Consider the following 144179-nt stretch of genomic DNA (forward strand, 5'->3'; position numbering starts at 1 on the left):
ATTTCTCTTTCCACAGGTGCTGCCTGACCTCCTCCTGTACCAGTAAAGCATTTTGGGAGTTCTAGGTTTATGAAAGCTGTTATATAAATACAAATCTCTCACTGCAGTGAGTACTGGAGCAGTCTTAGCCCTCCACAGTGGAATAGCTTGCTACACATTCCTTTCAATTCCTTGCAGTAAAGCTCCGATGATCCGGCGTCTGGTTGTTTGGATTGTCCGGCATCCGATAATCCAGTGTCCGATTGTTCAGAATTCCCGATGGTCTGACATCTGCCACGCTCATTAGGCCCAAATGCCAGCTGGGGGGGGGGGGCGCAGAGTGTAAGTGGTTTGTGTGGGTTAAGTGGGGTCACAGCCAGGAATTTGGAGCGTGGCCAGGGCTGGGGTTGTGGTCCACAACGCCAGGGGTCAGGAATGTGGGTGGGTTTGCTGCCGGCTCCAGGGTCTGGAGGGCTTGTGTATTTCCCTCTCCCTTTAAACTCACTGGATTCACTATAACGTTAATTGTATTACCTGTAGCATGTAAAATCAGTGAAATAAAAGTGTGTTTGGGTATTTACGGGAGTAACATCCAATAATCCAGAAAATCTCCTAGTCTGGTTTCACTAAAGTGCCTCACAGGCACATCCCTCCCCACCATTGGCAGCATCTAAAGGACACACTGCCTCAGGAAGGCAGCATCCATCATCAAGGATCTCCACCAACCAGGCCATGCCATCTTTTCACTGCTACTGTGAGGCAGGAGGTACAGAAGCCTGAAGTCCCACACCACCAGGTTCAGGAACAGCTACTTCCCTTCAACCACTTGGTTCTGTTGGGGTGGGTGGGTGGGGGGGGGGGGAGAAATTGTTGATGTTTCGGATTGAATCCCTGCATCATGAGTCTGGAGTTTTTTTGCTCTAAAAATGTGCAGGTTGCTGGGGTTAACTGGCCGCTATAAATTGCCCTTTGTGTGTAGGTGAGAGGTAAGAATCTTGGGGGGGGGAGTTGATGGAAATAGAATGGCATTAGTGAAATGGAGACGCAAGAGACTGCAGATGCTGGAATCTACAGCAACAAACAAGATGCTGGAGGAAGTCAGTGGGTCAGGCAGCATCTGTGGAGGGAACTGGACAGTCGACGTTGCAGGTCGAGACCCTTCACCAGGACAGAAATTGAATTGGTGTAACACATGGGTATCAGAAAACTGGCAGATATTGGAAATCTGAAATAAATGCTGGGAACACTCAGCAGGTCAGGCAGCATCTGTGGAGAGAGAAGCAGAGGTAACATTTCTGGTGTAGGATGGCTCTGAACTGCAGAGTCTTTCCAGAATTTTCTGTTTTTATTTCAGATTTCCAATATCTGCAGGTTTTAATTTTGAGGTAAATGGATGGTGGATGGTGGGAATTGACTCGGTGTGTAGAGGATCTGTTTCCAGGTTGTACCAGTCTGAATTCTGTGCTCAAATACCACAAGTCTGTGAGGTGAAAATGCCACTGACTAACTCATCACAAAATAGAGACACAGATTTCTACCAGGGCGTTCAACAACAATCAATCCATTCTGGGTGGCGGCGAGGGGACTCTGTGTTTAGGGGCAGTCTTCTCACCAGAGAGAGAGAGGGAGGATGAGGAGGGATTAAGGGGCGGGAGGCTGAATTTCTCTCTGTGCAACCCGTAACACAAACCAATGGTCTGATCGTCAGAACGTTGAAACCTCCTCAGGGGTCAGGTTGCAAACGCCAGGAGTGGATTCAGAGATTTTGGAAATTCATTTGAGATACTTGTCCAGTTCTTTCCCAGTTTTCTGGGATCGACTCCTCTAACTTTGCACAGATGCTAAACTGTTTTTAAAAAAAAAGTTGCAGCCTAACTTTTTTTTGGGTCCACCCCTCCCTCCCGTCCCACACAAACTTCAGTGGGACGGATTTCTCAGTTGGGTTGAGAGTTGCGCCGAGTCTCCGGCCGCAGGGACCCGCGTCACGTCCCGTGAAAAGTTGGTTGAGTTGTCCCGGAGTTGGAAGTTTGAGAGAGGCGAGAAGCTGGGGGCCGATGCGCGCGGTTCGCTGAACTGGACCGGGGATCCTTTATTTCTTTGAATTAAAGAGCCTGTGGTCTGCGAGAGAATGCGAACAGCGGGGCTGGTGTTCCTCTGTCTGTGGATTGTGCCCCTGTCCCAGACCGCCGTCCCAAAAGGTGAGAATCCAGTAACTTCTCTCTTTCTCTGAACTGTGATTTTAAGAGTTAGTCGGAGCGATTAAATCAGAAGCAGTCAAACCCTGTGAGTGTATCAGTTATTTTCGGAAATTCTCTCTCTTTTCTCATCTGTAAAATAAATCTAACCGGGTCACTTTTAGAAGACCCTTAATATGCTGTGTGTTCAAAGGGTCCCTTGAAGGGGCATGAGTGAGGTGGGTGGGGGGTTAATTTGGGGACCACAGATTAGTTGACCCTGTTTTCTGTCGGGTGTGATGCCTGTTTAGATTCTGTCGAGATGTGGTGAGATTGGCAGGGTCCGTGTGTTTGGGTGTGTGAGGTTTTTATGTGATTGAAAGGTTCTGTGTGTGAGTTTTTTTTAGATCACGAATTCTATTTTGGAAAATACTCAACACAACATTTATTTGCATAAACTTGGAAATATAGCAGCTTGAGCAGTGATCGGGATGGATGCGGTTGGAGAGAGGTGGTAAATTCCAGAGCAGGGTCTGCCAGTGGATGGGGTATGGGTCCACTGGATAGAGAGCCAGTGGTGGAGCACAGGTCCACTGGATAAACCAGTGGTGGAATATAGGTTTACTGGATAGACTGCCAGTGGGTAGGGTACTGGTCCACTGGATAAACTGCCAGTGGGTGACAGGTCCACTGGACAGACTGCCAGTGAGTGGAGTACTGGACCAGTGGACAGGCTGCCAGTGTGTATGGTACAGGTTCACTGGACAGGCTGCCACTGGGTGAGTTGCAGGCCCACTGGGTGGGCTGAGAGTGGGTGGATACAACACCAGTGGACACGGTGCCACTGGACAGGCTGCCTCCATCAACCTATTATACCCAAGCCAAGCCTGACTGAGTCAGGGTCTGAGCCACACATGACTGAACTTGATGTGTCAGCCCCGTGTTTGTTAGTGGGGTGCTTAATGGATAGGGAAGGTGTAAAGAGAAATGGGCCAAACGCGGGAAAAGATGGGCATCTTGGTCAGGATGGTCGAGTTGGGCTGAATGTCCTGTTTCTACGCTGTATGACTCTAATTAACCTGATGGAAACACCAGAAGGTAAACTGACCAGTCGGCACCTGTGGAAAGAACCACCTCGGTACCATTTCTGGGGGTGAGCCTGCTGTGGTTTCCAGCTCTTCCTTTCTGACTTCTGCAGCTATTTTGCGATTTGTACCCAAGTGTGAGAACAACATCGGACATCCTGGGATAAAAATCTTTTGTCAGCAAGAAGGCATGGGATAAAGTCATATCACAAACAGCCACTCCCATGACAGTCAGGGGCGAGACTAGTATCTGTTTATGGGAGGATTTGAACATTCCACTGGTCAGAAATGCTCCAAGAAAGTTTCAGAGCTTGCCGGGTCCCTGGGAATGGATCTGTGGAATGTGAGAGGTCAGGGTTAAATTCTGCAGATGAAATCTTCCATTGATGTTCATTCAGGATTGAGGGCAGGGGATAATTTCCATTTAGAATTTAACAATGTACAACAGTGAACTTAGCAATGGGCTGCACAGGGATGTGACTAGTAGAACCACTGCTTCACAATAGCAGAGATCTGGGTTCAATCCTGACCTCCGGTGCTGTCTGTTTGGAGTTTGCATGTTCTCTCTGTGTCTTTGTGCCCGGGTGCCCCAGTTTCCTCCCACGTCCTGAAGACGTGCGGGTCGGTGGGTTAATTGGCTGCTGTAAATTGCTCCTAGTGTGTAGGTGAGGGGTAGAATCTGGGGGGAAATGATGGTAATGTGGGGAGAATAAAATATGGGATCAATTCAGGCGTAGTGTGAACAGGTGGCTGATGTTCACCGTGACAAAGGACCTGTTTCCATGATTTATGATTCTGTTCAGACCATAGTGTCTGTACACGTTCATTAAATGAATCTCCCAGATCGGTGTCTTCTCATTTACCCTCCCAAAACCCCTCTGATTTTTGAACATGTTTTGAAACACTTTCTAAGGTTTAGTGGGTGGTTTGGGTTTGTCCAGGTAAGCTTGACTGGGATTCTGTGCCGGACTGTAATGTGTCTAATCAGCAATGCACCGCGCGATTGGCTTTGAAATTCCCATTGCTGAGAGTGATTGCAACAGGCTGCTCAGTGTCACACTGAATACGGAAGTTGCCCCGTCTGTTTTGCCGTTGTCAGGAGTTTCTGTTCTTCGAAGAGCACACTTTGTAGCATTGCATCTTTCCGATCTCCAGCGAGGTGCAATGCTTGGAATATTGCTTTCTGCCAGTCCTTCAGGGTGACAGTAATAAATGTGGGCCATCCCAAGGATATATTTTGTACTTGCAATTAATAAATCATTTGCTCTTTGGCCAAAACATGAAATTGCAGTAAAGATTTTGAGAGATTTTGTACTTGCAATTAATAAATAAATAAATAAGAATTTATAAATAGATCACTAAATTAATAGTTTGTACTTGCTATTATTAAATTGTTTGCTCTTTGATAGGCAAAACATGAAATTGGAATACATATATTGAAGGGCTTTGTACTCGCAATTAATAAGTTAATAAATTAATTAAAAATTAATATTAAAATTAAAATATAACAATACATGAATATTTTGTACTTGCAATTAATAGATCATTTGCTCTTTGATGGCCTCAACATCAGATTGGAAGGTATTGAGAGATTCTCTGCTAGCAATCACTAAATTAATACATTGATTAAAAAATTAATAAACGAATAAATAAATTAATTAGTATTTTGCACTTGCAACTAATAAATCATTTTCTCTTTGGCCGACACATGAAATTGGAATGAAGACTGAGAGATGTGGCAGGAACCAGCTGCTTCCCTCACATGAGCAGTGTCAGCAGGAGAGGGTGTTGGGACACGAGGTGGGGGGGGGGTTGGTGGGAGTGGTGGTGGGCAGCAGCTCAGTCACCAAACCTGAATTGCATCTATCTTTAAACACAGAGAACATATCAATTACCTGGGTGAAGGAGAAGCAACGCGTTAAGGACACGTGTACTTGTGTAAGCCACAAGCTTGTATTTCTACACCACTGTTTTACAGCCGATAGAGTTAGGAATGCAGCAGCCAATACACAAAAAACAAACGACATAAGGTCAAGGGTAGCATGGTTAGCACTGCTGCCTCACAGCTCCAGCGACCCAGTTTTGATCTTGACCTCCGGTGCTGCTTGTGTGGAGTTTGCATGTTCTCCCTGTGACCGTGCGGGTTTCCTCCGGGTGCTCCGGTTTCCTCCCACATCCCAAAGACATTTAGGTAGGTCAGTTGGCTGCTGTAACTGCCCCTAGTGTAGGAGATTGGGGACTGGGAATTGACAGGGAGGTGAGATCAGAGTAGATGGTGCCTGATGTCAGCGCGGACATAGAAGGCCAAAGGGTCTGCCTCTATGCTTCACAACTCTATCAGCAAGGTCCCGTAAGCAATAATTTGATAATAAATGTGCAGTGTGAGTGTTGAGGATAGTCCTAAGGACCATGCATCAGGAGCCCTCCATAAGTGACGGAAGGAGTGCTCCACCTCATATACAGCTCACCCACCCTGTCAGGCACCTCCTGCCCCACCTGTGGAAGAACCTGTGGCCTCACCAGCCTCATAACCCACAGACCTGCGTCGTCGGGATAACCTGTGGCGGTGGCTCTGTGTAAGTGCAGGGTTGGCTGGGCTTGATGCTATCTGGGACATGCCCCACTAAAGGTGAGCCTAACCCTAACACAATGGCAGCAGTCAGGGGCTAAGGTATTGAGGTGGAGCCAAGTTCTTTCATGCTCCAGTGGAGAAGATAGTTGTTTACCGAGAAACTCCAACCCCATTCTTCGTGGAGTGTCGGAGAGGAGGGATGAAGAATCGCCAGTACCTCCTTGACCCATTTGGGCCTCTGTAAGCACTGGCCTCTACTCTGCCCCCTGTGAGGGTCATTGACAGAGGTTCACTCTCCATGAGCCTGTGTGTGGATTGGCAGGCTATTCAGCTGTAGGAGGCATTGTACCAAGTCCTGTCCTTTGCCCAGTAGTGGTGGCAGGATGCACATCGTCCCGAACCCCTGCTCCTAATCTCTTTGCCACAGAAGCCCACCAGTTGAGGCGCCCATGGCTAAGACCCCTAGTCCACTCAGCACACTGTGGAATGGGACCAAGGAGTGTTGCCCTTGTGACTGGGCATCACCTCACGTACAGCTCACCCACCCTGTCAGGCACATCCTGCCCCATCTGTGGGGGAATCTGTTGATCCAACATCGGCCTCAACACTTGCAGACCAGAGTGCAAGCAAGTCATGGGGATAAACCATCGGAAGCTGGCCCATTCTGAACCCTTGCGATCTGCGTGGAGGAGAAATGAAGGATTGTATTATGGAAAGAATTTGCATTTATGTGGAGCCCTTCACAACCTCTGCAAGTCTTGAATCTCAAATAGAAAACAGAACATCGAATGGTACAGCACAGGAAAAGGCCCTTCGGCCCACAATGTCTGTGCCAAACATGATGCCAAATTAAACTAATTCTCTTCTCCCTGCACATGATCCACATCCTTCTATTCCCTGCATATTCATGCACCTATCTAAAAGCCTCTTGAACACTACTATCTGCCTCCACCACTACCCCTGCAGCCTGTTCCAGGCACCCACCACTCTCTGTGTGAAAATACATGCCTTGCACATCTCCTTTAAACTTCCCCCCGCCCCCCCCCCCATCTTAAACGCCTCTAGTACTTGACATACGTTTTCTGGCTGTTGAGGTATTGGAGGCTCGCCTCTGTTTAATAGAGGAAAAGTTGCACACAGCAAGGTTCCACAGGAAGGATATTTTTAGATTGTCAGATCTGCCGAAGGGTCTTGGACCTGAGACATTCCCCTCTGGGGGAGAAGTGGAGTTGGGACAGTGGCTGGTGGCTGAAGGTAAGGAGAGAGAGTAAACAGGAGCGAATAGAGTCACTGATGAGATAAGATGATGAGAGATCTTTGTTAGTCACATGTACATTGAAACACCCAGTGAAATGCATCTTTTGCGTAGAGTGTTCTTGGGGCAGCCTGCAAGTGTCGCCATGTTTCCGGCGCCAACATAGCACGCCTGCAACTTCCTAACCTGTACGTCTTTGGAATGTGGGAGGAAACCGGGGCACCCGGAGGAAACCCACGCAGACACGGGGAGAACGTACAAACTCCTTACGGAATTGAACCCAGGTCGCTGGTGCTGTAATAGCATTGCACCAACCGCTACACTACCGTGCCTGCCTCTGTCCTCTACTCTGACCTCTGTCGCTACCTCCACCCTTCCCGTCCCCACCTGGCTCTATCTGCCCATCAACCCCTCCTCACCTGTGTGAAAGTCGGCCCGCGCTCTGTAATAAATCAGACAACAGCAGAACCAAAGAACTTACGATCAATGCTTTATTAGTTTAACGCTAGCAGGAGTGAGGGATACGGAGAAAGAGTAAACAGTGTGACCTGAGTTCTGTATTAGACCCACTCGAAGATGCCTCAGTTAGTGTGCACCTTTTATACCCACTTTGTGCGAAAGCTTGGTGGGAAGTTACACTCACTACGGCAATTGCTTACAGTAAGCTTTAGCAAAACAAGATAACGTTGGTCATGTTCAAGAGATTGTTAGATAGGCATATGGAGGAATTTAAAACGGGGATATGTGGGAGGAAAGGGTTAGTTAGTCTTAGGCGAGGTTTAAAGGTCGGCACAACATGGTGGGCCGAAGGGCCTGTATTGTGCTGTATTGTTCTATGGTTCTAAGGTATGTCTAAAATAACTATTTCTTTCTTACCCACACCCGGCCTCAGATCCAACCATAACTATAGTCACCCTGTGGCTGAGGTAATTCTTTACCATGGGAAGAATAGCTGACTATCAGGAGACCAGCTACATACCATTAACCCTTACATTGTCAGTCATTAACCCTTGCATTCCTAGTTATCTCTTACATCTGCATCCACCTATTGCTGAGTTCCTCCAGCAACTTGTTTATTGCTCCAGGTTCTAGCATCAGCAGTCTCTTGTGTCTTAATTTACATGGATCAGGGGTTGTTTGAATGCTATTCCAGGAAGGTGAGTGGAAGCAGTCTCTGAATATTTTTAAGGGAGAGGTAGAGGGATTCTCGATAAGCAAGAGGATGAAAGGTTACTGTGGGGTAAATGAGAATGTGGAATCGAGGCCCACAGTGAGATGTTGTTGAATAATGGAACAGGTCTGAGGGACCAAGCAGCCTACTACTTGCTCCTAATTTGCAGGCTCATATTACCATTGAGGACTGGCCAGCTTCTCTGTACAAGAAACTCTCTGTAACTCTCAACTAAATCTCAAGGGCGGCCTTTGCTATTTCCTGATGGTGTCAGGCAAAGCAATAATTTCAAAACCTGTACCTCTCATTATCGTGCAGCAATAACGGTGTGCATTTATATAGCACCGTCAATGCAGGAACTTCACAAAAATAGACTAAAGTGGACAACCCGAAGGACCCCCCCCCCCCATTGGATGGGAGGGGGGAGGTTTGATGATGGGTTGAAAGCTGTGAAGGGACAAGAGGAGAGGTGACCAAAGAGCAAGAACAAAGGAGGTCTGGTTGCACAAGGGGCCAAAGTAGGTGCAGTGCAAATGCAGAAGTTTGAGTGTCTGCAGAAGTGGTGAGGGACACCGCATTGGTGGGGTTTGAACACAAAGGTGAAATACTTAAAACCAAGGTGTTGTTAAGTAAAAATCTATTGCCACTGATGTCAGCTGTATTACGTAGCTGGGAGGTCTGTGTGTTTATCAGTTTTCTGCAAGGAACTCTGTGTGCTCAGAGAGAGGGGCTAGCTATTGTCCGTAAAAGCAATTCACTTCTGCTAGAGGGCATAGGTTTAAGAGTAGAGGTGAAAGACTTAAAAGGGACCTGAGGGGCAACCACGCAGTGTGTGGTGGGTATATGGAAGGAGCTGCCAGACGGAGTGGGTGAGGCAGGTACATTAACAACATTCAAAAGACATTTGGATAAGTACATGGATAGGAGGGGTTCAGAGGGTTATGGGCCAAATGAGACGAGCTTGCTGGGCATCATGGTCAGCATGGACGAGTTGGGCTGAAGGGCCTGTTTCCATGCTGTATTACTCTATGACTCTGGAGCAGGCACTGAATGGATTAAGCTGTCTAAATGTGTGCTCCTGGCAAAGTCTGCACATGAAGAATGGGGAGACTTACAGAGACATCTCTATTAAGCTCTAACATGTAGACAACAGGCGGCCTACTTCACCAATAGAACATCACCATCTGTACTGGGCAGTCTGCCCCAGACCCAGTTGTCTAATTGGTACACACTCAGTTGCTTCTATGTTAGGGGACGTCTCCAAATTAGTGACTGAAACTGACATGAAACGCATCCCTTCCTGATTCATCTCCTAGCAGGGGGACAGATCAAATCTTCATCAGTCTCTTGGTTCTGCATGATAAAAGATGATGACCTTCCCTCTGATCTCCCCCTCAACCCTCCTCCCCAGTCTGGTTTTAGTTTCTCCAGCTTCTGGACAGTTTATGATTCACCCTGGGGAATAAATCCTTCTGGAACACTGCTCCTGGAATCCTTACCTTGCAGCTCAGTGGGTTGTGTGCATGCTGTAGTTTCTGGACCAGGAATATTAGCCCCGATTGGTGATGTGGAGAGGAAAAGAATCATTGCATTGTGAATTTGTTTACAATTTTGAGCACTTGTTGGGGTAACTAAATAGGTGTTACACTGATAGGGGAGAATTAAATAAGTCAAGGTCGAGTTTATTGTCAGATGTACAAGTCCATGTGTGCACAGGTGCAATGAAAAACTTACTTGCTGCAACATCACAGGCACACAGCATCATATAAGCAACATTAAGAAAAGAAACATAAATTAAACATAAATTATGCACAATTTTTACAAGAAAGAACACAATTAGAAAAGTCCATTTTAGTGCAAAGTGGTCATAGTGTTGCTAAACTGTAGTGATTAGTGTGGTGCAGGTTGGTTCAAGACCGAATGGTTGAAGGGAAGTAGCTGTTCTTGAACCTGGTGGTGTGGGACTTCAGGCTTCTGTACCTCCTGCCCGATGGTAGCAGCGAGAAGATGGCATGGCCTGGATGGTGGGGATCTTTGATGATGGACGTTGCCTTCTTGAGGCAGCACCTCCTGTAGATACTACCGATGGTGGGGAGGGATGTGCCCGTGATGTATTGGGCAGAGTCCACTACTCTCTGCAGCTTCTTACGTTTCTGCGCATTCAAGTTGCCGTTCAGATCATAATGCAACCAGTCAGGATACTTTCAACAGTACATCTGTAGAAGTTTGTTAGGGTGTTTGGTGACAAGCTGAAACTCCTTAACCTCCTAAGAAAGTAAAGACACAGGTGTGCCTGTTAGGGTTGTTGCACTGATAGGGTGGGATGGAAGAGCTTCATGAGGAACATTTAGACCAGCACAGACTAGCTTGTCCGGATGAAGGGCCTTGACCTGAAATGGCAATTGTCAATTTCCCTCTCCAGATACTGCCTGACCCATTATGTTCCTCCAGCAGTTTGATTTTCAGCTCTGGACCAGCCTGTTTCTAGGCTGGGTAGGTATAGGATTGGAGAAACTGTTTTAATGAGGTGGGTGGTGATGGGTAGTGGAGGTGGGTGGTAAGTTGTTTGAGCTGGGATCTAATTTGATGAAATCCCCTAGGAATGTGTCCAACGAAGAGCTGGCAATGCTGTCTTTAATGCCTCCTCCATCCTCGAATCTAGTAAAGGAGCTTTCTAAAAATGCCCAGACATTGCACTCACCGTTACCCACTCCCTCTCCTCTGTCTGTGTGCCAGAGATCCACATCCAAGTCAAACAGCCGGTTTGTTACTGTCTGTGGAAACTCTGACCTCAGATGTTCAAACCAGTCCAAGTGACAGCTGACACCTTCAATTGTTAATGAACCTCTTTATTTTGGACCTGTTCTGGATTTCAACCGAAGGAGCTTGGAATTCAGTTATTGGGACCTCTTGGGATTGATTTTTTTTTTGTTGTTTTCATTTTGCAGCTCTTTGGAAAGTCAAGGTCTGGATGACATATCCCATAGCGCCATACCATAACTTGGCTCTACACTCACATTGGTGGTTAAGCAGGAGCCTTGAATTAAATAAACTACGCATGCCTTTCGTCTTGGGACTCATTAAGGCTTATGATTGCAATTCAAAACAGATTGAGACTGCAGAGTTGGATGTGTTCTAAACCCCCAGTCTAAACTTGGAAATTTTAAGTAACCCTCTGTCCAAACAACCAATGCTGCCTTTTACTTGAGATTTTGAAAGGATTCAGAGTAGAGGACCAACAATCATTTGGAGCTTTGTTGTGTTCACGTTCCACAGCTCCCTCTGGACTAAGTGCTTTAATATTTGAGGCCTTGGGGGTTAAATAGTCTGGCACACTCACTGTTCTCCCTTTTGTTTTCTATATCGCATCCCAAGTTTAAAATTCCTGAAATCCTTCTGCTCCTCTCTCTCTTAACATTATTCAGACCAACAGTCCTCTCCCTGGATGTCCTGTTCTTTATACTTCCAGCTCCTTGAGAACTTTCTTCACCCTTCACTCCAATCTTGCTCCCAATGTTTTAGGACTGAGCTCCCCTCAAGCTCTGCAGAAGATCCTCCTTAAAGTTGCATCTTTGAACAACTTACGAGTTACCTCTCCTAATCACTTCTTCCTTAGTTTGGGCTGGTTTTCTTGAGTGAAGCAACTTGAGAGAGCTACTGTCCTGTCAGAATGAGTTGGCCCAGTGGTTTGAATCCTACTTCAGAGACTGGAGTGTTTGCCTCAAACACGTTCCCATCCTGTTCCTATGGCAGTTTCGAACAGTCATGGGAGGGGAACGTGCTTGAGGCAGAATGCTCTCTCTACTGCTTCTCTGTCTTAGACGTTACCTATAATCAAGAAGATGGCCACACCACCCTCTGGAGTCTGACATCTATCTTTTCTCTCACTTGTGTGAAACACCCTGGCGTACTTTTGTTTTACCTTAATTGAATTTAATCAGCAATGGATGATGATTTCTGCCTTTCTAGTTCTCCACTGCTCCAAATCCTTGAGATGATGTGACTCTCTCTCTCGCTCTCTCTCTCTCTTTCTCTCTTCTCTGTCATTTTCCCTATTCTCTGCCCCTCCCTCTCTGTTCTCTCAGTCATCTCTTACTCTGTCCTCTTTCTCACTGTTTTCTCTCTCTCTCTATCTCTCCGTTTCTCATTTTGCCTCAACCTGTTCTCTCTCCCTCTCTCTCTCCCTGTTCTCTGTGCTTCTCTCTCTCTTATTCTCCTTTTCTTTGCCTCTTTTGCCTGCCCCTATTCTGTGCCCCTCTATTTTCTGTCACTCTCTCTCTCTCTCTCTCTCTCTCTCTCTCTCTCTCTCTCTGTCTTGCTCTTGTCTGACTCCTGTGATAAAACTATTTCCTGTGGTTGGGAAGTCTTTGACAATCTGCCATCACTTTATGATTGTGAATGAGAGTGAGCAGTGAGAGTTAAGAGTAAGTGAGCGGCCTGATGGACCTTGGCATGCGTTGCCAGAACTACTTATTGAGGAAAAGACCGTCTTTTAAGGAAAGAGCTTCTGAAGATTCCAGGCTCATGGGAAAGATCAGGAATGTGGGATTAATTTCAGAAACCTCCAGCACAGAGTTGGCAGAAGAATAAATGGCCTTTTATTGGGCTGGAAAAGCCCTGGTCTATTCATCAACATTTAAAAGATGAAAGAGTGTTGCTTAACTGGGAAGGTGGTCTAGAGTTGCAGGTGGGCAGTGTTGTCCTGGTCTCGGGATGGAACCCGCACGCTCCGACTTCATTGCCCTTCCCTTCTGGCAGAGCAGGTTCCTTGGCATTTCCTGCTCCGTCGCAGGGGAGTGTGTCACTGACGTGGCAATGCCTCAGTGCCAGGCTACTCAATCAGACAGCTTGTTTGTACCAGTCAGTACTGTGAGTTCAGTGTTACAAGGGTAACTGCCCTTAAAAAAAGGTTCTGTATTCAATCGCTGTCAGCAGTTCGAAGATCAAAACTGCAGATGCTGCAAACCTGAAATAAAAGAAGAAAATAATGGAAATACTCCTCAGGTCAAACAGCGTTTGCAGAGAGAGAAACAAGTTAATGTTTCAAGAAGGCATGCCAGCGGCTCTACTTCATTAGGAGTTTGAGGAGATTTAGTATGTCACCAAGGACTCTTGCAGATTTCTGTAAATGTACGGTGGAGAGCATTCTGACTGGTTGCATCACCATCTGGTATGGAGGCTCCAATGCACAGGATCGCAAGAGGCTGCAGAGGGTTGTAGACTCAGCCAGTTCCATCACGGGCACAACCCTCCCCACCATCAAGGACATCTTCAAGAGGCGGTGCCTCAAGAAGGTGGCATCTATCACTAAGGACCCTCACCATCCGGGACATGCCCTCTTCTCATTACTACCATCGAGGAGGAGGTACAGGAGCCTGAAGACCCACACTCAACGATTTAGGAACAGCTTTTTCCCCTCCGCCATCAGATTTCTGAATGGTCCATAAACCCAAGAACACATGTCGTTATTCCTTTTTTTTTGCACTATTTATTTATGTAATTTAAAGTAATTTTATGTCTTGCACTGTACTGCTGCTGCAGAACAACACATTACACAACATAGGTCAGTGATAATAAACCTGATTCTGATTCTGAAGTTCTGACCTGTAGTGTTAACTGTTTCTGTCTCTACAGGTTCTGCTTCACTCTGTTGTTTCCCTTATGTGCTCTCTTCGCTTCCCCTTCTTTGCAGATTGGTTCCACAGCAACACTCCAGCCTCCTCTCCCCATGGACTCTGCCTACACTTCCCGCTGCCTCGGGACAGCAGCCAACATAATCAAAGACCCCTCCCGCCCCGGTCATTCTCTCTTCTCCCCCCTTCCCATCGGGCAGAAGATACAAAAGCTTGAGAACACAAACCACCAGGCTCAAGGATGGCTTCTATCCCACTGTTATCAGACTCTTGAACAGATCCCTTGTATGATAAAGATGAAATCTTGATCTCTCAGTCTACCTCGTCGAGCTCCTTGCACTTTATTGTCTACACACGCTGTACTTTTTCTGTAACTGTAACACTGTATTCTGCATTCTGTTATTGCTTTTCCTTCTGTACTACCTTGATGTACTTATGTACGGAATGATCTGTCTGGATGGCACGCAAAACAAAAGCTTTTCACTCAGAACGTGTGATAATAATAAACCAATTACCAATTATACCTGACCCCAGTGGCCTGAATGTGAGTTCGAAAGGGCAGGTGTAATAGGATGAGGGAAGACCTGCTCCACCTTCCAATTGACCTGCAGCTTGTCATAGCTCAGTAGCGTAGCGGTTAGCGTAATGTTTTACAGCGCCAGCGACCCGGGTTCAATTCCGGCCGCTGTCAGTAAGGAGTTTGTATGTTCTCCCTGTATCTGCGTGGGTTTCCTTCGGGTGCTCCGGTTTCTTCCCACATTCCAAAGACGTATGAGTTAGGAAGTTGTGGGCATGCTGTGTTGGCGCCGGAAGCGTGGCGACACTTGCGGGCTGCCCGCAGAACACTCTCCGCAAAAGATGCATTTCACTGTGCGTTTCGATGTACATGTGACTAATAAAGAAATCATCATCATCTATTTAGCTGCCTTGATTCAATATATCATGCCTTTCCTTCAATCCATCCATTTCAATGTTGGGAGATTTTCAACTGACTCATCAGTCTCCTAGCAGAGAGAGAAGCCTTCTGGTTTCCAGTACCCTCTGTGTCAAATGATAACTGACCCTACTGAACGGCTGGCTTTAAGGCTTTCCAGAAACACAAGAGACTGCAAGTGCTGGAGCAGCAAACAATCTGCTGGAGGAACTCAGCGGGTCGAGCAGCAGCTGTGGGAGAAAAGGAATTGTCGGTGTTTCAGGTCGAAACCCTACTCACCCTGTCAAGAGAAGTAATTTCTATCACCCCGGTCATCTCCGGTCATTACCTTAACTTATCCGATGTGATCCTGAAGCATCTCAAACACCACTTCAACTCTGCTCTTGCCCACCACCACACCAGTGTAGTCCAGTCACGGGATAATAATGAACTTGCCAGTTCTGGTTGGATGTATTTCAACCCTTGACCCTCTGATCTCTCCTGCCACTGGTTGCCCAACATGCCCATCGTCATGGGGCTCCAGCTTCTTATGGCCAATTGGGAAGTGAACATGCTTCACTACTCTAGACTGCAGGTGTTGGGATCTGGAGCGACAAGCAATCTGTTGGAGGGACTCAGTAGGTCAGGCAGCATCTGTAGAGGCAAAGGGATAGCCAACATCTGAAGTCGAGAGCCTGCATCAGGACTCTTGCAGGGTCTCGGTTTGAAACATCTCTACCTATGTACCTGTGGTGCCTGTGATGCTGCTGCAAGCAAGTTTTTCATTGTACCTGTTCCTCACTGTACTCATGCACATGACAATAAACCCGGCTTGACTTTGCCTCCCCAGATGCTGCCTGATCCCTGAGTTCCTCCAGCAACTGATTTTATGCTCCATGACTTGATTGGGCAATTCTTGACTGTCAATCAAATTCTTTCTCTCCCACTTTCATCAGTTCAAAGAAAGTCTTTTTTAAAAATCCGGCTTACTTTTAGAATGCTCCATGATTTTTTTGCCATTCCTAACAGCGGTGCTCAGCATGCTAACCTTTAGTTCATTGAGACTCCTGGATATCAATCCAGATTGACGACTGACTGAAATTCCCTGAAGATAAAGGGTTGAGCTACTTATTTCCAAGCCGAGATTTGCAAATTCACTCAGGCCAGATTTTAACCTCAGCCTCTCCTGCTCTGTGTGCCTATATATATGTGTGTATATATTTATATTAAATATATTTTAAGACACAGTTAAATAGATTTTTGCATAGTAGGGTAATTAAGGGTTATGGGGGAAAGGCAGGTAGGTGGATCTGAGTCCACGGCCAGATCAGCCATGATCTTATTGAATGGCGGAGCAGGCTCGACGGACCAGATGGCCTCCTCCTGCTCCTATTTTTTGTGCTCTTTATGTGTGCCTCAGTACCACACTGTGGCACAGTTGGATCCCAGCAAACCTAATGCCATGTCAAGCCAAGAACTTAGAATAATTCAGCGTGGAAACAGGCCCTTCCACCCAACTTATCCAAGCCAACCATGGTGGCCACCAAGCCTCGTCCCATTTGCCTGCATTTGGCCCACATCCCTCTAAATCCCTCTTATCCATGTACTTATCCAAATGTCTTTTAAATTTCTTGGAAGTCATATTAAGCTCCTGTATGTATTTCCTGTGAGTGTGAACATTAGTTTTGTAACAGCTTCTGCTGATGTTTTTCAGTGGAACTCTTGGTTCAGTGCCCAGAGACAAGTTTGCTGGTTCTGATCTCCTCCTTAAAGGGTTAATGTTGCCTTCAGCTGAGCTTGTGATACCCTCCACCCCCATTGTACAGTGGTTCAGCCCAGTGATGAGGTCACAAGCTGAATCCCTGCCAATGAACTAGTCAGCGTATGACATCACCATTGGGACAGTACATTGGAAAAAGGGAGGCATGTTGATTTGGCAGCTGAATTCAGGAGCTATTTTTAGTGCAGTGAACTGCAGTCAGACGCTGTGTCTCGGATCCTGAGATGGCACGTCACGCCCTGAAGCCAGGAGGAAATGTGCATTCCATCCCAGTCACTGGTACTCATCAATAGCTTGATCTGCAGGAGACATCTCTGTGGGTCCCACAAGTACCCATCGTGTCTTGGGTTGGAGACAGGAGAGTTTGGTCTCCCCACATTTGGGTCTCCGGTTCCCAGTGGGAAGGAATGCAGCCAGTCAAATTAATGGAAAGCCAATGGCGTAAGAATTGATGACCCTGGAGGATTTTCCAGGACTGACATTTACTGTTGCTGGGACATGGATGTCTCTGGTTACACCGATATTTACTCTCCATCCTTCACTGCCTCTGAGGAAGTAGATAAGAGTTGACTACATTGGTGGGTCAGAGTCATAGAAAGATACAGCACAGGAACAGGCCCTTTGGCCCACTGAATCTGTGCTGACCATCTTCCTCTGTAACTGTAACACTATATTCTGCATTCTGTTTTCTTTCCATTTGTACTACCCCAATGTACTTATGTATGGAATGATCTATCTGGATGGCACGCAAACAAAAGCTTTTCACTGTATCACGGTACATGCCAATTACCATCAACCACCCATCCTACCCTGACCTATTTTATTCTCTGCACATTTCCATCCACTCCCCCCAGATTCTAGCCCTAGGGACAATTTACAGCAGCCAATTAACCCACTAACCTGCACGTCTTTGGGATGTAGGAGGAAACCAGAGTACCCGGGAGAAAGCCACACAGTCACAGGGTGAATGTGCAAACTCCACAAAGTCAGCACCCAAGGTCAGGATTGAACCTGGGTTGCTGGAGCCATGAAGGAGCGGGTCAACAAGCTGTGCCACCCACTGACTATGTGACTGGAGTCACAAATAGGCCAAGCAGAGTAGGGAATACATATTTCCTTCTCAGAAGGATGTTAGTGAGCTGGATGCATTTTTACAACAATCCCATTCCCTCATGATCGTGTACCTCACGGTAGTGTAGCGGTTAGTGTAACGCTATTACAGTTCCAGCAACCGGGTTCAATTCTGGTCACTGCCTGTAAGGAGTTCGTACGTTCTCCCCATGTCTGCGTGGGTTTCCTCCGGGTGCCCTGGTTTCCTCCCACATTCCGAAGGTTAGGAAGTTGTGGGCACGCTATGTTGGTGCCGGAAGCGTGGTGACACTTGTGAGCTGCCCCCAGAACACTCTGCGCAAAAGATGCATTTCACTATGTGTTTCGATGTACACGTGACTAATAAAGATGTCTTGTCTTATGATCATTGTTACTGAGAATAAATATTTAAAAATATTTTAGATTCGTTTAATCTCTTGAATTTAAGTTTCCCATCTGCCTTAATGAGTTTTGATCTCACATCTCTGTATCACTAGCACAAAACGGTATTCAGGAGCTTCGGAGAAATAACACTCGGGGCTAATTCCCTTCCATTTTTGGTCTCTACCAGCGATGGGGCAGCAAGTCTGAGTCATGCATCATTCACTTGGGTGAAGGAGTTGGCTCACTTTCTAATGGGAGATGGACATATAATGGGGGGGGGGGGGGGGGGATGCTGTTGGGGGAGGGAGAGATGTGTGATGATGCCTCCAGGAATGTATCCTGCCAGACTTGGCCCCATTACTGCACAATTCAGCCTGAATCATCTCCTTATCACTTAACGTCTCTGCTCACTTACTCCGGCTGATTGTTTAGTGATAAGAGGATAAAAGTTGTTTGGCAAGGCTAGTGCACACAGAACAAGGGGTAAAAACCAAAATAAAATGCTAGAAACACTCAGCAGGTCAACACTGGTGATGCTGGTTATTGGGTAAATACTGATCAGGAGACTGGGGAGAGCTTCCCTGATCTGTTGTGCACTTTTACATCCAACTTAGATGCCAGCCAAGGCTTTGATGTAGTCTGTCCATATGTACTGCACATTGTAATAAAGCGTTGTTCATCGGCATGCTCAGAACTTCAGTGGTGCTGCACTAGCGGATTTTTCGACTGTCAGATGTCATTTTATTAATACTCCAACACACTTAATTCACTCTGCAAGAGAAATAAAAGATTGCAGATGCTGGAATCTTGATGAAAAACACGACGATGCTGGAGGAAATCAGCAGGCCAGGGAGCATCCATGGAGAAAAGCAGGCTGTCAATGTTTCGGGTCAGGACCCTTCTTCAGGACTGAAGATAGGAAAAGGGGAAGCCCAATATATAGGAGGGAAAAGCAGACTCGATGACCATTTCGAAGAACACCTGTGCTTTGTCCGTAACCGCGATCTGCATCTCCCCGTTGCCAGTCACTTCAACTCCCCCTCCCACACTATCACAGATATGTCAGTCTTCGGCCTCCTCTACTGCCGGGAGAATTCCAAGCACAAACTGGAGGAACAGCACCTCATTTTCCATCTTGGAACCTTGCAGCCTAACGGCATGAACATTGAATTCTCCCACTTTAGGTAATCCCCACCCCACTTCCCCACAAACAACCCCCCCCCACCCCACCACCACGCTTCTTCTCTTCTTCCCTTTCCTAGCCTCTTTTTTTCTACATTTTTCCCTCTCTCTCTTTAGCTTTGACCCATCCCCCAGTGGATCTGCTCTCCCCTCCTCCCCCACACCTGCCCATCACTATCTCTTACCTGCATCTACCTATCACCACCCTGTGCCCACCCCGCCTCCCCTCTTTTGTCCACCTATCACTGCTCTGCTTTTCCCTCCTATATATACTGGGCTTCCCCTTTTCCTATCTTCAGTCCTGAAGAAGGGTCCTGACCCGAAACGTTGACCGCCTGCTTTTCTCCACGGATGCTGCCTGGCCTACTGAGTTCCTCCAGCATCATTGTGTAATTCACTCTGCACTTTATCTGTTTCCCTGCATGGCACTTTCTCTGTAGCTGCTACATTACAGAACATAGAGCATAGAATGTTATAGCATAAGAACAGGCCCTTTGGCCCATGATGTTCCAAACTAACTAAGCTAATGACACCCAATCCCTTCTGCCTGCAGGTGGTCTATATCCCTCCATTCTCTGCACATTCATGTGCCTATCTAAGAACCTCTTAAACAACTCTATTGTATCTGCCTCCACCACCATCCCTGGCAGCGGATTCTGCATTCTGTTTTCTTTTTACTACCTCAATGTACTTTTGTGTGGCATGATCTGCCTGGATGGCATTCAAACAAAAGCTTTTTACTGTGTCTCGGTGTACGTGATGGTAATAAACCAATACCAAGATGTTACACTGCAGCATTTCAATGAACCCGATGAGTTTAATGGGAGTGTCTGGAAACAGAACTGGGCAAGTTTCAAGAGAGTGTTGGAACTGGGGCCCTGGTGAGCAGACAGGGAGCATGGGGATAGGGAGCACAGGAATCTCAGCTCTGGGGAGCAGACAGGGAGTGGTGCAATCCTCACCTGGTGAGCCAGGTGCTGAACCACCGGGATTTCCGAACTGTCGGACAGCTGGTTATCAGAGTTTTGTTGTATCTGTGCTGCACTGAAGTGTCAGCCTAGGCTGTGTGTTCATGTATCTGAATGTCCTGTCACGAAACCTCCAGGAACACATCTGGTTGGAACCTAGGGCCCAAGCTGGAGATACACCACAGTGGTGGGACAGAGAGGGAGAAGTTTAAGCTGTGTCTTGTGTGCACTCTGGGAGGCGTTGATGTTGCTGGTGATAGTTTGTTCTCTCCCTCTAGAGAGGCACAGCGTAAACCTAATTTTTAAAAAATTTTTACAGCGTGGTAACAGGCCCTTCTGGCCCAACGAGTCTGCGCTGCCCATTTTAAACCCAAATTGACCTACCCGTACGTCTTTTACAATGTGGGAGGAAACTGGAGCACCCGGAGGAAACCCACACAGACACGGGAGAACGTACAAACTCCTTACAGACAGCGATGGGAATTGAACCCCGATCGCTGGCGCTGTAATAGCGTTGCGCTAACCGCTACGCTACCATGCCGGATCCGGTTATTTTCAAATCTGCAGGTTCTTTCAGGAGTCCAAGAATGAGTTGAAAACAACTTGGTGCTTCACAAAGTTTTGTTGGAAAAGTTTAAAACAAAGAAACAGTCACAGAGCACATGGCACTAGCTTTACTACTAGGAGATGAGCCGAGACAGAAGAGGTACTCCTTAGCTAACAATAGTCCAATTAGGAAACCTATTAGATGCCTGTGGCAAAACCAACCACAGAGAAAACACATATTCACCTGATGCACAAACCAATAAGCTAGGAAGTGGCCATTCCTCATGCAGCCACTTGAGGTGTATTAAACACTATACATGTTTAAAAAAATCTACTTAAAACAGTCGAATCCAACACTAACAACAGCGTGAAAGCTTGCCCTGGTTTGGCTTCACTTGCTTCAGACTGCCTGCTCATTCCCCTGTCATTTATACCTCATGCTCAAGCTGCCCAGATCCTTGTTTGATCTTGCAATGTAGGATGGAGCCAGAATGCAGATCCCGGACCACTCTTATCTTCTGGGATGGAGGGAGTGGGGCAGTGAGGGGGTTGGTAAAGGGCAGGAAGACGTTATTCAGGGGTTAAATTCCCAGCCAGAATGCCCAGGCCCAAATCTCGCGGCTAAGTGTGTGAAGACACCAGAGACCGCAGATGTTCCTGGATAGGCACATGAATGCGAGGAAAATGGAGGGATATGAGCATCCTGTAGGTAGGAGGGAATGGCTATGTTGACACAACATTGTGGGCCGAAGGGCCTGTTCTGTGCTGTACTGTTCTATGTTGGAATGTGGAGCAACATACAATCTGCTGGAGGAACTCAGCGGGTCGAGCAGCATCTGTGGGGGGGAAGGAATTGCTGACTTTACTGTTGCTAAGTGTGTGTGTGTGTGTGGGGGGGGGGAAGGGTGGGGGCGGTGGGTTGGATGAGAATAAGGTTAGAGTGTGATGCTCCTCATGGCCAAATAGCCTTCCGATGCTCTCTTATCAAAGATCCCACTCTTGGTGTTATGGACTATTGTTTTCCTCACAGCACAGCTTCTCTGATCTTCTCTCTCTTCTCCAACACTTAAATGACTATGATTGGACCTGGCATTATATGATTTGGTGCCACAATGAGGCAGAAAGTGTATGTATATGTTTGTGTGTGTGTTATTGCAGCTGCTGCGTGTCTGGCGTGCAATGTCGGAGGAGAAGGGCTCATGTAGGAGTGGTGCTGAGCAACAGTGCTTCACAGCCGTCCTAATCCTTTGTAAATTCTAGTCATTGAAATTACAGATCCTGTCCCTGTCTAACCCATCTCTTTAATCTGGCGTGGTATTTTTACATCTAACTAGATTAAATTTAGATTTAGATGGGTCACCTTTTAGGAGCTATCTGATTAGCTGATGATTGCAGTTTATTTACCCAAATTAAGTTTTATTTAAATTGGCGTTAATCATGGCACAGCAGCAGCAATCCCTTCACTGCTCTATCATCTCTCGGATGAGACATTAAACTGAGACTCTGTCTCCTCTCGTGGGAGCGCGTGAAGCATCCCAGGGCACTGGTTGGGAGAAGAACAGCCGGGGAGTTCCTCCCCTGAGCTCTGGCCAGTATATACTCCTCCGCCTGCATCACTAAAACAGACCACGTAGTCATAATCTCAGGCCCACCTTTGGGATCTTGCTGATCATATCTGAGTTGGATCACATCAGTTTATTGTCATAAACACCACCAGGGTGCAATGAAATTCCTTGCTCTCATGAAGCTCACAGTATAAACAGTATACGTGGTCGTATGAAATACAACAGTAAGCACAAACCACAGATTGAGCTCTTTTGTGGCTGTAAAACAAGTCCCGCCCTTCACAAGGCTGAGTACGGCGCCATGTAAATGCAAATCTTCCTTGTTTTGTTTCCTCTTTCCTCCTGAGGATGTGTCCGTAGTTGGGACACATTTCTCAGTGACATAGCAGTTATATTTTCCTTTTGGCATTGAAGGGAGCCATTTGCTTCATCAAGTCTATGCTGTTTCTCAGAGTATTAATTCCATCCTTCCATTTATTTCCCCTGTATCCTATTCTCTCACACATTCTCCCCCTCCCCAATTCTCCAATGACTCACCTACACAAGGGGCAATTAACCTGACAGGCTTTATACCTGGCGTGTGGTGCTCAACGACGATTGTCGGATCACCTGAGGGGTGATGAATGGCCAAACTTGGTGTCCCGATTAAGGGTCGATCACAGGGAGTTGGCTCCCCACACAAGTTCTGGGCTCCAGCTCAGGAGCACCCAGGGGGACGAGAGGAGAGGGTGCTGGGGTCAGTACCTGATGAATGCTCGAACTAATGCACGTGTCCATTGGATGAAAGTAGGCAATGCTGGAATTCCTCAGCAGGTCAGGCAGCAATCTATGGAGAGAACAGTTGCACTCAATAGCATTCCATCACCTCCATGTATAGAGTCATAGAGAGATACAGCATGGAAACAGGACTGTCAATCAAATATCTATTTTTACGCTAATCCTACCCTAATCCATTATATTCTCCCAATATCCTCATCAACTCCACCTCCCACCCCCCCCCCCCCCCCCCCACCCCCACAGATTCCACCATCCACCTACACAACTAGGGGCAATTTACAGCAGCCAATTAACCTACCGACCTGCACGTCTTTGGGATGTGGGAGGGAACCGGAGCACCCGGGGGAAACCCACGCGGTCACAGGGAGAACTTGCAAACTCCGCACAGACAGCAGCGGAGGTCAGGATCGAACCCGGGTCGCTCCACCCTAATGAAGATTAAGGACTGTGCTCGCCCTTAATTGCTGGGACAATGGTGGGGGGGGGGGGGGGTGGTGAGGTGAGGTATGGGAGTATGATGATGGACGATTACTCTGGAGTCGCAAGGGTTACCTTTGGAGACATGGCAATGTTTGCTGAGGAATTATCCTTGGGGTTTTGAGTGGGTCCATAACTGGGTGCATTGTATACTAAATCAAAGGAAGTCACACCACTAAAGTGAATCACTCTTACACTCTGAACCTGACAGCAGACCTCGTGCTTGGCTGCTGTTAGTTCTGGGCGTCAGCCCTGGTTTGCAGGGAGATTCATGTCAGGTCCTGTGATTTCTCGATGTAACCAACTCACCTCAGTGTGTAATGGGAGCAGAGCAATGCTTTTAGCAGATGTTGGTGGAGTCCTGTACGATATTATCTGGATTCTTGCCCTTCCAGTCTCCCTCGCCCAGTCATCTATCTAGCATCTTCTCACCCAGCCTCTGTTCTGGCCCGCTTATCGTCATAGAGTCATACAGTGCAGAAACAGCCCCTTCGGCCCACCATGTGCATGCGGTCCATCTATTACTAAGCCCATTTCCCAGGCACTTGGTCTGTAGCCTTCTATGCCTTGGTGATTCAAGTACGAGTTTAGATCTTAAATGTTGTGAGAGTACTTCCCTCCACCACCTGCTCAGGAATGTGTTCCTGATTCCAACCATTCTTGGGTGAGAAAGTTCTTCTCAGATCCCCTCTAAGCCACTTCCTCCTTGCCCTTAAACTATGCCCCCTGGTTTTAGATACCCCTGCTATGGTGATATTAAGCCGATTCCTTAAACTGAAGTTCGTGTGGGCTGTTGGATGTGGAGATGCTTCACTTTTCCCTGTTTGTTATGTAGTAGGTTGAGTTGCGGAGATTGGCTACAGTCGTAGGATCTCCAAATATACAATTAAAGTTTCACTGGCAAAGATCTGAACTAAAGTCAGCACAAAGAGTATATTTTGCGACAAGCAACACACAAAATTCTGGAGGAACTCAGCAGGTCAGGCAGCATCTACGGAGGGAAAGGGGCAGTCGATGTTTCGGTCGAGGACCCTTCATCTGGACTCCATTTCCCTCCGTAGATGCTGCCTGACCCACTGAATTCCTCTAGCTTCTGCAGTCTCTTGTGTTTCTCTTTACGAGAATGTGTCAGGGGTAAGTTTTTTTACACGGAGAGTGGTGATGTGCGTGGAACGCACTGCCTGCGGAGGTTGTGGGGGCAGATACATTAGGGACATTTGAGAGACTTAGATAGACACATGAATGATAGAGAAATGGAGGGCTATGTGGGAGGGAAAGGTTAGATAGATATTAGAGCAGGATAAAATGTCAGCACAACATTAAGGGCTGAAGGGCCTGTACTGTGCTGCAGTGTTCTATGTGTGTTGACTGCTAGTTATGACCATATTGTGCTAGGATGGAGCTCTCTAAATCACAGCCAAGCCAATCGAAGTCTGCTGGCTTGGCTAAAGCTGGAATCTGGGGAACGATAACCTTAACTCTTGGTTGGTGCCAAGTTGTTAAAGGCCAACTGGCTTCAGGAGTGCAAAAACAATCTAGGTTAACACTGGTTAGAGGCCTTCGATTCTGATCGGAGTCCTTAGTTATCTCCTTGGAAGTGGGTGTATGTGGTGGTTGGATGCAGTTAGGCCTGGATAGAGTGGACTTGGAGAGGGTGTTTCTATCAGTAGGAGAGTCTAGGATCCGAGGGCACAGCCTCAGAATAAAGGGACGTCCCTTTAGAACCGAGATGAGGAGGAATTTCTTCAACCAGAGGGTGGTGAGTCTGTGGAATCTGTTGTCACGGACGGCAGTGGAGACCAAGTCATTGGGTGTACTTAAGGTAGAGATTGATAGGGTCTTGATTGGTTGGGGGGGTTATGGGGAGAAGGCAGGAGAATGGGTTGAAAAAAATCAGCCATGATTGAATGGCAGAGTAGACTCGGTGGGCGAATGGCCTAATTCTGCTCCAATGTCTGATGGTATTATGGTCTCAGTTGTGCTTAGACGCAATTCCTCTCGTAGTCGAATGTCTCGTTCATCGATGAAGCTCAAAAGCATAGCAGAAGCTAGGCTGCAATGAACTTACTTTTGAGTCAGGAGTTGGTGAGTTCAAATCCCACTCCAGGGTGTGAAAATCTAATCCGGACGGACACCACTGCGCAGCGCTGCGGAGCGCTGCTCTGTCGCAGGTCCTTGGGAAAGTGGGAGCAGACAGGAGCACAGGCGGCGCCATGAGGTCAGGATCGAACCGGGGTCACTGGAGCTGTTAGCAGCAGCACCACCTGCTGCGCCACCCTGTTGCCCCACTTTTGGGAGGAAATGTCAGCAAAGGGTAAAACGGGAAGGGTTGGAGCAAAGATTCCAAGAGAAGACAGGACAAAGGGTAATGTGAATACACCAGCTGCAAAACAGCTTATTGTAAGTTATTGAAGTAACAACTACCACTGAAGTAGGAAGCAGGAGCAATGGAAAACGATGTGGAAAATTGTTTCTGGAATTGTGCAGAGCATCAGCAATAAAGGTACCCTGTCATAGAGAAAACTTACACTGTCGACGGCGCTGTACAGCAACACACTGAGCATCAGAAATAAAATGGGAGCATTTGATTGTATTGTTAAAAAGAGCCATAGAGCAATACGGCACAGATACAGGCCCTTCGGCCCAACTGGTCCATGCCGGACATATTGTCCACCCAGCTAGTCCCAATTTCCTGCGTTCGGCCCATATCCCTCTATACCCTGACCCTCCATCTACCTATCCAAGTGCTTCTTAAATGATACTGTTGTACCTGCCTCACGCACTTCCGCTGGCAGCTCGTTCCATACACTCACCACCCTCTGTGGGAAAAAGTTGCCCCTCAGGTCCCTTTTAAATCATTCCCCTCTCACCCTAAACCTATGCCCCCTAGTTTTGGACTCCCCTTACCCTGGGGAAAAGACTGTTACCATCCATGTTATCTCTGCCTCTGATAATTTTAAACATTTCTATAAGGTTGCCCTTCATTCTCCTACGTCCCAAGGAATAAATGTTGAATTCAATTTGGTAATTCCTTGATTTGGAATAATGTCATTGTTCTTTCTTCGTCACTGGGTCTAAATCCAGCCCTAGAGGAGCACATTCACTGCACACACCGCAGCGAATCAGAAGGGCAACCCTTCACCTTCTAGAAGGCAATTAGGGATGGATAATAAATGTTGGTTTTGCCTAGATCCCAAAAAATAAGTAGATAAAGCAGTGGGGTATTTATGGTTCTGTTTGGGAGCTCAATTTTTCAAGCTATGGGATCATTAAGAAGGTCAGGAAAACTGGGTATTGGTATTGGTTTATTATTGTCACTTGTACCGAGGTACAGTGAAAAACTTGTCTTGCGTACCGATCGTACAGGTCAATTCATTACCACAGTGCAGTTTACATTGAGTCAGTACAGAGTGCATTGATGTAGTACAGGTAAAAACAATAACAGTACAGAGTAAAGTGTCACAGCTACAGAGAAAGTGCAATAAGGTGCAAGGTCACAACAAGGTAGATCATGAGGTCAGAGTCCATCTTATTGTATAAGGGAACCGTTCAATAGTCTTATCACAGTGGGGTAGAAGCTGTCCTTGAGCCTGGTAGTATGTGCCCTCAGGTTCCTGTATCTTCTGCCTGATGGAAGAGGAGAGAATGTCCCGGGTGGGTGGGGTCTTTGATTATGCTGGCTGCTTCACCAAGACAGCGAGAGGTAAAGACAGAGTCCAAGGAGGGGAGGCTGGTGTCCATGACGCACTGGGTTGCGTCCACAACTCTCTGTAGTTCCTTGTGGTCCTGGGCAGAGCAGTTACTGTACCAATTGATAAAATATGCAAAAAAACAGCTGTTGAAAGAAGGGATTTCTGGAGGAGGGAGCAGGCAGTGGGAGGCAGAATTATCAGCAAGGGATATAAGTCTCTGGTGGGACTTCTTTGTACACCCAACAGTTGCAATGTACTAGGTAAGTTTGTGGGGGTGGGAGGGGAAGTGAACACAGAAAATGGAGAGACAAGTAGCAAAGGCATGAGAGATTTTAACTGTTACTAGCCATTAGAGTCCTACAGAACAGAAACGGGCCCTCAGCCTATTGCGTCCATGCTGACCATTAATAACCCATCCACATTAATCTGATTTACCAGGTCTGTAGTCTTATGTGCCTTGCAAATCAAGTCTTGTCTAGATACAACTTAGACAACGTGACAGGCTTTGCCTCCACCACCCCCTCAGGCAGTGCGTTCCAGATTCCAGCCACCCTCTGGGTGAAAAAGTTTTTCCTCAGATCTCCACTAAACCACTTGCCCCTCATCCTAAAACTATGCCCTATAGTTTTTGATTCTGTCATGGGGAAATGTTTCCTACTATCTACTTTGAGGAACAGTTCAAGTTGTAAAGTCAGGGAAACAGAAGTTCTCTTTTTCTCAGTTCTGGAAACCTGAAACGTCAACTCTGTTTCTCCACAGATGCTGGCTGACCTGCTGAGTATTTCCAGCAATTTTCTGTTTTTATGTCAGAGTTCCAGTGTCTGCGGATATTTTTGATTTCAATTTATATGGGCTATATTCTCTTCCATTTTAATGGAAGTAAATCTTGGGAGTACAATATACATGTGCTGATATAACTGGACAATTGGCAAATGTGACTGAGCATGATCTTTTACCCTAGAATGCATCCAGTTAGTTTTCTGGACCAATAAGAAATGTTTCTTGCTTGCCAGTGCTAAACTCGTGTGAGGTTTAAGTCACAATTGTACTCAGTTTTGCGTATTCTGCACAATTTTTTTAATGGATTCCAAAGTTAAGTGTTCAGTGCAACCAGTGATCTCATGTCTCCATTTCTGGAGAATAATCCTGTCCTTGTGGCAAGTGCTTCAGTGGGAAAAGCTGTCCCCAATGGCATATCATCGAGTTGTCTTGAATTCCATTTGCTCTAGTTTTGGATGATATTCTATTGTGTGAAACTTAATCAAATGTAAAGCCCTTTGGGAGCCCATATAAATCCATTATAGCATTCTTTCACCCATCATGTTGGTGAACTCTTCAAAAAAAAAGAACTGAATTAGTTCGGTTAGACATAATTTAATCTTCTCAAATTTCTGACCCTCTTTTATCTACTTGTACTTACCCACTCTTTCCTGATGATAGAGTTCAGCTACTTCCCACAATTGCTGGTAGACCGCCAGATTTATCATTAACTAGTCTCTCCCTCTATCCCTCCCTCCCTGCTTAAATAATAGAGGAACATTTAAAAATTTCCAATCCTATGCTGCAATTCCTGACAGGAACATTAATTACAGCTAATATCCACTGATTGCTCTTAATACCATATGCAAAGTCTAGGAGAGATGTCTAACTTAAATCCTAGTATTTTCTGCAAGATTGCCTTTAGACACTATCATCAACTTATTTTTAGGTTCCTGGTGCTGTTAGTTTTTACGATGTTTTTTGCTTGCATTTATTTAAATGTTATTTATAGCCTAATTATGCAGTGAGCTAAAGCATTTGCCTTCAAGATCTTATACTGTTCCAAATATTTCTCCCTTCTCCCTTTCAAGACTAACATCAAATTCAATTGTATCCCTGTTACTGAGAGATTACCTTCCCCTCCAATTGTTAACAATGCCTAGTTAGTTATTTACCACTAAATTGGTTCCCTTGTTGGTTCTAAAACACCTCAGAGAAGAAGTTTTTTGTTTTACCTGGCACGCCTGCCTGTCATCTTACACCCCTCCTCAGTTCCACCAATCAACTCGGACTCCTGTCTCAGCGCTCCCCTTCTCCTCTTTATACTGACCATCTTGCCTCTCCACTCTCAGCTCTGAAGGAGGGTTTTGACCCGAAACGTCGACAATTGGTCTTCCAGCACAGTGAAATGTCCGTAGGGGAATGCTGCCGACCGGCACATTCCAGGCTGCGGGAGTACGTGCTGAGGGACGCACTGAAGCTCGGTGCAGCCAATGTTGAGGCCCTGTGGGGAAGGACCACAGTCTGGGCTCCTTCCCCCACTGCACATGGAGGGGCAGAGTCGGGTGGGGAAGCCCCTCGAATATTGAAAGGGTGCATCACCCCAGGGGGCCACATGAGTGGCAGTGGTAACACAACTGAATGTATTGACCAAATGACAATAAGAGTGTAAAAGGTTCTTGCACTGCATTTTTCTTTTTGTATATATATATTTTTTATGAATAAAGTTTATTTTTGAAATAAAAGAATCCTTTACATCCACAGCTGCTGCTTGACCCTCTGAGTTCCTCCAGTAGATTGTTAATTGCAAGCAAAACATTGGAGGTACCACCTTACCAAAGAAGCCAGATGCGGACAAGAAGTCCCTGAGTGTAGTAACGTCACTGAATCATTTCCCTTTCCCCAGATGTGCGTTTCCTGCAGGATCCGGAGAGCATCGTATCCTCCCAGGGGAAGCAGGTGAAGCTGCGATGTTCCATCAAGGTGACCGACGAGCTCCCTGAAATAAACTGGCAGCGGGACGGCGATCTGTACGCAGCGGACGTCAACCAAGTGCTGGTGCCGCTGAGTGACTCTGAGTGGCTGGCCATCAGTGAGCTGAGGTAACTGAGCTGGGGCAGGGGTGTGTATCATTGTAACCATGGCGGCTTAACTGTTCAAGTTTATTGTTGTCAGAGGCGTACATACCCAGGGTATAAATGCCATCAAAATTAGCTTTTTGCAGTAGCAGCACAGTACGTTACAAACCTAACAAATATAAGTCAACGTAAACCTAACATAAATTATGCATAACTTACACATCAGTGTTAAAGTCAAACCACTGTACTTTACAGCTCCAGTGACCTGGGTTTGATCCTGCCCTCGGGTGCTATCTGCGTGGAGTTTGCGTGTTCTCCCTGTGACCGTGTGGGTTTCCCCCGGGTGATCTGATTTCTTCCCACATCCGAAAGACGTGTGGGTTGGCGGGTTAATTGGCCGCTATAAACTGCCCCCAGTGTGTAGGTGGGGGGGGGGGTAGAATCTGGGAGGAGTTGGTGAGAATGTGGAGAGAATAAAAAAATGGGATTAATGTAGTATTGGTGTAAGTGGTTGATGGTTGGCACAGACTTGGTGGGCTGAAGGGCCTGTTTCCATGCTGTATCTCTCCATGATTCTGTGTATCAGTGGAGCCCGGAGATCTCATGGGAATGGAAGAGACTTTCAGGAAAGGCTGAGGTGGGCCAGTGGTGGGCAGCAGATGTTTCTTTCTGATGGAGGGGATATGGGGTCAGAATTTGCAAATGCATCATTCATAGAGCCACAGACAACACAGTCAAAGTTGAGTTTATTGTCATGTGCACGAGTACATGTATATACAGGTGCAATGAAAAACTTACTGCAGCAGCATCACAGGCACATCACATCAGATAAGCAGCATTCACAAGAAAAACATAAATTAAACACAATTTTTTACTAGAAAGGAAGTAATTAGAACAAAAAGAAACAAAGTCCATTTCAGTGCAAATTGATTAAAGTGGTCATAGTGTTGCTAAACCATAGTGATTAGTGTTGTGCCGGTTGGTTCAAGAACCGAATGGTTTGAAGGGAAGTAGCTGTTCTTGAACCTGGTGGTGTGGGACTTCAGGCTTTTGTACCTCCTGCCCAATGGTAGCTGTGGGAAGATGGTCAACTTCCATTCTTCCATTCTGATCTAATGGAAGTCAACCCATGTTCACAGCAGACCTTGTGCCAACTTGGAAAAATAATAACCCTTTGAGTGGGTTTAACATAATGCCACTATATCACCCAACACACGCAAGTAGTGTGGAGGAAAAGTCTCTCAAAAGTAAAGAGATTCTTGTATAATAAAAACAGAAAATGCTGGAAACACTCAGCAGGTCAGGCAGCTTCTGTGGAGAGAGAGAGTTAGTATTTCAAGTCTAAAATAAAAACAGTGAATGTATTACAGCAGTGACTACACTTCAGACATACATCATTGGCTGCAGAGTGCTTTGGAACATGTAAACATCAAACAAAAATCCAAAAACTTCAGATGCTGTAATAAAATCTGAAAATGTGGCAATACTCAGCAGGTCTGGCAGCAGCTGTGGAGAGAGAAACGGATAATATTTCAAATTGGAAACTCTTTGTCAGAACTTGAAAGTGAGAAAACGGGGTTTCCTTTAAGTGAAAAATCAGTTAAAAAAGCTGCAGATGCTGGAAATCTGAGATAAGTACAGAAAATGCTGGGAAACACTCAGTAGGCAGACAGCATCTCTGGAGAGAGAAACAAGGTGACACAGGAAAGACTGCAGATGCCGGAAATCTGGAGCAACGCACAAAAAGTGCTGGAGGAACTCAGCAGGTCAGGCAGCATCTAGGAGGGAAATGAACAATTGACATTTTGGGCCGAGACCCTTCATCAGGACTGGAAAAAAAAAGAGGGGAGATAGTCAGAAATTAAGGCTTCAGGTTGGAGACCCCTCATCTGAACTACATTATACTGACCCTCACTGAAACGGATCCATGCAGCAGGGATGAAGTGTTTCTCTAATCACCCAATCCTGCAACAGGTTCCCAGTGAAGAACTGAACAAGCTGGGGGTTGGGGAGTTGGTGAGAGTTTGATGGATAGAATGTGGGACGTGAAGGGACTCCAGAGGAAGCCACAGGCAAGCTCTGTGTGGCTGAGGTTGAAGGGAGTGACTTTGCAGGATGGAATGAGACAAGGTTGGTTTGGTAAAATAGTGAGACCCATTGGACTTGGAAGAATACAAATCTTGTCCCTGTTCAACTGAGTTTGGGTGTGAAGGATTAAAGAAAGAGATGTGCATACTCAGAGTGTCTTTCTAAGCCCAGAATCCCGGCACAGTGGCATAGTTGGTGGAACGGTTGCCTCACAGCTCCAGAGGTGTCGGTCCAATCCTGACCTCGGGTGCTGTCTTTGTGGAGTTTGCACGCTCTGCAAGTGACTGCATGGGTTCCCTCTCACATCCTGGAGATATGTGGGTTGAACTCTAAAGGACCTGTGGTGTATGTGAGTGGGAGAATCTAGAGGGAGTTGATGGGAATGTGGGGAGTACAACCTTTTGAAGTTTTAGAGAGACATGGGCCAAATGCAGGCAAATGGGACTAGCTTCGATGGGCATCTTGGTCAGCATGGATGAGTTGGGCCGAATGGCCTATTCCCATCCTGTATAACTCTATGAAAATACCTGATAGCCCAAATTAGTTTTATCTTCAAAGACTAGCTTCGATAGCATTGCTGGGATAAACAGCACCCAAACTGTGCACAGCAAGATCCCAAAGCAGCAACGTGATGACAACCGAATGATCTGTTGCAGTGATGGTGGCTGCGAGGTTTGGGGCACTGCTCGTCTTTGAAATGGTCTCATGGAAACTCTTATGAACTGTTGGGATCAGGGCCCGAGTCTTAACTTCTTATCCAAAAGGTGCTTGTGCAGGGTGGCATTCCCTCAGTACTACACCAATGCATGATCTGGTCTTTGGACTGGGGCCTCTCAGGTTGCATTTGACACTGCAAGCTTCTCCTCAGAGATTCAGAGACCTGGTGCTCGATGCTGAATTACAACCAAAGCTTAATGCGAGGTCATCTATGCGCCATTCCATCCTCAAAACTCGCTCTCTTTTTATTTGCAGCATCCCCTCCATTCACCGCTCTGACGCTGGGAGTTACCGGTGTGTTGCTTTAGTCAAAGGGAAAGAAATTGTTTCCAAGGAAGCTCAGGTGGACACAGAAGGTACGTCATCAAGAGGGTTTGTGCAATGCGGATCTGTACAGGAACAGGGCCCTAACCTTGGTATAACTGTCCAGTGGTCTGGTGAGAACAAATCTGAAGAACTTGTTTGGATGGAGTGCAATCAATGTTTGGGGTATTGTGTGCAGTTCTGGTACAGGAAGGATGTGGAGGCTATGGAGATGGTGCTGAAGAGATTCACCAGGACGTTGCCTGGATTGGAGAGTAGTAGCTATAGGGAGAGGCTGGACAAACTTGCATTGTATTCTCAAGAGCGTCGGAGGCTGGGGGATGACCTGATGGAAATATATGAAATTATGAGAGACATAGAGTAGGTAGTCAGGGCGGAAATATCAAATACTAGAGGACATAACTTTAAGTTAAGAGGGGGAAAATTTAAAGATTTGCAAGGATAGTTTTTTTACACAGAGAGCGGTAGGTGCCTGTAACCCACTGCCAGGGGAGGTGGTGGAAGTAGATAAAGTAGCAACGTTTGAGGGGCATTTGGATGGGGATATGAGCTGGCAGGGAATGGAGGGCTATAGACCTGTGCAAGCAGATGGGATTAGTTTGGACTGGTATTGTGGTTGGCACAGACATTGTGGGCCGAAGGGCCTCTTCCTGTGCTGCATTGTTATATGTTTTATGTTGAACAGCAGTGCAGGCTTTGAAGGGTGAAGGCCACTCTAGCTCCAGTTTTTTATGCTCTTATGTTAAGTGAATGGATTACTTACTTATCACAATACAGAAGGAGGCTATTCAGCCAATCAGGTCCTTGCTAACTCAAAGCATAGCATTCCTATCAGTCCCATTTCCCCTTGATCCCACCCCCATAGCGTCATTAAAAATTCACTTCTAATATTCTGATATTCACCAGCATGATATAAAATAGAAAATGCTGGAAACACTCAGCAGGTCAGGCAGCATCTGTGGAGAGAGAAGCAGTCAATGTTTCAAGTCAAAGAACCTTCAACAGAACTGGGAAAGAGTCAGGTTAGTTTGAAGTTTCAGCAAGGGTTGGGAAGGGACAGATGGGTCAAAGGATCAAGTCAGGGTTGCCCTTGGATTCTTGATGTTTACGGAGCCGTCTGGTTAATAAATTAATGAGGGAAGTTCGAGCAAAGCTGTGAAATGCAGGTCAGGGCTGTCCTGTAACCAGAAACCAAAGTGAGAATATTGGAAATGGCCGGCAGATCAGGTGAGAGAAAAACTGTGCTATTATTACAGACGGATAACCTACAGCCGAACTGACCAATTGGATACAAACAGAAAAAGCGAGTTATCTGAAATTGTTGGATTTGATATTCTGAGCTCTGTCTCATCTTCCACCTGCACACGTTTCAAAATTTCCTTGTTGGCTCTGAAATGGTTTGGGATGCCTGAAAGTGAAAGGAGATATAGAAATGAAAGCACTTCATGTCATTTCATTTACTTTATATCCCTCCTCCCAGCTTTTGAGGGGGAGAGAGAGAGAGAGTGGCGGGGGGGGAGAGAGAGTGGGGAAGAGGGGATGGAGAGAGGGTGCAGGGATAGAGAACGCCTGATTTCTGTTAGCTTTACAATGCCTACAATGAAAGTTCTCATCCCCACCTTCAACCTCTCCATGGCCTTGCCCCTCACTACGTCTGTAACCTCCTGCTTCCCGGCATCCCTCACATTTCTCTGGTCCTCCTGTTGTGACTCCGAATTCCCAATTTCCTTCGCTCTGCCATCGGCGGCAATGCTTTCAGTTGCCTGGGTCCTGAGCTCTGGAATTCCCCTCCCTAAGGATCTGTACTTCCATTTTTTTAAGATGTTCCTTAAAACCCCTCTCTTTGACCAAAATTTTGGCTGCCTGTCCAATTATCCCCTTTTGTGGTTGTGACAAAGGAAAATAGGAGCATGGGAAGGCCATTCAGCCCCTCAAGCCTGAATCACCATTTAACACGATCAGCTATCTCAACACATTCCCCCTATCTCCACATACCCCTTGACGCCTTTTGCCTCCAGATGTTGATCCACCTCCTTCTTGGATATATCCGGGGACTTGGCCGCCACAGTCTTTTGTAGTAGTGAAGAAGTTTCTCCATATCTTGGTCCTAAGCGTCCTACCCTGTATCCCGAGATGGTGGTCCCTCATTCTGGTCTTCCCTCAGCCCCAGGGGAAAATCTTAACTGCATCCAGTCTTTTGAAGCCCAGCAGAATTCTCAATTAGATTTTTCTTACATATTCGTTCAAGGGATGTGGGCGTCGCAGGCTGAGCCAGCATTTAATTGCCCATCCCTAGTTGCCCTTGAGAACATAGAACACAGAACACTACAGCACAGTACAGGCCCTTCAGTCCACAATGTTGTGCCGACATTCTATCCTGCTCTAAGATCTATCTAACCCTTCCCTCCCACATAGCTCCCCATTTCTCTATCACTCATGTGTCTATCTAAGAGTCTCTTAATGTCCCTAATGTATCTGCCCCCACAACCTCTGCCGGCAGTGCGTTCCACACACCCACCACTCTCCGTGTAAAAAAAACTTACCCCTGGCATCCCCCTTATACCTTCCTCCAATCACCTTAAAATTATGTCCCCTCGTGTTAGCCATTGTCGCCCTGGGAAAAAGTCTGACTGTCCACTCGATCATCTTGTACACCTCCAGCAAGTCACCTCTCATGGTGGTGGCGAGCTGCCTTCTTGAACTGCTGCAGTCCTTGAGGTATGGGTGCACCCACAATGCTGTTAGGGAGGGAGTTCCAGGGTTTTGACGGTGAAGGAATGGCGATATATTCAGGGTGGTGTGTGGCAGGGAAGGCAACTTCTAGCTGGTGGTGTTACCCGTGCTTCTGCTGCCCTTGCCCTTCCAGATGGTGGAGGTGGTGGATTCAGAAGATGCTGTCTCAGGAGACTTGGTGGCTCGGTGCTAGTGCGTCCTGCGCCGTGCTTCCTTCTTCACAGTCGTGAGTACGGATCTGCTTGTCCCACTCTCTTGTAGTGACATTCCCGCCATCCCATCCATTCCACTGTTAGCAACCTCGGGACATTTAGCTGAACTGAGATATTCCCAGCATCGGAGGTGATGTTGCTGCTTTGAAGCCGGTTGACAGTCATTGCTCCAATGAGCCGTCCCTTAACTTTCCACTTGCTCCCTCAGGTTTGCCCCACTTTACGGAGGAGCCACGGGACCTCAACGTGTTTGCGGACTCGCCCTTTAATCTGAGCTGTGCTGCCGCGGGTTCGCCTGAAGTTGAGGAGCTGGTGTGGCTGCAGGATGGGCTTCCAGTCACTCGCGAGGAGAAGACCGCGGCGATATCTCCTTCCACCCTCACAGTTAGAGGTGAGAATAATGGGGTTTGGAAGATGGTGAAACCCTTCAACAACAGCCAATTGGATCCAACCTGTTGTCACATGAAACTACAGTAGTGGATAGTTGTGTGAACATCTCAATGAATTGGAGGACACAGTGGTGCAGTGGGTGGAGCCGCTTCCTCACAGCTCCAGGGACCCAGGTTCAATCCTGACGTCCCCAGTGCTGTCCGTGTGGAGTTTGCACATTCCTCCTTTGACTGCGTGGGTTTCCTCCGGGCGCTCCGGTTTCCTCCCACATTCCCAAAGCTGTCGACTGATTGGCTGGAGAATCTGGGAGAGTTGAGGGAGAGCAGGTAATAGGGAAATAAGTGGAGGAATGGGATTGCTCTGAGGGCTGGCATCGACTTGATGGGCCAAATGGCCTCCTTTGTAAGGATTCATTAGATAATTAGATCATAACAATCTTGGGTACAAGGGAAATAGTAATGGAGGCGATGTTTGGGAACTATACATTTAAAGGTACCTGCTCCTCCCAGTCATTGCTACACTCACTGCCTTAGGTTAGACATGTTTTGTATCCCTAAATGTCCTTTTAGCAGTCAAGAGTTTGGAATAAGGAGAGATCACTCAACAACAACTCGTGTTTTTAACCTGCTTAACTATTTTGTCAAGGATTGTAATCAAAGTAAAATTGACTTTGAGCCACATTGGAGTTAGGTGACCTGAAACTTGGTTCAAAGTAGGATCTAAGGAGGAGAAAAGCTAAAAGGTTTAGGGACATATGAATGGGGAGCAGGAGTTGGCTGATCTGATTATAACCTCAATTCAGCTGGAAAAGGTGCAGAAAAGATTCACAAGGATGTTGCTGGGGCTGGATTGCTTGAGCTATAAGGGGAGAATGGATAGACTGGGACTTTTTTCCCTGGAGTGTAGGAGGCTGAGGGGTGACCTTCTAGAGGTGTATAAAATCGTGAGGGGCACAGATAAGGAGTATGGTCACAGTATTTTTCCCAGGGTAGGGGAGTCTAGAACTTGAGGGCATAGGTTTAAGGTGAGAGGGGAAAGATTTAAAAGGGACCTGAGGGGCAACCTCTTCACGCAGAGGGTGGTGAGCGTATGGAACGAGCTGCTGGAGGAAGTGGTAGAGACGGGTACAATTACAATGGTTAAAAGATACTTAGAAAGGTACATGGATAGGAAAGGTTTGGAGGGATATGGGTCAAATGCAGGCAAGTGGGACCAGCTCAGGTAGGTACCTTGGTTGGCATAGATGAGTTGGCCCGAAGGGCCTGCTGTATAACTCCATGACTCTATACCTCCGCATTGCCGTCTACTTGTTGGTAACCTTTCACCTCTGTGCTTAACCACTGTCTATTTACTTAGCCGTAAAAATACGCAGACTCTGCTTCCACTGAGAGACACTTGCACCTCATCTCTGTCTTAAACAGCTGACCCCTTAGTTTTAAACAGTGACCCCTAATTCTAAATTCTTTCCTACGGGGAAACATTCCCTCCACACCCACCTGTCAAGACCCCCTCGGGATCTATCAATCAAGTCTCCTCTCTCTCTCTTCTGAACTCCAGTGGAAACAAGTGTAGCCTTGTACTCCAGCCTGCCCTTTCCAGGTCTAAGTCCAGTTAACCTTCTCTGATTTGCTTCCAACACAGTAACATCCATAGTCCATAGCTCCCTGAAAGTGGCCACACAAGAGGTGGTAAAGAAGGTGCATGGCATGCTTGCCTTTATTAGTTGAAGCATTGAATTCAAGAGTCAGGAAGTTATGCTGCGGCTTTATAGAACTCTGGTCAGGCTGCATCTGGAGTATTGCATTCAGTTCTGGTCGCCCCATTATAGGAAGGATGTGGAGGCTTTGGAGAGGGTGCAGAAGGGGTTCACCAGGATGCTGCCTGGATTAGAGGGCATGTGCTAAAAGGAGAGGTTGGACAAACTTTGGTTGTTTTCTCTGGAGAGGCAGAGGCTGAGGGGAGATCCGATAGAAGTTTGTAAAATTATGAGAGACACAGATAGAGTAGACAGCCGGTATCTTCTTCCCAGAGTCGATATGTCTGCAACTGGAGGGCACGCATTAAGCGGGGAAAGTTCAACGAAAAGGCAGGCATAACTGGGGCCCACGTGGGTGCCCATGACTACACCTTCGATTTGTAGAAAGTGAGCGGAATCAAAAGAGAATTTGTTCAGGGTAAGAACAAGTTCTGTCAGGCAGATGAGAGTATCAGTGGAGAGGAGCTGGTTGGATCTTTGTTCCAGAAAGAAGCGGAGGGTCCTAAGACCATCCTGATGGGGGATGGAGCTGTATAAAGGTGGGAGGTCCTGGGCTAGAATCTCTACTGCACCCAAACAGCGGGGCATTTGGTCTCTATGAGTCAATGTTTCTCCCTTCCTAGATGTAAACTGATTGGTTGGGGTCAGATGTCAGTACTTGAGTCTGTACTATGGTCAGGGTTGGTGGGAAGGGACACCACAGCCCATGGTTGATGAGTGGACAGTGGGGCGGGGTGGGTAGGAGGTGAGACTTTGTGCACCTTTGGGGAGCGTTGGGGAGGGGGTGTCAATGAGCCTGGAGATTGGGACCTGGCGGTGGCGTCGGAGAGTGGTGTGTGGTTGTGCTGAGGTGTGGGGAGGGGAGAGGTTAATGCAGTACGGTAACCCCAGAGGGTGTAATTGATAAGCTGGTCCAGCCCCCACTCCCACCAGTGTTCTGGGAAACCCGCATTGTCCTGAAGTTCCTAGGGGTAAATATCACCAACAACTTGTCCTGGTCCAGCCACATAGATGCTATGACCAAGAAAGCTCACCAACGCCTCCACTTACTCAGAAGGCTAAGGAAATTCAGCATATCCCCGGTGACCCTCACCAATTTTTACAGATGCATCATAGAAAGTGTTCTGTCTGGATACATCACAGCTCGGTACGGCAACTGCTCTGCCCAGGACCGCAGGAAATTGCAGAGAGTTGTGGACACAGCTCAGTCCATCATGCAAACCAGCCTCCCCTCCATAGACTCTGTCTACACTTCCCGCTGACTCGGGAAAGCAGCCAACATAATCAAGGACCCCTCCCACCCCGGTCATTCTCTCTTCTCCCCCCTCCCATTGGGCAGAAGATACAAAAGCTTGAGAACACATACCACTGGGCTCAAGGACAACTTCTGTCTCACTGTTATATGTCTCTTGAATGGACCTCTTGACCTCTCAGTCTACCATGTCATGGCCCCTGCACTTTATCTGTCTACCTGCACTGCACTTCCTCTGTAACTGTAACATTATATTCTGCATTCTGTTTTTGTTTTCCTTTTGTACTACCTCAATGTACTTTTGTATGTATTGAACTGTCTGGATTGAACCGTCTGGATGGCATGCAATCAAAAGCTTTTCACTGTATCTCAGGACATGCGACAATAAAAAATCATCTGCCAGACTGTTCACATTTCCCCTGACTCACTCTAAATGTCGACCGGCACAGGTACAATGTCACCCCACGTATGACTGATGCAGAAATCACGGACGTCCCGTGCACAGAAATGCCCAGCCGAATTTTCCGATGGGTGCAGAACAACCCTGGGATCGTCCTTATCACTCCCAATAAAAATCTATTTTTTACCCATTGTGAAATGAGCCATGATTGAGCCATCCTCAAACACTACCTCGTTCAGGGATATTTTTATCATTAATCAACAGAAGACAAGAGGAAATTGAAAAATAATGTTTTCTTTTCATGCCTTCTGCTTACTCTGGAAATTAATTCCCAGAGATTCTGGGGAGAATCCTGGAGGGTGGGATCCATCCCACTTGAATTTGGTTTAGTCACAGGAGGATGAGGGCTGGTTCTGTTTCCCGAAATGGACTCCAGTGTTGAGCTATTCACTCAGTCACATTCCATCCCATCGCCAGAGAGAATGGCCCATTTGTCTTCATCTCCTCCCCCTTTGTGTGGACTCGGTCAAGGTTTTGTTATTGTGACAACGAGCGGGGAGGGGGAGTGGGTGGAGGGGGGAGAAGTCTTTTCAGAAACGTGGGCTCCAGTCCATCAGCAGATCATGACTTTGTTGAGTGTGTGAATTCTCAATTAAAAAAAATATTAAGATGGCAACGAAGACCACTTCACAATATATTTTGCTTTGCTTTTTTTCAATGGTTGGGGTGCCCAGTAACAAGGGCATTGTGGGTTCCCACACACACAAGGCTGGCCAACCTACAAGTAACCTCAGCTCTTAATACATTTAGTTGCTGGGCTATTGTGTTTTGTACACAGCAAGGTCAAAGTACAGTACTACTCCGATAGCCCGCTATCCCAATGAGTTGGAAATTCCGAAGGATCAGCATCTGGACCACCAAGTGAAGATTCTATGCTCCTTCTCACTCACAGGGGTACCGGACCTTAAACACTTTCCCACTCAACAGGTCCCCAGTTCCTGAGCTATCTTCTCACTCACTGGGACCCTGGTTCCTGAGCTCACGTTCAACACACCAGGACCCTATTCCCTAGGCTTTCTTTAAATTGACCAAGGTCCTGTTTCTCAGGATCCCTTTAAACTCACTGGATTCACTGGGAAATTTATTACAATCCTGTACAACATCTTGGGAAAAAAAAGTGAATTTAAGAATACATCAGAGGGTAGGGTGGATGCATTGACGTCCAACAGTCTGGAAAATCTCCGGTCTGGCACCACCACTGAAGTCCCGAGCCTGCCGGATTATCGGGGTTTTGCTGTGTTGTAAAGTCTTTCCTCCTCACCCTCATTCTCTCCTCCCTCGTCTGCTCACTTTCCTGAGTCAAGTCTTGGGTTCAAGCCCTTCTTCAATAAATCCAGGCTGTTGCTCAAGGGCAGTACTGAGGGGGGGTGAGAGGGGAGTGGGCTTCACAGCCTGTCACTCTCACTGTCTGACCCCTCCCACAGTCTGACCCCCCCCCCCCCCCCCACCGACCTGCCTGACTCCAACTACTGTCTGATAAGATAAGATCTCTTTATTAGTCACATGTACATGGGAACACACACAGTGAAATGCATCTTTTGCGTAGAGTGTTCTGGGGGCAGCCCGCAGGTGTTGCCGCACTTCTGGCGCCAACATAGCACGCCCACAACTTCTGTCTTTGGAATGTGGGAGGAAACCGGAGCACCAGGAGGAAACCCATGTAGACACACGGGGAGAACGTACAAACTCCTTACAGACAGCGGCCGGAATGGAACCCAGGTCGTTGGCTCTGTAATAGCGTTACGCTAACCGCTACACTACCGTGCTTGCCTCTACATCACCGTGCCTGCCTATCTAACCCCTCCCACTGTCCAGTGACACCACACTCCACTTGCCTGTCATCCTATGATCCACCTGACTCCTCCACCTCTTGTCTGGCCCCACCCACACGTCTGACTCCTGTCTGGCCCCACCCACACGTCTGACTCCTGTCTGGCCCCACCCACCATGTCTGAATCCTGTCTGGCCCCACTGTCCATGTCTGATTTCCCCTATCCCATTTGAACTTTACCCCTCTCTTTGTATATTCCCATATTTCCAGCCCCAATCACCCCTTTCAAAGCTCTGACCCACCTTGACACTGCGGTTGGTGTAAGCAGGCACAGTACAATCCCACTCCAGTGATCTGCCCACCTTCAGCCAACCTGGAGATCATTTCCTTGCAGAGGTTGGAATAAAATGGGTGACATCCGTGTCTCTTTGTGCACTCTGTTCCATCAAACAGTGGGATCCCACTATCCGCGATCAGATTGCTTGTAAATCCCGATAGTTCGGCATCTCACTCACCTGGTCCTGTTTCCCACACATCCTTTAAACACAGCAGGACCCCATTTCCATATTCCTTTCAACTCAAGGGAAACCTGTCCCACTTTCAAATTCACGGGGCCCCTGTTCCAACTTTCCTTTAACCTCTCCTGGTTCATTGGAAGATTTATTATACTACTGCGTAACATCTAAAAGAAAGCTGAATTAAAAGTGGAGGCACAAGGGACTGCAGATGCTGGAATCTGGAGGAAAAAACAAACTACTGGAAGAATTCTGTGGGTTGAGCAGCATTTGTGGAGGGAGATGGACAGTCGACATTTTCAGTCGAGACCCTTCATCTTGCCAATAGTCTATCCTCCTGTTATAAGACTATTGAACGGTTTCCTAGTACAATAAGATGGACTCTTGACCTCACAATCCACCCTGTTATGGGCTTGCACCTTATTGTCTGCTTGCGCTGCACTCTCTCTGTAACTAACACTTTATCCTGTTATTCCTTTCCCTTGTACTACCTTGATGCACTGTTGTAATGAAATCATCTGTCTGGATGGCACGCAAAACAAAGTTTTTCACCGTACCTTGGTACATGTGACAATAATAAACCAATTTACCAAACCCCTATAAGACTTCCCTTCTCCTGTATTCAAATCCCTGTGTAATAAAATACTTGAGTCCTCGACCTGAAATATTGACTGTCCGTTTCCCTCTACAGATGCTGCCTGACTGGCTGAGTTCCTCCAGCAGTCAGTGCTTTGAATTAAGAGTGTGTTGGTGTATTAAAAGGAGTACTATCCAATATTCCTGAAAATTGCTGGCCCAGCACCATCAAAGTTTCCCGGATTATTGGAATCGTACTGTACATTCCACAGCCTGATGGAGCAGGGTGAGCAAAGGAGTTTAGTTAGTTAACAGGAGTTGCTGCCATTGCAAGAGAGAGTGAGCTGTTGGACAGTTAGCAGTGGTGGTGTGGGTCACTTTAAGTAGTGTTCAACCCCAAGGACCTTCCCCCCTCGCCCCCAGCCCGTCTGAGGCGTGTCGCTCATTTCCTGTTGCAGATTGCTCCTTCCCACTGCCCACCACACCATTCAAAGCTGCTGCTTCAAACAGCTGGGTCGGAGAGCTGTCCTCATCTGGAGCTAGTTGGCTGTAGGAAAAAGCACCAAGTGTTTACTGAGAACATGCTGCACATTCCAAGCCTGCTGCTCACCCCGCTGATGTTGCAGGGAGGGATGGAACCTCTGCCCTGTCTGCCTCTCCCTCTCCAGCCTCTGTAAACAGCAGGACTGACTCAGTGTCAGCTCCAATCACAGCCCGATCAGTGGGATGTGCTGAAGTCTAAACACTGGCATTCTCTCCCAGCAGAAACTGTCAGCGTGGCCTGAGGCAGTTGTAATTTTAAGTTGTTTTTTCACATGTAAATTAGGAGCAGATCACTCTGCCCTTGAGGGAGCTTCTTTTAATTTCCGTAGTCTATCCAGCTGATCGATTCTGCTGTTTGAAGGCTCCAGATCTGTGCACTTAGTCACAGATAGTTTGGAATCTGGGCATAGGCATAGAGAGATACAGCATGGAAACAGGCTATTTGGCCCATCGGGCCTGTGCCAACCATCTGCACCAATCTTACATCACTCCATTTTATTCTTCCCACATTCTCACCAACTCCACCTCCCCACCCCCCCCCCCCCCACCCACCACCTCCCAGATTCTACCACTCACCTACACACCAGGGGCCAATTTACGACGGCCAATTAACCTACCAACCCCGCACATCTTTGGGATGTGGGAGGAGACAGGAGCACCCTGGGTATAGACAGGGTGAACGCCCGCAGTCTTTTTCCCAGGGAAGGGCAGCTAAAAGTGGGAGGGTGCAGGATTAAGGTGAGAGGTGAAAGATTTAAAAAGGGACCTGAGGGCAACTTCTTCACGCAGAGGGTGGTGTGTGGATGGAACGAGCTGCCAGAGGAAGTGGTAGAGGCAGGTACAATAATAACATTTAAAAGACATTTGGATAAATATATGGATAGGAGGGGTTCAGTGGGATATGGACCAAATGTGGGCAAATGGGACTAGCTTGGTGGGCACCTGGGTTGGCATGGATGGGTTGGGCTGAAGGTCTATTACTCTATGACCCTATGAAACCTACACTGTCACAGGGAGAACATGCAAATTCCACACAGGTAGCACCGAGGTCGGGATTGAACCCAGGTCCCCGGAGCTGTGAGGCAGTAGCTCTACCAGCTGCTTCACATCTCATCCCTTGTTGGTGTTAACTAGTTAACCAGTGTTCAACTGTAGCTGGCATCACAGTGAAGCCTTCTCCTTGCCATCTGTGAGTAAGTGTCCGGAGGTGAATAAGGAGATACAAGGGAGACTGCAGATGCTGGAATCTGGAGCAAAAAAAAACCAAACAGCTGGAGGAACTCAGAGGGTCGAGGGGAGGCAGAGCGATGGTGGACGTTTCGGGACTGAGAGGGAAGGTAGCCAGAATAAGGAGGTGAGAGGGAGGGCTAAGGCAGTGACTGGGAGGTGATAGGTAGAACCAGGTGACGAGGGGGATGGTGGACAGATGGAGCCAGGCGGGGGTTGAGTGGGGGGGGGTGGGCGATGGTGGTAGTGGGGTGAACCTTGTTCTGCTCCTGGCCCAGGGGTGCTGAGTCCCACTTCCACATATGACAGTGCAAAGGTTTAGAGCTGTTCCAATCATCTCACTGTTAGACTCCAATTGTTGCTCTGATCCCCTGTGTACCAGCCCAGGGCCTGGTGGGACAGGTTCGAAGAACCGCTTGTGTCGGAAGGTTGGGCTATTTGACTGGGCTAGGCTTCACCTGGTGTCCAGACCCGTTACAGTCACAGTTAACTCATTGCTGCTTTTGTTATGATTCAGAATGAGTGACTGCCCCCAAAGCACAGCAAGCTCCCACAGCCAGCAATCTGGTTATGACCAGACTGTCTGTACTTTATCAGTGCAGGCTAAGAGGAGGTTGTTGGGCATTACAGCTAACACGAGGGGATATAAATTTAAGGTGATTGGAGGAAGGTATAAGGGGGATGTCAGGGGTAAGTTTTTTACACAGAGAGTGGTGGGTGCGTGGAACGCACTGCCGGCAGATGTTGTGGGGGCAGATATGTTAGGGACATTTAAGAGACTCTTAGATAGACACATGAATGATAGAAAAATAGGGGGCTATGTGGGAGGGAAGGTTTAGATAGATCTTAGAGCAGGTTAAAATGTCGGCACAACATTGTGGGCCGAAGGGCCTGTACTGTGCTGTCGTGTTCTATGTTCTATCACACAAGGCACGGCTCCCTGCCCTTTCTCATACCCGCCCAAGAGAGCAGCAAGGGCAGCGACTCCCCGGAAAGACGGCACTGTTGACAGGGCAGCACTCCCTTGGTACTGCACCGGATTGTTGGCGCTCAAGTCTCTGACTTGAGATCTGAAGCTACACCAGAGATTAGCAAGCCGCTCATTCTGTCACCATGGAGTCGGACCTTGTATTCAGGCCAGGGAGCGGGGAATTGAACCCACTGACCTGCTGAGTGCACCGCACAGAAAGAGGCCCTTTGGCTTACTGAGGCCAGGTCAACCATCAGCATCTGTTAACAGTCATCTTGCACTGATCTCATTTCATTCTTTCCATGCTCCCAACAACTCCTCCCCCCGCCCCCCAAATTCTACCACAGACATTGACACCAGGGACAATTTACGAACCATGTCTTTGGGATGTGGGAGGAAACTGGAGCACCCGGGGGAAACCCATGGGGTCACAGGGACTACCCTTCAACCATTCGGTTCTTGAACCAACTGGCAAAACCCTAATCACCAGGACAGTTTAGTAACACTATGACCACTCTGATCACTTTGCACTAAAATGGACTTTGGTTTTTTTTGATCTAATTGTTTTTCTCTTGTAAAAATTGTGTATAATTTATGTTTAATTTATGTTTTTCTTGTGAATGCTGCTTATCTGATGCTATTTGCCTGTGATGCTGCTGCAAGTAAGTTTTTCAATGCACCTGTGCACACATGTACTTGTGCATATGACAATAAACTCAACTTTAAACATGACCTTCTTTGCACTATTTATTTACTTTGTAATTTATAGTAATTTTATGTCTTTGCACTGTTCTGCTGCTGCAAAACAACAAATTTCACATCGTATAAGACAGGGATAATAAACCTGATTCTGATTTAAATTTTAAACTCCACACAGACAGAACCAGAGGTCAGGATCGAACCCAGGTCTCTGAAACTGTGAGGCAGCAACTCTATTTGCTGCACCACTGTGCCACCCATAGTTTAGCGAGTCAAACCTTGTTCTCAGGCCAGGGGGATGGGGACTTGAACCCCTGAACCTCTCACCCACTGAACGACAGACTGGAAGGTACAGAGGCAGTCGCCACTGCAGAGCCCTACCTGGGGGTCACTGTCACTCTCCAGTGTGTGGTGAAGCCTCACTTGAGCTTCAGAGGCTTTGCTAGAGATCAGCTGCCAGGTTCCTTCCTCAGACAGCCATGAATTCACATGACCTCAGAGGTTACAATGGGAACTGTTGCTCTGAAACTGTGAGCAAAAAGTTCTCAGGTCAACAGCCTGGGGTTATAAGGATGTGGCCCCGTTGTGTAATTAGGCAAATGAGCCCGCGGTTGAAAGAACAGGATTAGAAAGGCAGATCCAGGCAGGTTGGAGCTGACAGCTGTGGTCAGGCATTCACTGGGCACTCCTAATCTGCTGATCTCAGTCGTTTAAAGCCAAAAACAGCTAGAGAGAGAGAAAAAACAATTATACACATATAGGAGGTGAGTTTTATTATTGAAAGTGTGAATTTAAGAATCAGAATCAGATTTATTATCACCGACTTATGTGATGTGAAATTTGTTGTTTTGCAGCAGTAGTACAGTGCAAAGACATAAAATTGCTATAAATTACAAGGATAAATAAATAGTGCAAAAAAAGAGGAATAATTGCGGTAGTATTCATGGACCGTTCAGAAATCTGATGGCGGAGGGGAAGAAGCTGTTCCTGAATCATTGAGTGTGGGTCTTCAGGCTCCTGTACCTCCTCCCCGATGGTAGTAACATTGTCTTGTCTCATTCCTGATGTACCTCATGTTGGATCCGGTTATTTTCGAATCCGCAGGTTCTTTCAGGAGTCCAAGAATGAGTTGAAAACAACTTGGTGCTTCACAAAGTTTTATTGGAGAAGTTTAAAACAAACAAACAGTCACAGAGTGCACGGCACTAGCTTTACGACTAGGAGATGAGCCGAAACAAAGGAACTAAAGATGAGCTAGGGTCGGGGGGCGGGGGGGGTAAGAGAACAAGAGAGTGATTAACGAAAAACGACATCTTTTATACCTGAGCTAAGAGGTACTCCTTAGCCAACAATAGTCCAATCAGAAAACCTATTAGAAACCTGTGGCACAACCAACCAATGAGAAAACACGTATTCACCTGATGGATGAGCCAATAAGCTAAGAAGCGGCCATTCCTTGTACAGCAGCTTGAGGTGTATTAAACACTATACATGTTAAAAACTACTTAAAACAGTCAAATCCAACAATAACCAGAAACAGGGTCAGTTTCTGTTTCCTTTCTGCTGCCTATCCCATGGTCTCAGAGCCATAGAGAAACACAGCACAGAAATAGGCCCTTCGGCCCAACTTGTCCATGCTGACCAAGATGCCCATCTAAGCTAGTCCCATTTGCTTGCATTTGGCCCATATCCCTCTAAACCTCTCCTATCCATGTACCTGTCCAAGTGTCTTTTAAATGCTGTTATTGTCTCTGCCTCAACCACTTGGTCTGGCAGCTCGTTCCATATACCCACCACCCTTTGAGTGAAAAACTTGCCCCTTAGATCCCTTTTCAAGCTTCCCTCCCTTCTTGCTCTCTCTTCGAAAAATTCAATCAGATTGGTTAGACAAAATCTCCCACTGTCTATCCCCGATCAAACCCTGCCTTTCCAAGTATAGAGTAATCCTGTCCCTCAAAATTGTTTCCAATAACTTCCCGACCACTGATGTTAAACTCACAGCCTGTAATTCCCTGCTGCCTTTCTTGGATAAAGGAACCACATTTGCAGTCCTCCAGTCCACACACCATCCTCTGGATGAAGAAGTTGCCCCCCAGTCCCTTTTAAATCTCTCCCCTCTCACCTTAAACCTATGCCCTCTAGTTTTTGATTCCCTTTCCCTGGGAAAAAGACTGAGTGCATTCACCCTGTCTATGCCCCTCATGATTTTATTATAAGTTCAACCTTCAGTCTCCTGTGCTCCAAGGAATAAAGTCCTAGCCTGATTATCCTCTCCCTGTAACTCAGACCCTCAAGTCCTGGCAACATTCTCGTAAATCTTCTTTGCACTCTTTCCAGTTAATGACGTCTTGGTGGAAAGTGAAAATAAAACAAAAACTGCAGTTGCTGAAAAAGCAGAAAATGCAGGAAATACTCAGCAGATCAGGCAGCATCCATGGAGAGAGGGACAGCTAGCTGTTTCTCTTATCACAGACGCTGCCTGACTTGCTGAGTTTTCCGCCACTCTTGGTTAAGGCATGGGGAGGATGCAGTGTCTTCCTCGATTGCCATCTGCTGGCTTGCCTTGTGTCCCAGCAGAGCTGTGGAGCGATCACCCCCCCCACTCCCCCCCAGATCCTCCCTACTCTCTGCTCCCCTTCTCCTCAACCAATGGAGGACACCACACCAATGTGAAGTCATTGCAAATTTTCCTAAGTTTGCATGGTAGTGTAGCAGTTAGCATAACACTTTACAGCACCAGTGACCTTGGTTCAATTCCAGCCACTGTCTGTAAGGAGATTGTACGTTCTCCCCGTGTCTGCGTGGGTTTCCTCCGGGTGCTCCGGTTTCCTCCCACATTCCAAATACATACGGGTTAGGAGCTGTGGGCATGCTATGTTGGTGCCGGAAGCGTGGCGACACTTGCGGGCTGCCCCCAGAGCATTACGCAAAAGATGCATTTCACTGTGTGTTTCGATGTACATGTGACTAATAAAGAAATCTTAATACTATCTTAGCAGAATCAGATTGTGTGGAGGATTCTCAGCAAGCAGTGTTCTGCAATCTCTCCCTCTCTGTGGCGCCTCCTTCAATTTCCCTCTCGTCAGCTTCTTCTTGTTCCTTCTCCTCCCCCCCTCCAAAGCCCTTCCTTACCCTCGTACTCACCCCACGCTGGGAGTACCTTCTGATGACCCTCTTTGAACCTTCCAGCTTCAGCTGACAGGACAGATTAGTTGGTCGGACCTGCGTCGAAGACGTTATGCTGTCGGCCGGGTTTCACGATTGTCATGATTGCACAATACTCATAGTCAGCATTGATATGGTGGGCAGAAGGGGCTGTCCCTGTGCTGTCTAACTCATTGACTCTTAATTCCATTCGAACTCCTCAGCAACTGAAGCAGTCATTGCCTGCACAGTGCAAGACCTCAACAGCATCCAGGCATGGGCTCATAAGAGGCAAGTAACATTCACACTGCAAAACTGGTCATCAATGACCATCTCCAACAAGAGAGACTCTAAGCACATTCTCTTGCCGTTCAGTGGCATTACCATCATATGAATTAGGAGCAGGAGTAGACCATTTGCTCATAATAATGTTGATGAGTATGTTGATGGGTGGGTTAGTAAGTTTGCAGATGATACCAAGATTGGCAGAGTTGTGAATAGTGTGGAAAACTGGCGACAGATACAGCGTGATATTGATCAGCTGCAGATGTGGGCAGAGAAGTGGCAGATGGAGTTTAATCCGGATAAATGTGAGGTGTTGCATCTTGGTAGGACTAATGTCAAGAGGCAATACACTCTTAAGGGCAAGATCCTTGACGGTGTTGAAGAGCAGAGAGACCTTGGGGTGAAAGTCCATGACTCATTGAAAGTGGCTACACAGGTGGACAGGGTGGTTAAGAAGGCTTATAGAATGCTTGCATTTATTAATTGAGGTATTGAGTATAGGAGTCAAGAAGTTATGATGCATCTCTATAGAACTCTGGTTAGGCCGCTTTTAGAGTATTGCGTGCAGTTCTGGTCACCTCACTATAGGAAGGATGTCGAGGCTTTAGAGAGGGTGTAGAGGCGGTTTACTAGGATGCTGCCTGGATTAGAGGGCATGTGCTATCCGGAGAGGCTGGACAAACTTGGGCTCTTTTCTCTGGAGCGGTGGAGGCTGAGGGGTGATCTGTTGGAGGTGTATAAAATTATGAGGGGCATAGATAGGGTGGACAAGCAATATCTTTTTCCTATTATTGAGTGACCCGATCCAATACCAGAGGGCATGCATTTAAGGTGAGGGGGAGTAGGTTCAGAACAGACATGAGGGGTACGTTTTTTTGCTGCGAGAGTGGTGGATGCCTGGAGTGCGTTGCCTGATAGGGTGGTGGAGGCAACTGGGGGCTTTTAAGAGGGGCTTGGATGGGCACATGAATGAGAGGAAAATAGAGGGATATGGGCATTCTGTAGGTAGGAGGGAATAGCTATGTCGGCACAACATTGTGGACCGAAGGGCCTGTTCTGTGCTGTACTGTTCTGTGTTCTATAATCTGATTTTAACCTCTACTTTGCATTCCCATGACCCATGATAACATTTCACCCCTTTGCTTACCTAACCTGTCTTAAAACTATCCAGAGACCCTGTCTGCATCACTCTTTGAAGAAGAGAGTTTCAAAGACAGCATGGACAGTATAGGCCAAAGGGTCTGTTTCTGCCTCAATGTCCTCTCCTACCTGCCAGGGAGTGACCCCTCACTCCCTAATATCCAACCACAGATTAGCGTATCACTAGTGGGGTAACAGTAGGACATGCTTATAATCAGATATGGAAGCTGTAGCCCTTGCTCCAGCCCTGAGGTGTTCATCTGCCAGGGAGTAGAGAGGAAATAGGTGGCAGACAGAGACCTGATACAAATCACTAAGGAATCCGTTCACAACAGGAGAAGCAACTGGGCATTGGTTATGAGTGGACTTGTGCAGTTCAGTCAGTGAACCTCACCATAGGAGTGTTTAAGGGGTGCAAAATGCGTAGAGGAGAGAGAAAGGATTGAAAGGTTCTGCTGATTGGCTGAAATGAACAGGATTGGCGGAGCTTTGAGTGGCTTCATTGACCATTGGCTGTTTCTCTGCTGTGAGTTCTCCATAGTCCTATGAGAATTCTCTTCCCCACATCATTACTTCATTTAAAGGACCGCTCTTCTGAATTGGAAATAACAGTTACAGAGTCACAGACAGATACAGTGTGGAAACAGGCCCTTCAGCCCACCAAATCCATGCCGACCTTCAAGTGCCCATTTTTACACCAATCCTATCCTAACCTAATTTGTTCTCACTACATTTCCATCAACTCCACTCCCACCAAATTCTGCCACTTACCCTGACATGGGGCAATTTATAGCGGCCAACTAACCTACCAACCTCCATGGTTTTGCGATGTTGGAGGAAACCGGAGCAGCTGGGGGAAACCCACCTGGTCAAAGGGAGAACGTGCAAACTCTACACAGACAGTACTGGAGATGAGGTTTGAACCTGGGTAGCTGAGCCATGAGGCAACAGCTTTATTAGCCATTATGCCGTTCACTGTTCTGTTAGTTGATGGGCATGTTCAGGACAGAAATTGATAGATTTTTAGATATTCAGGGAATTAAGGGGTATAGGGTGAGTGCAGGAAAATGTGACTAAGATCAGACTTTATCTTGTTGTAGAGAAGAATAGGAATGAGGGACAGAGTGGCTTCTATTTCTTATGTCTCTTCTTCTTCCTGAAGCCTAATGTGTGGATTCCTTACTTGTGCCATGTTTAGAAATAGAGGAGTGGGTCTTGGGGTCCTTGGCACTTATCTTGATGGGTGTACGGTGTTAATTGGAAAGGTCCCTATGTTACATCCATGAGCCCTATCCCTCCATTTCCTGCATATTCATGTGTCTTTCTAAAAGCATCTTATACGCCACCATCTTATCTGCTTCCACCACTAACCCTGGCAGCCTGTTCCAGGCACCTACCACTCTCTTGTGTAAAAACAACCTGACCTGCACATCTTTAAACTTTGCCCCTCTTAACTTAAAGCGATGCCTTCTAGTTTTTGACATTTCTACCCTGGGATAAAGATTCTGACTGTCTACCCTATCTATGCCTCTCATAATTTTATAAACTTCTGTCAGGTCTCCCCTCAGCCTCTGGTGCTCCAGAGAAAACAGCCCAAGTTTGTCCAACCTCTCTTTATAGCTCATGCCCTCTAATCCAGATAGTACCCTAGTAAACCACTTCTGCCTCCACTCCAAAGTCTTGATATCCTTCCTGTAATGGGGCGACCAGAATTTGGGAATCATTCGGGGCATGCTGTGAGCTGAGTGTAGCAATGCTTGGGAGGAGCAAGTGATTTTAAGTGTATGGTTCCCAGAGCTCTCCATGCCAGAGGTTTCCTTGCTCCTGTCAGGTCTGCTGTGAACTCAGTACTCAGGAGATAAACTGAGGCTGAACAAGGTACCCCATGGTTTTTAATTGTGCGATAATGCCTCCCGATCTTGATGTTTCTCTGCCCAATACTTGCAGGTTCCACAGACTCACTCTGATATTCAATCCCAGCAACTCCTGCATAAACCCCCAGCAGAGATTTTGATGCATACATATTGTATTGGTTTGTGCTCAAGAGATATAATATGAAAACAGGCCCTTCGGCCCACCAAGTCTGTGCCAACCAACAACCACCCATGTCCACTGATCCTACACTAATCCTATTTGACCCTCCCCACATTCTCATCAACTTGCCCCCAGGTCACCTACCACTCACCTGTCTGACCACAGAAAGCATCCTATCTGGATGCATCACGGCTTGGTACGGCAACTGCTCTGCCCAGGACCGCAAGAAGCTGCAGAGAGTTGTGGACACAGCCCAGCGCATCACGATCACCAGCCTCCCCTCCTTGGACTTCACCTCTTGCTGTCTTGGTGTAGCAGCCGGCATAATCAAAGACCCCACCCACCCGGGTTATTCTCTCTTCTCTCCTCTTGCATCGGGTAGAAGATACAGGAGCCTGAGGGCACGTACCACCAGGCTTAAGGACAGCTTCTACCCCACTGTGATAAGACTATTGAATGGTTCCCTTATACGATGAGATGGACTCTGACCTCACGATCTACCTTGTTGCGACCTTGCACCTTATTGCACTGCACTTTCTCTGCAGCTGTGACACTTTACTCTGTACTGTTATTGTTTTTACTGGTACTACCTCAATGCACTCTGTACTAACTCAATGTAACTGCACTGTGTAATGAATTGATCTATACGATCGGTATGCAAGACAAGTTTTTAACTGTACCTCGGTACAAGTGACAATAATAAACCAATACCAATACCTGCACACTGCGGGCAGTTTACAGCGGCCAATTAACCCACCAACCCACATGTCTTTGAGATGTGGGAGGAAACAAAGCACCCGGGGGAAACCCCCGTGGTCAGGGAGGGTGTGCAAACTCCACGCAGGAAGGTCAGGGTTGAACCTGGGTTCCTGGAGCTGTGAGGCAGCAGCTCTCCCAGCTGTGTCACGGCACCGTCCAGGTTAGGCAGCCTTGTCCAAAGAAGAGTTCTTTATACAAGTCCACCAGGTACGCGGAATAAATAAAATGAGTGACCGACCAGAACTTCCAACTTGCAGGGCAGCCTTTGCTGAGAGCTGGCTGTGGAGTAATCAGGAATAACTTAATGGGAAGGGTGGGGAAATGATAGAGGAAGGAGAAGTCTTTAGGATTAAGGATGAAATACTTCAAAGCTGGGAGAGGATGCAATGGAATAAGAAACTGTGGATAGATTTAAGAAATCAATAAGGATTTTAGAGTGCTGTGGGAACTGGTATGGCCCTGCAGTGTTTGAAAAAATAAACATAGAGATAAGAGAAGTATGTAAGACTGTGGGAACTGCAGGTCATTGACCCCTTCAACCAGTCCTACCTTCGACTGGACTGTGGTCAAATGCTCCTCTGTAGCTGATGCAGGGTCATTGTGAATTTTAAACTTGGGATTGTTAGGTTTTTGCTACCCAATTGTTTCAAGAGATATGGGACAAGGGCAGTTTTGTGGAGTTCCATCAGCCTTCATCTGATTGACTAAAAGCTCAAGGGGCGGAATGGCCTCATCCTGTTCCTCTGTCCTGTTGGAGACACAAGAGACTGCCGATGCTGAAATCTGGAGGAACTCAGCGGGTCGAGCAGCATCTGTGGGGGGAAAGGGATCGTTGACGTTTCTGATCGAGACCCTGCTTCAGGACTAATGAACGAATCCTGATGCAGGGTTTCAACCCAAAACGTCGACAATTCCTTTCCCTCCACGGGTGCTGCTCGACCCACTGAGTTCCTGCAGGAGGTTATTTGTTGCTCCTTTGTCCTGTTGTTGCCTCAATACCCTCGGGGCAGCAGTGGACAGGCAAATTGGAACCCCGTCAATGTCACAAAATGGCACAGTGAGTGCAGCAAGGAGAGCTGCTGCCTTGCAGCTCCAGTGACCTGAGTTTAGACCTGACCGGGGTTTCTGTCTGCATGGAGCTGGCACACTCTCCCTCCTGGTTTCCCCCGGGTGCTCCGGTTTCCTCCCACATCCCAAAGATGTGTGAGCTGGTAGGTTAGTTGGTCACTATAAATTGCACTTGGTATGAACATGAGTGGTAGAATCTAGGGGGAGCTGATGGGAATGTGGGGAGAATAAAATGGGTTAGGGTAGGATTTGTGTCAATATGGGTGGTTGATGGTCAGTGCGGACTTGGTGGGCTGAAGGGCCTGTTCTTATGCTGTATCTCTCAATGACTCTACCACAGGAGGCTTGGAGGGATATGGGCCAAACGCAGGGAAGTGGGACCAGGCAACTTGGTCAGCATGGATAAATTGGGCCGAAGGGCCTGTTTCTGAGCTGTGTAACTTGATTAATGCAAGTTATTGGGAGTAAAGATACAAACTTTATTGAGGTGATTTTCTGAGTACACGTTTGTTCATGATTTTGTCAAAAATCGTGGAATCTGATCTTCGGAATAGTCCCAGAGACTTCACAAATCAACGATAAATATGGTAACGTCCAAGAGCAAGATTATCGTGACACCTGTACATTTTTCTTTAAACGTTTCTGTTCATTAATCATAAAAAAATTGAGGATGATAAACATTGACCAAAGTTGTGGGGGGAAAGCGGATGGAACTGGAAGATAATTGGTGGAACCTCAGGGTTAGTGGACTTATGCAGGAAGCTCGATTTTAATGTCCGAGTTGTTTCTTTCCCTTATCTGTCTGCTGCCTGGGCTTGATCTGTGCCAGCGAGACTAACTTCTGATCCTTGTCCCCACAGGACTGCGGAAATCGGCAACCTTCCGGTGTGAAGCTCACAACGCCAAGGGAGTAGCCACCTCCAGGACTGCTACCATCAGACGTAGGTGTACCCCTGCAGTGCCGGGGATCTTCAGGGTGGGCATCATAGGCAGATATTGTCCCAACACCATGTGCACTCATTTTTGAAGCACCACTGTGTGTGTGGTGAAGGTGAACCCACATTTCTATAGGGACATGGACTCTGGGATTCCAGCAGAGCAGAACCCATGAGTGATTGACCAACCTATCATTGGTCTCCTGTCTGAAAGGAGTATCCATAAAACGGCTCGGGATGAGGGGGAGAGTTGCAGGCAGTGTTGAGAAGTTGGGACAGAGTGTGCAGTAGGGAGCGAGGACCCCAGGAGGTGGGGTCTGAGGGGGTCTACCATAGGAGGTGAGGTCCGAAGGGGTCTACCTCAGGAGTGAAGGTCCAACGGGTCTACCACAGGGGGTGGGTCTGAGGGGTTTTTCCTCAGGACCGAGGGTCCAAGAAGAAATCTACCACAGGAGGGAGGAGGATTTGAGAGGTGTCTAACACAGGAGGTAGGGTCTACTTCAGGAGGGAGGCTCTACAACAGAAGGTGAGTTCAAGGAGGTCCACCATAGGGGTTGGGTCCAAGGGGGTATCCTTCAGGAGGTTGGGTCCGAGGGGTGTCACCCACAGGAGGTGGGTCCGGGGGTGACTACCACAGGGGTGGGGGTCTGAGGGGTGTCACCCACAGGAGCCTTGCTGTCAGTTCAACTTCAAGACTAGAACCTTCCTGTGATCCCTCATCAACCATTGTGATGGGGAGGGAGGGGGTGGGGTGTGTTGGTTGGGGGAGGAAGAGGGGTGTGTGTTTGGTGGAGGAAGGGGGGTAGCAGGTTGGTGGAGGGAGGGAGGGGAGAGGGGGTTGGTTGGAGGAAGAGAGGGGGGTGTGGGTTGGTGGGGGGAGGGAGGGGGAAGTGGGTTGGATGGGGAAGGGGGTGTTGGTGGTGGGGGAAGGGCCCATATACTTCAGGAGTCGGGAAAGATCGTGTTAGTAGGGAGACTGGGTGATTAGTCTTTTCCAAAGGGAGGAGTTGAGTACGGAACGAGGGAATGAGAGAGAGCAGAGGTGGGCAAGGAGGCAACTCCAAAGCCAGTCCGCTGCTCATTCCCGCTCGTGTTACTGTAGCCCGCCAACTGCTGAGGGAGGCACAGTATGATCCCATGAGCGAGTTGCTGTGACTGAGTCTGGTGCTGAAGGAAGTGCTTTTCTAAACTGTTGGCCTGTCTCCTCTGTCTCCGCTGTGACGTTTCCGGCTGACAGTTTTGACCTTCCACACTGTTGAGAGTTTATTGAAAGATCACTTTTCACTGCCTGGACCCACTCACTTCAATTGATCAGGGCTGGGGGGTGGGCGGTGGGGTGTGGTCTGTCCAATGTCTCTGCCCTTCCCTCCTGTGTGTGTATCTGGAAGATGATTAATCACGGTATCACTGAGTGCGGGAGAGACGGAGTGGTTGGACCCCACAGCAGGTGGGAGCTGGATACAACTATAAACACAGAGGTGATTCAGCACTGAGTGTGCACACTCACTGTGGGTCTGTGTAACTTGTTCTTGGCTGTGCAGTCAACAACATCTCAGGAACAGCAGTGATTGGGAAACAGGTTAAAACTGGTCAGAGCTTCAGGATCTTTGAGGAAGTTTCAGATTTACTTCAATTTCTGACTCTCACTTTCCCTCTTGCTTACTGCCACTCCCTCCCTCCCACTGCCCGTGACTCTTGCCCCTCTGTCTCTCTCCACCCCGCTCCTTCACTGTCAATCCACTCTGATACACACACTCTCTCTCTCTCTTCCACACACGCACGCACGCACACACGCGCACACACACACACACAAATGCAAACACAGACGCAAACACACACACACACACACACACACACACACACACACACACACACACACACACACACACACACACACACACACACACACACACACACACACACACACACCCCATCACTCCTGGCCCCTCTTCCCTCCCCGGCAGTGTAATTGTGATCCCGGCTGGGGGAATGGATCCCTGGTTACTCCCCCTGTGCCCGAGCACCCACCTTGTCAGCTGTGCCTCAGGCACTGAGGTGGCACAATGAGCAGTGGGCACAGAAATTTCCTCTGTCAGATGACATTCCCATCACTTCTCTCCCCACACCCCCCTACTACCAGCTCACCAGCACTCCCCGAGGACCTGCCACTGACCCAAGGCAGCCTCCATAGGAACTTTCAGAGGTCCCAGCTGCAGTCCAGCACAGTCTGCTCTTTGTCCTTTGCCTGGTTACCGCACTAACTGTGGAAGTGCTGCTCCCACCCCACCGCCCCCCCGGAGGCCAGGACCGTTAGTGGAAGCCTGCTTCTCCCACTCACTCCTTTGGCAAGAAGCCCACTCGCAGGATCTATCAATCCTGCAAAAGAAACTGCCGATCCCACAATTGGAACAGATCCTCTCTTTTCTCTCCCTCATGGAACAATACTGAAACCCCTCCCTGGAGTTCAACCCTAATCACACTCACCGTTGGCATTTCCTCCTCCTGCCCTTTCCTTTCTCTGCTCATGCAGAAGGTTTTGTAACCTTAACAAATAACGTATTCCGATCCCAACTTTCACTCGCTTTGCTTTCTTATTTCTTCTGTGTTCACCCTCCTGCAGCACCTACCTCGTCAGCCCACTCCCCACTGCTCTCTCCCCCAGACGATAGCAGCTGAAAGTAACCTGGGGGGAGGCAGGGAAACTCGGCAGAGTTTTTGTCGCCATCCACGCACTCTAAGGGTTCAAAGCAGTTGGCGCCATTGATGAAATGGCTGGAAGTGCATAATTCAGTCATCTCCCCAGGCCTCACTCTGTAGAAGCCAAGTTAAACTGCAGTCCCACATCTTTTAAAACTGTACACATTTTGGATCCCATCTTTTATGGTCATAACTTATAGGTCCCAGATCTCAGAACATTTTACCACTGACCTCCATGGGATTTCTTGCTTGACATTTGAGTGTAGAAAGATGAATAGGAATGAAGTTACAACGAGGCTGTTTCTTTCATTGTAAGGGATCTGATTTGCTCTTCAGTAGATTTTCCGTGCCGTGCACACTCTCCAGCGAGGCACAGTTGCTCCAAGTTCTCTGTCAGTTCTGCTCTTTGTCAGGGACAGAGGGGCTTGTGTCAACTTCCCTCAGAACCTCTCTTTCTCTCATTCTCTCCGCATATTCTCTCCTTGGCAATCTCGCATTCCACTCCTTCGTCTCCTTCTCCTGTTCATATCTGGTCTCTCTCTTTCTCTCTTTTCCCTTCTTTCTCTCTTTGCCTCCCTTTCTCTTTCTTTCCTCTTCTCTCTCCCATCTCTATTTTTTCTATATCTCTTTTTTCTCTCTTTCCCTCTTGCCTACATCTCTCTTTCTCCCTTCCTTTCTTTCTCCCTCTCCGTTTTTCTCTCTTTCTCCTTTCCTCCTCTCTTTCTCTCATTATCTCTCTCTCTCTTTCTCTCATTATCTCTCTCTCTTTCTCCTTTCCTCCTCTCTTTCTCTCATTATCTCTCTCTCTTTCTCCTTTCCTCCTCTCTTTCTCTCATTATCTCTCTCTCTCTTTCTCCTTTCCTCCTCTCTTTCTCTCATTATCTCTCTCTCTCTCTCCTTTCCTCCTCTCTTTCTCTCTCTCTATCCCACTCTCATCCCATTGAAGAGTCTTCCCCACCCCATCCCCCCCATGTCCTATCGCGGCAGCTCTTTCACCCAACAGCTAGAGAGTTGAGGGTTCGAACCCTGCTCCCGGGAGTTGAGCTCAACATCTCCGTCTCCCCTGTGCCTGCTCTTGGATGAAACATCTGACAGCGAGTGAGGTTGTTCTCCCCAGTATCCTGGCCAATGCTCCTTCAACCACCGCCTCACTGGGGGAGCTTGCTGAACACGAATTGTGTGCCATGTTCACCAATGGTGGCTGTACCTCAGAGTTATTTGTCAATTGCATTGGGATGTCCTGGGATGAATAGAGGCACTATAGAAATGCAGTTTTTTTTCAACTCCTCCCTCACAAGTAGAGCTGGTGCCCTCCAGGGTGAAGGACCTTGGGTTTGATGCTGACCTCTGGTGCTGTGCCACAGAGGCGCAGCTAAGAGAGCTGCTTCCTCCCTGCTCCAGTGATCTGGGTTCAGTCCTGACCTTGGCTGCTGTCTGTGTGGAGTTCGCACGTTCTCCCTGCGACCGCGTGGGTTTACCCCGGGTTTCCTCCCACATCCCAAAGATATGCGGGTTGGTTATTTAATTGGCCGCTATAAATTACTGTACAGGTGAATGGTAGAATCTGGGGGGAGTTTTGGGGAGAATAAAATGGGATTAATGTCAGATTAGTGTAAATGGGTGGTAGACGGTCAGCATGGAATCAATGGGTGGAAGGGCCTGATCCAGTTCTGTATTTCTCTCCAATCTTATGACTCATCCTCTCAGTGATGCAAGGCAGTTGGCGGATTTTCTCTGGAGCCCCCAAATCCCACCATCCCCCAATCCTCCAGGATGACAGAGCCACTTGCTATAAGGCGCCCCTACCCCTCCCCAACTCCTGTCGTGCCCCGCGAGGGAGCGCCCCACCCAGTACAGAATCACAAAAAATGAAAGCACAGAAAGAAGGCTATTCGGCCCACTGTGTCTGTGCCAGTGACTATGTTGCTGAAGAAAGTGGGGCAGAGATTTCCAGGTTTCTATTGGCTTCTCTCTGGTTTCAGACCACCCTTGTTAGCCTGGCCCTGAATTGATGCCCCTTTATTCAAGATGCCTGCCATGAGGGAACTGGTTCTCTCCGGCCACCCAGTCACTCCTTAAATCGTCTTAAATACATGAGGAAGCACAGGCCAGGTCTGTACAACTGTCTGCGTTGTGTGGAGTCTGCCTCTCTCAGAAGACAAGACAGGACATCTTTATTAGTCACATGTACATCGAAACACACAGTGAAATATATCTTCTGCGTAGAGTGTTCTGGGGGCAGCCCATAAGCGTCGCCACGCTTCCGGCGCCAGCATAGCGTGCCCACAACTTCCTAACCCGTACGTCTTTGGATATGCCAGACCGTTGCCCACTCACTTAACCTATCTATATTTCTCTGCAGACTCTCCACACCCTCTGCTACATCTATTTCTTGGTTTATTGCCTGTGCCACTGTAATGTCATTATTTGGTGGCCTATAGACAACTGCCACCAGTGATTTTTTCTCTCACCCATGGGAGTGGGTTGTACCAGAGGGCACCCAGCGGACCAGAACGCTAGTTAGAGGGTCACCTTCCGCAGGGTGCGTGAGAGTGAGGAGAGCCTGAACCGCAACTGCAGCGGAGGGCACTGCGGCTTATGGTGGGTTTGTGGTGAGGGTTTGGTGACCTGTTTCCTCTCTTCCAGTTCTACCGGATCAGCCGAAAAACGTGACAGTGACATTTGTCAGCTCGCAGGCTCTGGGTATCTCGTGGCAGACTGGATTTAGTGGCTCTGCCCCACTCACTTCCTGTTCTGTCCAGGTAAGGACCACTCGACATCTCCTGTTCTCCTCTCTGTCTCTTTGTCTTCTGTCTCTCCATCTCTCTCTCTCTGTCTGTTTCTCTCTCTCAGTTCATGATGATCCTCATGGTCCTGTTGCCTCTCATGCCCACCTTCTTTCTCACTCTCACACTCAATCTCTCTCACTCTCATTCTCTCCCGCTCACTTCATCCCTTGGCCTCTCTCAGTCCAACTCCATATATTACACTCTTTCTCCATCTTACCCTCCCTCTCTCTTTCTCATTCATATTCTTCTATCCTGCTGTTATAAGACTATTGAACGGTCTTCTTGTACGATAAGATGGATTCTTGACCTCACAATCCACCTCGTCATGGCCTTGCACCTTATTGTCTGCCTGCACTGCACTTTCTCTGTAACTGGAACACTATATTCTGCACTCTGTTACTGCTTTTCCTTTGTACTACCTCGATGTACTGATGTGATGAAATGATCTGTATGGATGGCATACAAAACAAAGTTTTTCACTGTACCTCAGTACACGTGACAATAATAAACCAATTTACCAATTTATCCCCCCCCCTCTCACTCTCACTGTTTCTCCCTCTTAGTATTTTGCCCCCTCCCTTCTCTCTATTTCTCCCTCTCTCTCTCTCTCTGCCCCTTTCTTTCTCACAATCCCTTCATTTCATTTTCTCCCCCCCTCACTTCGCTCTTTCCCATTTCTCCCCCACTCTGTTCTCCCCATGTCTCTCTCCTCCTCGTCTGCCGAGCTCAATGTCCCACGTTTCCAGTGAAGGAATGGTTAATACTGCTGACTCTGAGCCCTCCAACATTACCAAACAGTGAGTCATCCTTGGAAACATTTTTCCCGACGGTCTAATCACAACTTGAGTGACTGGAGTAGGATGTGGGGCGGGGGAGGGGTGACCTTTGACTGAACGCTGGAGGCTGCTGGTGTAGAACCTCGGTCTTGCACACCCGTGCAGGTCAAATCTCCGAGGTCAGGGGTCGTTCGCCCTTGACCTTCACATAAACCAAACTGTCCCTTTGCTGTAACCTTGAGGATTATACAGCTGACAGCTTGGAAGATGTTGTTGGTCAAAGGGACCTGGATGTGCTTGTACACAAGTTTACTGAAGGGCAACATGCAGGTGCAGCAAGCATCTAGGAAGGCAAACGTGTGTGAGACTTTATTAGATGCAGATCTGAATACAGGAGAAGGGAAGTTTTGTGGCACTGGGTTAGAGCCTTGGCAAGATTAAGAGTCTCGATTACGAGTCTCGACCTGAAACATCAACAGCCCATTTCCTCCAGAGATGCTGCCTGACCTGCTGAGTTCCTGCAACAGTGTATTTTTTTGCTGCAGATTCCAGCATCAGCAGGCTCTTGTGTCTCCTTGGTGAGACTGTGGCTGTAGTAGTTCAAATTTATTGTCACAGGCATACGTACACGGGATATAAATGCCATGAAAATTAGCTTTTGCAGCAGCAGAAGGGAAGTTATAAACATGACAAATATAAGTTAACGTAAACTTAAATTAACACAACATTCACAAGAAAAACATAAATTAAACATAACATATATATAATTACAAGAATTAGAATGAAAAAACAACCAAGTCCATTATAGTGCAAAGTGGTCAAAGTGGTCACAGTGTTGCTATATTGAGGTAGTGATTAGGGTTGTGCAGGTTGGTTCAAGAACCGATTGGTTGAAGGGAAGTAGCTGTTCCTGAACCTGGTGGTGTGGGACTTCAGGCTGATGGTAGCTGCAAGAAGATGACATGGCTTGGATGGTGGGGATCTTTGATGTACAGTTTTATTCTCTCTACCTGAGAAAGGATATACAGTAAAACTCTGATAATCTGGCACCCTCTGGACTTTGGTGGTGTTGGACCAGCAGATTTTCCAGATGTTACCCCTATTAATACCCAGGCATGTTTTTATTTCCTTATTTTTACACAGAGTATAATAAGTTTTCCAGTGAACCTGCTGAGTTCAAAAAGAGCAGTAAGATAGAAACACATTGGATCCTGGCTCCAGCCGCAAACTTGTTAGGACAATTCATTTTTAATCACTTTCTCCTGCTTCTTTGTGTTATGTTCAAGGAGGATGTTAGGTTGTGTTTCCGGGTCAGTGAGGTAGTGCACAGTGGCACAGCTTCAGCAACATAGGTTCGATCCCTGCTTCTGCTGCTGCCTGTGCAGAGTCTGCACGTTCTCCCTGTGACCGCGTGGGTTTCCCCCGGGTGCTCCGGTTTCCTCCCACATCCCAAAGATGTGCGGGTTGGTAGGTTAATTCGCCGCTGACTGATTCTATTCAAGCTTTGGGAGTGGATTAACCCTAACCTTGGAGTTGGACTTGACTCCTGGTCCTGGTCATGGTTCCAGTGCATTTTGCTGCAAAGTGTTTGTGCTAGTGGAATTTGAGAGAGGTGGGATTAGGGTGAGTGATGCATCCAGTGGGGGAGAGCCTACCTCTCCTCCAGGTGCATCTATCCCACTGGAACCACGTGAAAGAGTGCAGAGAAGTCTTCTGGGAACTGCTGGGAGTGTTTATCCAGTCTCCATTAGAAGCGTCACCTTGATGCAAAAAAGTTAGGGAAGAGATTTCCAGGTGAACAGAGGAAATGATTCAAGGATTTTCTCAAGGACTCGTTGAAGAAATGTGTCATTCCCACTGACTCCAGGGAATCTCTGTCCCATGAAGCTCAAAGGGGAGAAGGAGTATTGGATGGTATTGAGAACCTCGAGGCCCTGCACTGGGAGAACAAAGATGTCCCGCATAAACACACTGCCTTACGGAATACCCACCCCAACAACTGCCTCCTGCCCCCGCTGTGAATGAGTCGGTGGGTGCCACATTGACCTCAGCCACCACCTCAGAACTCACAGAACCAGAGTGGAAACAAGTCACCCTCAATCCCGGGCGACTGCCTAAGACAAGGAAAGGCAATTTGCAAAAGTAATCAGAAAAGAATTGTCAAAAACAGCCCATCAGGTTCCGGAAGAGATTTACACAACACAGCACTTCATCAATGGGGTTTCTGAGGCTGGCAGTGGACTGGATTTGTGGAATCATCTCTTTTGCTTCTTGATTATGTGGTTTCAGAATGAGTCTGCTCAATGTTCTTCCATTCATCAACTGATATTACGCAACCCACAGGAACAGGGACTGAGCTGAGCTTGGGGAAACCAGGATAACCTGAGTGAATAGAGAAACAAAAGACTGCAGATGCTGGAATCTAGATGAAAAACACGATGATGCTGGAGGAACTCAGCAGGCCAGGCACCATCCGTGGAGAAAAGCAGGCGGTCAACGTTTCGGGTCAGGACCCTTCCTCAGGACATTTTAACCTGAGTTAATGCCTTGGCTCAACCAGACTAGAGGCCATAGGGTCATACAGCTCAGGCCAGGGGTTGTTTATAATCCATTACACGTTTTTGGGGCACAGAGGAAGCCTGCAGGGTCACAGGGAGAATGTGCAAACTCCACACAGGCAGCACCGGAGGTCAGGATTGAACCTGCGTCACTTGAGCTGTGAGGCAGCACCACCATGCATTCTGTACTGTCCCCGTCTTTGGTTGGTTGCATCATTGAGTCGTGAGTATAAATGGAATTGAGTCGGTGGGGGGGGGGGTCTGGAATACCCATCACAGAGGTTCTCCAGGTGCAGGGAGGTACATGGATAGGAAAGGTTTAGAGGGAAATGAACCAAGCGTAGGTAAATGGGAGTAGCTTAGGTAGCACCTTGGTCGGCATGGACAAGATGGGCCGAGGGGCCTGCTTCCATGCTGCGTAACCCCACAGTGAGAAAAGTGCCAGTGTGAGGCTCATGCATCTGGAAGTGTAGCACAGCAGGAGCTAGTCTCTTCAGAAGGCAGGGCAGAACACATGTTGACCACCAAAGAAACACAGAATGATGCAAAATTGAGTGGCAGTGTGGACCATGAAGAGGATGCAGAGGGTATCTGATAGGCTGAATGGTCACCTTCTATGTCCAGATAAGTAAATAAATAATGAAGAAGGTGGTAGGGTATTGAACTCTCCTGAAGGTGCTGCTGGGGTTGTCTAACCTTGCACTGCCCATCACACTTACCACCTCACTCTTGACTCTCTTGTGTCTGCATGATGCTCCTGATAGGCAACTTAAAATTAAGAGTCCTGAAGAAGGGTTCTGACCTGAAACGTTTACCGTCTGTTTTTCTCCAGGGATGCTGCCTGGCCTGCTGAGTTCCTCCAGCGTCATCATGTTTTTCATCTAGATTCCAGCATCTGCAGTCCTTTGTTTCTCTACCTTGACTGTCAGCCACATTTGTTGCTGGGCACCGTGCCCCCGTGTAGGGAGAAGTGGCCTGGGAGGACAGGAAGACCTCACTGGAGGCAAGCGGGAAAAGGCCTGTGTTTCGATTTCCATGGAATCTGGAGCTATTTCCTGTTTTGACTCACAAGACCTTTCGTTTTCTTGGTTAAGGGGACGGAAAGTGTGTATGAGCAAATTTTAGAGTAATTCCTTATCCTGGGTAACCACTTCTGTTTTTTTCCGAGAACAACACATCCTCTTCACGTGAAGCAGTGGGGCCAGATCGTGCGGACAAATCCCTTAACTCAAGTGACCTGTTTGATATTCTTGTTTCTTTCCTGTCAGACCAACCAGTCCAAGGGTAATGCCAGCCAGGAGGTCTACTTTGAGGACATCTCTGTCCCACCGTTCAGTCATGTGATCCGAAGACTGCCGCCCTACTCGGAGTTCAGGATCCATCTGTCCTGCAGCACCGGGATTGGACACTCACGCTGGAGTGACTGGGTGACGGCCACGACCTTTGAAGGAGGTGAGGGTGCCGTTAGTGTGGTGTTGCTTGGGGCAGTGGTTCACCGGATGGTGCCCTCTGGCCGTGCCATTGGTCTCCTGGGTACCACTCCCGTAAGGGATGATGGGACAAACAGCGCTGGGTGTGGGTGGGGACTTCAAACCCCACTCCATTGACCACCCCCACCCCCTAACTTTCCATTACTGAACAACGTGGTATCAGACATGATGTTTAACCCAGCAGCCCCCTCAGGTGGAACCAAGAGATCTTTTGCCAATGCTCCCAAGACTGCAGTCAAATTCCATCCATCAGTGTTCACCCTGAACTTCATTTTCTGTCTTTGTTCAGGGGACCTTGCTGTGCACATATTGGCAGGCGCTTTTTCTCAAAATCACAACACCGATTAAATATGTAGAACCTTTTACATCCTTTTCAGATTTTATGGCCAATGAAATAGTTCCAAAATCAGTATTGTAATTTCAGAAATGTGGCAGCCAATTTGAAGCAGCCATTTTGTGTTCAGCAAGCCCCTCCAAAGAGCAAGATGGGCAAATAATCCATTTTAGAAATGCTGATTGGGCAAACTAGGTAATGTTGAAGTTGTGTCTTGAGTTCAGCTGAGAGAATTGATTGGGCCGCACCTTAACTTCTCATCAGGAAGTGAGTGCCTCTAGGAGTGCAGCAACCCCTTACTACTGCACTGGAACATTGTCTGCTCAAGCCTCCACTGGAGTGGGAGTTGAACCTTGAACCTCCTGACACACATAAGCAGCTGGGCGACCCACTTCACTGACCATCAAGTTATCCTGTAGCCCAGAGAAGTGCATGGCTTTCTTTCATATTTCTTACCTCCCCTTGGGATTAACCTAAACTTGAAGCATGCTCTTCCCAACCTGGACCTCAGGAGCACTTTTCCACACCTTTGCAAGGAGTGCTCATTACAAACCTCATAATGGCATACTTAAATCACAATGTCTGCTGTTTTAGTTACTTGACACATCTGGCTAATAGAGAATCCAGATGTGCCTAGTTTTATTGCCGTGATCCCAGAGCTATTTGTACAAGGGTTGTGGTGATCTTTAACAGATATTTTGAGTGGCTGGCTGAAATGAAAGGGGGCTTCTGTTTGTTGAGTGTTTTCCTTTGATTACTCAATGTCTATTAAACAAATGCAGAGTTGTAGAGAGACATGGCATGGAAACAGGCCCTTTGGCCCACCAGGTCTGTGCTGACCATTGACCATGCATTTATACTAATCCTACTTTAACCACATTTTATTCTCCCCACATTCCCATCAACTCCCCCCAGATTCACCACTCACCTACACACTAGGGGCAATTTACAGCAACCAATTAACCTGCCAGCCCACATGTCCTTGGGCTGTGGGAGGGAACCGGATCACCTGGAGGAAACCCACCTGGTCACAGGGAGAACGTGCAAGCTCCACACAGACAGCACCGGAGGTCAGAATCGAACCCAGGTCTCTGGATCCTGCGAGGCAGCGGCTGTATTAGCTGCACCACTGTGCTGCCCATAGTTTAGTCAGTCAAACCTTGTGCTCAGACTGTGGGAACGGGGTGGGTGGGGGGTGGTGGGAGGGAGGGACTCGAACCCCTCATCTGCTCATGGATGTAGCTTTGCTTGTGCTTGGAAGGTACAGAGGCAGTCACCACTGCAGAGCCCTACCTGGGGGCCACTGTCACTCTCCAATGTGTGGTGAAGCTTCACTTGAGCTTCAGAGGCTTTGCTAAGAGATCAGCTGCCAGGTTCCTTCCTCAAGATAGCCATGAATTCACCTGACCTCAGAGGTTACAATGGGGACGGTTGCTCTGAAACTCTGACTAATTAACCTACCAACACGTACGTCTTTGGGGTGTGAGGGGAAACCGGAGCACCTGGAGGAAACTCATGTGGTCACAGGGACAACGTGCAAAATTCCACACAGACAGCACCAGAGGTCAGGATTGAAGCCGGGTCACCGGAGCTGTGAGGCAGCAGCTCCACCTGCTGAATCAGTCATCTTCACCTTAACAATGTATGTAACTAAAACTTTCTTCCCATCACCCCAACTGCAGCTTGTCAGGGTGACAGGGGTGTGTGGTATCCATGTGGCTCTGAGGGAGTTTGTAACCCATGGCCCAGGAGTAACGAGACCTGAGTTTGAAACATCAACAACACCGCTGAGGAACTTTAACTCTCTAAATGTCTGAAACTTAAAAGTTGTTAGTGGGAATTGTGTCTCTGAACCTTACGAAATTCTTAAATAAAAACTGAAAACGCTGGAAATAAGGTCAGGCTGTTGATGTTGAGAGGGAATGTTTTGGGTTGAGGACTCTTCCTCAGAATGAAAATCCAAAAAAAACTGCAGATGCTGGAAATCTAAAATAAAAACAGAAAATGTCGAAAATCTCCAGCAGGTCAGGAAATTCTTGCAGGGTTTGACAAGGATGGATGCTCCTCAGTGGTTGAGGAGTCAAGAAGCAGAAGCTCAGAGTGAGGATTTAGGCAGGTGGGGGCTGAGGTGAGGAGAAATTGTTTCACACAAGGAGGGGTGGTGAATCTTCAGAATTCTCTACCCCATAAGGCTCAGGATACAGGGATGGATGGAGGAATGTTGTTGAGGGTAGAATATCAGCCATGATCTAAAGAGACATTTAGACACATGAACAGGCCAGGAATTGAGGGATATAGTGCAGACAGATGTCCATTTTAAATTGGCATCATTGTTGGCACAGACATCGTGGGCCGAAGGGCCTGTTCCTGTGCTGTACTGGTTTGAGGGGTGAAGGCCACTCCTGCTCCCGTGTCTCATGCTCTTATGTTAATTAAATTGATTACTTACTCATCACAATACAGAAATAGGCCAATGAGGTCCATGCTAGCTCCCAGCACAGCATTCCCATCAGTCCCATTTCCCGTTGATTCTGCCCCCATGGTGTCATTAAAAGTTCACTTGGGAGCCAGCGTCCTTTAGGGAGGGAAATCTGCTGTTGTACATGTGACTCCTGACAGATGACTTTTAATTTCCTCACACTGGAGCAACACACAAAGCGCTGGAGGAACTCAGCGGTTCAAGGAGTATCTACGGAGGGAAACGGACGGTTGGCATTTCGGGTCGAGACCCTTCATCTGGACTGCTGATAAAATGGGAACCTGGGTCACTGGAGCTGTGAGGCAGCAGCTCTGCTCATAGTGTCACTGCGCTGCCCTACAACCCCATTCCGAACAGACATTTATGAAAGACTCGTACCGGCTGAATGCCACCTTGCTGTGAATTGATTCAGGGTGAAGTGGGGACACTAATTGCGGAGGACTGGGAAGCTACTGGCAGCTGGGTTCTGTTAGTCCGAATGTCAATGGAGCTCAGGCTTTTCAGTGACCCAGGCCTGCCTGATGCTAATACGGCTGGTTGAGCACAGAAGGTGTGTAGATCAGGCTTCTCGGTGTCACCAGTGCTGTTAGCAGGGCTCAAGCACTCCAGTGACACATGCCTGCCGCTAACGCAGCTCAGCACTGAACCCTCAGGAATTTAATATAATGAGCAACGGGAAGTATTCCAGTTGGGTGGAATTGTGCGTCTGGGATCTGAGCTATTCTTGGACCTAAGCCCAATGGTTGAGAAGGTGCCATGTTCAGTTCCGATCGGCTTCCGATTCATATCCCAGTCTCGACGTTCCTCAGAAGCTGTTAAAGAGACAGTTGCTGTTCACACAGTCAAAGATCAGAAAGGAGGAGGGAACCCATCAGATACTCAGGTTTATTCGTTGTGGTCAAACTTCTTCCGAGTTACACACTGCCATGGCAGCAGCCTTAGATTCAATGGGAGGCTCTCTCACACAATGGGTTAGGAGGATGTGGGTTTGAGTCCCACTAATCACCCAGTCATAGAATCAGACAGCACGGGAGCAGGCCCTTCAGCCCAACTCAACCATGCCGACTTTGTTGCCCAGTGAGCTAGTCCCATCTGTCTGCATTTGGCCCATAGCCCTCTAAACCTCTCCTATCCTTGTACTTATCTAGATGGCTTTTAAATGTTGCTGATCTGCCCGCCTCAACCACTATTTCTGGCAGCTCATTCCAAATACGCACCACCCTTTGCGTGAAGAAGCTGCCCCTGACGTCCCTTTTAAATCTCCCGCCTCTGATCTTAAATCTATGCCCTCTTGTTTTTAGCACCCCCTCCCTGGAAAAAAGACTATGTGCTTTCATCCTGTCTATGCCCCTCATGATCTTATTTACCTCAATCAGGTCACCCCTCAATCTCCCACGTTCCAGGGAATAAAGTCCTAGTCTACACAATCTCTCCTTGCAACTTGGACCCCCAAGTCCAGGCAGCATCCTGGTAAATCTTTTCTGCACTCTTTCTAGTTTAATAACATCTTTCCTATAACAGGGTGACCAAAGCTGTACACAATTCTCCAAGTGTGGCTTCACCAACGTCTTATATAACTGTAACATAACTTACCAACTCCTATACTCATTGCCCTGACTGATGAAGGCCAGCGTGCCAAACACCTTCTTCACCACCCTACCGACCTGTGACACCACTTTCAGCGAACTATGCACTTGTACTCCAAGATGGCACCTTAGTGTAGTACGGGAATTAGGAGCAGGAGTAAGCCATTCAACCTCTCAAGCCTGCTCCACCAATCAATACGATCTCTGAGGCAATTGTCACATCCAACCTTTATCCTCTGTGTAATGGTGATGCAGTGCCTCATAGTTACAGGGATCCAGGTTCGATCCAGACCTCAGTTGCTTGTCTGTGTGAAGTTTGAACGATTTCATGTGACTCTGTATATTTCCTCCGGGTGCTCTGGTTTTACTCCCACATCCAAAAGGTGTGCGGGTTGGTAGGTTAACTGGCCTCTGTAAGTTATCTCTTAGTGTAGGTGAGTGACAGGGGAATCAAAAGGGAGTTAATGGGAAAACTTGTAAGGGGAGAGAGAATGGGGCATGGGGTTGGCCTCCAGGGACCCAGCATGGACTGGATGGGCAGATAGGTCTTGTTCTGTGTTGTAGGAAGTAAATGAAAGCCCTTTGCTTATCAAAAATCTATCTACGTCTGCCTTAAAAATATCCAACGGCCCCACTTCCACTGCCTTTTCAGGAAGAGAAGTCCAAAGATCCACGACCCTCTGAGAGAATAGATTTCATCCCAATTCTAATTTAAATGGGCAACCTGTTATTTTTAAAGTGAGCACTAGTTCTGGACTCCCCGTCAAGGAAGCTTCCCCTCTACATCCACCCTGTCCAGAATCTGACATTAGGGAGGTGTTGTCTATGGATCCTCAGACAGGTTAATTCATTATCACCACGTTCATTCCAATTTACTTGCCGTTCTGTTGGGAAGCTGTGAGATCATCAGATGCTAGAGAGGAGGAATGTTTGACTTGGCAGGCTGCCCGAACACACAGTATTCATTCAATCCCTGATAAGGCTTTGTTTAAACCCGGCCAAAGCCGACCAAGGTCCTTAAATCACTTCATTACTGCCATTCCAGGCTGCGATCATTTCTCTGTCAGAGCTCTGGATGGGATGCTGTTTATTCATGCACATCGCACGTGTGTTACGGATGTGTTCAAAAGTTGCCTTGCGCATGAGAGGACAGGCCTGTGCACAAACACTCATAGATACACATGTACAAGTGTGCACACTCATGGAAGCTCATGAATGCACAGATGCGCAAAAACAAACACACACTGCACTTTTATCCACATGTGCATGCAGGCAGCCATATGCACGCATGTGCGCGCTTGTGCGCATGCACGCACACACACACACCCCCAGCACATACATATGCACATACATTTCTGTAGCTGCACACACATTCATACACATATGCACATACCTATACATGTTCACACATGCATGTACTCATTCTCACACACACACACACACACACACACACACACACACACACACACACACACACACACACACACACACACACACACACACACACACACACACTTGGAAAGTGTGGATATGCAGAGAGACCACTTTGTCCGAATGCACAAATCCGTAAATATTGCACTTGCAAGCAAATAAGACGATTGAGAAAGCAGATGGATTACTGGACACAGTAAAAGCCATGAAAGAAAATGCCAGAGGAATACAATGAAGGAGAGGATGCAACAACTTTATACACTGTTCTGTGGAGATTTCTGGTCATTAGACAAGATATCTTTATTAGCCACATGTACATTGAAACACGCAGTGAAATACATCTTTTGCGTAGAGTGTTCTGGGGGCAGTCCTAAGTGTCGCCACGCTTCTGCCACCAACATAGCATGCCCACAACTTCCTAACCCGTATGTCTTTGGAATGTGGGAGGAAACTGGAGCAACCGGAGGAAACCCACACAGACACGGGGAGAACGTACAAACTCCTTACAGACAGTGGCCGGAATTGAACCCTTAATAGCGTTACGCAAACCACTACACTACCATGCCGTACAGAGTTCACTGGCATGTCGCAAGGATGGGAGATGTCAGCTGGAAGGTGGTGGGTGGTAAGTCAGGACTGATCTCCCTGAAGGGTTTGAGCTGACAGGAGGTTTTAAGAGAGAAAACCAATGACCATTGGGTAACAACCTGGAGGAGGGGGAAGGAAGTGCTTTCACCTAGGAAGTTGTTGGGATCAGGACCACTCTTCCCAAAGGTGATGGAAGCTGATCCCATACATCATTCCAGGAGAGTTGGACAGTTCTCCGAAAGTGTGGGATCTATGGGATTACAGACACACACAAGACTCAACACTGACTCAGTGGGCTGAGTGGCCTTCTCCTGCACTGAAAGTTTCTTGGAGAAGCTCCATTGGAGATTGGCTCCAGTGAGATCAGGTCATGGGACTGTGTCGGGCGGCACGGTAGCATAGTGGTTAGCGCGATGCTATTACAGCGCCAGTGATCGGGGTTCGATTCCCGTCGCTGTCTGTAAGGAGTTTACGTTCTCCCGTGTCTGCGTGGGTTTCCTCCGGGTGCTCTGGTTTCCTCCCACATTGCAAAGACGTACGGGTAGGTTAATCTGGGTTTAAAATGGGCGGCACGGACTCGTTGGGCTGGAAGGGCCTGTTACCACGCTGTAAATAAAATTTAAAAAAAAAGATAAGCAAGGAAGGTTAGTAGGAAAAGTTTGTCAGGAACTGGCAGGAGGTAAGAGAGGTTAATGATCTCTGATCTTTCACCCTGACCAAAGGTCTAGAGAGGATGAGGAGAAGTCTCTTAAAGCCACGACTTATTCTGGCCCAGAATGCATCACCCAGCAGAGCGGTGGAAGCAGATTCAATTGGAATTGGTCAAATACACTGAGATTAGTGGATAATTCTCTCAAAGGACAGCATCAGCATGATGGGTCAAATGGCCTCTTTCAACACGGGCTCCTTTAATGAAATATGAAAAGGCAAAGAGGAAACTTCTCATCGGGGTGGGGAGGGGGGGCGGGGAGGTGGCGGCACAGTAGAGCTGCTGCCTTGTAGTGTCAGAGACCCAGGTGCAATCCTGCCCTCTGGCACTGTCTGTGTGAAGTTTGCATGTTCTCCCCGTGACTGTGTGGGTTTCTCCCGGGTGCTCCGGTTTCCTCCCAGATCCCAACGACGTGCGGGTTGGTGGGTGCTGTAAGATACCCCTGGTGTGTAGGTGAGAGGTAGAATCTGCGGGAATGTGGGGAAAATTAGTAGCGAATGGGATTGCTCTGCAAACCAGCATAGACTTGATGGGCCAAATGGCCTTCTGTATCATATCATTTATATCATAAGGAAGTATGGATATTCTAAAGGTTTGTTCTTCTGACCACCCTTCCTACCCCTGCTAAGTCTCCTTGATCCCCAAGTGACACACAGCCCCTGGGACCACCACTGTGGCCCTTCGACCCATCTGAGCAGTCCTTCCTCATGTGCGGGGTCCTGGAATTACCCCCTTTGTGCGTAATTAAACAAGGTACTGAAGGTGGGCTGGGACCAGTCTATGGGCAGCGCCTGGTAACCTCTTACCAGGGGAAGCATCACTTGAGAAACACCCCCAGCACCCGTCCGTGGGCAGCACTCGTGGGTGTGGGAAGAACTGTGGGAGACCTCAAAAGACCCATTTCCTGAAATTAGTCCAAGTGGTTACTCCAGATTCCAGGGAAGGCACCAAATCCCCATCAGTGTGAGTTGGTCATTCTATCGGCTTGGTCTGGCTGTGGCATCAGTTGGAGTTGGCGCGGGCACCTACTTGGGCAGGTGACACTGTATGTTGGTGCTGGCAATGCCCTTCGCTAGGTGGGAGCTCTGTACATTTTACCTTCTCTTCCCCCCACCCTCTCCCCCCATCTCCCCAGCTCATTGCAATCCCTCTTTCCTCCCCCCTCTCTCCCCTTTCCATCTCCTCCACTTCTGCCCTGCCTCGCTCCAATCACTCTCGCCCTTTCTCTCTCTCTCACACACACTCCCTCCTTCTCTCTCTCCCATCTTTCCTCTCTCTCTTTCTCTCACTCTCTCTCACTCTCCCTCACTCTCTCTGTCACTCCCCCTCTTTCTTGCTCCCTCTCTTCTCCCTCTCTCCCTTTCTGTCTCTTTGTCTCATCCTCTCTCTCTCCCTCTCTCCCCCTCTTTCACCCACTCTCCCTCCCTCTGTATCTCTCTCTCCCCTCTCCCTCTGTATCTCTCTCTTTCTCTCTCCCTCTCTCCCCTCTTTCTCCCACTCTCTCTCCCTCTGTATCTCTCTCACTCCCTCTCTCTCCCCTCCTCTCTCCCTCTCTCTGTATCTCTTTCTCTCTCCCTCTCTCCCCCCTTTCTCTCCCTCCCTCTGTATCTCTGTATCTCTCTCCCTCTCTCTCCCCTCTCCCTCTGTGTCTCTCTCTTTCTCTCCCTCTATCCCCTCTTCTCTCTCCCCCTCCCTCTGTATCGCTCTTTCTCTCTCTCCCTCTCTCTGTATCTCTCTCTTTCTCTCTCCCTCTCTCTCCTTCCCTCTGTATCTTTCTCTCTCTCCCCTCTTTCTCCCACTGTCTCTCTCTATCTTTCTCTTTCTCTCTCCATCTCCCTCCCTCTCTCTTCTCTTTCTCCCCCTCTGTCAGTTAATAGGAAGAATTGACATGTGAGTGTGTGGGGTGTGGGGTGAGTGACCCAAAGCAAAAACCTATGGTGGACCAGGAGTCCGAAGCAGTGCTGAATCTGATGTGGCTCAAGGGAAGCATTAGTATTTTTGTGGCAACTAATATAATCTTTCGCAACAGCACACTTAAAAGAATCTGATTAGGAGTGATTAATCGACAGCCTAAGTTTGTAGCAGTTCCTGGCCACAAAGCACTGACTGTGTAGGATGGGTGCAGAGGGCAGAGTTAGAGTGTTATTAGGGCGGGGTAGAGGGCACTTCACTCTCTGCGGGTCAAACACCTGACCCTGTGCTTGGCAGGGTGGCGGTACAGGGCAGGAGGTGGGATTGGAGGTGCCAAGACATTCCGACAGGACCTGTTGACCTGGCCTGGAATTCCCACAGGGTGAAAGTCCAGAATGGGAATGCAGATTCCTAATATGTCGCTGTTAAAGTCATAAAGCTGGGAGTGCTTTGTGCTGGCATCGACTGTCAAAACTGGTCGAAATGTTCCACTGGCCTGCTCCCCACTCCTTTGCGTCAAGCACAAAGGGGCGATTGTTTGCACTCTGGCTCTGATTGACGAGTGCCGTGAGATGATTGGCAGGAGTTCACCACAAGGCAACACCCTGGGTGGGAGTCCTTTCCCTGCCAGCCACATCGGGAATGGAACTGCCCACAGGCATAGAGGCAGGAAAGGGATATAAACATAGCGTTGGCAAATAAATATTGCCTTCTGCTAGGTTCCTTCATCCATCGAGCTTCCTTTCACATCAGTCTGGACTTTATTCCCACATTTCCGTGGCTTATTAAAATGGCCAGATGAGGGTGAGAGAGTGAAACGTGAAAGAGAAGGAAAGGACAGAGGGAGGGAGGGAGGTGGAGGAGAGGAGAGCGGAGAGGGAAAAGAGGATCGTTCCCAATGAATATTGATCAGGAGTGAATGACCCCTCCCTTGCGAGCAGTAAAGTCGGGGGAGGGGGCTCTCGGAGGGGAGGGGGAGTGTGGCTGGGAAAGCAGAGGGGTAGGACGTGGGGGAGTGGGAGAGAGGGGGAGGGAGTGGGGGAGTGGATGGAGAGAGGAGTGGGGGAGTGGATGGAGAGAGGGAGAGGGAGTGGGGGAGTGGATGGGAGAGAGGCGTAGGGAATGGAGGAGTGGATGGGAGAGAGAGGGAGTGGGGGAGTGGATGGGATAGAGGGGGAGGGACTGGGAGAGTGGATGGGATCGTCGGGGACAGTGGGGTGTGGAGGTTGTATCTAGGAAGGTGGGGAATAGGGAGTGTTGGGCGGAGGTAGTTGCTAGGGGAGTGAGAGGGTGGGGTGGAGAATGGGATAGGTGGGGGGGGCGGGGAGATGGGGAACTGCTAGGCCTAGAAGATAAACAGGAACACCACGCAGTCATGGAAGCCCCTCAGAGGGATGCACAACTCCAAAGCCCAGCCTCCGGCGTCTTTCCAAAGCAACCCTTCTACACGTGCAAGCCTGGAGTATGAATGAGCTCTTCAGCCACGTGGGTCATCGTCTGCACTCTTCCCCTTCCCAGCACACTGGTGACCCTGGGTTGGTTATTCCTTTCTGATCTAGACTTGGTTACACCTACCCTAGGGGAGGTCAAACACTGCCGGGCCGGCTGGAGATCGAAACTCTTCAGCTTCACACCATGTGGCCTGTGGCCTCATTGAGTTGTGGAGTCAGCAACAACTCATGTACCTGCCTCAACCACTTCCTCTGGCAGCTCGTCCCACATAATGGGTGAAAAAGTTGCCCCTCAGGTCCCTATTAAATCTCTCCCCTCTCACCTTAAACCTCTAGTTCTTGATTTCCCAACCCTGGGAAACAGATTGTGTGCATTCACCCTATCTACGTCCCAAATGATTTTATACAGCTCTATAAGATCACCCCTCATTCTCCTACACTCCAATGAAGAAAGTCCTAGCCTGCTGAACCTCTCTGTATAACTCAGTCCCTCACATCCTGGTAATCTCTTAGATCTTTTCTGCACTCTTTCCCGTTTAACGGCATCTTTCCCAAGTGGTGATCGTTTGTGAGCTGCTGCAGTTTGTGTGGGGTAGGTTCTCCCCCAGCTTTGTTGGGTTAAAAGATTTTGACCCAGCGATGATGAAGGATCGGCGATACATTTCCAAGTCGGGATGGTGTAGGCAGCGGAACGGAACGTGGTGGGACAGGTTCCCAAGTGACTGTTGATGCGGTCGGTAGGTCCTGGCAGTGTGGAAGGTGGGTTTGAATGCTGCACATATTCCTCCTGCCTCCTCCCCTCATCCAGCCAACTCCACACTCCATGTTTTCCTTTGCCCTGCTCTGCGTTTATCCAGCTTCTCTTCCCTTGGAGTGCATGTGGCACATTCTATTCACCTGACCTAAATGATTGTCTCAGACAATAAAAGATGTTTTATTGTAGTAGTTTTTCCTCTGCCTGGCTTGTATCTGAGGGGAGGATGCTTCTCCCGAGTTGCCAGTTGGATTTTACTGCTAATCTTCTCTGCTTGAATAAATCTAATTTTGGACTGCACCCCCACACCCCCTCCATCCCACTCCTTCCCGAACACTGAGGTACACTGAGGGGCCTAGATGAAGTACAGTGGTACAGCTCACAGAGTTGTGGCCTCACAACTCAAACAGCCGAGGTTCCGTTCTAACCTCCGGTGCTGTCTGGGTGGAGCTTGCACGTTCTCCCTGTGACTGCGTGGGGTTTCCTCCAGGAGCTCCGGTTTTCCTCCCACATCTCAGAGACATGCTGGTGGGTTCATTGGTTGCTGTAACCTATCCCTTCGTACAGGTGAGTGGCAGGCGAGACAAGTCGAAACGGAGTTTGGGGGCGCGTGAGAGAGAATAAGTTGCAGGACTGCAGGGGAAGGGGAATGGGACTGATGAGATTGCTGGTCTGGGGGCCCACATGGACCCGATGGGCTGAATGGCCTGCTGTGTCATAGTAGGTATGTGCTGAATATGCAAAGTGACAATGAATGTGTGTGGAGCATCGCTCTTGGTTCACGGGAACTAGGTCACAACACCATGTGGTTAGACCAGAAGCAACTTCCCACACCATTGCAATTTTAAGGAAAAATTCTTTAATTGCTTTTATTTATTAATCATAAACATAAAGGCAATGAGAAAAATAATGCTCTTTGATTGACAGGCAAGAATCACCGAATGAGGTAACTTGCTTTCCTAACTGTCCATGGGGAGCGGAGTGGTGGGTGGGTTAATGAGATGGACATGTCAAGTCACCAATGGCAGGAGTGTGGGGGCAAGCTGGTTGGTGGGAGACGGTCAATTGATTCGTCCAACCGGAGTTGGAACTCCTGCTTTTCCCACCTGGCACCTCCCGACGTAGCTGGATCACCTGATGCTTGGGACCAGTATGGACTGGTGAGGGAGGTGCTATAAATTGTAGCTCCAAGCAGTTTAATCATTCAAGAAACTCCATATTTATCTCTTTAGCAGGAGGTGAAGTTTTGTTATTTTTGGAGCATTGAGCGATTATTTCATGAATCAGATTCCCCCCCCCCCCCCCCCCCGATGTGGCAGAATGCAGAGCCAAAGAAAGTTGAGGGATGGGAGGGGGAGAGTTTGGAGAGAGTTGAGTGGGTGGGGATTTGTAGCTATTCCCAGGACCTGTAACTAGAAACATGTGTAAACAATTGGAGCAGAACAGTGTTGAAAACATTTCCTGAATCAACTGGGACTTTGGCTGGTTGACGGAGATTGGACTCATCACCAGGAGCAACATAGAATCATAGAGTCACACAGCACAGAAACAGGCCCTTCGGCCCAACTGGTCCATGTTGACCAAAATTCCCATCTAAGCCAGTCCCATTTGCCCATGTTTGGCCCATATCCCTCTAAACCTTTCCTATCCACAGACCTGTCCAAGTACCTTTTAAATGTTGTTAATCTATCTGCCTCAACCACTTCCTCTGGCAGCTCGTTCCATATACTGACCAAAAAGTTGCCCCGCACTACCCTGCCTACTTGCGACGCACATCTGCAGAGCAAATCAGAGGTAGCGATGTGTCAGACATTGCGGCCTCCCTATTGGCTGGAAGGTACAATTATATCTCAGTTCTAACCAAATCAAGTCAGCCCTTGTGAAAGAACCTTGAAGAACTTCAAGTTCCTGGCCTTCAGCCAGCACCTATCAGGTTCAGCCTGACCCAGTGTTCCCTGTTGGCTGTGGGTTCGAGTTCAGCCTAGGGACCCACTTGTAATCCTGGGTGACATTCCAGTGCAGAGCTGAGGGAGTATTGTATGTTTCAAGTGAGGTTAAGAGTGAAAGATCCCCTGTCATTATTCTGAAGAGCAGGGGAGTTCTTCCCAGGGTCCAAGCCAACACTTATCCAAACGTTCAGTTGGATAGAGGCAGTTGTGGGGCATTGCTGTGTGTGTGGGTTTGTGTATGTGGAGTGATTGTGTAGACGGGGACTCTCTTCAAGCCAAGTCGAGTTTATTGTCATGTGCATAATTACAGAGAGGTACATGTACAATGAAAAACTTTCTTGCAGCAGCATCACAGGCACATAGGTACAGACAACACACGGAACATAAATTATACAAGACAGTGAAGAGAGAGAAAAAAAGACTGCAATAACAAGACAGTGCGAAAAAAGACCCAATTAAGGATAAGTCCATGGCAGTGCAAGAGGTGGTCCATAGTGCTATGTTGCTGAGGTAGGGTTAGGGTTGTGCAGGTTGCTTCAAGGTTGTAGGAAAGTAGCTGTTGCTGAATCTGGTGGTGTGGGACTTCAGGCTTCTGTACCTCCTGTCTGACAGTAGTAGTGAGAAGAAGGCATGACCCGGATGGTGGGGATCCTTGATGACAGATACTGCCTTCTTGAGACAGTGCCTCCTGTAGATGCTGTCAGTAGTGGGGAGGGAGGTGCCTGTGATGGGAAATTTCATTAAACCAAACCAAACCAGCCACAAGTTGCGTCACAGGTAGATAGAGCAGTTAAGAAGGCCTATGGGATGTTAGCTTTCATAAGTCATGGGATTGAGTTTAAGAGCCGCGAAGTGATGATGCAGCTTTACAAAACTCTAGTTAGACCACACTTAGAGTACTGTGTTCAGTTTTGGTTGCCGCATTATAGGAAGGACGTGGAGGCATTGGAGAGGGTGCAGAGGAGATTTACCAGGATGCTGCCTGGATTAGAGCGTATGGAATATGAGGAGAGGCTTAAGGTGCTAGGGCTATATTCACTGGAAAGGAGGAGGATGAGAGGAGACATGATAGAGGTATATAAAATATTGAGAGGAATAGATAGACTAGACAGCCAGCGCCTCCTTCTCAGGGCACCAATGCTCAAGACGAGAGGGCATGGCTTTAAGGTTACGGGTGGGAGGTTCAGGGGAGATGTCAGGGGGAGGTTTTTTACCCAGAGAGTGGTTGGTGCATGGAATGCACTACCTGGGGTGGTGGTGGAGGCAGATACATTGGACAGGTTCAAGAATTTGTTGGATAGGCACGTGGAGGAATGTGAGATGGAGGGATATGCGGGAGGAAGGGGTTAGATAGTGAGGGTGGTTTGATGGACGGCACAACATGGTGGGCCAAAGGGCCTGTTTTGTGCTGTATGGTTCTATGGTTCACATTTGACACCAAGAAACCACCGGCCCACAGTAGTGAGTGTTGTTTCTGCAAGATCCTGACATTTGAATGCTTGTACCTTCTCTACCTGTTGGAGGCACAGGATGGCTGTGATCGGCTGGTAACATCTGGCCTATTGCTTTGTTTTCCAGAGCCAGATGTGGCGCCGAGCAACGTTACCTTCCAGTACAATGGCAGTGCTCTGGTCTTTGAGTGGAAGGAGCCATCCACCGGCCTTAATGGGGTTCTGCAAGGGTACAAAGTGGCTTATCAGAACCAGGACTATGCTGAGGTGAGTGGGCTTCACATTATGGGTGGCACATTGGTGCAGATAGCAGAGCTTCTGCCTCTGAGCTTCAGAGACTTGGGTTTGATCCTGACCCCCGGATGCTGTCTGTGCGGAGTTTGTACGTTCTCCCGGTGACCCGCATGGGTTTCCCCCGGGTGCTCCAGTTTCCTCCCACATCCCAAAGACGTGCGGGTAGATGGGTTGATTGGTAACTGCAAATTGCTCCTAGTGTTTGGGTGAGCGGTAGAATCTGGGGGTGAATATGTTACTGAGGGAATTAGTGGGGGAATGGGATTGCTCTGCGAGACAGCATAGATTTGATGGGTTGAATGGTCTCTGCCGTAAGGAAATATGAATCTGCGATATGTTTTGACGTGTCCCAGAACTCATCCCCGCTGGGAGCCCAGACCAAAGTGACATTCTGACATTCCAATGTATTTCTGTACATGAAACACTGTCCTCACTTCACTCTGAACCAAATCAAGTCTCATTCCATGATCCCAGAGAATGCCTGTCCTCCTTTGGTGAAACATTCCCATTTGTGCCTTCCATCACCATCTCTCCTCCATGGGATCTGTTTCCTGTTTTATTGGAGACATGGGTGAGTGACATTTTAGGATGAAAGGTTTGAGGGGCAACACAGTCCATTTCACGGCCAATCATCTGACGTAGTGGAGAACACGAGGGAGATCATTCCCACAAAGGCCAGATGATGAGGTCATCTTGCCCACAAGCTCAGCTGCAAGCACTTGTTCTTTTTCCAATGTTTTTGCAGTGAAAATTGATATCTTTTTTAAATGACGTTGACCATTTCCCGATTGTAAGTTCTGGAATTTCCAGACTTAGAGTCACAGAGCTACACAGCAGGGAAACAGGTCCTTCGGCCCAACTTGTCCATGCCAACCAAGTCGCCTAACTGAGCCAGTCCCAACTTATGTCTTTTTGATGTTTGTCGTGGGATAAATATTGGCCAGTACATTGGGGAGATCACTCCTGTTCCTCAAAGATGTTTGTCATGGGACAAATTAATATTTGCCGTGGGATAAATATTGGCCAGTGCACTGGAAGATCATTCTTGTTCCTCAAAGCAGCAGAAAGGGGTTTATTACATCCACCTGAGAGAGCGGAATATCTCGCCCAGTGCCTCTGACGGTCCAGGAATCCTTCAGTGCAGTTGTGGAATGTTGGTCTGGACTTTACCGGGGCTTAGGGTCAACTGTGGGATGGTCTTTGAGATGAGAGCTCTTCCCATGGAGCAGACAAATAAGTCCATGACACCTCCTGCAAAACATTAATGATGTGAAACAAATCCTGGGTTCGATCCTCAAAGGACACATTGTGACGAGACCCCCTGGTTTAAGCAGAACTTGTGGTCATTTGGAGACCCAAGAGATTGCGGATGCTGGAATCTGGAGCAACACACATGATGCTGGAGGAACTCAGCGGATCAGGCAGCATCTGTGGAGGGAAATGTTTCGGGTTGAGACCCTTCATCTGGACTGAAGGATAGAGGGGAGACAGCCGGTATAAAAGGTGGAGGGAAGGGGTGGACTTTCACTTTTCCCTCCTCCATCTGCCTATCACCCTTCCTCACCTGGATCCACCTATAGCCTGCCACCCCTTCCCCTCACCTCTTTATACCGGCTGTCTCCCCTATATCCTTTAGTCCAGATGAAGGGTCTCAACCCGAAACATCGACTGTCCATTTCCCTCCACAGATGCTGTTCGACCCGCTGAGTTCCTCCAGCATCACATGTGTTGCTTGCCATCACTTACTAGCCATGTTAGAGCAGAGATGGAGGTGGGGAACGGGTGCTGGTGTGGGAGAGGCTGGTTGAGGCGACGTAGGGATTTAAATCCCCTTCCTTCCCTTGTAGGTGATTGTGGACAATGGGATGAGATCGAACATCACTCTGGAGGTGGTGCTGCCCGTTACGAACCTGAGCCTGCGTGTAGCAGCGTACACGAGAGCCGGGGACGGCCCCTGGAGTGACCCCGTCTCGGTTAACCTGCCTGGCTCAGGTGAGACGGACCGACCGCAGTTTCTCGGAGACTCCAGAGGGTTTGTGTGTTTGTCTTGTCCGCGTGACGGGTACATTCGCTCGTTCGGCACCAACAAGCCTGGTGCCATTTTGGATTAAAAAAACGAGCTGCTGGAGGAACTCAGCGGGTCGGGCAGCGTCCGTGGAGGGAAATGGACAGTCAACATTTTGGGTGGAGACCCTTCTTCTGGACTGAAAGAGTGTAGAGGGGAGACAGCCGGTATAAAGAGGTGTGGGGAAAGCGTGGAGCAAGAGCCGGCAGGTGATAGGTAGATTGGGGAGAGGAGAGAGTGGTAGGTGGAGGCAGGTGATGGGAGGTGGTAGGTGAGGAGGTTGGAGCATGGAACCAAATAAGGGAGGAGGGGAGGGAAGATGGAACTGGCAGGGGGGAAGGAAACCCAGTGGGAGGAGTGTGTGGGTGGGCTGATGGAGTGGGTGGGGGGGGGGGGGTTGGAAAGAAGGGGATATGAGAAGACCAGCCCCACCCCTGTGCTGTCAACACCCAGTGACCCCAACCCCTCTCCCTCAACTACCTGGTGATCCCTCCCATCCCAATGGCCCCATCTTCCACAACTGTCCCCTCAGCATTCCACCTTTGCCCTCCCAAAGTGGGGCAATACTGACAGACCACGACTTAAGTAAAGGGCAGAACAGGGTGGAGGGTCGGGTGGACTCCCTGCTGACCCAGTGTCCCTTCCAATTATAACCCTCGAATCCCTTTTGGGAAAATCACAGCCTCCCAGCCTGAGTCACGGTGGGCAGGCGACCTCAGGAATGCCAGAGCAGACCCCATTGATCTGTTTAACAGGACGTTCTCTGTTCAACTTCCACCACCCACAATGTTACTTTTGCTTCTTTTTTGACAGATAGCCCAAGGGAAACGAGGCAAAGAGTAGGTAAGAGACCATCCATTGTGTCAAGGGTCCTGAGTAGAACTGGGTTTCAACTGAATCATGAGGGACACAGCACGGTGGTTTGAAAGGGATCTTTCGCCTTGATTTACAGCCCCCTTCCAAGATCTCCCAGAGTCCAGTTTTAGGGTTTTACAGTCTATGTGTATTTATTGCTTACAATGTTACCAGGGCTGGTAGTCTGTTTTGGACAGGTCTGGCAGGGGTGTTGAGTTGGCTCAATTGACCCTTGAGTAAAGACCTGGGGGATAAACAGCCTGGTGTTAGCATAGAGAGGGTATCCCAGCCAATTGGCTCCCTCCTTGGCCAAGAGCCTGAGACTGAAACAACAAGGGAGAATGTGCCAGAGACCCAGTGTGCCTCCTGGCATTGGCTGGGACTTGCTTAGGCCTGCATGTGGCGTGGGTGTGGGTCATCGCTGCAGCGATGGTGGGTGGTCTCACCTCACCCTAGTGCTCCTGACTGTCCTTCACTCGGTTCCTTGTTGACCACAGCCCCAGGGAGGCGAATCTACCTTCCCATCCCATCAGCGGAATCCATCCCGTATCGTGGAGGCACAAGAGGTGACAGATGTTGGAATCTGGAGCAACAAACAATCTGTTGGAGGAACTCGAGCACCCTGAAGCAGGGGTTCGACCCGAAACTTCGACAACCCCATTCCCTCCCCCACAGACGCTGCTCGACCCGCTGAGTTCCTCCAGCAGATCGTAGCAGGGAAGACACAGTACTGGATGGAGCAGCAAATAATCTGTTGGAGGAACTCACTGGATTGAGCAGCATCTGTGGGAGGAAAGGAATTGTCGCCATTTCGGGTGAAACCCTGAATCAGGCTGCTTGACCCACTGAGTTTCTCCAGCAGATTGTTAGTTGATCCATCCTGTACATTCCTTTCCCTTCCCAAGTACCTACCAATTCCCTTCATAGAACTATACCTGCCAGTTAGTACGTCAGTATCTACATTGTGTTCAAAATTCCAGATTATTAATCGAATTTAAATTCCGTACCATGGTGGGAGTTGAACTCGTGACTTGAGATCTGTAGTCCAGGCCTCAGGATTGCTAGATTGGTACTTTAACTAGAGAAACAAAGGACTGCAGATGCTGAAAATCACAACGATGCTGGAGGAACTCAGCAGGCCAGGCAATATCCATGGAGAAAAGCAGGCGGTCAACATTTCAGGTCAGGACCCTTCTTCAGGACTGAAGATAGGAAAAGGGGAAGCCCAGTATATATAGGAGGGAAAAGCAGAGCAGTGATAGGTGGACAAAAGAGGGGAGGCGGGGTGGGCACAAGGTGGCGATAGGTAGATGCAGGTAAGAGACAGTGATGGGCAGGTGAGGGGGAGGAGGGGAGAGCAGATCCACCGGGGGATGGGTCAAAAGGTAAGGAGGGGAAGGAAAGGTACTTTAACTGCTGCACCAGCATCGTGTTCTCTGGGCAGGCGTTCTAATGGTTGTCTCACTCTTCCCCTTCCAGGGCACACGAGCCAGAGGAGGTTCTCCTGGCACTGGTGGTACGTGGTGATGGCAGCTGCAGTGGCCGCAGCCTGTGCTGTTTGCATCGCTGTGCTGGTCGCTCGATTCAGAAAGAAGGAGGTTCGATACGGGTGAGGACGGTTTGGATGTACCGATGTGTTCTTCGACAGTTGAGACTAAAGTGGGCCTGACTGTGGTCTTAGTCATTGAATCATACAGCACAGAAACAGGCCATTCGGCCCATCTTGTCTATGCTGGCAGCCAACTACCAGTTGACATTAATCCCATTTACTCTTTGGCCTTCTATGCCGTGGCAATTTAAATGCTTGTTGTGAGAGTCTCTGCCTCCACCACTCCCTCAGGCAGTGTGTTCCAGATTCTAACCAAATGTTCTTACTCAGATCCCCTCTGACCTTCTTATTTTGAACCCTAAACCCATGCCCTGTGGCCCTTGGCTGTGAATGCTAAACGGGGGAAAGGCACTGGGGAGGGAAACCTGTCCTATTCCCCCAACCTGCTGAGTGAATCCAGTCTACAGACCTTCCGGTATTTCACCCTCAGGAAGCTCGACACCATACAGGACGTAGCAGGCCGCTTGATAGACACCCCATCCACAGCATTGTAGGTGTACCCTCACCTCAGAACTGCAGTGGATCAAGAAGGCAGCTCACTACCACCTCCTCAAGGGCAACTAGGAATGGGCAATTAATGCTGGCTCACTCCACCTCCACCCCCACCTCCGACACACAGTAGCAGTAGTTTGTACCATTTACAGGATGCACTGCAGCAACTCACCGAGACTCCTTAGACATTGCCTTCCAAGTCCACCACTTCTACCAGCTAGAAGGGCAGCAAAAACACGGGGAACACCACCCCTTGGAAGTTGCCCTCCAAGCCACACACCATCCTGACTTGGAAATATATTGCCGTTCCTTCACCGCCGCTGGATCGAAGTCCTGGAACTCCCTCCGTGACCCACACCTCAAAACTGCAGTGGATCAAGAAGGCAGCTCACTACCACCTTCTCAAGGGCAACCAGGGATGGGCAATTAAATGCTGGCTCAGCCTGCGAAGCCCACATTCCTTGAATGAATGAAAAAAGAAATTCTGTGGGCAGGAAGTGGGGGGGAGGGTTGACTTTTTCATGACAAAGCTGGTTGGAGCAAGGCTGAGGGACTGAATGGTTCTGTTTTCCCAAGTTCTTATCGTGATAAGGTGATTGGGTAACCAGAGAGACGTCAATCGAGGAGAAAGCCAGTGGGGAGTCTTGCCCTTTATTAATGGATAAGCGTTTAACTCAAGGCAATTTGTGATTAATGAGTGATGGAGTTTAATCACTCTTAACAACAAGTCTTGTTCTCCATCTTCTGTAAGCCCCTTTAACCAGAGGCCCTTCAATATTGTGGGTCAGCCTGGAGTAGCTCTGCCAACTCTGATTGGACGTTCCATCAAATGACCTCTCACCTCCCACTGCCCCGCCCCCATTCTCACACCATTGGTTTCCAGGCACTTCCATCCTCACAATGTCCCGCCTTTCCCTTGCCAAGTGAATATTCTTCACTTGCTGATTGGATGATTCCTCGCTGTCAGTCACATTCTCCCCATGACATAATGATGAATAAATTAAATGGTGATGGGGTCAGTTCATTCTCTTGACTGTTTGCTTACGCCCAACAGAGAAGCATTTGAGCCCATGATCGATAGAGGGGAGCTGGTGGTGCGTTACCGGGTCAGAAAATCGTACAGCAGACGGACCACTGAGACCACCTGTGAGTAATCGTCACGCATTTGACACAGCAACATTTAACGGAGCGGTTAGTTTGACGCTATTTCAGGTTCAATTCCTGCTGCTGTCTGTAAGGAGTTTGTACGTTCTCCCCGTGTCTGAGTGGGTTTCCTCCGGGTGCTCCGATTTCCTCCCACATTCCAAAGACGTACGGGTTAGGAGCTGTGGGCATGCTATGTTGGCGCCGGAAGCGTGGCGACACTTGCGGGCTGCCCCCAGCACATTCTCAGTAACGCAAGAAGACGCATTTCACTGTGTGTCTTGATGTACATGTGACTAATAAATAAACATCTTATTAAATACTCTGCAGGTCAGGCAGCATCTGTGGAATGAGAAACAGTTGTATTGGATTATTATTGTCACATATGCCGAGATACAGTGAAAAGCTTTTGTTTGCGTGCCATCCAGATGGATCTTGCCATACATAAGTACATCGAGGTAGTAAAAAGGAAAACAGAATGCAGAATATAGTGTTACAGTTACAGAGAAAGTGCAGTGCAGGTAGACAAATAAAGTGCAAGGGTCACAGTGAGGTAGACCGGGAGATCAAGAGTTCATCTTTTAGTGTATGAAATGTCCATTCAAGAGTCTGATAACAGTGGGATAAAAGCCATCCTTGAGTCTGGTGGTACGTGCTCTTGAGTTTTTGTATCTTCTGCCCAACAGAAGAGAGGAGAAGAGAGAATGACCGGGGTGGGAGGGGTCTTTGTTTATATTGTCTGCTTTCCCGAGGCAGTTGGAAGTGTAGAAAGAGTCAATAGTTCGTGTGATGGACTGGGCTGTGTTCATAACTCGCTGCAATTTCTTGTGATCTTGGGCAGAGCGGTTGCTGTGATACATCCAGATAGAATGCTTTCTATGCTGCATTGGTAAAAGCTCATCAGAGTCATCAGGGTCATGCCGAATTTCCTTATCCTTCTGAGGAAGTAGAGGTGATGGTGTGCATTCTTGGCCGTAGTGTCCACGTGACTTGTCCAGAAAAATTTCTGGGTGATGTACACCCAGGAACTTGAAGCTCTCAACCATCTCCACATCAGCACCATTGATAGAGACAGGGGCATGTACTCCACCCTGCTTCCTGAAGTCAATGACCAGCTCCTTTGTTTTGGGTCCAAAACCCTTCATCAGAACTTAAACCAAAAGGCAACAATCAATTTTTTAGTTACACCCAAAAGTGGCATGTGGAAATGATTGGGCTCCGGGAATGCAGGGCAGTAGTGGAGGTAGATTCAACCTTGGTCCCTGAATTGGACAGGAAAATGGATTCGGGAAGTTTTGTCCCGTTGCTATCTGCTTTGAAACTGGGCTGGGAAAACGTCGTATGAAATTGGGGAAAATCAAAAAACAAACTGCAGATGCTGGAAGTATAAAATAAAACAGAAAATGCTGGATATACTCAGCAGGTCAGGTCGCATCTGTGGGAAGAGAAACAGAGCTAATGTTTCAACACACCAGGGTCCCAGTTCTTGCACTCCCTGACCATTTGTTCCTGCACTCCTTTTAAAATCACCTGGTTCAGTTTCCTGTGTTCAGTTACACTAACCGGGTGCACTGAATTGTTACTGTGTAACATCTTTATTTTAAAGAAAATGAATGAATTAAAAATAAATTGGAGTATTCCTGAAATTACATCTGATAGTCCGGGAAATCTGCCAGTCTGGCAGCAGCAAAGTCCCGAGTATGCCGGATGAAAGCAATTTTCCTGGACCTGGAATGCCCCAGGTTGGCACAGGGAGCTGGTTTTACGTTACCTGTTCCATCAGAAGCAGTGAACCCCTCCAACAGAGGGCCCCCTGGGATAAGGGTTCGAGTTGCTCAAATAATCCACACAACCAGCAATGCGTAGACGAATGTGTCACCACATCGTGGATAAAGTTTGGTAATTGTGGGCGGGGTTGCTTCATAAGACGCTAAATACAAACAGCTGTGTCTGAACATCTGCTGTGAACAACATAAGATCAGGATGCTTCCGTCAGTTGGCATTGTCTTCAGGAATGCCGATGGTACTTGGTGATCTACCAAATGGCTTGGAAATGTATTGCCAAACTCCATGTGTCCAGAGGGAGTGAGGTCAGGGGAACAGGACAGATGTTACAGCTACGTGACCACCAGCAAGCTGTCAATGAGCAAGAGTAATTCTCATTAGATTGAGTCACAACAACTTGTAGCTCATACACAAACCACTCGGCTGTTTCCCAGGAACTTGGCCTGAACGAGATCCAACGTATCAATGAAAACTGAGAGAAACAATATTGGGTGCCTTTCCTGATCTACACTGGTTGACCAAGGAGGGGTTGGGGACAAGGACGGCTACATTTGACTTGGGCTTTTATCTTAGATGAGGAAGGTGGGTTGCTTTGCCAATCCTCCTGCTCCCGTTCTTTGGCTTGGCATCTGAGGGCAAAGGTCAGCAGTGGACAGTGGTTGCCAACACTCAGGCCAGATCCATTCACCTGGGGCTGGGTATTTATTACTCCACCTCTGAACCCAACCTCGCGAGCCTTTGGCAGACGGCAAAGCCCTGCCCAGTGTGGCTGGCTGTCAAAATCACCACAGTATCTTTGAGTCACAAACACTTAAAAAACATTTAAAAAAAATTGTATCAAACAAAGCTATACACACTTAGAAAAAAAAAATCAGTGGAAAACACTTGTGATTAAATGAAGGTGAAATAGTTTAATAACCAAACTTGCCTCTAAAGCACTACAATCCTCGTTCGACCCCAACCTGTCGAAAGTTCCAAAAGTCAGTTTCCCAATGTAACCACATACATACTAGGTGAGTATTTGAATCGTCAAGGCATAGAAGGTTTCGGACTAAATGCTGGTAAATGGGATTAGTACGTGATAGAGTCATACACCACTGAATCCACACTGACTGTTAAGCACCTATTCACATTAATCCTAATGGATTCTCTCCACATTGCCTTCAACACCCCTGAGATTCTCTCATGTAGTGGGGTACTATCTGGGGGGAGCTGATGGAAATGTGGAGATAGTCAGCTTGGACAAGGTGGGCTGAGGGCCTGACTCTGAGTGGTTCTGTTTCATGCATGACACGTTGGGATCGGTAGGACTCCAAAGGAGCCTCTTTACTCGGCATTAGGATAAAAACTGCCCTTAAATTTAACTCACAGTTGACCATGGGGAGGACGAGTTTGCTCAGCGTTACTTTAAGATAGATATGATTAAGATATCGTTATTAGTCACATGTACATCGAAACACACAGTGAAATGCATCTTTGTGTGTAGAGTATTCTGGGGCAGCCCGCAAGTGTCGCCACGCTTCCGGTGCCAACATAGCATGCCCACAACATCCTAACCCATACGTCTTTTGGAATGTGGGGGGAATCCGGACCACCCGAAGGAAACTCACGCAGACACGGGGAGAACGTACAAACTCCTTACAGACTGCGGCCGGAATTGAACCTGGGTCGCTGGTGCTGTAATAGCGTCACGCTAACTGCTACGCTACCGTGCCTGCCCCTAAGAAAAAAAGCTGGATTGGTGCAGGAGTATCCACAGCGAGGAATGAATTTCTTGTGGGCCGGTCCTTTGAGATTTTGAAATGTGACAGTAAAATGGGGAGGAATAACCAGGTTGGAGGACTGAGCCTGAACAGGCCAATAACTTGTTTACGGGGTTAAAGAACTGTAAACTAACAACCGATGAAGAGAAACCTTATTGTTATAGGTCAGCTGAGATAAAGTTGTGACTGTGCAGAAGATTATCTGTGTTCCAAGCTCCCACTCAGTTGGAGAGGTTAGTGACAGGCTCCGGATTGTCGTGAGCCAGCACAGTTTGTCCAAGTTGTGGCAAAATACTCAGTGTTTGAGCCTGACTCAGTGTGGTGGATGGGGGTTGGTACTATGTTTTAACCCACTGCACGTCACCCATGGGCCCCATCTGAACTAGGTTACACGTATGTAAACGGGGCATCCTGTGACCTGATTGGATGAATGGTCTCCTTGTATTTCATCAGGGAAGATGGAATAATAGTCATAGAGAGATACAGCATGGAAAGCGGCCCTCTTGAGTCAACGCTGTCCATCTACCACCCATTTACGCAAATCCTCCATGAATCTCGTTCTCTATCCTCCCCACATTCTCGTCAACTCCCTCCAGATCCTATCGCAATTTACAGCGGCCAATTAACCTGTCCATGTGTGTGTCTTTGGGATGTGGGAGGAAACCGGAGCACCCGGGGGGGAAACCCACGCGGTCACAGGGAGAACGTGCAAACTCCACACAGATGGCAGTGGAGGTCAGGATCGAACCTGGGTCTCAGGTGCTGTGAGGCAGTGGCTTTACCACCTGTGCAACTGTACGCTCCCTATAATATGAAAACAAGGGATCATTCCTTCCTTCAGGGCAGTGTGACATCAGGTTGTCACTTGGCTCAAGATGATCTCCAGACCCAAGACGAGAAATGTTCCCTTTGCAGTTCATGAGAACATGCAAGGTTTTTTGCAGTAATTGTGTAGTTTGGTGTTTGAACTAATACACCCCCAATGGAGAATTTTTAAGCAAGTTCAGGGGCAATCATTTAAGATCATGAATTTGACAGTCAGAGGACATTTCCTCTGGCCGGAGGGCACTTCTTTACTCTAGGGAAGGCGTTAGCTGAGGAAGGGGATTCTGGTGGGCAATTGAAATTAAGGTGCAGTTTGGTAGTGATCTAACTGAACAGCAGATTAAACTACTTTCAACCAAATTAATTGCTTTTTAAGGTACAAAATTGCTTTTTCTTTGCCCCCTTCTCTTTTTGCTGGAACAGATTAGTTCAATATGTGCGCTTGGCCTTCAGACCTTGCTGAGTTGATCCGATTTTGGATTCTGACCTTGAGTGCTGTCTGTGTGGAGTTTGCATGTTCTCTCTGGGGCCTTGCTTATTTTCCTCCGGGTGCTCTGGTTTGGTATTGGTAATTGGTTTATTATTGTCACATGTACTGAGATACAGCGAAAAGCTTAGTTTTGCAAGCCATCTATACAGATCATTTCAAAACAAAAGTACAAGGGCCATGATGAGGTAGATTGTGAGGTCAAAGAGTTCATCTTTAACGTACGAGGTCCATTCAAGAGTCTTATAACAGCAGGATAGAAGCTGTCCTTGAGCCTGGTGGTACGTACTTTCAGGCTTCTGTATCTTCTGCCCGATGGGAGGGGGGAGAAGAGAGAATGATCGGGGCAGGTGGGGTCTTTGATTATGCTGGCTGCTTGACCAAGGCAGTGAGAAGTGTAGGCAGAGTCCATGGAGGGGAGGCTGGTTTTCACGATGGACTGAGCTGTGTCCACAACTTTCTGCAGTTTCTTGCGGCCTTGGGCAGATCAGTTGCTATTCCTCCCACATCCAAAAGATGTGGTAGGTTAACTGGCCGCTGTAAGTTGCCCCTAGTGTGTAGGTGAGAGGTAGAATCTTGGGGAGAGTTGATGGGAATGTGGGGAGTATAAAACAAAATGGAATTAGTAAAAGGATGCTTGATGGTTAGCACAGACTTGTTGGGCTGAAGGGCCTGTTTCTGTGCAGTGTAACTCTAATTCTGGTGTGCAGTGACAAGCCAGTGTCCTGTTGTCTGGGCGTTGGCTTGCTTCAACTCTGGCTGTGCCATCGGGCAAAGATTTTGTATTTGTTCTGTGGGACTTAACTTGTTTTGGAGAGTCAAGTGGAGCTCAGCGAGAAAGCCGACAGTCCTAGCATTCCTTCCGCCGGCTCAGGAGGCTCAAAGGCTCTGCACAGCTGGTGAAATGTTATTGGGACTCCAAGAACTGGCTGATTGAATGTTTTATTCTTGTTGTAACCAGCATATCCCACTTCGGGAATTGTTGGGAGAGATTGAGAGTCAGGATGTAGCTGGCTGCTCATGAGCAGCTTGGAAACACCACAAGCATCTGATTTCGTTTAGAGTTTGTGGAAAGTAATCAGGACAGCGTGGAGCTATCAAAGAATTGTACAGCACAGAAACAGGCCCTTCAGCTCAGCCTGTCCATGCCGACCATTAGACCCATCCACACTAATCCCATTTAGTCTGTAGCCTTTGGTCTGTAGCCTTCCATGCCTTGGCGATTCGAGCACTGCCTGCAGAGGTTGTGGGGGCAGATACATAAGGGACATTTAAGAGACTCTTAGATAGATATATGAATGAATGGGGGGGGGGCAATGTGGGAGGGAAGGGTTAGATAGATCTTAGAGCAGGATAAAATGTCAGCACAACATTGTGGGCCGAAGGGCCTGTACTGTGCTGTAGTATTCTATGTTCTATGTTCTTAAATATTGTGAGAGTATCTGCCTCCACCACCCCCTCAGACAGTGTAATCCAGATTTGAACCACTCTCTGTGCAAAAATAATCCCTCCTCTAATTGACCTACCTCTCACCTTGTTTAAGATAGCCCCATCACGAGGAAAAAAGATTCCTACTTTCCTCCCTATCTATCCCTCTTGTAATTTTGTACACCTCCATCAAGTCCCTCCAAGAAAAATAAACCCAGTCTATCCAGTCTCTCCTTGTAACTGAAACGCCACATCCCAGGCAACATCCGAGAGTCGTAGAGCACCACAGCACAGAAACAGGCCCTTTGGCCCATCTAGTTCACGCCGGCCTGGTTTTCTGCCAAGTCCCATCTACCTGCACCCAGACCATAGCCCTCCATTCCTCTCCTATCCAAACTTCCAAAAATGTTACAATTGAACCCGCATCCACCACTTCTGCTGGCAGCTCGTTCCGCACTCTCACCATCCTCTGAGTGAAGTAATTCCCCCTCAGATTCCCCTTAACTATTTCACCTTTCACCCTAAACCTATGACCTCCAGTTCCAGTCTCACCCAACCTGAAGGGAAAAAGCCTGCATGCATTCACCCTATCTATACCCCTCATAATTTTGTAAACCTCTAGTTCTAGACTCACCCAACCTGATGAACCTCCTCTGCATCCTCTCCATTGCAATCATATCTCTGAACTGCTGGGATGGCGATGGACTGGGAATGATGCAAACTGCAAGCTGAATCAAGGCAGTTGCTTGAATGCGGACTGAGTGTAGTTCAACCCCAGCTCAATGTTGAGTTGGTTGGTCCCAGTCCATGTTGGAAGCTTGGATTTGGATGCGTACCTCCAGATGCCCTGGGATGGAAGGGGTAAGGTCTGAGCCAGGACTAGTCAGTGATCCATGGTGGCAGAGTGGTGCAGCAGGTAGTACCACTGCCTCACAGTTCCGGCAACCCGGGTTCAATCCCATCCTCCGGCACTGTCTGTGTGTGGAGTCTGCACGTTCTCCCTGTGACCGCGTGGGTTTCCCCCCCGTGTGCTCCGGTTTCCTCCCACATCCCAAAGACATGCAGGTTGGTGGGTTAAATTGGCTGCTGTAAATTGCCCCTGATGTGTAGATGAAGGGTAAAAATCTGGGGGGAAGTTGATGGGAACGTGAGAAGAATAAAATGGGATTAGTGTACTTGATGGTCGGTATAGCCTTGATGGGCTGAAGGGCCTGTTTCCGTGCTGTATCTTTCTGTGACATTTGAGCCTTTTGAGATATATGAGAAACTTTTGAAAATAAACCCCCGATCTACCTTGCTCAGACCAAGAGTGAATGAAGAAGGTCCATTTCAGAAACTCACAAAAAATATTTTCAAAGAACACTCTTCTCTCTGCGATTTTAAAATGCATTAAAAGTTAGTAACAAATAATCTGTACCACTCCTCCAAAAATAATACCATACTCACTTATAACGAGTTGGCTATATTTTAGACTATATGTTTATAAGTGCACATAAACCAATCTCAAAGATGAAGTTGTATAACAAATATTTTAGTCTAGTTCATAATCCCCTTCTAAACAATTTATATTGTATTTATCTTGTGAGTGCAGGAACATGGCCCTTTCTAACAAGACTGGAACATGTCACTGAAATGGAAGACTTCACTGTCAGATTTTTGTGCTCTGCCTGGGGTCTTGAACTCCCCTTAGAACTTTGCAATCACTGGTGGCTGTGCCTTTGGCTGCAAAGACCTCCCAGCCTTTGAAATTCCTTCCCCAAACCTTTCCAACTCCTTCAATGCACTCGTTGGCATCCACCTCTTTGATCTGGGGCAACCAACAGTCTGCTGGCTGCTGGTTTGATGTCTCTGGGCCTGTGCTCGATGGAGTTCAGAAGGATGAGAGATCTCACTGAAAACTACCGAATACTGAAAGGCCTGAATAGAGTGGATGTGGAGAGGATGTTTCTGTTAGTAGGAGAGTCTAGGATCTGAGGGCACAGCTTAAGAATAAAGAGATGTCCCTTTGGAACAGAGATGAGGAGGAATTTCTTCTGGGAGAAGGTATTGAATCTGTGGAATTCATTTGCCACAGAGGGCTGTGGAGACCAAGTCATTGGGTGTATTTAAGGCAGAGATTGATGGGTTCTTGATTGGTAAGGGGGTTAAGGGTTATGGGGAAAAGGTGGGAGAATGGGTTGAAATATAAATCAGCCATGATTTAACGACAGAGGAGACTCGGTGGGCCGAATGGCCTTAGTCTGCTCCTATGTGTTATGGACTTGTGTTCTTATGCTGGAGAACTCAACGGATCAATCAGCATCTGTGGGAGGGGAAAGGAACTGTCGACGTTTTGGGTCGAAACTCTGGATCATGAGACCTGAAATGTCGATAATTCCTTACCCCCCACAGATGCTGCTCGACTCACTGAGTTCCTCCAGCAGGTAGTTTGTTGCTCCAGATTCCAGCATCTGCAGTGTCTGGCATCTGGAGCAACAAACTATCTGCAGTTTTGTTTTCCATTCATGTTGGTCTAATCTCAGCAAACTAGAGGCATGGAGCCCCTTGGATTGAGAAGTCAAGGGCTTGGGGCTTATAAGTAGGAATGAATGAGTTTAGCACCGGAAACTGAGGTGGGATGGTTCATTGCCAAACCCAGGCACTGGCAGGAGAGGCTGGCTGAAGTTCAGGAAAATCCAACTCATACAAAGGCCTTCCAGCTCAGACCCAGTGTTCAGTATGGCTTACATTGTTCGATAGAGAAATGAGGTGTGAAATGTTTTAACTGTTTTATGTCCTCATCTCAACCTCCATTCCAGTTTTAGGGAGTTCCCAGTTTACAACAGGACTCCATTCCTGAGTACCGCTCGTAACCCGAGCTGCCCGTAAGTCGGGAGTGGGTGGGAGAAGGTCACAGAAACATCAGTGACGAGAGCGAGCAGGCGTGGGAAGGGCGACCGCCAGCCGGCCTCGCGGACTCCATGAGTGAACGAGTGAGTCTGCTCAGTGCTCCCGGCTCTGCTCGGCCCCACCCGGCCCCCCATTGCTGAGGCTCGGGGAGGGGGCAGTGGGGAAGAGAAGGCTGTGGAAATGCCCCATTCCCACCCGACAGAAGACGCCTGCGGTCCCGCAGCAGCCAGCAAATCCACTCCCATCCATCCCGCCGGTCTCCCAAACGCTCGCTCGGATGTATGGGGTGTCCGTGTCAGGCATTCACAACCCAGGGAGGACCTGTGACTTAAGTACTTCTTATCTCAGGTGGTTGTGAGTCTTTGGAACTCCTTGTCGGAGGGAACTGTTACAGCAAAGTCCTTGAATATACCTAAAGCTGAGATCGATAGGTTTGTAATCAGGAGGGAATCGAGGTTAAGGGCAAAAGGTTTGAAAACAGCCTTGAGGAATATCAGATCGTGATCCTATTGAATGATGGAACAAACTTGAATGTTCCCACTTCTTAAATCCCAAGGCTGATGATGCCCTGACTTTGGCATAGTTTTATACTGAGCTTGTTAAGTCTAGTTGGATACCTCCCATCGCCTAAAGAATCAAACACTCGTTCATCCATTCTACTATTGGCCGTGGCCAGGAGACCAGTGTTAATATTAGGTGCAAACAGGGAGGTTAGGATGGTCCTTTCCAGACCAGAGATTGGATAGGCTGGGTTTATTCTCCTTTGAGTGGAGCAGGGAACTGGTAGAGATGCACAAAATTACCAAGGGTTTTGAAAAGGAGAGCCTTGTAAGACTCTTGAACAGATCTCTTGTATGTTAAAGAGGAACACTTGTACTTACAATCTACCTCGTCATGCTCCTTGTACCTCATTGTCTACCTGCACTGTACTTTCTCCGTAACAGTAACTGTAACACTACATTGGTAAATTAGTTTATTATTGCCACATGTACCAAGGTACAGTGAAAAACTTCGTTTGGCATGTTATCCATACAGACGATTTCATCACATCAGTACATGGAGGTAGTACAAGGGAAAAGCAATAACAGAATGCAGAATATAGTGTTACAGTTACAGAGGAAGTGCAGTTCAAGTAGACAATAAGGTGCGAGGCCATGACGAGGTAGACTGTGAGGTCAAAAGCCCATCTTCTCGTACAAGAGGTTCATTCAAGTGTCTTATAACAGTGGGACAGAAGCTGTCCTTGAGCCTGGTCGTACAGCATATGGTTTCAAGCTTCTGTATCTTCTGCCCAATGGAAGGGGGGAGAAGAAAGAATATCAAGGGTGGGTGGGGTCTTTGATTATGCTGGCTGCTTTACCGAGGCAGCAAGAAGTATAGACAGAGTCCATGGAGGGGAGGCTGGTTTCCGTGACGTGCTGAGCTGTGTCCACAACTCCCTGCAGTTTCTTGTGGTCCCGGGCACAGCAGTTGCCGTACCAAGCCGCAACATATCCGGATAGGATGCTTTCTATGGTGCATCTATAAAAATTGATGAGGGTCGACGAGGACATGACGAGTTTCTCTAGCCTCCTCAGGAAGTGGAGAGGCACTGGTGAGCTTCCTTGTCTGTGGCATCTATGTGATTGGACCTGGACAGGCTATTGGTGATGTCTACACCTATTCTGCATTCTGTTATTGCTTTACCCTTGTACTATCTTGCCGTACTTATGTTTTGAAATGATCTGTATGGATGGCATGCAAAACTAAGTTTTTCACTGTATCTCAGTACATGTGACAATAATAAACCAACTGACTGTTGGTGGGGAAGAGGTCAGATTCAGGAGGGAGATGAGGAGACTTTTCTTTGTACCCAACGAGACGTGGAATCAGATTCCATTGTAACTTACTGAAGGAAATTGATGTGATCGTAAAGGGAAACATTTAAGAGCGGCAGGAAAAGACCAGGCAGTGGGACCAAGGTGACATCACCTTGAAAGGGCAGATCTGTCCATCTTGTGACAGAAGATTCCACAAGGTGGACAGATGGAGGCAAAGATGACCCTGAGCTTTGAAAACGTGGCTGAAATATGTTAAAGGCTGGGGAACTGGCAACCAGTTACCAGGGAAATGTGTGGGGTTGGTGATGGTGGGGAGGAGAGTCAGACACCTCTGCACTTATTGGAAAATAACATGGAGAAAATGCTGGTCTCTCTCTCAAGCTCAAAATTTAAAACTTTTTTTTTGCAAAGCTGTGTACTAACGTCCAGCTTGCCAGCAGAAGGTCTGGCTGGTGCCTTGGGCTGATTTGTTGAGCTTGATGTTCCCCACATTGGGACCCAGCCAATGAAAGTTGGCCCGGTTCTCCGCCTTGAACCCCTTCCCAGCTTATTCCGGGGTTTGGGAATGCCCTGGTGCTCCTCCAACTGGACACAGCAAAAATAAAACACGGACTTTTCCTAAAGCCAAACAAGAGGCCGATGCTGGGAATGTTTCATGTTGTTTAGCCTGTAGTTGCTGTGCTATAGAGAGAGGCGGGCACATCTATTCTTAGACCCACTGTGCAAGCTTCTCCCAATCTGCTCACTGGTTTTTGGGTGGTCTTTGGAGCCCTATCAACTTTAACCTTTTTGCCATTTTACCAAAGCGGTTCTATGGGAAGCATTTAGTGTTTTTAAATTTCTTTTCATGGATGTTTGAGACTGGAAAGCAAGTAGCAAACCAGGCTTTCGAGAATGGATGTGGGTGATAGACTGATCCCAAACCCTCTGCTGGTTTCATGGATGAGTCTCTGCTTCCTCCTGGAGAGAGAATGTGCCTGGATTTATTTATCAAGCACACACACACGCACGCACGCACGCACATGCACACGCACACGCACACGCACACGCACACGCACACACCTGGGAAATTGCCAGATTTGATCTGAAGTCTTTGATAGTTAACGATAATTACTGGGACTCTAGGGAGCTCAAGGGTGAACTCAAACTGACTGAAGACATAAAACAACCCCACCCCTGCAGCACAACACATGGTGGCCCAGCACCATACAACCTGTGTGCTTGGTTATAGCCTCTACATTCCAGTTCTTAGCTACACACAATTGGTGCTTGTGGTGGCACAGTAATGTAGAGGTTAGCGTAACACTATTACTGCCCCAGTGACCCGGGTTCAATTCCGGCCGCTGTCTGTAAGGAGTTTGTCCGTTCTCCCCGTGTGTCTGTGTGGGTTTCCTCCGGGTGCTCCGGTTTCCTCCCACATTCCAAAGACATAACAGGTTAGGAAGTTGTGGGCACGCTATGTTGGCGCCGGAAGAGTGGCGACACTTGCGGGCTGCCTCCAGCACATTCTGAGTAACGCAAACAGATGCATTTCACGATGTGTTTCGATGTGACTAATAAATAAATATCTTAAATATCTACCGTTGCCGGCCGCCTCGTCCTCCGCTCATGCTATTGGCTGTCCCACCTGCCCGTCCTCTGGTCCTCCCATCCTTCCCAGCCAGTCACAAAGGCCTGATGTCGGCATCAATCACTCTTTTCCCAATCTCCATTATTTTATAATCGGTGTTCAGCAATTTAAGAAGTTGCTTCCTTTTACATCCGCTGGGTCTGTCCTCCTGGGCTGCTCACAGCCATGTCCAGCAGCAAAAGGCCAATGCTGCCTTAAAATCTCCCATGTTATTCTCCTCAGTTGCTCCATGAAGGAGTGTCTCAACTTTACCCCCAATTCTTTGGGAAAAGTATTTCCTCCGAAACTCTGTTATTAGAGGCAGGGTGGTGTGGTTGGTACCTATGGGATCCCTCGGTCATTTCAAGGACCTCACCCCCACCTGTCCCTAATGTGATTCCTGACAGGTAGAATCACTCAATTCTAATATTCTCAAGTCAGGTCATATACACCAGTACGGTGAGGTCCAGGTACAATGAGAAACTTGCTTGCAGCAGCGTCACAGGGACGTAGGTACAGACAACACGCAGAATATAAATTATACATAAAATTATACTATTCAGTGAAGAAAAAGACAACATCCTGTAGATGCTGTCAACGGTGCGGAGGGCTGTGCCTGTGATGGACCGGGCTGTGTCCACTACTCTCTGCAGCCTCTTGCGTTCCTGTGCATTGAAATTGCCATCCCAGGCCGTGATGCAACCAGTGAGGATACTTTCTACAGTGCATCTGTAGAAGTTTGTTACAAGTATTTGGTGATATGTCAAATCTCCTTAAGTTTCTGGGTCGTGAATTAAATTAGCTGTTACTCATTGTGATTCTGCTTCCCATAAGAACTTGCTCATCTTTGTTGCAGGTGTCAGAGTGAACAGATCAGCTCTCTGATCGACAGTGAGACCGTTAACCCTTGATCTTTGTCTCCTCCCCTTCCCCTGCCCTTACCGCCGCAGTGAACACTCTGGGAATCAGCGATGACCTCAAAGAGAAACTCCAAGATGTGATGATTGACCGACACAAGTTGGCCCTGGGCAAGACCCTCGGTGAAGGTAAGTGTGTGAGGTCCAGGGGATGGAATGATGTAACCTGCAGTGATGGTGATGTATTACTGGCAGGGATCCAGCGATCGGCTCACAATGCCAGGAGTGACTGATGCCAATTGGCGATGCTGAGATGCATTCACCAAACAGACCTTGAGGCTGATAGCCTGACAGGTCCTTAACTGTGCACACGGGCACAGGCGCGAGACTGGGCATATGCCAGCCCAGTCCGAGCTTGCTTGTGCGCTTGTGCAGGCCCAGTGTTACATGCCCCCAAACTCTTGGAGACGGAGAGTTTTTAGCGGGGCTCTAAGGGAGCAGAATTGTCCCCAAAGTCACTCTGCTCCAATTTTCATAGTATAACACCCTGTTTTGAGAGTTATGTATTTCTAGACAAGGGGCAACTTTTTTACCCAGAGGGTGGTCCGTATATGGAATGAGCTGCCAGAGGAAGTGGTTGAGGCGGTACATTAACAATATTTAAAAGGCCCTGAGACAGGTAGATGGACAGGAAAGGTTTGGAGGGATATGGGCCAAATGCAAGCAAATGGGACTGGCTTAGATGGGAATCTTGGTTGGCATGGACTGGTTGGGTCAAAGGGCCTGTTTCTGTGCTGTATGACTCTACATTGCTGCAAAACAAAGTGTGGTTAAATGTCTTCTCTCAGAGAGTGTTGAATCTCTGGAATTCTCTGCCACTGAGGATGGTGGAGATTGGATCATTAAATATATTTAAGGTAGTGATAGATAAATATTTGAAAGATCGAGGAATTGAGGGCTACGGGGAACTGGCACAGAAGAGGAGTTAAGGCCTAGGATAGATTAGCTGAGATCATATGGAATGGTGGGGCAGACTTGAGGGGCCGAGTGGCCTACTCCTGCTCCTATTTTCTCCTGTGTTGTGTTCTAGACTCTGATGTTTCTGTGGCTCCCTCCAGGAGTTATGTGATCTACAGCCAATCAGTGGGATTGGGATAGGATTGGAGTTTCATTGGGGTCAGTGCTAGGAATGGATTGGGACTGGGGTCGATGTTGGGAGAGGTGGGGTCAGGGTTCAGGTTGAGGTTTGGGGGTCAGGGGTAGAGTTGAAGTGGGGATGGACCCAGGGATCCAAATTTGGAAGGCAGAAAGTCCTGGGCACTTCTTTGTAGAACCTGGACTCAGCCTCTTGAGGAGCGAGGCTATTGCCAAATCCATTTGCTGCATTTAGGAGTGGAAGGAGCCCATTCAAGCCCTTCAAGTCTGTTCCAGCAACTTTGGCTGATCTTCTCCCCAGGCCTGTCAGAACGAGGCCAGTTTGAGAGCAGCAGGTGACTTGCTTATGGAGCAGTGCTGGGATGTCTTGCCTTGACTCAGTTGGCGTCGATCTCCACCTCACGCTAATTTGTTTCCTTAACCAGGGGAGTTCGGTTCAGTAATGGAAGGACAATTAAACCAGGATGACTACTTTCTCAAGGTGGCCGTGAAGACGATGAAAAGTAAGTTTGACAAGCACAGGTTTTCTTCCCCAAACCACCTTCTGACTGGGGACGAGACATAAGAGCAAAAAAAACAAACAGCTGGAGGAACTCAGCGGGTCAGACAACATCTGTGGAGGGAAATGGACAGTTGACGTTTCGGGTCGAGACCCTTCATTTAGACCATGTATTCGTGCCGTGCTGGTCACTGGTCAAACTTCCTGTGTTCCCTGAGTGTTAGAGGCGGAGGGGTGGGGGGGTGGTGGGGGGGATAGGTAATGGGTGGGAGAGGAAAGGGGTCTGTGGGGAGGGGATGTCGATCGTTTACGGGATGAGTTCAGAGATTGGTGGGGACTGCCCCTGACCTTCTTAACCCCCCTCACCTCTGCCACGCCAACCTCTTGAGGTCCCGCGGACTGACCCGTGGACTGTCATGGTTGACTCCCTCCTGGGCTGACCCCTCTTTCATTTCCCGCAGTTGCGATCTGTACCCGGACCGAAATGGAGGACTTCCTCCGGGAAGCTGTCTGCATGAAAGAGTTCGACCACCCCAATGTCATGCGCCTGCTGGGTAAGACCATCTACGCGGTTTGCTTTATAGCCAGTGTTGTGGACCCTGATCCCTTGGCCAGTGTGGTGGTCCACGCAGAGCTGTGTACAAAACACCACCGATATCGCCAAACTTATGTTCCGTTTTGCCTCAGATTTAAAGAATCAGTGCAAGGTCGCCCTGTTCTCTTCCAGTGATGTCCCGTGAAGGCAGCCTCCAGTTGATGAAAACTCTGCCACTGGGGGTAGGGATGTGGTGGGACACTTCACTCCTGGGACTCATTCAACTGTTACACACCCTGCTCCCCTCTGGAATCCACCTCAGGGTTGAAGTCCCAGAGATGACGACTATTCTCAGGGTTGACATCATGACGCTGATCCCTCATGGGTTGACCCCTCGTGGCTGATCACTCACTATCTGATCTGCCTCAGGGTTTACTTCTCGGGGTTGATCGCTCCTGGGTTTGCGCCTCTGGGACTGACCTCTCGGAATTGACCTCTAGGAGTTGACCTCTCGTGAGCCCTCTGGGTTGACCACTCCTGGGTTAGCCACTCCTGGACTGACCCCTCCGGGCTTACCTCTCAGTGTTGACCTATCGTGACCCCTCCAGTAGTGACCTCTTGGGGTTGACCCCTCTGGGTTGACCCCTCAGAGGACAACAGTTTCAACCTCAAAACCCATGAGGAGGTTTTGTCCTGTCCTGCTGCACACCCATTGTTCTTCTCTCCTCCCCTCCCCTCCCCTCCCCTCCCCTCCCCTCCCCTCCCCTCCCCTCCTCATCCCCTCCCCTCCCCTCCCCTCCCCTCTCCTCCCCTCCTCACCCCCTCACTCCGCTCCCCTCCCCTCCCCTCCCCTCATCACCCCCTCACTCCGCTCCCCTCCCCTCCCCTCCCCTCATCACCCCCTCACTCCGCTCCCCTCCCCTCCCCTCATCACCCCCTCACTCCGCTCCCCTCCCCTCCCCTCATCACCCCCTCTCCTCCCCTCCCCTCCCCTCCCCTCCCCTCATCACCCCCTCTCCTCCCCTCCCCTCCCCTCCCCTCCCCTCGTCACCCCCTCACTCCCCTCCCCTCCCCTCCACTCCCCTCCCCTCCCCTCCCCTCATCACCCCCTCCCCTCCCCTCCCCTCCCCTCGTCACCCCCTCACTCCCCTCCCCTCTCCTCCCCTCCCCTCATCACCCCCTCCCTCCCCTCCCCTCCCCTCATCACCCCCTCACTCCGCTCCCCTCCCCTCCCCTCCCCTCATCACCCCCTCTCCTCCCCTCCCCTCCCCTCCTCACCCCCTCACTCCCCTCCCCTCCCCTCCCCTCGTCACCCCCTCACTCCCCTCCCCTCCCCTCGTCACCCCCTCACTCCCCTCCCCTCCACTCCCCTCCCCTCCCCTCCCCTCCCCTCCCCTCCCCTCGTCACCCCCTCACTCCCCTCCCCTCTCCTCCCCTCCCCTCATCACCCCCTCCCCTCCCCTCCCCTCCCCTCCCTTCCCTCACAGCTCACTGTCACCACTCTCCGCCACCTTCTCCTCCCCTCACAGTCACTCTCTCCTCCTCCCTTATCTCCCCCCCTCCCACTCCACTCCCGCTCCCCTCCTCTCCCCATCCCCCTCCGTTTCCCTGACCCAGCCCCGCCCGCCGGTGTCGGCCTAGATTCCTCACTCTGTCGGGGGCGGGGATTGAACCCACGCTCTCCTGACTCCGTGGGTTAATCCTCTGAGTTCTGGCCCAGCAGCGAGGTGGAGATGGTGGAGGGGGTCAGGGCGAGGACTGGCGAGGGTTGGGTGTGGAGCAGGTGTGGGATCGCACTGGCCTCAGGGAGCTGATCTCTGGGAATCCTGGGCAGGCATCCAGGGAGGGTCTCCGGAGAAGGTGAAGTTCCGGACTGGTCAGAAGACAGAGGTCTACGCGGGGAAGCAGTGGAGGCTGCCTCATTAAATATATTTAAGACACAGTTGGATAGATTTTTGCATAGTAGGGGAACTAAGGGTTATGGGGGAAAGGCAGGTAGGTGGATCTGAGTCCACGGCCAGATCAGCCATGATCTTATTGAATGGCGGAGTGGGCTTGACGGGCCAGATGGCCTCTTCCTGCTCCTATTTCTGATGTCTCGGAGGGTAACTGGGCTGGAGATGGTTGGAGAACGGGAAGAACTGGACTCTGGTTTCTATTAACCAGCAAGATATCTCACTCCTGTCTCGTCCCACATCCCGAAGACGTGCAGGTCGGTAGGTTAATCGGCCACTGTAAATTATCCCTAGAGTGTGGGTGAGGGGTAGAGTCTGGGGGGATATGATGGGAATGTGGGGAGAATAAAATAGGGATAAGTGTAAATGGGTGCTCGATGGTCGGCATGGAGTTGTTGGGCCGAAGGGCCTGTTTCTGCGCTGTGTGACCCTGAGATTGACACAACCTCCCGGTCTCAGCCTAGCTGTGCCAAGACCGAGGGTCACCAGGCCAGTTCTGCAATGAATCTTGTTTGCAGCACAAACCTCTGCCTCGGTGACCTGGGTTTGATCCTGACCTCTGGCGCTCCCTGTGTGGAGTCTGCACGTTCTCCCTGTGACCGCGTGGGATCCCACCCCACCCTCGGGTGCTCCGGTTCCCTCCCACATCCCAGAAGACGCGCGGTTATTGGGTTAATTGGTTGCTGCCCGTGTGTGGGTGAGCGGGGGACGTTGATGGGTGGCTGATGGTTGGTACAGACCTGGTTTGTGCTGTGTGTACTTCTGACATCTTGGCTCTTGTGTGTGCAGGGGTGTGTCTGCAGAGTCACGAGAACGAAGGCTTTCCCTCACCAGTGGTCATTCTGCCCTTCATGAAGCACGGGGACCTCCACAGCTTCCTGCTCTACTCTCGCCTTGGGGAGAACCCTGTGGTAAGAGCCTGACTCCATCTCGTCCCACCGGCCACCCAGGGGTAGTCCGACCCCACCTGCCTCTCACAGGTCCCCCTCTCCCTCCCGTCAGCCGGCCACAGTAAAGTCTTCAGGAGCACCTGCGGCTGTGCAAGGCGCTATAATAATGCAGCAGACGATCTGCTGGAAGAACTTGGCGGGTCGAGCAGCATCTGTTGGGGGAGAGGAATTGTCGGCACTTTGGGTCCTCCGACAGATTCCTTTCCTCCCACAGATGCTGCTCGACCCGCTGAATGTTCGTTGCTCCAGATTCCAGTGTTTGCGGTCTCTCGTGTCCCCGCTACAAGATGGCAAAGCCTCCCCACCCAATAGCACGCCCAGCCAGCACCACCACCTATTGCGTCATCCAGTCTCTCCTGGCCCCTTCGTCCTCTGCAACATTCCCAACTTTTCCCAGTTCGGGTTGACGAGTCTTCACCAGAAACGTTCACTGCTTCTCCCTTCGCGGATGCTGCCTGACCTGCTGAGTGTTTTCCAGCAGCTTCTGCTTTTGTGTCAGCTTTCCGGCATCTGCAGGTTTTTTTTGCTGTTCAGTGGGGAGTGACCCGCTGCCTGGAGCCTGCCGCTGTTCATGTAATGACCCGCAGAGAGCAGGCGCGAGCAAGCTTGCTCATTCCACTTCCCAAAGGGAGTGTGTTGCTTAAGTTTCATATGGTTATTAATCTCAAAGAACAACAGGTTCAAATTTCTGTGGCACATCAGTGATAATAACAGGAAGCTATTCCTGATGGAGGTGCAAGTGATTTTTAATATCATCTGCTGTGATTGTGTGTCGCTCACCTTGTTAACTCTGAAACTGCTGTAGAGAAAGCAAAAGGTTCTGAAGGATAGAAACAAAACATGCCCGAGATACTCAGCAGGTCAGGCAGCATCTGTGGAGAGGAAAACAGAGCGAAAGCTTCAGGTCCTGATGAAGGTCATCGACCTGTAAGGTTATCTCTGATCTTCACAGACGCCACCTGACATTAGCTGCTGGAATCTGGAGCAAAAAGCAAATTCCCGAGGAACTCAGTGGGTCGAGCAGCATCTGTGGAGGCAGGGGATGGGATAACAGAGGTTTATCTCTGTTCTCCAACCTGCTGAGTTCTCCGGCAGTTTGGTTCTTTGCACCGTTGTTAGAAGCAGGTTCAGCCGGTGCATGGAACAGGTGCGCCATCTGCTGCCCACTCTGCTCTCCTGCAGCCACAGTTCCCACATGGAACATGCAGCTTCTCTCCCTCTCAGCAGCCTACAGCCACCCTCCTCCCCCAAACCCCCACCCACGTTGCCCCCCCTTGAACTTGGCTGCAGATTCAAGCCCCACTCCAGACTGAAGGTCGTTGCACTGCTGAGGGAGAGCTGCACTGTTGGAGGTGTTACCTTCTAAATGCAGGCTATAAGCTGTCTCAGGGTGGGATATATTGGGATCTTGCTGTGCACACATTGGCTGTGGATTTCCACCTTACAACAGTGACTACACTTCAGAAGAGGGAAGCCATCACCTCCGTGATTTTTCTTTTTCATCTTTCTCCTCCCTCAATCTCTCTTCCTGTTTACACTGCTCAATCTCTTTCTCTCTCCCCCTCCCCCTTTCTCTCTCATCTCCCTTTCTCTCTCTGACTCTTTGTCTCTCTCTCTCATTCTGTCTCACTATCTCTCTATCCCTTTCTCTCTGACTCTCTCTCTCTCTCATTCCCTATCTTCCTATCTCTCTCTCCCTTTCTCTCTCTGTCTCTCTCATTCTCTGTCTCCCTATCTCTCTGTTTCTCTCTCTCTCTCTATCTCTCTCTCCCTCTGACTCTCTGTCTCTCTTTCTCATTCTGTCTCCCTATCTCTCTCTCTCTCTCTTGTCTCCCTTTCTCTCTCTCTGACTCTCTCTGTCTCTCTGTCTCTCTCTCTCTGTCTCCCTATCTCTCGCCACCTCTCGACTCTCCCCCAGGATCCCTGTGAGATGTTGATGATGTTCTTTCCCTTGCAGTACCTCCCGATGCAGACCCTGGTGAAGTTCATGGTCGACGTTGCCCGGGGAATGGAGTACCTCAGCAACAAGAACTTCATCCACAGGGACCTGGCTGCTCGCAACTGCATGTGAGTCGGGGTGGGATCAGCCCTGCGCTCCCCCACAGTGCCCAACATCCCAACCGGCAGACTGTTTCACAGCGGCAACATCACGTCTGAGCCCGATCCTGACACCCAAGTTCAAAGTCGAGTTTATTGTCATCTGTACATGTGTGCAGAGGTGCAGTGAAAAACTTAGTTGCAGCAGCATCACAGGCACAGAGCATCAGATAAGCAGCATTCACAAGAAAATCATAAAACATAAATTATACACAACTTTAACAAGAATGAACACAATTAGAACAAAAAAAAACTAAGTCCATGCTAGTGCAAAGTGATCAAAGTGATCCCAGTGTTGCTATACTGAGGTAGTGATTAGGGTTGTGCAGGTTGGTTCAAGAACCAAATGGTTGAAGGGAAGTAGCTGTTCTTGAACCTGGTGGTGTGGGACTTCAGGCTTCTGTACCTCCTGCCCGATGGTAGCTGCGAGAAGTTGGCATGGCCCAGATGGTGGGGATCTTTGATGATGGATGTTGCCTTCTTGAGCCAGCGCCTCCTGTAGATACTCCTGATGGTGGGGAGGGATGTGTCCGTGATCTATTGGGCTGATCCATTACTCTCTGCGGATTCTTATGTTCCTGTGTATTTGAATTGCCGTCCCAGACCATGATGCAACCGGTCAGGATACTTTGAGCAGTACATCTGTAGAAGTTCGTGTTCACTGACAAGTCAAACCTCCTTAACTTACTAAGCGATAGGTTTGGGGTTGTGCAGGTCATTCAGGAACCGGATGGTGGCAGGGAAGTAGCTGTTTCTGAACCTGGTGGTGTGGGGCTTCAGGCTTGCTCGGAAGTGGGAAAATTGCACACAAAATCAAAAATTATACAAGCGAGTTACGCCAGTGAACTTGGTAACGCTCACTGGGTCGGGACAAGACTGACTCTGCCCTCTGTAGCCCACAGCATTGAAGATCACTGCAGTGGCTTAGCAGGGCACCGGCTGGAATCAGCCAAACATCAGGCATGTTCCAGGACAGCTGCACAGACCCTTTCCAAGCACAGGACTGGGTGTGAGTGGGAACACAGGCAACAGAGTCTTGAATAATCTTATCCATGAGGGAGTCAATCAGGAGCAGCCAGAACCCTTTATGCTTTGGCACCAGGCATATCCCAGCCAATAATGAGGAGAGTTTAATCACACAGTTAGCGTCAGTGAAAATCTGTGGGCTGTGGGTGGGTTAAAGTGATCTCTCTGTTCATTATTTTCCTCTCTCTCGCTCTCTCGTCGTAGGTTAAATGAAAATATGAACGTCTGTGTGGCTGATTTTGGACTTTCCAAAAAAATTTACAACGGGGATTACTATCGCCAGGGCCGAATCTCGAAGATGCCCGTGAAGTGGATCGCGATCGAGAGCCTGGCGGACAGAGTTTACACAAGCAAGAGTGACGTGGTATGTAGGCTGAATGTCGAGGCCCTTGGAAGTTTAATCTCATCATTCTGAGAAAGTAGAGACGCTGGCACCCCTTCCTGGTGATTGCATCTATGTGCTGGGTGTTGAAACTCTTATGGAGTTTCCCTGATAGCTGAACAGTAAATCAGACCAGAAGACGTCAGGCACCAACACTGCGCTGCTCGTGTGACTGATCTTATCCCAGTACAGTGGCCATCGGGGAGCTCCCTTCCTGTACACCTGCTGTCCGCCAGGTGAGGGTGCTCCTGAGGCACTGCTGGGTCAAGGACATTGAGCTGGTGGTAATGCAATGGATTGGTAGTATGCTCCCCTCTCAGGACGCTGTGTGACTCGTAGGGGGTCTCTCCAGCCTTCCTGCTCAGTGGTGGAGTTTGTAGTTTGGGAGGTGTTGGGATGAGGCAGCGGTTCACCCTGGGGGTAGTGCGCTCTGCGGGGACAGGCTACAGTGACGTGTGTCAGTGGCTAACATAATTCAACTGGGTTTTGAAGTGTCATGTTAACATAGAACATAGAACACTGCAGCACAGTACAGGCCCTTCGGCCCACAATGTTGTGCCGACATTTTATCCTGCTCTAAGATCTATCTAACCCTTCCCTCCCACATAGCCCCCTATTTTTCTATCATTCATGTGTCTATCTAAGAGTCTCTTAAATGTCCCTAATGTATCTGCCCCCACAACCTCTGCCGGCAGTGCGTTCCACGCACCCACCACTCTCTGTGTAAAAAACTTACCCCTGATATCCCCCTTATACCTTCCTCCAATCACCTTAAAATTATGTTCCCTCGTGTTAGCCATTGTCGCCCTGGGAAAAAGTCTCTGACTGCCCTCTTGATCTATGCCTCTTGTACACCTCTGTCAAGTCGCCTCTCATCCTCCTTCTCTCCAAAGAGAAAAGCCCCAGCTCACTCAACCTATCCTCATAAGACATGCTCTCCAATCCAGGCAACATCCTGGTAAATCCCCTCTGCACCCTCTCTAAAGCTTCCATCCTTTCTACAACGAGGTGACCAGGGAGGTCTTGGATGGATGCGGAAAGGATGTTTCCTCTTGTATCCAGAAACTAGGAATTACCATTTAAAAGAGGTCACCTGAGTAAGAGAGAGATGATTGAGCGTGTGTTTGCACTGGGGAGGGTGCAGAGGAGATTCACCAGGATGTTGCCTGGAAGGAGTGCTTCAGTTATGAGGAGAGACGGGATAGGCTGGGTCTATTTTCCCTGGAGCAGAGAAGGCTGAGGGGAGCCCTGATAGAGGTGCACAAAATTATAAGGGGCATAGATAAAGTGAATAGTAGGAAGGTTTTCCATGTAGCAGAAGTATCTAAAACCAGAGGACGTGGGTTTAGGGTAAGGAGGTAAGAGGTGTAGAGGGGATCTGAGGAAGAACCCTTTCACCCAGAGGGCGGCTGGAATCTGGAATGCACTGCCTGCGGGAGCGGTGGAGACAGAGGCTCTCACAACATTCATCTAGGTGAATGGGAGGTGACAGACCAAGTGCTGATAAGTGGGATTAGTGTGTGGATGGGCCCTTGTTGGTTGGTATGGACGTGATGGGCCAAAGGGCCTGTTTCTGTGCTGTGTGACGCTGAGGTGATGCGTCTTTGGAACTCTCTTCCTCAAAGGAAGGTGGAGAAAAAACCTTCAAACGTTTTTAGGGCAGAGGTAGGTGAATTGTTGGTGAACAAAGAGGTGAAAGGTTACCACGACCGGTGTGAAGGCAGCATTGGTGTTACGGTGAGATCAGCCACGAATTTACTGATTCGTGGATTCACTTGAGAGGCCAAGCAGTCTGTTCCTGATTCTAATTTATTTGTTTTTAATGACTCCCCCAAACCCTCCTCTTTTGGTCCTTCAACAACACAAGGCACTAAGCACTATTTAGTCACACCTTGAAGCCCTAACGCTAGGCTACTGGAGTTGCTAGTGCCTGTTGTTGGGTGGTCGTCATGCCGACCATCAAAGGCCTATCCACATTCTATTCTGATAAAGGTTTATAAAATTATGAGAGGCATAGATAGGGTAGACACAATCTTTTATCCCAGGGTAGAAATGTTGAATACTAGAGGGCATAGCTTTAAGGTGAGAGGGGGGAAAGTTTAAACGGAATGGACGGGGAAAGTTTTTTTACACAGAGGGTGGTGGGTGCCTGGAACAGGCGGCCAGGGGTGGTGGTGGGAGCAGATACAACAGTGGCAATTCAAGAGGCTGTTAGACAGAGACATGAATGTGCAGGGACTGGAGGGATAGGGCTCATGTGCAGGCAGAAGGGGTTAGTTTAATTTGGCATCGTGTTCAGCACAGGCATTGTGGGCTGAAGGGACTGTCCCTGTGCTGTACTCTTCTACGGAGACACAAGAGATTCTGCAGCTGCTGGAATCTGGAGCAATACACAAAAAGTGCTGGAGGAACTCAGCGGGTCAGGCAGCATCCGTAGAGGGAAATAAACAGTCGACGTTTCGGGCCGAGACCCTTCATCAGGACTGGAAAGGAAGAGGGCAGAAGCCGGAATAAGAAGGTGGGGAGCACACACAAGGCAGGGGATGGGCGAGATCAGGTGATAGGTGAGTCCAGGTGAGAGGGGGAAGGTAGGTGGGGGGGGGGGGAGAAGATGTAATAAGCTGAGAGGTGATACGTAGATGAGGCAAAGGGCTGAAGAAGAAGGAATCCAGTAGGAGAGAGCAGTGGACCACGGAATAAAGGAGGAGATGGGCAGGTCGTCAAGGTGGGGGAAGGGAGCCACAGGAATAAGGGAAGACAAAGGAGTGAGGGGGGGGGAGAAAAAGAAGGGGCGGGGTTACCAGAAGTTGGGGAAAGTGATGTTGAGGCCATCAGGTTGGAGATTCCTAAGGTAGAATATGAGGTGTTGTACCTCCAACCTGTTCTATACCGTTCACAAGCATTCAGCCTGCGGTGTGGGACACAGCTTGACTGGTTCTCTCTGTTTGCAGTGGTCCTACGGTGTCACCATGTGGGAGATCGCCACCCGCGGGCAGACCCCGTACCCTGGGGTGGAGAACAGCGAGATCTATGACTATCTCCGGCAGGGCAACAGGCTGAAGCAACCCCCTGACTGTCTGGACGCACTGTAAGGACCTCATCCAAAACCTGCTGCATTCTCTAACTCGGGTTACCGAGAATTCTTTCTATTTCAGGATAATGTTACTCAATATGTTTGTAGATTCATTCCTGGGCACGGAATTTTTATGGACAAGTGGAATATTGCCTGGAACGGCTTATCTTCCTACAGGTCCTCCCCGGGTTCTGAGCCCGTGCGTACCAGCGAGTGTTTGGGAGGTCGGCAGAGTGGATGAGGAGGGATTTGCTGGCTGCTAGGGGGCTGCAGACACCTTCTGCCGGGTGGAGAACGGGGCATTTCCGCGAGCCTTCTCCCCTCAACGATCGGGGGCTGGGTGGAGCCGGGAGCACTGAGTGGGCTCTCTCACGGAGTCAGTGAGGCCGGCTGGTGGCCGCTCTTCCTGCACCAGCTCGCTTTCCCGTCACCGCCGCTTCTGTGACCCTCTCCCCCACACACTGTTGCCGTTTACTTCCGACTTACGGACAGTCCGGATTACGAGGAGTTCTCAGAAACTCTCCAGTGAGCAGAGTGAGGGTCACCTGTCAGACTTCCAGCTGTCCTAAGTGCGAAGAGGTACTGGCGAAGGTTCGAAGTGTATTACGTGGGTCCAGGCATGTGGGGAAGTGAGGCAAGCATCAGGTTTTCCTCTTTGAATGGGGGTCTTATGGAATCATCCAGCACAGAAACAGGCCCTTCAGCCCACCATGTAAATGCTGACCATCGAATACTCACCTGCAGTAACACACAAACTCAGAGGGTCAGGCAGCATCTGTGGAGGGAGAAGTTTTGGGTCGAGACATCGACTGTCCATTTCCCTCCACAGATGCTGCCCGACCCGCTGAGTTGCTCCAGTGGCTTTTGCATAGTTTTCTGTGCCTTGGAAATTCAAAGCCTCTTTTAGATACTGTCTAAACATTGTGAGATTCTGTGGCTTCACTGCCTCCTCAGGAGGTCAGTCCCAGAACGTTAATCAGGGAGGTTTTCAGAATTCATTTGGGCGAGCTTTGGAAAAATTCTGACTGCAAGTGATTGCGGAGGGTAGACACGACGGCTTGAACTGACCCCAGGGGCCCTCTGCTGTTCCCATTGTGGTCCAGGTTGTCAGATCTGAAAGGTGGCGAGGATCTAATTTATTCAGCCTCTTAAAGGGGAAGTACTTGAAAAAGAATTTGGGTAAATTTGGGGAATTGAGATTAAGGGGATAGACAGCGGAGAGATTTTTGACCATGCTCTACAATTCTCTGGTAGATGTGTGTGACACAGTGGCGCAGCTGTAGAGCCGTTGCCTCACAACGCCAGAGACCCCGGTTCGATCCTGACCTCAGGTGCTGTCAGTGTGGAGTTTGCACCTTCTCCCTGTGACTGTGTGGGTTTCCCCCGGGTGCTCCGGTTTCCTCCCACATCCCAATGGTGTGCAGGTCAGGCAATAGGTTAATTGGCCATTGTAGATTGCCCCTGGTGTGTGGGTGAGGGGTAGAATCTGGGGGGAGTTGATGGGAATGTGGGGAGAAAATAAGAAACTGCAGAGAGTTGTGGACACAGCTCAGCACATCACCGAAACCATGGACTCTGTCTACGCTTCTTGCTGCCCTGGTAAGGCAACCAGCGTAATCAAAGACCCCGTCCACCCCGGACATTCTCTCTTCTCCCCCCTCCCATCGGGCAGAAGATACAGAAGCCTGAAAGCACGTACCACCAGGCTCAAGGACAGCTTCTATCCCACTGCTATAAGACTATTGAATGGTCCCCTAGTACAATAAGATGGACTCTTGACCTCACAACCTACCTCGTTATGGCCTTGCACCTTATTGTCTGCCTGCACTGCACTTTCTCTGTAACTGTAACACTATATTCTGCATTCTGTTATTGTTTTTTTTATAGAAGATAAGATATCTTTATTAGTCACATGTACATCGAAACACACAGTGAAATGCATCTTTTGCGTAGAGTGTTCTGGGGGCAGCCCGCAAGTGTCGCCACGCTTCCGGCGCCAACATAGCATGCCTACAACTTCCTAACCCGTACGTCTTTGGAATGTGGGAGTAAACCGGAGCACCCGGAGGAAACCCACGCAGACACAGGGAGAACGTACAAACTGCTTACTGACAGTGGCCGGAATTGAACCCGGGTCGCTGGCACTGTAATAACGTTACGCTAACCGCTACGCTAGTGCTCAGTGCACTGATGTGATGAAGTGATCTGTATGATGGCATGCAAAATGAAGGGTTTCACTGTACCTCGGTACATGTGACAAAAATAATTTACTAATTTACCGAAATAAAAATGGGATTAATGTAAGATGAGTGTAAATGGGTGGTTGGTGGTCAGCACTGTTTCGATGGGCTGAAGGGCCTGCTTCCTTGCTGTATCTCTCTATGACTCTGTCTTGGTTTGTGATCCTACCATTGACCCTGCTTCCTCTCTGCAGGTACGAATTGATGTACTATTGCTGGCAGCTGAATCCGAGAGAACGGCCAACCTTCGAGATCATCTGCTGTCAGCTGGAGAAGATTCTGGAAGACCTGCCGGCCCCTACGGACCCGGAGGAGATCCTCTACGTCAACATGGAGGATGCCTGCGGGAGGCGGGATAGCGGCTGCGAGCAGGGAGCGGTGGGAGGCAGGGACCTTGAGGAGTGCCTGAAGGACTCCATCTCGCAGTTCTCCAAGGCGCCCACCACCACGATGGTTGATGTGCACCAGCCGGACGCAGTTGACCGCTACGTCCTGTGCCCGCCCCCCGAGACGGCACGGCTCATGGCGATGGCCTCACTCACCGGCGCCAACGACCCATGCTCGCTGGCCGATGACATTCCACTGGAGGAGATGTGCGGGAAGGACTGCAAGTGAATGTGGTGGCTTGCTGGTCTCGCTCTCCGTGTTTACGGGTGTCCTGCCTGCAACAACCACTCCATCCATCTGCAAGCAGACACTGCCAGAAGTCACCTTAACCACATTGGTGTGGGGGACAATCTACTGGCAAAACAACTGCAGCAACTAGGGCCAATTCTTACAGACAACCAATCAAATCAACCATTCCCAAATCTATTGGGCCCAAACCCCTCGTATTCCATGAATTTCAAAGTTTTCCACTTGTCTTAATGCTTGGCATCCTCCGTTCCCTTTTAAAACAGAGTTGAAGAGATGAAATGTCTCCAGACCTACATCTAGCAGGAACTGCCGTTCCCTCGTCATCTCCCCAGCTTCCCATCCCAGTGACCAGTGACGCCATGCTGCTGAGTCATGCATGCAGACCCGCTGTCTGCAGTTAGAGCCAAACGAGAACCGGATCCCAAGCACCTTTTGGAATTTTAATCCAGTTTCTGTTGGGGTCTTGGGGGAAGTCAGCCATCACAGAGCTAAGCACGCTGGGAGGTTTTCATGTGAACCCAGCTGGCACTGAGGTGAAGAGTCAAAGTTCTAAGTTTTGGGCGAATCTTGCACTCTGTAACTTTTCTATTTGGCAACGGGAAAAAAAGAAATATTTGATATTTAGAAACACGACCATTGATCAGATGAGGTTTTCCTCAAAATTAATATTTTCCTTAACTATTTATGATAAAATTGGAATGACTGGGAGAAACTTTTATAGTGAAGTGTAGACAATCAGAGAACCTGTAGCTCGTCCTGAGAAAACGTCACTTCTTCCTGTATCTCCCTGGTGGACTCAATGCCACCTCCTGTTGACAAATACAAATGTGAGGATCCTTATTGTGTTACAGGGATACAGTTAGCATTCCCTCAGTGGAAGGGACTTTCTCAAGCACCATAACAAACACATAGACATCACTCAAAGGTTGCTGCAGTCAGAATGCTGAGAACTTTGTACCAGTCTCCAAGGCTGGGTAGGTACAGACACTGTGATCTCTCTGCCTGTTGAGCACACCACACTTTCGACTCACTTGCACACATTGGGAAGAGGACCTGACCATAGATTCCAGCACCAATGTCAGAGCACTGGTTGAATTATTTGGTACTTTGCTTCTGGGATTAAGTGCAGGTTCAATAGGTCAATGCCACAGATTAGCCTGGGCCTCTTCCTGTTTATTGGACCATTGGTAGTGTGGTGGGTCAGCACTTCCTATTGCAACCTTAACCAGTAGAGACTTCATTTGCTTTTTGCACAGTTGGCTATTTTTGCAGTCTTTTTACCGCGTCTCAGGTTTGAACCCTTTTGCAAACCAGGCCTCCAGCAGTACAGAACGGGAGGCAAATAGGCCGGGAGAGTGACTGGCCTATTAGGCAAATAGGCCAGGAGAGTGAAAGATTGGTAGTGGTGCTTTGGTGGCCAAGACACCGATACTTGAGGGTGACCACCAAGTTCTGAGAATCAGTGTCCACCTCAAGGGACAGAACGAGTTGAATTTTGGATGCCCAACTGCAGCTATTTTCAAAGAAACCTCTTTGGGCATGGAACGGTTTCGGCCATCAAGTCCCAACTGGGGGACTTTCAGGGTCTGGGCAATTTGAGGGCTTTGTCCTAAATGAGCAAATAAACTAGATTGCTTACGATATTTTTTGTGAGGCATTCGACCTCTGGCACCCTCTGACATGCTGGGGGAGTTGGCACTCATTAAGAGGGCTGTTGTGTTGTTGAACCAATCACCTTCCAGATTCTTATTCCATTGATGGTACACTGAGGAGTCTGGGATACTCACTGTCTGCATTTGGGAGTATCAACCAATCAAAAGCTGACTTTTTTTAATTGATGTATCATGTGGAATTTGCTGTTGTTGATTTTTTTAATTCCTTGTGAATAAACTGTTCCCCCCACATTAACATACTATGTCATAGAGTCATACAGCACGGAAACAGGCCCTTCAGCCCTACTGGTCCATGCTGACCAAGATGCCCACCCAAGCTAGTCCCACTTGCTCGCATTTGGCCCAAAATGTTTGTCCTCAACTTGACAACTTGCTGCAGTGGCCCTACACAACCCAGGGGCTTAACCAGGGACAGGAATTGGGCCCACCCTTCTCCTCGAGCATTCTACACAACCAACAACACCAGGAGTAGTCGTCCACTGCTAACATGACGCAGTTAATGGGACCAAGCTTGCGGGAATGATCGAGCAGAAAAATTATCACTGGTCCCAATTGAACTGTGCCTGATGCCAATATCACAATGTATTGATGTTGTCGCTGAAGTTGGATATTCTCCAATTACATTGTACAACTGCCCCAAATAATGCTGGGCTGCTATTGATTGTAGATAAAGCCCAAGATTAATTGCCATTATGAAGAACTCATGTGGCATGCCCTAAACTGTGAAGGACAATCTTTCTTTAGGAAAGACCAAGACTTCCATCATCTTCACTAGAAGCTTGTAGGAGGTGTGGACATTAGACCGTGTCCTATCACACACAGTGGACGGGGTCCCCAGGAACTTCAGTGGTCCAGCACTTGCAGACCTGGATGCTCCAACCCAAGGTTGCAACTTCCAATTAACTTCCTTGGACGTCAGCATTAGAAACAGCGGCCAACAGTGGACTCCCAATGGACACCCAACTGGTCATGGGCATGTAGAAGGGGCAATGAACTCTCTTGCCATCCCAAGAACAAATCTGAGTAAAGTAGAACTCCATCCTCCACACGAGAAGGAGTAGGAAGCAGGCGTGAAAGCTGAGGGAGACCCACGTCACCGTTGATTCTGCATTAATAGCACAATCCCTTTGAAAATGGACAACTCTTTCCACATAAGACAGCAACTCCAACTGAGTTCTCCCTCTCAGAGTGAGTCAGGATACCGTCTGGGGGCAGCCTGCGACTTTCCACCTTTCGATCGGGAACTCAAGAGTTAATGTTGGAAGGTTAGGAAGGTTACCATCTCCAGCTGGAGATCCTACCACACGGTAGCCCCACTGACTGCTCCACCCCTAGACTCCTCCCATTGGACATCCAATGTGTCGACTTGATCAATGTCTGGCTTTTTGTTATCTGTTTGGATGATTTTGGGACAATCCTTTCCCAGCATTTTTATATCTGAAATATAAAAGGGATGAATGGATTTATTTTTTGCAGTTAGAAAACCTTTTTCTCTTGGTGTCCTGGAGAGTAATCCTCATTGCCTGAGCCTCTGTTTGGTAGAAGGCAGCATTTCCCACCAGCTGTGATGTAAAGTGGGCTAACACTGACCTCACTTCAGCATGCCCTGTGCGGAAACCCCTCCTGTACCCTCATCTTTGGACCAGTTCCTGTTAACTGTGAAACCAGAATTGGAACTTGTGGGCAATGGAATAGCTTTTTGGCCTCAATTCACCCTTAATAATTCAATTGGTAAAATCCATTCCAGTTGGCTCTCACTGTGTGATCCACTGCACGTTTTATTACTTCCCACGTACACAGTGCCTTGACACCCCCGCAATACCATTCACCAGAATGTCTTGAAATGACAATGAACTTGAAGCAGGGCCCTGCTGTGTTCACTTCAGCCGTGGGGAGGGTAACTGGTCATATAATTAAAGGGACATGCTTAAGCAGTTGTTTCTTCAGACATCATTGGATGGAAAGAGGCTTTCCTATTACAAAATAGGAGGCCACTCAGCCCCTCACTGCCAGAGTCAACAGCTGCATTAACCACACTGCCAACAGCCTGATTATCTAAGACGACCTGCCTTTTAATGAACTCAATTGTCTGGCATGTTGTATGCATCTACGTGTTTGTGTCTGTCTGTGCCTGTCTACCTGTGTGTTGTATTTTGTGTGGTGTGTGTTTCTGTCTGTGTCTGGCTGTCTGTGTGTTGTACTTTGTCTGGTGTGTTTATCTTTCTGTCTGTATCTGCCTGTCTGTATGTTGTATTTTGTGTGGTGTATGTATCTGTCTGTGTGTTGTATTTTGTGTGATGTGTGTATCTGTCTGTCTGTCTGCGTCTGACTGTCTGTATGTTGTATTTTGTGTGTGTTGTGTTTATCCGAACAAGTTTTATGAGCGTATGGTTTGAGCATGTATAAATTTTATAAAATGGGACCCATCCTTGGGATCACGACCTTTCACAGAGGACTAACTCTTTATTTCAGGAGAAACCCTTATACATGTGTAAGAGGTATAAACACTGAAGCTTTGAGGAAATGGGTGTAGTCACTCCAGGTTCTGGGGTGGAGCACATCGACTGCTCTGTGACACCAGGTTACAATGAGGGGAATGGATGGATGTACAGTCTGTGTAGAATGCAATGGCCCAGACACTACGTCAGTGTATATTTAGATATAAGAGTTATTCATTACAAAAAATAAAGTGCCAGAAACACTCAGCAGGTCAGACAGCATCTGTGGAAAGAGGAACAGAGTTAACGTTTCAGGTCAGATCTAACAAAGTGTCTTAAACCTGAGACATTAACTGTGTCTCTCTCCACAGATGCTGCCTGTCCTGCTGAGTGTTTCTGGCACCTTCGCCGCTATAAAAACCACATGCTGGTAATGTGATCCTTGCAGACACTGGGGAAAGGGAAGTTCCGTTCGACGCTGTTTCCAGTGGGTTGGCTTTGGCTGCTAGTTCAGTCACTAACTAGTTACGCTGGGCAATTAATGTGTGGAAATTCCACTTTGTGGAAGGGTAATGAGGCCAGGACTGAGCCACCTGGAGGAGTAGAGCAAAAGCATCTTAACTCAGCCTCATACCTAGCCTGAAAGCAGAAAGTATGCAGCTCCCCTGAACCAAAATTCATCTTTAAAGAATATAGGATAAATTTGATTGTTGGGAGCAGTGTGACCTTGACCTTTGTGGTTTGGAGTCAAGGTGTTGTGTACTACTTTGCCAGGTATCTTGCCTCTCAACTGTTGGGCTTTAGTAAGGTGGAAACTATTGGCATACATCTGTTCAATATTATGGGTTAGAAACATTCCAAGGGAGTGAATGGCCAAGTGCATTGATTTGCATTTCTCTCAGACCTCCTTGTGAACCACCTGGGCAACACCATGGAATGGCCACTACCGCACAATGCCAATGACCCAGGTTCAATCCTGACCTCCAGTACTGTCTGTGTGGAGTTTGCATGTCCTCCCTGTGACCGTGTGGGTCTCCCCCCACCAGCTGCTGCGGCTTCCTGCCACATCCCAAAGACGTGGGGGGTTGGTGGGCTAGTTGGCTACTGTAAATTGCCCCCAGTGTAGAGGCGAGTGGTAGGATCTTGGGGGAGTTGATGGGAACGTGAGGAAAATAAAATGGGATTAATGCAGGATTAGTATCAATGGGTGGTTGATGGTTGACCCGGACTCGATGGGCTGAAGGGCCTGTTTCTGTGTTGTACGACTCCAAGACTCCATCCTGCCCTCAGGTTTCTTAGTAATCCATGACCTTTCTTGTCCATTTCCCTTACTCCCACCCCCCCCCCCACAACTTCTTTACTCCATCTCCCCCACTCTCCATCCTCTATTTTCACAGTAAGCTCGGTATTCTTTGTGCTAGTTCTACCGAGAAATGGGATTATACATCCGAGCATCAGGAAGAAGGAAATCTTGTCTCAAACCAAACCAACAGAGAGCACCTACCACCGATCCAAGCAGTTGACTCCAGATGAAGCTGTTATTATCTAATTGTTAAACTTTGCAGGTCTCTTTACAGAAGTTTTATAGAAATATTTTATACAAGTGTATATACTTTGATATAAGCTGTAATTAATTGCATCCATTAGTTGCTGCTCAAGCTGAGCTGTATCCTGGCTAAACATCGATGTACATGCTTTTATTAAATAAATCCTCTTTATTAGTCTGATTGTCGTTGGTCTGTTACATTAGCAGAGCTAAAATAAATCAGATATAGTTTGTATTGTGAAACCTTACAACGGCAAAAACTTAGAAACTAGGAGCAGGAGAGGCCATTCTGCCCTCTGTGTCAGCTCCACCATTCAATCGGCTGATCATCCATCTCAGTACCATTATAAAGAGAGGGATGTCTTCGACCTGTTTCTCTCCCCACAGATGCTGCCTGACCTGCTGTGTTTCCAGCATTTTGTGTTTTTATTTCAGATTTCAATAACTTTTTTTTAACTTTCAACATATTCCCCACGCTCTCCCCACGATACCCATTGATTCTAGAAATCTATCTGTCTCCTTACATATATTCAGGAACATGGCCTCCACCACCTGTGGTAACGAATGCCACAGGTTCACCATCGTTTGAGTGAAGAAACATCTTTTCATCTCAGTTCTAAATGTCTTGCCCCCAATCCTGAACCCCAGTCCCAATCCCCATAACCAGAGGTAACATCTAGCTATCTAGCCCTGTCAGAAGATGGGACGGTGAGGATGTGTTGGGGGCAGTTAGACAGGAGTGGGGGATTGGGATGGAAAGGAAGGGGCTTGTTGTTGAGTACCATGTTAGGTAAGGCAGGTGGGTGGGATGCGTTTGGGTCCTAATGTTGAGGGTGGAGTGTTTGGGGAAGGGTGACTGAGATATTTAAGGTGGGGTGTTTTTGGGAGGGAGGGGAGTTTGGGCAGGGGTATGTTGGTGGTTGTTTGAGGAGGGTTGTTTGGTGTGGGATATCTGAGATATTTGGAGTGGGGTGTTTTGGCAGGGAGGGGTGATTGACGTGGATCCTTTGGGGAGGAGTGTGCTTGGGGCAAAGTCTCTATGAAATTTGTAACATGTATTTTGGCAGAATGTTTGGGATGGGAAGTGATGTACTCTCAATAAAAACGCTGTCCAAGACACATATTACACTTCATCCAGACAACAATGTTCTGTCTCTCATAATGAAGCAAAGCCCATGCTGTGCCCCCACGTGGTAGAAATATTCTCCCCACACCCATCCCTGCCCCATCCCTGCCCCATCCCTGCCCCATTCCTGTCCCATCCCTTCCAACCTTGTTGAGGTCAGTAGGGGGTCTCAACCAGTCAGACATGTGTATTTACACTGAGTTTAACAGCCGTTCGTTTTCCTGACCTTTACATTGGACCTGAAACATTCCAAACCCTGCGGGAACATGGAACAAATCCACATCCATTAGCAGTCAGTCCCTCTGACAATCTCTCTGCCAAACTGGCTGATTTGCCAAGCCTGAACTTAACTAAGGATGTTGATGGCTGCTGGTTATTGCATGTCAGACTCAGAATCAGGCTTATTATCACTGATTTGTATGTTGTGAAATTTGTTGTTTTGTGGCAGCAGCACAGTGCGAAGACGTAAAGTTACTATAAATTACAAAGTAAATAAATAGTGCAAACGAAAGGAATAATGAAGTAGTGTTCATGGGTTTGTGACATGTCTGCGTATAATGGCTGAAAATTGATTTGGAGTGTTGATATTTATTGAAACTTTGATATCTGTGATTTTCCAAGCTAACTTTACCAGCACTCAGTTTGATTTGAACAGGTTTTAGTCAATAAATTCCACTTTCCAAGGGCCAATTGATAATTATTTCAGTTTGCTATTGACCTGGTACATAATTCTTGTTCAATATTGTCTCGCCTTGCTCCGTGTAGCCCATTCCACAGACACCGTCATCTTGACTGTGATGTCACAAGAACCTTCTCGCAACATCATAAAGCATTTTAACTCTGTCATGAATCTCCATGTGTTAACCCTCTATTTAAAGTTGGACACATCTTGGCAAAGCAAGTGGTTATCATAACTCTTCACTGATCTTCCAACCCATTGTTGGCTTAACTTCCAACCCGGTGCCTTGTTTCCCACTCCGTGTAAGATTCACTTGCTTACCAGCCATCTCCCACATCTGTTGATCTCTTCCCTCTGTTGTATGGCGGAGTGCTAGCTCTTCCTGAGGCATCGCACTGTCACAACCCTCGACTCCATCACCATGTAGCCAGTTACATGTCAGGTAGGAGACTCTTGTCCAGAATATCAGGGCAACAGAAGTGGACAGACTGTGAGAAACCAGCGTGCGGACAAATCAGGAAAGGTTTATCACTCGAAGTGCTGTTCCTTACTGGTTGATTTTTGGTGATGTCATTTCAGGGAGGGAATTTGTTCTGGAATTAAGAGGTTCCCCACGCCCTTTGGGAGAGCGGTAACTTGGTAATTGTTTTTTTATTGTCACGTGTACTGAGGTACAGTGATAAACTTTGTTTTGCATGTCATCCATACGGATCATTTCATCACATCAGTACATTGAGGTAGTACAAGGGAGAAGCAATAACAGAATGCAGAATATAGTGTTACAGTTACAGAGAAAGTGCAGTGCAGGCAGACAGTAAGGTGCAGGGGCCATGATGAGGTAGCTTGTGAGGTCAAGAGTCCCATCTTATTGTTCTAGGGAACCATCCAATAGTCTTGTAACAGTGGGATGGAAGCTGTCCTTGAGCCTGGTGGTACATGCTTTCAGGCTTTTGTATCTTCTGCCCGATAGGAGGGGGGAGAAGAGAGAATGTTCAGGGTGAGTGGGGTCTTTGATTATGTTGGCTGCTTTACCGAGGTAGCGGGAAGTGTGGACAGAGTCCATGGAGGGGAGGCTGGCTTCCGTGATGTGCTGAGCTGTGTCTACAACTCTTTGTAATTTCTTGCGGTCTTGGGCAGAGAGCAGTTGCCATAGCAAGCCATGATGCATCCAGATAGGATGGTTCATGATCCTATCTATCCAGATAGGATAGCCCAGTGGTGGAGCAGAAGTTGGTGGATGTAGATGTCCCAACGTCAGACTTCCCACCTCTCCCGGACACCTGCCTTTGATGAGTCGCAGGCTGAGCCCTGAGGCATGTGGAGAATGGCTGCCAGCCAGTGGTTCCCTCTGGATCCAACAGTGATCAGTAGGCTCAATTCTGCCCATTCTGCTTTTATAATGTTGGATGAGGGGTAAATCCTGCATCGTAGGGATAAATCCATTGCTCGTCAAAGGAATTTCATAAGATCTTTTATCCGCACCTGACTGAGCAGACAGGGGCTTTGGCTTAACTCAGGAAATATAACACAATCTCTGTCAATGCATCACTCCCTCAGGGAGAACCTGGACTATTGCGCACAATCAAGTTTATTGTCATGTGCACAAGTACATGCATGCACAGGTGCAATGAAAAACTTCCCTGCAGCAGCATCACAGGTGCATAGCATCAGATATGCAGCATTCACAAGATAAACAAATTATACACAGATTTTGCAAGAAAGAACACAATTTGAACAACAAAAAAAACAAAGTCCGTTGTAGTGCAAAGTTGTCATCAAGTTACTATACTGAGGTAGTGATTAGGGTTCTGCAGGTTGGTTCAAGAACCAAATGGTCGAAGGGAAGGAGCTGTTCTTGAACCTGGTGGTGTGGGACTTCAGGCTTCTGTACCTCCCGCCCGATGGTAGCTGCGAGAAGATGGCATGGCCCAGATGGTGGGGATCTTTGATGATAGATATTGCCTTCTTGAGGCACCGCTTCATGTAGATACTACCGATGGTGGGGAGGGATGTTCCTGTGATGTATTAGGCTGAGTCCATGACTCTCTGCAGCTTCCTGCGCATTCGAATTGCCATTCAGACCATGATGTAACCAGTTAGGATACTTTCAACAGTACATCTGTTGAAGTTTGCAACAGTGTTTGGTGACATGCTGAACCTCCTTAATCTTCTAAGAGGTAGGATTAGGGTTGTGCAGGTCAGTTCAAGAACCTGATGGTTGTAGGAAAGTAGCTGTTCCTGAACCTGGTGGTGTGGGACTTCAGGCTTCTTCTGGAACGGGAGATGAACCCATAACTTTCTGTAGCATTCCACAGCCAATGATGCTCTTTGAATCCTGAAGTCCCACACCACCAGGTTCAGGAACAGCTACTTCCCTTCAGCCATTCGGTTCTTGACCCAACCAGCACAACCCTAATCACTACCTCTCAGTGTAGCAACACTATGACCACTTTGACCAATTTGCATTACAATGGACTTTGACTTTTATTTGTTTTGTGTTCTTTTGTGTATAATTTTGTATAATTTATGTTTAACTTGTTTTTCTTGTGAATGTTGTGTCTCTAATGCTGCTGCAAGTTAGTTTTTCATTGCACCTGTGCATACATGTACTTGTGCATGTGACAAAAGACTTGACCTTGACGTGCAGTTACCACCACAATGATGAAATTGTAACCATGATTATCAGTCGCTCGGCTCTGTGATAAATGTCGTGGTTCCTCCAGCAGGAAGAAGCCTTGGTGAGGAGCCGATCGACGGGAACGGGGTTGCGGAGGAAAGGGATTCAGGATCGAAGGGGAAAAAGAAAAAGAAATGGGAAAAGTGAGCAGGGATATGGAAGGTTGTGGTGCCCTCTCTCTCTGTCACACATTGCCTTGCCTTTAAAACTGGCCGGTCCTGTAATATTACCTCAGCCTTTCTCTCCACAGATGCTGCCTGACCTGCTGGTTATTTTCATGATTATTCCCTCCACACCTTACTCCCATGACACCTCTCCTCAATCATCTTTCCCCTCAGCCTAAAAACTCATGGAATGCGTCCGCTCCCCTCATCCCCCACTTCCTCTGATGGGTTGAGGCTTTTTAGTACAGCACCGGAACAGGCCCTTCAGCCCACTATGTTGTGCCGAACTAATTAAACTGATGACTCTTAATTAAACTAATCCAAACTAATCCCTTCTGCCTGCACGTGGCCCATATCCCTCCATTCTCTGCACATTCATGTGTCTAAGAGCCTCTGAAACGCCTCTATCGTATCTGCCTCCGCCACCACCCCTGACTGTGGATTCCAGGCACCCACCACTCTCCGTGTAAAAAAACTTGCCCCGCAAATCTCCTTTAAAGTTTCCCCCTCTCACCTTAAGTGCATGCCCTCTAGTTTTAGACATTTTGACCCTGGGGAAAAGATACTGGGTGTCTATTTATGCTTCTCATAATTTTATAAACTTCTGATCTCCCCTCAGCCTCTGTCGCTCCAGAGAAAACATCCCAGGTTTGTCCAACCTCTCCTTATAGCTCATACCCTCTAATCCAGGCAGCATCCTGGTGAACCTCTTCTGCGCCCTTTCCATAACCTCCACATCTTTCCAATAATGAGGAGACCAGAACTCCAGATGTGGTTAAACCAAAGTTTTAGCAAGCTGCGACATTCCTGACTCTTGAACTCAATGCCTCGACAAATAAAAGCAAATTGGGATATCTTGTGCTAAATAAACTGGAGCGTCAGTCAGAAAATTTTGCATAAGTTGTTGCCATTTGGATTGATCAGCTAAGAATGTAGTTTAAAAATTATAAGACCATAAGATATAGGAGCAGAATTAGCCTATCGGCCCATCGAGTCTGCTCCGCCATTCAATCATGGTTGATTTTTTTTCTTTTCTCAACCCCATTCTTCTGCCTTCTCCCTGTAACAATTAACCCCCTTACCAATCAAGAATCTACCAATCTCCACTTTAAGTACACCCAATGACTTGGCCTCCACAGCCCTCTGTGGCAACGAGTTCCATAGATTCAGCTCCCTCTGGCTGAAGAAATTCCTCCTCATCTCAGTTCGAAAGGGATGTCCCTTTATTCTGAGGCTGTGCGCTCGGATCCTAGACTCTCTTACTAATGGAAATATCCTCTCTACGTCCACTCTATCCAGGCCTTTCTGTATTCAATATGTTTCAATGTGATTTCCCCCCGTGTCATGTTATTGGCTTGAAATGTGCCAATGAAGTGAAACAGGAAGCAAGAATTGCATGTGGCATTAAATTATTGACTTATTAATGCCTAGTGTGCATTCAGCCCTTCTTCCCTGGGCTAGCCCTTTGAGTAGTTATGCTTATCCTGTCATCCTGTAAGTTCCTGAACCTCAGGGACCTGTCCTGTTTAACCCCTTAAGGTGTCAGCTTCAGGGCTCTGAATTTCGACGGCTCACTGGGTGGAAACGTTTTCCCGTCTGTCCTCCACATCTTCATCCAATGACTTTAAATCATTGATTGGTAGCCCATTGAGGAGGTGGTAGATTTTTCTATCTGTTGTCTCGAAGACCTCTCTAAGGTCACTTTTCCATGCTCCTATTGAGCTATGTTGAACTTATTGAAAGATATAAGATCCTGAGAGGGCACGAGAGGGTAGATGTCGAGATGATTCCACTGGTAGGTGAGTCTCGGACAAGGGGACATAGTTACAAGATTAAACGGCGATCATTGAAAACTGAGGTGTGGAGGAACTTCTCACAGAGGGTGGTGAATCTCTGGAATCCTCAACCCATTGGGGTTAGTTAAAGAGGAACTAAGTAATATTTTGAAAGATGGGGGAGTTGGGGGCTATGGGGAACTGGCAGAGAAGAGGAGATGAGGCCTGGACAGATCAGCCATGATCATATTGAACGGTGGGGCAGGCTTGAGGGGCCAAATGGCCTACTCCTGCTCCTAGCAACACACACAAAATGGTGGAGGAACTCAGCAGGTCAGGCAGCATCTATGGAGAGAAATCAACAGTTGACATTTCGGGTGGAGACCCTTCATCAGGACTGGTCCTATTTCCCGTTCCTATTTTCTTATGTTCTCACTTTCTTGTCAGGGAGAACAGCTGTGATTTTTCCAATCATACCTTCTCTGTCGTAACATCCCAATAAACTTCTCCCACAACCTGTCTTTCCCAGTGCCCAGAACTGTCTCCAGTCACCTGACTGAGGCCAAACAGGTTATTTATAAAATCCTTGCATGATCTCCATAAATAGAATGCATAACCTATGTGGTCTTACCATCCACCTTCTCAACATTAGAACATAGAACACAGAACACTGCAATCATGTACTTACTGCAGTGTGCTGAGCAAAGCTGCACACAGTACTCCAGATGTGGCCGAACAAACATATTATAAACATAGAACATAGAACAGTACAGCACAGGAACAGGTCCTTCAGCCTATGACGTCTATGCTGAACAGGATGCCAAATTAAACTAAGTCCCATCTGCCTGCACATGATTCATATCCCTCCAGTTCCTGAATATTCATGTGTCTATCTAAAAGCTTATTGACCACGAATATCATTTCTGCTTCCACCACCATCCCTTGTACAAAGTTCAAGGCTCTCACTGTTCTTGGAGTCATAGAGTCATAGATAGATACAGCACAGAAACAGGCCATTCAGCCCATCGAGTTCACACTGATCACCAAGTCAAAGTCAAACTTATTGTCATATGCACAAGTAGATGTGTGCACAGGTGCAATGAAAAACTTACTTGCAGCAGCATCGCATTAGAGACACAACACTCACAAGGAAAACATAAATTAAACATTAATTATGCAAAATAGAACACAATTAGAATAAAAAAAACAAAATCCATTGTAGTGCAAAGTGGTCATACTGTGGTAGTGATTAGGGTTGTGCAGGTTGGTTTAAGAATCGAACGGTTGAAGGGAAGCAGCAGTTCTTGAACCTGGTGGTGTGGGATAATCTGATCACTCCCCCCTCCCTCCCCTGGATTCTACTACTCACCTACACACTAGGGGAAATTTCCAACAGCCAATTTACCCATCAATCTGCACGTCTTTGGGATGTGGGAGGAAACCAGAGCACCTGGGGGAAATCCACATGGTTACAGGGAGAACGTGCAAACTCCACACAGACAGCAGAAGTGGCCAGGATCGAACCTGGGTGTCTGGAGCTGTGAGGCAGCAGCACTACCTGGTGTCCTGCTGTGCACCCACCCCTCACCGAACAGTTTGGGGATGCTTCAACTGATCTCAGCTGGCTTTTGATTGCAGCGTTGTCTTGTTCCAGAATCCAATTCCTTAAAATGCCCCGCAACGTGAAGCAGAAGGTGTTGCAGGACCAAGACACGTACGCGCAGGTGAGGCTCTTCCTCCTGAATGCCTGGGACTCTCTCTACTCTCACTTAGGAAGCCCTCAGCCTCCTGTCCCACAGGGACAAGCACTCAGTCCACCAGAGCAGTGCCAGGGTGATGCTGCAATGCTGTGGTGCCACCTTTCAGCTGGACAGAGGGCCGGGTCACATGTTGCAACAGATGCGACTGTGCTGCAAGCCTGCAGCTGTGTTGGACCCTTGCAGCCACCGGGTCCAGGCCTTGCAAATAAGCACTTCCCGAGGTCAAGCAGTCATGGCTCTCTGGCAAAGGAATTGTGGACTGGAAGGTATTCTTTCAATTCACAGCTTTCAAGCAGATAAAACCAGAAGGAATTAGTTTTTTCCTCACTCGAACATACCCGAAGTGCGACGGTGGTGAACATAATGGAAAGTTTCACCTATCATTGTCACTCGTTCCCTCTCCCTACCTCTCTGTCTCTCTATGTAACCATCCACTTACCTCTCTCTTCTCTTTCCAAGTATCATTCTCTCTGTCTCCTTTTTTATTCATCCAACCTCCTGTCTTTGTGTCTATCTATCTTTATTTATCCATCCTCTCTCTCTGTCTGCCACCATCTCTCTCGCTTGATGGATTTTATTCCTTTTCATCTCTATACAACTATCTTTCTATATCTGTATCTCCATCCATCTCTTTATTCCTCCATTTCTTATTTTCTCTATGTATCCATCCGTACATCTCTATCTCCCCTTCTATCTCTGTCCTTTTCTCTCTATTTTTCATCCATTTGTCTTTCTCTTCCTAGTTATTTCTTTCTATCTATCTGTCTATCTATCTATCTATCTATCTATCTATCTATCTATCTATCTATCTATCTATCTATCTATCTATCTATCTATCTATCTATCTATCTATCGGCAAGACGTGGTGGACAGAGTGTAACATGGAAAATTGTGGGCTTGCCCACTGTGATAGATAAACAGATCTGCTTAGTTTTTAAATGGTGAGAGATAATGAAATGTTGATGTTTAAAGGGCGTCCTTGTGCACAACTCACTGGATGCTTACATACGGTGAGCAGTTAGGAAGGCTACTGGAACATTGGTCTTTATTGCAAGAGGATTTGAGTGCAAGAGTGCTGGTGCAATTGTACAGAGCCTTGGTGAGACCACCCTTGGAGTACTGTGTAGAGGTTTGGTCTCCTTACCTGAAGAAGGAGGGACTTGCTCTAGAATGAGTGCCGCAGAGATTCACCAATTGGTTCCTGGGCCAGCAGGTTGGGTCTCTGACTTCGGTGAGACGTACCACATCCTGGACATGGAGAGAAAGTGGCGCTGAGGCAGATCAGCCATGATCTTGATGAACTATAGAGCAGGCTCAAGTGGCCCAATGAAATTCTTGAGATCCTATTGTTTATTTATCTCTCTCTCTTCCATCTCTCTCTACCTGTGTCTCCCTCCCTCCCTCTCTCTCTGTCTCTCCCTCTCTCTCCCTCCCTCTCTCTCTCTCTCTCCTTTCTCCCTCTCCCCCCTCTCTCCCCTCTCTCCCTCTCTCTCCCCTCTCTCCCTCTCTCTCCCCTCTCTCCCTCTCTCTCTCCTTTCTCCCTCTCCCCCTCTCTCCCCTCTCTCCCTCTCTCTCCCTCTCTCCCCTCTCTGCCTCTCTCTCCCTCTCTCTCCCTCTCTCTCCCCTCTCTGCCTCTCTCTGCCTCTCTCTCCCTCTCTCTCCCTCTCTCTCCCTCTCTCTCCCTCTCTCTCTCCTCTTTCTCTCTTTCCCTCATCTCTCCCTCCCCCCTCTTTCTGTCTCTCTCCTTTTTCCCTCTCCCCTTCTCTCTCCCCTTCTCTCTCCCTCTCTCTCTCCTTTCTCCTTTTTCTTTCCCTCATCTCTCCCTCCCTCCCTCTCATTCCCTCTCTCCCTCTCTCTCTCTCCCTCTCTCTGTCTCTCCTTTCCCCTCTCTCCCTCCCCTTCTCTCTCCCTCTCTCCCCCTCTCTCTCTTTCTCTCCCTCCCTCCCCTTCTCCCTCCCTCTCTTCCTCCTCTCTCCTCCCTCTCTTTCTCCTCTCCCCCTCTCTCTTTCCCTCATCTCTCCCTCCCTCCCTCTCATTCCATCTCTCTCTCCCTCTTTCTCTCTGTTACGTCAGAATGAACTCTCCTTGCGATGCCACGACCAGTTCTATTAATAATGTTCTTTTTCCAACTATGCACAGATTTTAAACCCACACTTCACCCACTTCAGACAATCAATTGATAAAGTGGTGACTTTAACGCAGGAAAAAATAGCCACTCAGAGCAGTGAGATACAGGTTAGTAACTGCAGCAGTAATCCACCCTTCCATCCCTGGCTACCCCAACCTCTCCAGCCCCAATCAACCTTTAGAATCTAACCAGCCAAAGAGTCTGTCTGACACTGTCCCATCTGTTGACCACTGTTCTGTCTGTCCGTCACCATTCCGTCTGATAATCACCATGCTGTCTGTCAGTCACTGTTCGGTCGAGGTTTTTCTGGGCACTGTGGAACAGAATATCCCAGAACTCCCTGTTCTGGGATGTAGTTAAACATTGAAGTGGGTCTCAGCATCCTCTGGGAATAACCAATCCATCGGGACATTCTGGAGTTTCCAGTTAATGAAGATCATGACACTGCTGTGAGCAAGTTCAAGTTCAAGCTCAAGTTCATTGGCACAGGCATACATACCCAGGGTATAAGTGCCATGAAAATTAACCCTTTGCTGCAGCAGCACAGTACATTACAAACATGACAAATATAAGTTAACATAAACTTAAATTAACTTCAATTATTCATAACTTACACAACAAAGTAAACATAACAGCGCTAGTGAAAGTTGAGAGAGAAAAAATGAAATGTAATCTGAGGTAGTGTTAGGGTTTTTCAGCAATGCCTTGGAGGGGCACTGGAAACATGTTCATGATGCACTTTCTTTGACATAATTTTTAAATAAAAGTATTGGAAATGGGGTGCAATTCTGTTTGACTGGCAGCCACACAGAACACTACACAAACAGGTGCATTTCACTGTGTGTTTCAATATACATGTGACTAATAAAGATATCTGATCTTATTTTATCTTACATATAATCAGGTAACGAACAGTTGTTCTCCAATTGGTTGTACTAGGAGGTGGGCTATTGTGAGGATGGGCATGGATATCAGCCAATGGGGAGGCTTGAGGTCAAATCCTCAACCAAAGCACCCACATCTGAGCAGAACAGTAGCCCCTGCCAATTCTCCCCCCTTGGCCACCCCTTCCCACAGGAAGATGCAGGAAAATAGGAGCAGGAGTAGGCCACTCGGCCCCTCAAGCCTGCCCTGCCATTCAATATGATCGTGGCTCATCTGCCCCAGGCCTCATCTCCCCTTCTCAGCCAGTTCCCCATCGCCCTCAGTCCCCTGATCTTTCAAAATATTATCCACCTCCTCTTTAAATACCCCCAGTGATCCTGTCTCCGCACCCCTCTAGACTGAAGAATTTCAGAGAATTACCACTGTGTGTGAGAAGAAATTCTTGTGCCCCTCAATTTTAAATGACTACTCCCTAAACTTTGTAACTATGACCCTTTGTTTGAAACTTCTTCTGTGGGGGAATCTTCTCAACCTCTACTCTACCATTCCCCTCAGTATCTTAAACATTCCAAAAAAATTACCCCTCATTTTTCTAAATTTCAAAGAATACAGATCTAACTTTTCTTTAGGCATTGGTGATAGGACGGCCCTCTTATTTCAGGAATTTGCCTAATGAATCTCTTCTGAGTTGCCTCCAATGTTGGTTTATCCCTTCTTTCGTAAGAAGGCCAAACTGCTGCCTGCTAGGATCAGCACAGAGCTGAGCTCCCGACTCCCTGATGTTGCATCTGAGTGAATCCCAGCGGTCTACATTAACCGTGCTGTGTATCTCCTTCTCTCTCAGCACCGCAAGATGTTGCTGTCAGACACGGTGAGGGCCAAGTTACGCCGTGCCTCGATTCAGAGGAAGCTGCTGCCCAGAGAGAGGTGAGGTATCAGGACCCGTGAAATGCCAAAGAGAAATTCCGAGACTGTGGTGAAATGCTGATATCGTAGAGTCATAGTCACACAGCACGGAGACAGGCCATTTGGCTCACCTTGTCTACGCCAACCAGTGGGCACCCATCCTGTGCTAATCCCACCTTCCAGCACTTGGTCCATAGCCTTCTATGCCTAAGCAATTCAAATGTTTGTCTGGATACTTAGAACATAGAACAGTACAGCACAGTACAGGCCCTTTGGCCCACAATGTTGTGCTGACATTTTATCCTGCTCTAAGATCTTCCCTCCCACATAGCTCCCCATTTGTCTATCATACATGTGTCTATCTAAGAGTCTCCCTACGGTATCTGCCCCCACAACCTCTGCCGGCAGTGTGTTCCACGCACCCACCACTCTCTCTGTAAAAAAACTTGCCCCTGACACGCCCCTTATACCTTCCTCCAATCACCTTAAAATTATTCCACACGATCTATGCCCCTTATCACTTCTTAAATGATGCTGGCAACTCTGCTTCCACCAGCCTCCCAGGCAGTGTATTCGGGGTACTCGCAACTCCCTGGATGAAAAAGGACCCCCACAGATTCCCTCTAAATCTATTACCCTCACCCTAAATCTGCCTTCTCCACTTTTATCTACCTGTGATATGGGTAAACATTTCCTGCAGTCTACTCTATCTATACCCTTCCTAATTTTATTTACCTTCTTAAGCTCCTTCAGTCCAGGGAAAACAGACCTCAGACTTCAATTGCTGAGGTAAAGAAGTCTATGGACAAAGTGCTGGTAATGGGGTTAGTATAGATGGGTACTGGGTGGTTAGCATGCACAGAGTGGGCTGAAGGGCCTGTTTCGGTGCTGTAGGGCACCCAGGAGTGAAGCCTCTTGACGCTGCTCTGCCGATGCTGGGGCATGTGCTTCTTGATGCACAAGTGGCAGGGTAGACATTACAGAATGTGGCAATTCTGATCAAACATGGTCCACAGAGCAGCACTCTGCTCTCCATATCAACAGCAGTAGCTTTACAGACAGACGTTCTCTCTCCTACAGAGCATTGGAATGCTCACTGCGGTTAAAAGGGCGGGGGACCAGTGGGAGGAGTGTGCGGGTGATGGGCAAATGGAGTGGGTGAAGGGGGAGAAGGAGACATGGTGATGGGGGTAGGGAGATCAGGAGGGGAGATAGAAGGGACACAGAGGGAGTAGTGGAAGGAAATGTTCCTAAAGAAGGCGGGAATGAGTGTAGACAAGATCGGCACACACATTGGGGACCATTTCTGTGCTGTACCACTCAATGACTCTAACAGTACAGTATCTGTGTTTGGAGGGTATTTATTACTGGGCATTAGGGGCACAGTGTGAATCGTGGTCACTCACCCTGCTAAAGACATCGATTGATCATAAATCACACCGGGTATTTCTTTCCTTCTGCAGCCCGCACATCCCTACCGGTCTTTGGGAAGAAGATGCCTGGATATCTGAGGAGCTCCTGGAGGACGACACTCTCAGGTCTGCAGCACTTTGTTCATGGAGTCATCCAGCACAGAAGCAGGCCCTTTGGCCCAGTGTCCATACTGACCATTAAGGACCCATCTATACTAATCCAATTTCCAGTATCTGGTCTGTAGCCATCTAAACAGAGACACAAGAGATTCTGCAGATGCTGGGATCTGGAGCAACACACATAATATGCTGGAGGAACTCAGCAGGTCAGGCAGCATCTATACAGGGAAATGAACTGTCAACGTTTTGGACCGAGACCCTTCATCAGGACTCTTTTGACAGGGTGGGAAGAAGTGTAGTCAAGGTAACTGTGCCAGTCAGTGGGTTTGTAAAAGATGTCTGTGGTTAATCTGTCTCCGGAGATGGAGACAGAGAGATCAAGAAAGGGGAGAGAGGTGTCAGAGATGGACCAAATGACCAAGTGAGTCCTGATGAAGGGTCTCGGACCGAAATGTCGACTGTTCATTTCCATCCATAGATGCTGTTTGACATGCTGAGTTTGTCCAGTATTTTGTGTGCATATCTGTAGCCAACAAAACTGTGTTTGTTGCTCATCCAGATACTTCTTAAACATTACTATTTGTGTGGACTGGTCAGCACCATGCATTGGGGCAGGTGCAGAGTAAAGTTCCCACTGCTCTGCCCAGATCCCAGCATTTGACCAATTCCCTGGAGCTGGCAACACTTTGCATCCTATATCCTTAACTCAAAAACATGGATTCCAGAGAGAGAGGCAACGATGAATGGTGGATGAGTCGGAAGGGAAGAGGCGGGGGACATTTGGTAAAATTCGATGGTGTTTGTAACGAGCAGGCCTTTCCTTTCAAGATATCTAGGCCAGGGTCATAGGTGGTGGAGGTGGGTGGGGAGTAAGTGGGATGGTGACCATTGGGGGTTACTGGATTCATTAAGGAGGAAGGGGTTCCCAGTTCCACTGAAGTGGGACCTAACCTTACCCACTGGGAGCCTAAGGCTTCTTGTAGACTGGGGGTTACCTTAGGTCAATACCCTCTCCCCACCCCAGCACTTCAGATCCATCCATCCATCCTTTCCCCAATTCCATCCCCCCATATCTTCCATCCAATACCTTGTACGTCTCTCGACCCTCGGCCATACTCCTGGACCATGACAGATTTTCCCCATGCTCAAAGTCTGACTCCCACCTGGTTCTGCAATCCTCGACCTCATTCCGGTTTCCATCCCTGTCCTCTCACAATCCTCCTGCATGCCCCCAACCCTCTCAACCAGCCCCAAGGTCAGGTACTATCATTGGCTTATCCTATCAAGCCAAGGTGCTTTGGGGCTTGAACAGGCTAGAGTATTGGTGCCAGGGGATCCAGACACAAAGCTGGCAGATGTTCCCTGCCGGAAAGGTGCAATACAACTTCTAGCCCAGACTGTGGTATGGTAAATAATCTTTATTACTAAAACTACTCATGCAGCATCTTACACTCAGTTCCATCACCAATGCCCACACTACTATCAACACAAGAATGTAAGAAGTAGAAGCAGAAGGAGGCCATTCAGCCCCTCATGTCTGTTCCACCACTCAATAAGATTATGGCTCACCTTCAGTCTCAGGGATACTTTCCTGCACCAGCCCCAGATACCCTTGATTCCCTTAATGTCTAAAAATCCAGTGATATAAGTCCTGTCTTGAGCTTCCAAGTCAAGTCAAGTTTATTGTCATCTGCACAAGTCCATGTGTGCACAGGTGCAATGAAAAACTTATTTGCAGCAGCATCACAGGCACATCGCATTAGAGACACAACATTCACAAGAAAAACATAAATTAAACATAAACCATACAAAATCATACAAGAAAAAACACAATTAGAACAAAAAAGACAAGTCTGTTGTAGCATAAAGTGGTGATAGTGTTGCTATACGATAGGGATTAACGTTGTGCAGTTTGGCTCAGGAACTGAATGGTTGAAGGAGTGTTGCTGTTCTTGAACCTGGTGATGTGGGACTTCAGGCTTCTGTACCTCCTGCCCGATGGTACCAGTGAGAAGAGGGCATGGCCCGGATGGTGGGGATCTTTGATGATATGTGTTGCCCTCGAGGCAGCACCTCTGTAGATACCACTGATGGTGGGGAGGGATGAGCCCGTGATGTATTAGGCTGATCCATTACTCTCTATAGATTCTTACATTCCTGCATATTCGAATTGCCGTTCAGACCATGATGCAACAAGTCAGGATACTTTCAACAGTACATCTGTAGAAGCCTGTCAGTGTTCAGTGACAAGCTGAACCTCCTTCACCTTCTAAGAAAGTAGAGATCCCGATGCGCCTTCCTTCTGATTGCATCTACGTGCAGGGCCCAGGACAGATCATCCGATGTGTTAATGCCCAGGAATTTAAAGCTGCTGACACTCTCCACTGCCGATGCCTCAACGTTCGCCCTCCTTCCCCTTCCTGAAGCCAACGATCAGTTCTTTAGTTCTACCGATGTTGAGTGAGAGGTTGTTGTTGCAGCACCACTCAACCAGGTGTCCTATCTCACTCCGGCAAGCTGACCCGTCACCACCCGTGATTCGTCCAACAGCAGCAGTCCATCACCTTCTTGAGGCCGAGAATTCCATTCTCTGGATTTCACAGACACTGGCCCTTCGGCCCATCATGCCCATGCCTCTGCTGTACTTTTCTACGCTACTCCCATTTACCTGCATTAAGTCTGTAGCCTTCCAATGTGCCTGCTCAGTGCTCTGTCAGTTTATCCTTCTTCTGTTTGTATTGGCTTTTTGGAAGGTTGACAGATTTGGGTGGGGTCCTTTACTAAAAGGTAAACTAAACATGAAATTAGGACAGGTTACCATTTCATGCTGTTGAAATGTAATTACTTAATACTAAGGCAGAAAGTTGGCAACAGTTACACTGAGTTGTGCTCTTTCCTAGGCATATAGTTAGCGTCACAAGTAGGGCAGTGTTGTAGGGTCATTCATCACACGAGAGTACTGACAAGTCTCTAGCACGCACTTCATGTTCTTAATCCCTTCGATGTCGCGCTGGTGAACTCCAGACAGGTTGGCACCAGTTCACAATTAACTTTCCCTTTCCGACCAGCCTGCAACTCATTCAAGTCAACCGAAAATGTCAAAGTGACAGATTGTTATTAGGCAAGAATATTGAGGGTTGTTGGACTAGGTTGTGCAGCAGGAGTTAATACTAGGGGAAAGAGGCTTGAGAGACCGACTCGTCCTCTCCAGCATCCCAGCCAAAGATGACAGTAAAACTCTGAAAATCCAGCTCTTTGGTGGTGCTGGACCAGCAGATTTTCCGGATTATTGGATGTTACTCCTAAAATAGCCAAAATACGCTTTTATTTCTCTATGTTTTACATGTTACAATGTAGTATAATAAGTTTTCCAGACACCCCGGTAGGTTTAATGGGAGTGGGATATATGCAGCAGCTCTGGTTGCATATCCACCCACACTCCTGACCCCATCTCCGGCTCCAGACGCACTCCAGCTCCCCCGGTTCTGTCCTACACAACCTGTTCACACACTGGACTCCCGGCTCACATTCCTGACCAGCGGGTGAACCAGATGAAGGACCTTCGGGATTTCCGAACGATCGGATGCCAGATTACTGGAGTTTTGCCAGGAGTGTCAGGGCATTTGTCTCAGTCCTGCTCATGGGATCCCGCTGTGCCTGGGTCAGTTGCTGTGTTTCCTGCGTTGCAACTCTTTAAAACCTCCTGTTACTGTGGACAGGTGATGGTGGGGAGCAGGGCAGGGGATGGGGGGGGGGCACACTAATATAGGGGATGGTGCTATATAATTGGTCATTGGTTTATCATTATCACATGTATTGAGATACAGTGAAAAGTCTTTGTTTACCTGCCATCCAGACATTCCACACATAAGTACATTGAGGTAGTACAAAAAAAAACAGAATGCGGAATATAGTGTTACAGTTACAGAGAAACTGCAGCGCAGGTAGACAATAAGGTATAAGGGCCATGACAAGGTATCAAGAGTTCATCTTTAACATATAAAAGGTCCGTTCAAGAGTCTGATAACTGCGGGATAGAAGCTGTCCTTGAGCCTGGTGGTACATGCTCTCAGGCTTCTGTATCTGCTGCCCGATGGGAGAGGGGAGAAGAGAGAATGACCGGGGAGGGAGGGGTCCTTGATTATGTTGACTGCTTTCCTGAAGCAGCAGGAAATGTAGACGGTGTCAATGGAGGGGAGGCTGGTTTGTGTGATTGACTGGGCTGTGTCCACAACTCTCTGCAATTTCTTGCGGTCTTGGGCAGGACAGTTGCCGTACCGAGCTGTGATAAATGTATATTGTCTCTTGTTCTTTACCATCCAAGCCACTGGGGGTGCAGTGTCTGGGCAGACCTTCAGGCACTTGCAAGCAGTAAACCTCCACTTTCTGTTTTCTAGCCATGCCTTCGACAATCTGATGCTGGTAGTGATGGCCGATGACAGTGAGGATGATCAGCCATGAAATGCTTGTATGGTTGGACAGCCTTCAAAGAACCAGGGCTTTGCTGCTCACCTTGCGTCACAAGTGTATCCTTCCTTCATTAGAGAGACCATACCTGTGCATAATATCCTCAATGCAACCTCCCCAATGCACTATAACAATGCAGCAAGATCGCTTTTATACTCAAGTCCTCCTCCAATAAAGGACAACATGCCATTTGCCTTCTTAATTGCTTATTGTACCTGCATGTTAACTTTGAAAGACAAGGACATCCAAGTCCCTCTGAAAACTTGTTGCCACCCAGACTTGGATATATTACACTTGATCCCCCCACTGATATAGCTGGGGGACCCATCATTGCTCCCTGTGGTGACCTACTGAAGCTGTCAAGCTATAAGGGAGCTCAATTACTAATGTCCACTCAACCACCCTCTCTGTTGAGTAAGAAGGTGGTCATGTGCCCTGTGTCCTGCACCCCACACCCCCCTCCTCCATCTCCCTCTATTAGCAATATCCATCTGTTCCTCTCTCTAATGCTTACTTCACCTCTCCTTAAAGGCACAGCTGCCTCAACGGCTCATGGGCTGGTGAGTTCCACATTGTACCCCAGAAGATACATGATCGCACGTAAGAGAGAAACTTGCCCCGTGCAGTTTGGCCTGGGTTGGTATGGTGGACAGGAAAAGAAGCTTGCATTAATATAGCGCCTCTCACATCCTTTTCAGGACATCACGCAACGCTTCACGGTTGGCGAGTTAGCCTTGAATGTGATCATTGGTGTTTCAAGTTTATTGTTGTCATAGGCATACGTAGACAGGGTATAACTACCATAAAAGTTATTTTTCTGCAGCAACAGCACAAGATGAGGACAAAAATAAGTTAACATAAACTTGAATTAACATAAATTATACCTAACTTGCATGTGTCCAATATACAACAAAATAAACGATGATACTAGTACAAGATTAAGAGAGAGAGAGAGGGGGAGGGAGGGAGAGAGAGAGGGGGAGAGAGACAGAGAGAGAAAAGAAATCAAGTGTCCAAAGTAATGTTAAGGTTTTTCAGATTGGTTCAAGATCCTGATTGCAGTGGGGAAGAAGCTGTTGTTGAACTGTGAGGTGTGGGTCTTCAGGCTGCTGCACCTCCTGCCTGATGGCAGCATCGAGAAGAGGGCATTGCCCAGGTGGTGGGGGTCCTTGATGATGGATGTCACCTTCCTGAGACATCTCCTCTTGTAGACGTCCTTGATGGTGGGGAGAGCTGTGCCCATGATGGAACTGGCTAAGTCTACACCTCTGTCGCCTCTTGCATTCCTGTGCATTGGAGTTTCCATAGCAGGTCGTGATGCAACCAGTCAGAATGCTCTCCACTGTACATCTGTGGAGATTTGCCAGAGTCTTCAATGACATGTCAGGTCTCCTTAAAATACTAAAAAACTCGAGATGCCAGTGTTTCTTCTCCACGGGTGGACAAGGCAACAAATCCTCCATACAACAAATCCGGAGGAACCTCCTCCATGCAGTTTGGCCTGGGTTGGTATGGTGGGCAGGACAGAAGCTTGCATTAATATAGCACCTCTCACATCCTTCTCAGGATGTCACACAGTGCTTTGTGGTTGATGCTAACCCCACCTCAGCAACAGAACACTGCGGACCACCTCTTGCACGACCATGGACTTGTCTCTGATTGTGTCCTTTTTTTGTACTAATGTCTTGTTTTTGCACAGTCTTTTTTTTCTCTTCACTGTCTTGTATAATTTATATCCTGTGTGTTGTCTGTACCTACGCGCCTGTGATGTTGTTGCAAGCAAGTTTTTCATTGTACCTGTACCTCACCGTACATGTGCACGTGACAGTAAACTCGACTTGACCTGACTTGACTTGAGGTACCTTTGAATGTGGTCACTGGTGTCGTACTTCCCAAAGGCAATTAGTGATGGGGCAGTACGTGATGACCTTGCTGGCAATGCCCACATTCCATAAATGCATAAAAACCACAATGAGGAGAGACAGTAAGAATGGACAATAACCTTTGCACTTACGCAGGCTTACAGCACAGAAGCAAGCTGTGCAATACAACTATTCCATGCTGTGGTATAGGTTCCACTCAAGCCTTCACTCCTTTTTCCTTTAAGTCCATCAGTACGTCACAGTGTAATACAGCACGTAAACAAGCTCACCGTCCAAATCAGCCATCAGTCACCCACTTACACTGCTCCCATTTTATTCTCCCCACATTCTCACCATCTCCCCCCACAGTCTACCACTCACCAACACACTAGAGGCAATTTACAGTAAACAATTAACCCACCAACCTGCACGTCTTTGGAACGTGGGAGGAAACCGGAGCACCCGGAGGAAACCCACACAGTCACAGGGAGAACGTGCGAACTTCACACAGGCAGCACCGGAGGTCAGCATCAAACCCAGGTCACTGCAGTATATTTTATATTCATTCAAGCAACGTGGGCTTTGCAGGTTGAGCCAACATTTAATTGCCCATCCCTAGTTGCCCTTGAGAAGGTGGTGGTGAGCTGCCTTCTTGAACTGCTGAAGTCCTTGAGGTGTGGGTATCCCCACAGTGCTGTTAGGGAGGGAGTCCCAGGACTTTGACCCAGTGATGGTGAAGGAACGGCGATATATTTCCAAGTTAGGACGGTGCGTGGCTGCGAGGGCAAATTCCAGGGGGTGGTGTTCCCCATGCTTCTGCTGCCCTTGTCCTTCAAGTGGTTCGAGGTAGTGGGTCTGGAAGGCGCTGTCTAAGGAATCTTGGTGAGTTGCTGCAGTGCATCCTGTAGATGATACAAACTGCTGCTACTGTGTGTTGGTGGTGGAGGGAGTGAATGGATGGGGTGCCTATCAAGGTTCAAGCTGAAGCTGCACTCATCCAGGCAAGTGGAGAGTGTTCGATCTTGACTTGAGCCTTGTAGTTGATGGACAGGCTTTGGGGAGTTAGGAGGTGATTTCCTCACCCTAAGATTCCTAGCGTCTGACCTGCTCCTGTAGCCACCTTGTGCCTATGGCTACTCCAGTTCAGTTTCAGTTGTGAGGAAACAACCCTCCTAGCTGTGCCACTGTGCCCTATTTCATTTCTTGCACCCTCCTTTATATTGATGACTTCTAGATTGCAGGTGGCTAGAGGTTAATGCTTTGACCAAGGACGTTAAATTTCATTACCCATTGCCTGAGATAGCCAAAGCTACCAAAGGGTCATATTCATATTAATCATTCATGTTGACAAAATGAATCATTCATGTTAACAAGGGCCTATTGTTAGGTTATTGGCATTAGTAATGAGCAAAACATTATTAAGTAAAGCCTTTATTATGGTTTGGCCATAGCTTGAAAGGCTGGAGTCTGATTCTGAACCTATTTTCAGTATTTTGCCAGACACAATGAAAACAGGTGGACTGTGTTGTGACTGTGTGCATGTCGCTGCGGGTGTAGATCCTGCATTGTATGGGTTTGTGGATGTATGTGTGTGGATGCATGAGTGATTTAATGGTTGTTCTTGTTATATGTAATGCAGTATAGTGATCTGTGTGTGTGTGTGTGTGTGTGTGTGTGTGTGTTTGTATGTATGTGTTTGCGTTTGTGTGTCTGTATCTGTGTGTGACTCTGCTTGTATGTCTGCATGTGCATTTATTTGTGTGTCTTTCTGTGTCTGTGTTTGTCTATGTGTATGTGTGTGTGTATGTGTGCGCATGTGTCTGTGTACCTATGTCTTTGTGCATGTGTGTGCATGCATGTGTGTGTGTGTGTGTGTGTGAGCGTGTGTGTTTCTGTGTCTGTGTACCTGTGTCTGTGTGTGTATGTGTGTGTGTGTGAGCGTGTGTATGTGTCTCTGTCTGTGTACCTGTGTCTGTGTGCGTGTGTGCATATGTGTGTGTGTGTGTGTGTGTGTGTGCGTGCGTGTATGTGTGTGTTTGTGAGTGTGCGCATATTTTTGGATGGGAGCAGGAAATGGCCATCCAGCCCCTTGAGCCTGCTGTGCCCTTTAATAAGATCCCTTGTGTTCACCAGTGTTACCGAGGTCTCTGATGTCCTGTACTCCAAAGGAAATAACCTTATTCCTTTAGACCAGAGAGTGGGGGAGAGTTTGTCAGCAATGCTGGCTTCCCTAAGGTTCAAGGCTATACTCACTGAAACAGTGCAACTTTATGGAAACAGGTAAAGACTGCAGTGGGAGTCTGGGGCAGATCGTTGGGACACTTGGCAGGGGGAGGTGGGCTGATCCTGGTTACTGAAGGGAAAGTGATTATAAATCCCAATATCAGTGGTTTCAGGATCCACTTCAGAACGTGTTCTTCATGTAAGTCAAGGCTTCCAATCCCTTAGTTTGTGTTGTGGTCAACTCTCAGTGGAATCCCGTCATGGGCAATGCCAGGTATCCAGAGAGCTTACATGACCCCTTCAGTCCAAACCGTCACTCCTAAGCTCCCTTAGCATCCCTGCCAGAGTTCACCAGAGTCCCGTCTGATGAATCCTGCACCTCATTGGTTTTTTCAGTGAGTACAGGAGGTCACATGACCAGTCCCCATGTGTCCACTGATGACATCATTGTTGAAGCTCTTTTGATTCTAAAGTTTGAAGCATGAGAGGGAGAAATCATTTCCTTTACTGAACCAAGTCACTTCATTTATTAGTTAATGTTCTGTTCATCAACCTGAAGCTTTAAATTGGTAAATTAAAATTGGTAAATTGGTTTATTATTGTCACATGTACCAAGGTACAGTGAAAATCTTTGCTTTGCATGCCATCCATACAGATCCTTTCATCACATCAGTACATTGAGGTAGTACAAGGGAAAAACAATAACAGGATGCAGAATAAAGTGTCACAGCTACAGAGAAAGTGCAGTGAAGGCAGACAATAAGGTGCAAGGCCATGACAAGGTAGAATGTGAGGTCAAGAGTCCATCTTATCGTACTAGGGGACCATTCAATGGTCTTATAACAGCGGGATAGAAGCTGTCCTTGAGTCTGGCAGTACGTGCTTTCAGGCTTTTGTATCTTCTGCTGGATGGGAGGGGGGAGAAGAGAGAATGTCCGGGGTTGGTGGGGTCTTTGATTATGTCGGTTGCTTTACCGAGGCAGCGAAGAAGTGTAGACAGAGTCCACGGAGGGGAGGCTGGTTTCCGTGATGTGCTGAGCTGTGTCCACAACCCTCTTCAGTTTCTTGCGGTCTCGGGCAGAGCAGTTGCCATGCCAAGCCGTGATGCATCTGGATAGGATGCTCTCTGTGTTACCTTCTCCACAGTTGCTGCCTGACCTGCTGAGTATCTCCAGCACTTTCCACCGTTAGTCAGGTTTCCAACATCTGCAAGGTTCTGCTTTCAATCGTGAATCAGTT

The 144179-nt window shown here is 48.1% G+C and overlaps 1 protein-coding gene across 2 annotated transcripts; it reads left to right on the forward strand.

Annotated features, from left to right (window-relative positions):
* The first annotated feature begins 1691 nt into the window (after window positions 1–1691).
* LOC127586417 (tyrosine-protein kinase receptor UFO) lies at window positions 1692–120934 on the forward strand. 2 transcript variants are annotated; one of them, XM_052044367.1, is made up of 20 exons: window positions 1692–2177; window positions 29908–30103; window positions 33140–33240; window positions 36362–36544; window positions 55603–55683; window positions 61021–61136; window positions 65766–65949; window positions 80758–80897; window positions 82772–82916; window positions 83803–83832; window positions 85324–85453; window positions 87000–87091; window positions 100645–100740; window positions 102132–102209; window positions 102667–102759; window positions 105485–105606; window positions 107603–107712; window positions 108973–109132; window positions 112102–112238; window positions 114658–120934. In XM_052044367.1, the coding sequence occupies exons 1-20, from the start codon at window positions 2108–2110 to the stop codon at window positions 115076–115078; spliced, it is 2685 nt and encodes an 894-aa protein (XP_051900327.1). In that variant the 5' UTR covers window positions 1692–2107; the 3' UTR covers window positions 115079–120934. The 2 variants fall into 2 exon arrangements, with proteins under 2 accessions (XP_051900327.1, XP_051900328.1); XM_052044368.1 differs by lacking the exon at window positions 83803–83832.
* Window positions 120935–144179: the final 23245 nt, after the last annotated feature.

Source organism: Pristis pectinata, chromosome 35, assembly GCF_009764475.1.
Source record: "Pristis pectinata isolate sPriPec2 chromosome 35, sPriPec2.1.pri, whole genome shotgun sequence".
Lineage (NCBI taxonomy): Eukaryota > Metazoa > Chordata > Chondrichthyes > Rhinopristiformes > Pristidae > Pristis > Pristis pectinata.

Excerpts from the sequence above, each read along its gene's own strand:
- LOC127586417 (XM_052044367.1), top strand. The coding sequence starts at position 2,108 with ATGCGAACAGCGGGGCTGGTGTTCCTCTGTCTGTGGATTGTGCCCCTG. Across the intron at positions 30,104-33,139 it reads CTGGCCATCAGTGAGCTGAG|CATCCCCTCCATTCACCGCT; the intron begins GTAACTGAGCTG and ends TTTTATTTGCAG. Across the intron at positions 33,241-36,361 it reads AGCTCAGGTGGACACAGAAG|GTTTGCCCCACTTTACGGAG; the intron begins GTACGTCATCAA and ends TTGCTCCCTCAG.